Raw genomic sequence first — 144,179 nt, forward strand, 5'->3', positions numbered from 1 at the left:
AGCAATAGCACTCGGGGATACAATCTGGGCCTCTCCAGGTTTTAGGTTGCTATCATCAGCAAGCTTACGCTGGATACTGGCTACCAACTGCACACACTTTATTGCTTACATTTGGCTCTCAGGCAGGGGCGTAGCTAGAAATGACTGGACCCCATAGCAAAAAAAACAAATTATGCCCCCCCCCCCCCAACGACCTTCCAACCCCATGGACCCCGGACCTCCCACCCAAACATTTTGTGGGGAAATCTGATTTCCCCACAAAATGCAACCAGATTGTCGGCAGATTTCCCCACAATATGCAACCAGATTGTCGGCAGATTTCCCAACAAAATGCAACCAGATTGTCGGCAGATTTCCCAACAAAATGCAACCAGATTGTCAGCAGATTTCCACACAATATGCAACCAGATTGTCGGCAGATTTTCACACAATATGCAACCAGATTGTCGGCAGATTTTCACACAATATGCAACCAGATTGTCGGCAGATTTCCACACAATATGCAACCAGATTGTCGGCAGATTTCCACACAATATGCAACCAGATTGTCGGCAGATTTCCCCACAAAATGCAACCAGATTTTTGGCAGATTTCCCCACAAAATGCAACCAGATTGTCGGCAGATTTCCGTACAATATGCAACCAGATTGTCGGCAGATTTCCACACAATATGCAACCAGATTTTTGGCAGATTTCCCAACAAAATGCAACCAGATTGGCGGCAGATTTCCCTACAAAATGCAACCAGATTGTTGGCAGATTTCCCCACAAATAGAAATCAGATTGTCGCCAAATTTCCCCACAAAATGCAATCAGATTGTCGCCAAATTTCCCCACAAAATACATATGTAGTAAGGTCTATAGTGAGCTAACATTAATTACCTGGAGGGAGGGTGGTTGGGCAGGCTGGTACACTATTTGCGGTGCAGGAGGCACTGCACTGGGTAGGCAGTTAGGTAGCTGGGTGGGAGGGTAAGCAGATAGGTAGACGGGTGGGCAGTTAGGTAGCCGGGTGGGAAGTTAGGTAGAAGGGTGGGCAGTTAGGTAGCCGGGTGGGGAGTTAGGTAGCCGGGTGGCAGGGTGGGACGTTAGGTAGCTGGGTGGCAGGGTGGGGAGGTAGGTAGCTGGGTGGGCAGTTAGGTAGCCAGGTGGGAGGGTGGGCAGTTAGGTAGTGGGCAGCTAGGTAGCCGAGTGGGAGAGTGGGCAGTTAGGTAGCCGGGTGGGAGGGTGGGCAAGGGTGGGCAATTAGGTAAACGGGTGGGAGGGTGGCCAATTAGGTAGCCGGGTGGTAGGGTGGCCAGTTAGGTAGTGGGCAGTTAGGTAGCCGGGTGGGAGAGTGGGCAGTTAGGTAGCCGGGTGGGAGGGTGGCCAGTTAGGTAGCCGGGTGGCCAGTTAGGTAGTGAGCAGTTAGGTAGCCAGGTGGGAGGGTGAGCAGTTAGGTAGCCGGGTGGGAGGGTGGGCAGTTAGGTAGCCGGGTGGGAGGGTGGGCAGTTAGGTAGTGGGCAGTTAGGTAGCCGGGTGGGAGGGTGGGCAGTTAGGTAGCCGGGTGGGAGGGGAGGTAGCCATGTAGTAAGTGGGGTAGGAGCCCAACTTCTATCCCCCCTGCCTCACCTGGGGTCCCCCCTCCTTCCATTAGCGGCGAGAGAGCGGCATATACAGGAAGCTCCGGCGCTGGCGGGGTAATCAGCCGCTAGAGGTTCAGCTGCTTTCCGGGCTACGGTGTCTTCTCTGTATTGCTGCTCGCAATAAACCAGGAAGTGGTGCGAGCAGCAATACAGAGGAGACAGCGTAGCCCGGTGGCAGCTGAACCTCTAGCAGGTGATTACCCCCGCTGGAGCTTTCTGTATATGCCGCACTCTCACCGCTGATTAAAGGAGGGGGGACCCCAGGTGAGAAGGGGGGGACCCCAGGTGAGGCATGCGGGCGGGGGGGCACCAAGGTGAGGGAGGGGGGTCCCGCCAGACCGGACAGCCGGCGGGGAAAAAAAAAGCAAAAACAAAAAAAAAAGTCCTCTTAGGCAGCTGCGGGCCCCCTGTGGCGTAGCGCTGCCGCGGGGCCCCGTAGCAACGCTATGGCTGCTATCCCCAATGCTACGCCACTGCTCTCAGGCCTATACTCATCTGACTGCGAATGTCTTTAGGTCAAGGTTAATCCGGGTCTGCCGCCTCCGGGTAGTGTCATGGCCGACTGTCGCTGTACTTACTGCTCGACTGTGTCTTTCACTAGATGACCGCCGGGTCCACCTAGCTTCTGGTTGACTGCTACGGCCTTTCTCTGCGCTGGTCTGGGCTCCCACCCTGCTCCACACCGCTTGCTCCTGCTCAAGTCCTTCTCCTCCACGCTCTCTCCCGCTCTCCTCCTGGCTCCAACTAGTTCCCTCCGGTTACACCCTTCTAGACCCTGCCCTCTGCGCTGTATCTCTCTAGCAGGCCGTGCGGGGCTCCGGAAAGTCCCAACAAATTCCCCTACTTTGCATACTGCGGTCGTCTAGCAACTGTCTATGCGACCTTTTTCTCGCTTACTTTCCCTTCTCATGCGCCGTTTTGGTTCTAGCAGCATGATACTAAGTCTTAAAGGTGCCACACACATAGTAATGCTTAAGTAATCTGTAACCCTCTTTTGGGGGGGGTTACACTTCCTCTATTGGTGCCAATATACTTCTGGATGGGACAAGTTTTTCTCCACCAGGCAGCAGAGAAGAGAGCAGGCACAGGAAAAGGTTTCCCTGCAGCCCTGTGGATGTTAACCCTATACACTCCTGCTCCAAGATACAGAGGAGCAAATATGAGATCATCCGAGCATGGTGTCTTTTGATTATTTAAAAATCATGTGAAAATGTTGAGAAAGACTGATACACAGATACAGAGGGACTAGAAGAAACCATATAGATTTAAAGGGATGCCAGGGGATGCAGGTTACTATTGTAATGCTATCACAGCACAGAAGTGTGAGAACTGCACCATAGCAATACATAGAGACCTGCTCTACAGCTGGTTAGACTTCTACTGTTTAACCACTTGAGGACCGTGGGCTTTACACCCCTTAAGGACCAGCCACTTTTTTTCCATTCAGACCACTGCAGCTTTCACGGTTTATTGCTCGCTCATACAACCTACCACCTAAATGAATTTTGGCTCCTTTTCTTGTCACTAATAAAGCTTTCTTTTGGTGCTATTTGATTGCTCCTGCGATTTTTACTTTTTATTATATTCATCAAAAAAGACATGAATTTTGGCAAAAAAATGATTTTTTTTAACTTTCTGTGCTGACATTTTTCAAATAAAGTAAAATTTCTGTATACATGCAGCGCGCAAAATGTGGACAAACATGTTTTTGATAAAAAAAACCCATTCAGTGTATATTTATTGGTTTGGGTAAAAGTTATAGCGTTTACAAACTATGGTGCAAAAAGTGAATTTTCCCATTTTCAAGCATCTATGACTTTTCTGACCCCCTGTCATGTTTCATGAGGGGCTATAATTCCAGGATAGTATAAATAACCCCCAAAGGACCCCATTTTGGAAAGAAGACATCCCAAAGTATTCACTGAGAGGCATAGTGAGTTCATAGAAGATATTAAGCGGATAATGACATTTTGTGACAAAAAAAAAAGTTTCCATTTCTTCTAACTTGCGACAAAAAAAAAATGAAACCTGCCACGGACTCACTATGCCCCTCTCTGAATACCTTGAAGTGTCTACTTTCCAAAATGGGGTCATTTGTGGGGTGTGTTTACTGTCCTGGCATTTTGGGGGGTGCCTAATTGTAAGCACCCCTGTAAAGCCTAAAGGTGCTCATTGGACTTTGGACCCCTTAGCGCAGTTAGGCTGCAAAAAAGTGCCACACATGTGGTATTGCCGTACTCGGGAGAAGTAGTACAATGTGTTTTGGGGTGTATTTTTACACATACCCATGTTGGGTGGGAGAAATATCTCTGTAAATGACAATTTTTTATTTTTTTTACACACAATTGTCCATTTACAGAGAGATTTCTCCCACCCAGCATGGGTATGTGTAAAAATACACCCCAAAACATATTGTACTACTTCTCCCGAATACGGCGATACCACATGTGTGGCACTTTTTTGCACCCTAACTGTGCTAAGGGGCCCAAAGTCCAATAAGTACCTTTAGGATTTCACAGGTCATTTTGCGGAATTTGATTTCCAGGCTACTCCTCACGGTTTAGGGCCCCTAAAATGCCAGGGCAGTATAGGAACCCTGCAAATGACCCCATTTTAGAAAGAAGACACCCCAAGGTATTCCGTTAGGAGTATGGTGAGTTCATAGAAGATTTTATTTTTTGTAACAAGTTAGCGGAAATTGATTTGTATTGTTTTTTTTCACAAAGTGTCACTTTCCGCTAACTTGTGACAAAAAATAAAATCTTCTATGAACTCACCATAGTCCTAACAGAATACTTTGGGGTGTCTTATTTCTAAAATGGGGTAATTTGTGGGGTTCCTATACTGCCCTGGCATTTTAGGGGCCCTAAACCATGAGGAGTAGTCTGGAAATCAAATGCCGCAAAATGACCTGTAAAATCCTAAAGGTACTCATTGGACTTTGGGCCCCTTAGCGCAGTTAGGGTGCAAAAAAGTGCCACACATGTGGTATCGCCGTACTCGGGAGAAGTAGTATAATGTGTTTTGGGGTGTATTTTTACACATACCCATGCTGGGTGGGAGAAATATCTCTGTAAATGACAATCTTTTGATTTTTTTTACACACAATTGTCCATTTACAGAGATATTTCTCCCACCCAGCATGGGTATGTGTAAAAATACACCCCAAAACACATTGTACTACTTCTCCCGAGTACGGCGATACCACATGTGTGGCACTTTTTTGCACCCTAACTGCGCTAAGGGGCCCAAAGTCCAATGAGTACCTTTAGGATTTCACAGGTCATTTTTGTTTCAAGACTACTCCTCACGGTTTAGGGCCCCTAAAATGCCAGGGCAGTATAAGAACCCCACTAATGACCCCATTTTAGAAAGAAGACACCCCAAGGTATTTTGTTAGGACTATGGTGAGTTCATAGAAGATTTTATTTTTTTGTCACAAGATAGCGGAAATTGATTTTAATTGTTTTTTTTCCACAAAGTGTCATTTTCCGCTAACTTGTGACAAAAAATAAAATCTTCTATGAACTCACCATACTCCTAACGGAATACCTTTGGGTGTCTTCTTTCTAGAATGGGGTCATTTGTGGGGTTCCTATACTACCCTGGCATTTTAGGGGCCCTAAACCGTGAGGAGTAGTCTTGAAACCAACAATGTCGCAAAATGACCTGTGAAATCCTAAAGGTACTCATTGGACTTTGGGCCCCTTAGCGCACTTAGGGTGTAAAAAAGTGCCACACATGTTGTACCGCCGTACTCAGGAGAAGTAGTATAATGTGTTTTGCGGTGTATTTTTACACATACCCATGCTGGGTGGGAGAAATATCTCTGTAAATGACAATCTTTTGATTTTTTTTACACACAATTGGCCATTTACAGAGAGATTTCTCCCACCCAGCATGGGTATGTGTAAAAATACACCCCAAAACACATTATACTACTTCTCCTGAGTACGGCGATACCACATGTGTGACACTTTTTTGCAGCCTAGGTGCGCTAAGGGGCCCAACGTCCTAATCACAGGTCATTTTGAGGCATTTGTTTTGTAGACTACTCCTCACGGTTTAGGGCCCCTAAAATGTCAGGGCAGTATAGGAACCCCACAAGTGACCCCATTTTAGAAAGAAGACACCCCAAGGTATTCCGTTAGGAGTATGGTGAGTTCATAGAAGATTTTATTTTTTGTCACAAGTTAGTGAAAAATGACACTTTGTGAAAAAAAACAATAAAAATCAATTTCCGCTAACTTTTGACAAAAAATAAAATCTTCTATGAACTCGTCATACACTTAACAGAATACCTTGGGGTGTCTTTTTTTCTAAAATGGGGTCACTTGTGGGGTTCCTATACCGCCCTGGCATTTTACGGGCCCAAAACCGTGAGTAGTCTGGAAACCAAATGTCTCAAAATGACTGTTCAGGGGTGTAAGCATCTGAAAATTTTGATGACAGGTGGTCTATGAGGGGGCAAATTTTGTGGAACCGGTCATAAGCAGGGTGGCCTTTTAGATGACAGGTTGTATTGGGCCTGATCTGATGGATAGGAGTGCTGGGGGGTGACAGGAGGTGATTGATGGGTGTCTCAGGGGGTGGTTAGAGGGGAAAATAGATGCAATCAATGCACTGGGGAGGTGATCGGAAGGGGGTGTGCGGGGGATCTGAGGGTTTGGCCGAGTGATCAGGAGCCCACACGGGGCAAATTAGGGCCTGATCTGATGGGTAGGTGTGCTAGGGGGTGACAGGAGGTGATTGATGGGTGTCTCAAGGTGTGATTAGAGGGGGGAATAGATGCAAGCAATGCACTGGCGAGGTGATCAGGGCTGGGGTCTGAGGGCGTTCTGAGGGTATGGGCGGGTGATTGAGTGCCCTAGGGGCAGATAGGGGTCTAATCTGATGGGTAGCAGTGACAGGGGGTGATTGATGGGTAATTAGTGGGTGTTTAGATGAGACAATAGATGTAAACACTGCACTTGGGAGGTGATCTGATGTCGGATCTGCGGGTGATCTATTGGTGTGGGTGGGTGATCAGATTGCCTGCAAGGGGCAGGGTAGGGGCTGATTGATGGGTGGCAGTGACAGGGGGTGATTGATGGGTGGCAGTGACAGGGGGTGATTGATGGGTGATCAGTGGGTTATTACAGGGAAGGACAGATGTAAATAATGCCCTGGCGAATTGATAAGGGGGGGTCTGAGGGCAATCTGAGCGTGTAGGCAGGTGATTGGGTGCCCACAAGGGGCAGATTAGGGTCTGTTCTGATGGGTAACAGTGACAGGTGGTGATGGGGGTGATTGATGGGTAATTAGTGGGTGTTTAGAGGAGACAATAGATGTAAACACTGCGCTTGGGTGGTGATCTGATGTCGGATCTGCGGGCGATCTATTGGTGTGGGTGGGTGATCAGATTGCCCGCAAAGGGCAGGTTAGGGGCTGATTGATGGGTGGCAGTGACAGGGGGTGATTGATGGGTGATTGACAGGTGATTGACAGGTGATTGACAGGTGATCAAGGGGGATAGATGCATACAGTACATGGGGGGGGGGTCTGGGGGGGGTCTGGGAAGAATCTGAGGGGTGGGGGGTGATCAGGAGGGAGCAGGGGGCAGGGGGGGATAAAAAAAAATAGCGTTGACAGATAGTGACAGGGAGTGATTGATGGGTGATTAGGGGGGTGATTGGGTGTAAACATGGGTCTGGGGGGTGGGCAGGGGGGGGGGGGGGGTCTGGGGGGTGCTGTGGGCGATCAGGGGGCAGGGGGGGGGAAATCAGTGTGCTTGGTGCAGACTAGGGTGGCTGCAGCCTGCCCTGGTGGTCCCTCGGACACTGGGACCACCAGGGCAGGAGGCAGCCTGTATAATACACTTTGTAAACATTACAAAGTGTATTATACACTTTGTATGCGGCGATCGTCGGGTTAACATCCCGGCGGCGCTTCCGTATGGCCGGCGGGATGTTGCGGCGGGTGAGCGGAGACAGGCGCCGGCGGAGAGATCGCTCCGCCCATGCCTCTACAAGGACCGCCGCCATTTGTCAATACGGCGGTCCATGCGGGGTCCACTTCCCGGCCGCCAATTGTCAATACGGCGGTCGGGAAGTGGTTAAAGGAGAACTGTAGCGAGCGGAATATGGAGGCTGCCAAATTTATTTTCTGTTAAACAATACCAGTTGCCTGGCAGTCCTGCTGATCTATGTGGCTGCAGTAGTGTCTGAATCACACCAGAAACAAGCATGCAGCTAATCTTGTCAGATCTGACAATATCAGAAACACCTGACCCGCTGCCTGCTTGTTCAGGGTCTGTGGCCAAAAGTATTAGAGGCAGAGGATCAGCAGGACAGTCAGGCATCTGGTATGGCCTAAAAGTAAATTAATATGGCACCCTCCATATCCCTCTCGTTACAGTTGTCCTTTAAAGGGGCACTACTGCGAAAAACTGTAAAATTTAAAATATGTGCAAACATATACAAATAAGAAGTACGTTTCTTCCAGAGGAAAATTAGTCATAAATTACTTTTCTCCTATAATGCTGTCACTTACAGTAGGAAGTAGAAATCTGACAGAAGTAACAGGTTTTGGATTAGTTCATCTCTTCATAGGGGATTCTCAGCAAGGCTTTTATTCTTTATAAAGACATTCCCTAAAAAGGATTTAAACAATGATGCTGGCCAGCTTCCCTGCTCCCTACACAGTTTTTTGGCAGTTGGACAGAGCAACTGCCATTCACTAGGTGCTTTTGAAAATAAATATATCCCTGAGAATCCCCTATAAAGAGATGGACTAGTCCAAAACCTGTCTACAACCTACTGTAAGTGACAGCAACATAGGAAAAAAGTAATGTATTTTTTACATTTTACTTTGGAAAAAATGTACTTCTTATTTGTATATGTTTGCACATATTTTAAATTTTAAAGTTTTTCGCTGTAGTACCCCTTTAACTTACAGGACTTAGTGAATTGAAGCCATGCTTTTTGGTAAATGTGTGAAAATGTTAGTGAGTTTAGAAAATGCATTTATTTATTTATTGTATTTTGTAAAGCACCAACATATTACGAAGCGCTGGACATTAGTTAAGGTTACAGACAATATTTAGGAGTGACATACAGCAATAAGACGATGCAAACCAGATCACACAGCACAGTATGAGTACAGGAGATGCTTAGTAACTGGATAGGAGCATGGAGATTAGGCAAGATGAGTTCACGCAACAGTTCACTCAGATCCATAGGATGGGTGTACGTATAGGAGGAGGGCCCGGCCTGGAGCCTTACAATCTAGAGGGAGAAGTAGGGACACGAAAGGTAGGGGACCAGAGTTTAGCTGCGGGTTTAGAGCTCCAATGAGGGGGATAGGATAGAGTTTTGAGGGCCTTGAAGATGCTGAAGGAGGGGGGGGAACACTAATGGGGGGAGGTGGGGCGTTCCATAGTGTTGGAGCAGCTCTTGAAAAGTCCTGGAGGCATGCATGGGATTGGGTGATGTGGGGGGCACTCAGGTGAAGGTCATTGGAGGAGTGGAGTGAGCAGCTAGGTGTGTACCTCTGAACACGATCGGAAATGTAGGTTGGACAGGTTTTGTGGACAGATTTGTAGGCCAGACACAGTATCTTGAATCTGATTCTGGACTGGATAGGAAGTCTAAAATACTTAATGCAGTATTTTACCAACCTAATGTTTTATACCAAGAAGTCCTTAAGGGGCCCATACACTGGTCGATTTCAGCCTTCGATCGATCAATTCGATCGGATCAATCAATTGGTCGATCGATCGATTTGCTGACGATTTCAATCGATTTGATCTTTCTGACAGTATGGAAGATCCAGGTCGATTTGCTGCTGGCAACAGATCGATGGCCCATAAAGTTCCATTGGATCTAATGGTCCAATAATGTATTTAGATCGATTTTCAATAGATTTCCAATAGATTTCATTCTGAGATCTATTGGATATCTGTTCCTAGTGTGTGGCACTGGCACACATAAGATAGATTCCTGTCAGAAAGACTTGACAGGCATCTGACAGAAATCTATCTCATGGTCGAATCTGCTGTAAATCTATAAGTGTATGGCCACCTTAAGTGAATTGAAGCCATTATCTGATAATTCCAACCTTCTTAGAATTGGGAGGGAGTTTAGCACACTCCCAGGCTAAATTTAGCTGAGCAATGCTGAGATATTTCATTAGTGATTTTGAGTAGTAAAGTGGTATTTAGATATGAATTTTGCTTTATGCAGGAGCAAGAAATAGAGGTAGATACAACCGAGAAAATGTCTATACAATAAGATATATTTTATCTTTTTTTTCCCACTGCAGTTATCCTTGTGGTCGTGTTTGGAATCTGCTGGGCCCCTTTTCACACTGAGCGACTAATGTGGAGCTTTATTGATAATGATAACTGGACAGAAGAAATGCACCAAATGTACGGCTTTGTCCATGTCATCTCTGGAGTATTGTTCTACCTCAGTTCAGCTGTTAACCCAATCCTCTACAACTTACTTTCTACCCGTTTCCGTGAGATGTTCAAAGAAGTCATGTGTCATGGAAGGAAGAAGAGGCTGAGCTCTCGGAGGTCTTCTCCCAGCGTTACACGAGTCACCACACGGAGCACGGTGTGTGAGCATGTTCAAGGGAATGGACTTCCTTTCTCTGAGGTGGATGAATTTGATGTATATGAAGAGTGTGAAAATGTGGCTAAAAATGAGTCATCTTTTTCTTGATCCCCTTCATTATCCTGAAGCATTTCATTTATTTTTTCTAGCACTGGCTAACTGACCCTCATGCACCTGCTATCCTGATGCAGAGGGCTGTTGTGTTTAAAGAAAAGATCTCCCCAGAAATTGAACTTTGCATATATAGTTAGCAGACAGCAACACTGATTGTTTTATTCAGTACTTTATCTTTTAAGGTAAAAAAAAATCCCAAAACCTCTGTATGGGTTCTTGATCATGTGATTATGCCTACAAGAGCCATGCAAAGTGGATGCTGGGAGATTTACATCAGCAGAGGTTGCAGGCAGCCCTGATCAGTCTACTTGTATACAGCTCTACATTAGAAGATGCTGGCTCTTTTTTCCCCAATAGATCTTTATTCGATGTGCTAAACTTTGATTTGCTAAACTTTAAAATTATTATTATTATTATTTATTGTATTTATAAAGCACCAACATATTACACACCGCTGCACAATAGATAAATGAGTTAACAATCAAGGTAGAACATACAAGGAGCTCACAACAAAACAAGATTATGCAAATGTACAGAAGTTCAGTGTCTTTGGTCAAAATAAACTCTGTTCTAGTTTGCAAGAGGGGTATCAGACAGTATGATTGCATAATCAAACTGGAAACACTAAGGGCCCTTTTCCACTGGCTGCGATCCGATTTAAAAAGTGCATCGCAGCCGTTTCTCTAATCGCTAGAGCACAGCGATAACATGTAACTCGCGGTGCTCTTTTGGACAGATTGTTGGTGTGTATGAGCCTTAAAGGGTGAGGGTAGAGACAATAGGTGCATCTGTTGAGAGGGTGCCCAGCAGAATGTATTATGGTACTGTAGCAGGGGGGTAGACGAACATGAAAAGTTGAGTCTTGAGGGCTCATTTGAAGGTATTAAAAGTGGAGGTGAATCTAATGATGGTTGGTAGAGAGTGCCAGACAGTGGAGGCAGCCCTAGTGAAGTCTTGCAATCGTGCATGGGCGTGAGAGGTACGATTGGATCCTGGAGATGTTGCGGAGGTGGAAGTTGCAGGATCGGGTAATACTTTGGATGTTAGTATACATAAACTTAGGTGTGTTTAACTTAAACGGAACCTGAAGTGAGAGGCATATGGAGGCTGCCATACTTATTTCCTTTAAGAACCGGTTTTCACTAGGAACCATGCCCGTTTTCTATTCGGCTGCGGCTCCAGTTGTGCTGTGAAGGCACAGCCGGAATCACTAAGCAGCGCTAATCCCAGCTATAGTGATTCGGCTGCGTGCTGCACACATCTGCAGTGTGCCGTCCAGATTCAAACAACAGTGTGATCTGGACAGCAAAGGCGTTAAAAAGATAGGCAGCATTTCCCCGCCCCTCTCCCCTGTGGGTAAACGCTGCAGATGTGTGCCGAATTTGACACTAGTGGAAATGGGCCCTTAGACAACACCAGTTGCCTGGCATTGCTGCTAATCTTTCTGGCATCAGTGGTGAATCACCCACCTGACTAAATCAGCATGGGGCTAATCTATTCAGAGAACATCTGCTCTGTTTGCTTGCTCAGGATCCATGGCTAAAGGTATTAACCACTTAACGACGGCTGGTCGTTTGTGGCTTTGCATGGAAACGGCCGCTTGCGGCTCGCACGCGTAATGTAAACACGCGGGGAAGAAATCACCGCTGTTTACATCAATACGGCGCTGCTGAGCAGCAGCGCCGTGACGGAGATCGGTGATCCCCGGCCTCTGATTGGCCTGGGATCGCCGTCATTTGATAGGCTGAAGCCTATCCTATGCGGCGCATATATAGGACAGCCCATAGGGGAAGACAGAGGGAGGTAAGGGGAGGGAGCGCGCAATATCGCTGTGGATGGGGGCTTTGAGGAGCCCCCCCCCCCGCTCGGCCACACGGAGCGCCGGCGATCAGACCCCCCCCCCCCCAGCAGGACATCCCCCTAGTGGGGAAAAAAGGGGGGAAGTCTGATCGCCCTGCTGTATTCACGATCTGTGCTGCGGGCTGGAGAGCCCATGCAGCACAGATACTGCAGAGTGAGCCCGGTCCTTAAGTGGTTAAAGGTGTTTTCCCAGCATTAGAGGCAGAGGATAAGCAGGACAGCCTCAATATACCTCTCACTTCAAGTGTGCTTTAAAGAGGAACTGTAACGACAAAACGGCCCCTGGGGGGTACTCACCTCGGGTGGGGGAAGCCTCCGGATCCTAATGAGGCTTCCCACGCCGTCCTCCATCCATCAGGGGTCTCGCTGCAGCCCTCCGTGCAGCGGTGACGTAATATTTACCTTCCTGGCTCCTGCGCAGGCGCTCTGACGGCTGTCGGCGCCGAAGTAGGCGGAAATACCCGATCGCCGTCGGGTCTGCTCTACTGCGCAGGCGCAAGTTTCCGGCGCCTGCGCAGTAGAGCGGACCCGATGGAGATCGGGTATTTCCGTCTATTTCCGTGCCGAAAGTCGCCACAGCGCCCCCGCTGGAGCCAGCAAAGGTAAATATTGAACTGACAGTCGGCACAGTCGCCGGCTGTTCGGAGGGCTGCAGCGAGACCCCCGTGGGACAGAGGACGGCGTGGGAAGCCTCATTAGGATCGGGAGGCTTCCCCCACCCGAGGTGAGTACCCCCCAGGGGATCTTTTTAATGTTACAGAGTCTCTTTAAATCAGGGCCCTGATCAATAATATCAATCAATAATAATTGTGTAATAATTCAAATAATGTAATATTCTTCTCATGACTCATTATTTTAAAGTAATGGTCCAAGCAAAAAAAACAACGATCTACTCACCTGGGGCTTCCTCCAGCCCGTGGCAGCTGTCCTGTGCTCTCGCCGCAGCTCCAGTGACTCCCGGTCTTCTCCGCTGGTGCAGCCAGGTCAAGTTCCCGGGTCAGCTTCTTCTGCGCTCCACCATGCGGGTCGCGTGGCCTCTCCGACGTCATCAGAATGGTACTGCGCAGGCGCAGTAGTTCTGCGCAGTACCGTTCTGATGACGTCGGAGAGGATACGTGACCCGCGCGGTGGATCGCAGAAGAAGCCAACCCGGAACCCGACCTGGCTGCACCAGCGGAGAAGACCGGGAGTCACTGGAGCTGCGGCGAGGGCACAGGACAGCTGCCACGGGCTGGGGGAAGCCCCAGGTAAGTAGATCTTTTTTTTTTCCCCAGCTTGGATGTTTCCTTTAAGGTTGACTGTGGCAGTAATAAGCTAGTGCTTTAAAACAGAAGCAAAATCAGTAAGTTAACAACTTTGAATTATTCATCAGCGCCACTTTTAAGTTATTTTAAGCACACAATGGGCTTCATTCATTAAACCGTGCTAACTCATATCACGGCCGTGCTAGCGCTTTCACACGCAATCGTTAATTGGCGCTTAATCGTGAATTTATTTGCAATTGCGTGCAAAAATGCTAGCGCGCCCGTGATATGAGTTATCACTGTTTAGTGAATCGAGCCCAATAAATATAAATACTCTAATACTTAAACAAAGCTGACACCCTTGATTCAGGCCAACAGAATAGCTTAACTGTACAGAGACATAATGCTGACGTAGAAGGCTAAACATTCTACGAAAATTAGTATTACTTCGATGACAATCAAAATAGTTCCTTAGTATTTGAGCCACTTTAAGAAGAGTATTACAATGTTATTGGGGTTTCTAAGATTTAAAAATGATGGTGGTGAATAAGTCAAAAACAGCTTGCAGCGGCCCTGACAACTACGCAGAATAAGAACTGCTTTGCCTGTGGCAAGAATTATGCGCAAGAGTCACCCTGGACTGTCATCCAAGGATCACAAGACACTTATAGATGATCAGGAATGTTACATATAGAAATAGAGGGATTAGGGAGGCTAGGTTTATTATTACTTTTTTCACACTGCATTCCCTGGAAGCTGCTCCCTCTCACTGTAACATGTCAAAAGTAAAGAGGATGGGGCCTGCATTCCTAGGGAAGCAGAAGCCAGACAGTTTAATAATGTGTGTGCTGTGCAGCCTCTCCTGCAGCTAATAATTCCAGAGGGGCCGCTAACAATTACTGTAACTATGGGAGCTCTGTGTTCCATATGAACACACTCATACACACACACACACACACACACACTCACATGCACACGTACTCACACACTCACACTCACACACACACACACACACACTCACACACACACACACTCACATGCACACGCACTCACACACACACACTCACACTCACAGATGCATGCACACACTCACACATGCATGCACACACACTCATACATACACACACTCATACACACACGTACACATCCATGCACACACATGCATACTCACACATTCATACACACAGACACACACACATACATACACACACACAAACACACTTATACTAACGCACGCACGCACGCACGCACGCACGCACGCACGCACGCACACACACACACACACACACACACACACACTCACACTCTCATTTGGAGCTGTTGCATACTAAAGCAGAACTTGAAACATCTGACATTATGATGTAACACAGTGCAAATAATTTGTTCCCTAATTATCTACCAAATAATATACAAGTGCACTAAAGCAATATATTTACCAGCACATTATTCCAGCTAAATTAATACAGCCAGTGGATTTCTGTTATCACTTGCAGCATCTGAAAGGCGTCCCTAGTTGCCTAGCAACTAGGATGCAGGTGACAGAGCAGCATTACAACTCAGGCATGGAAAGACATTTATATAATTAGTCTGAACAAAAACAAAAAAAAAGCTGTTTTTAATGTGGAGGAAAGCAATCCGCTGCTCCTTCTCCATCAGGCAACTTTGGCTAGTTTTGTGCGAAGGGGGAGAGAAGAAGCCTTCCTGACTCCATGAGACAAATCTACTTCCTGGATCAAAGTAGTACTATCCATAGACATCAATACCTTTCAGTTCAAAGCTAAAATCCACTAATCCAGTTTTGTTCAAGAGCAAAAAGAAAAAACATCCTTTCAGTTCAGATCTACATTTATATTACAAGGATTTTGACAATTCGCGTTTCAGCTTTCTTATTATTATTTAATGAGCAGAGTCAGAAAACAGCCTTCCCACAGTGTTACTTGCCAACAATATCCCTGATGGGTGTGTCAGTGTTTTTTTAATTACTCTATGTACATTAGAAGCGTGCTTCCTGCTCTGTGCAGCTAATTTCTCATGCTGGATGGTGGGAACTACTGGGCAGTCTGTACTCTAGAGCAGTGTTTCCCAACATTTTATTGATATGTACCCCTTTTAAAACCGTGTACTCACCAAGTACCCCCTAGCATAGTAAACATTATTACAAGTACCCCTTGACAAATATATATTTAATCGTAATACATGATAATTGGTTCTAAACAATTTCCAAGCATTTATTATTGCTTTTAATTAGCTAAAACATCAATTTGGTGCTGTTTAAATAAGATTTATCATTTTCTAAAACTCTTAATTTGTTATTCTTGGTTAAGTATATCAAGCCCAAGTACCCCCTGAAACCATGAGAAGTACCCCCTGGGGTACACGTACCACATGTTGAGAACCTAGGCTCTAGAGAGTACACCAAAAGAATACTGATTTTTGAAACCCTTTTAACTGTTCTATCGTTTTTTAGTGGGGGCCCAAGTCTCAACCTTATGTTCCAGAAAACACCTCAGAGGTGATTTATAGAGGGCAACAATATGCGTATACTAAATGTTTTTACCCACTTTGCATCCAGACCTTGTTTCCCCCTTATGTAGCAGAGCCGTTTTGACGTTTTAGCCATGACCCTAGTTAATCAGCAATAACTTTATCCCTACTCATGACACTTAAATGATCTATATACCATGTTTTTCAAGACAAACTAGGCTTTCATTGGCGGGTATTTTGTACTAAGAAAATAGTTGTTTTCTATTTATTTTAATGGAAAAAAAAGAGGAAAAATATTAAAAATGCATGATTTCTCAGTTCTTACCGGTCTCAGCTTAAAAATAAAAAGTGCTACTGTCATAAAAACCATGCCACTAGTATTATGTCCCCCAGAATAGATAGCCAAATGTGTCCCCAGTATCAGCCCGCCCTCCCCCCCCCCCCCCAGGATTGTCAGATATGTCCCCAATATAAGCCCTCCCAGTATAGTCAGATGTGTCCCCTGCATTTGCCGCCCCCAGCATAGATCGTCAGATGCGCCCCTAAGAATAGTGCCCCTAATTATAGCCATATGTGCCCCTGGGATCAGCATTCCCCCATTTTAGCCAGATATGCCCCCAGGATTAGCACCAGCCCCCCATCATAGCCAAATGGGCCTCCGGTATTAGATTATCCCCCCCCCCCAGGGTAGCCAGATGTGCCGGACTAATAGACACCCCCTCCCAGTTAGCCAGATGTCCCCCAGTGATCTAACATCCCCCCTTTTAAATACCCCCTCCCCACCCCCAGGATCGATAGCCAGATACCCCCCCCCCCCCCATCATGCAGCCCCCTCAGTGCATAAATAGTTTTAGAAAATCCTCCAGCAAGCAGCCTCACTCACCTTACCTCATTCCATCTGATCCCTATGCCGAATATCCAGTCCTGGATTGATGACGTCATCAAGCCAGGACCCGGTAACCGGCAATACGCGGCTGAATGCAGAGCGGGGATCACAGGATCAGGCTTCAGGATAGTCACAGGAACGAGGTAAGGTGAGTGAGGCTGCTTGCTGGTGGATTTTTTTAACTATTTATGCACGGAGGGGGACAGATGAAGGATCGCTGCAGTTGACTACTGCAGCGATCGTTCATGGGAGGGGGGTGGACTAATTGGCTATAAGGGAACATGTTCCCTTTCGCCAATTAGTAATGCAGCTGACAGTGCTGGGGGGTGCCCTCTGAAGCGCACCCGATCGTGCACAGCAGGGCTGCAAACAGGTCAGTATATCTACATGGCTGTGGCTTGGAGGGTGCCACAGCTGACGTAGATATACTGTAGTGGTGGATTAACTGGTTAACGTTCTTGTATATCCAAGTATTTTCTTTGCTGTTGTAGCCATACTGCTGCCAAACTGTTAACAGGAATTCCCAATCTCTTCTAATTGTCACTTTTCCACAACTGTATTTCATACACTGTACAAGGAGTAATGGGATTAGTCTGGTATAGCACCCTGTCCACTGTATGCCACATAACTGTGATCATTCTGTAAGTCTAAGAAGATACAATCATTGGAGTAGGTATAAGGCTGCTATGGTGCCCATAGCCAAGGGGAACCTGTGGTCTTGGCCGCTATTGAGGGGGTCCGCTGCGGGCCTCTTGGGGACTCATGGCAGGCCCCCTGAATTGCAGATTATTGTGAACGGAGTGCTGAAGGTAAGTAATATACTTACCATTGTCCACCTACTTTTTTTAGAGAGTGGACGTCTTCCACCCTAGCATGTGGAGGGGAGGCAGCACAGTGAATAGGGAGCAGTGGGCACAGCGGCGGGGATGGGGGGATGTCTCCCCCCCTTCCCTCACCTGGTGCTCCCCCTTCCTCGCCCTCCCATCCAGAACTAAGTTTTGTGCACGACTGGCGGCGGGCAGGGACTTACCTCTGCCTTGATCCAAGTGCCGGAGGAAGTTCTGGGTAGACCAGACCAGACTAGCGGCATGCAGAGCATCCTCTTGCGCCGGAACAAGGAAGAGGTAAGTCGTTCTCCACCCGCTGCCAGCCGCCCACAAAACTTAGTTCTGGAAGGGGGAGCAAGGAAGGGGGAGCCCCAGGTAAGGGAAGGGGGGAGACGCCCCCCTTTTTCCGCCGCTGTGCCCACCACTCCCCATTCACTGCGCTGCCACCCCTCCTGCTGGGGGGACAACTAATGTCCTGGTTACCTATTCTGGGGACATCTATACACATGGCTAACTATTCTGGGGACAACTATGCACATGGCTACTTATACTGTACTTTTGGTGAAATGCTGTCAGATTACATGTATTTTGGGGGGAAACACTATGTCAGAGCTCAAACTTTTCCGGCAGACCTTATACAGCACTGCTAAGGTCATGTTAATTTGGCCCCACCCATGACCATGCCCACATTCTGTGGCGTGACCACACCCATTTTTTGGCACGCCACAAGGTGGGGGAGGGGCCGGGGTTGGGCTGCGTCCACTCACCTCTTTCCCAGGACTAGACCCCTGAATCTTGCTACCTATACTTTAGGGTGAATCCACAAGTCTGCATAGAATTGCACACCACCGTCGAGGTGCTGGATTGAAGTGCCATGCAAAAGAATCCAGATGATCCGCACACTCTTAATGAACCAAGTTCAATTTTTTAATTTAAGTAAGGTGACACATGTCACTCCATATACCAACGATTCATTTCGGGGCCCAGTGGTGACATTCTGTGTTTGTTACCTTGACAAAGGGGACCCCACGGGGCCCCAAAACAAATCGTTGGTATATGGTATGGCATGTGTCACTTTACTTGAATTAAAAAATTGAACTTGGTTCATTAAGAGTGTGCAGATCATCTGGATTCTTACACTTTAGGGTGGGCTAACCTGGCTACCTATACTTTGGAGGGCTAACCTGACTACCTATACCTGGGGGGGGGGGGGGCAAATAAGGCTACCTATACTTTGGGGAAGTATGGGGGGGCTACTCTGGCTACCTATACTTTAGGGGAGATGCTAATCTGACTGCCTATACTGTGGGGGGTGGGGGATAGTAATCTGGCTACCAATAGTTTGGGAGGCTAATCTGACTACCTAAACTTTAGAGGGGCTAATCCGGCTACCTATATCTTAGAAGGGCTAATTTGGTTACCTACTGTATACTTTAGGGAGGCTAATCTGACCAAGTATACTTTGGGGAAGGGGGGAGGCTAATCTGCCAACCACTTCTTGTAGGGGGTTATCTGGCTACCTTTACAATGGAGGGGGAGGGGGAGGCTGGCTACCTGTGGGGTGGGACTCCAATCACGATTTTGCTATTGCGCCCCATGATTTATAGCTACACCCATGGATATAATTGTGCTGAAATGTAAAAAGTTTTCATCAGTAAAAAATGGCTATATTGAATTCTATTTCATACACTTCCCAAATTACAATTAAACTAAAAGAAAAGTAGATTTTTTTTTTACCAGTGGCATAGCTAAAAAGCCGTGGGCCCCAGTGCAAGTTTAGCATTGTCCCCCCCAAGCATGCTATAGTATAGATAACAATTGATACAACACACCCAAACCAATCAAGTACAACGACAGTGTCAGAGGTACAAGAAGGGGATAGAAAACTGTGTGTTAATGATCACTACTATTCAAATCAACTATAGAAGGGAATATTATCAGCACAGGACCAATAAACAGCTAATACTGTGTTTGAGGGGTGGGCCCCTCAGGGTCCCTCTAGCCCAAGGGCCCCGATGCAGTCGCTACCTCTGCACCCCCTATTGCTACGCCACTGTTTTTTACTTTTCTCCCCACATGCTACGTTGGTATTTTTCTTTTGTGCTCCTTTGTCTTCACTTCCATTTGCTTGTTGTTTTTCTGTTGACCCTCTCCTTAATGGGAAATCTCAATAGGGTTATGGATGTTTTTTTTTTTTTTTGTTTTTTTTTAAAGATTATTGAATAAAAGTGAACATTGAAAACCTATTTATTTTTCTTTCGTACTATGATGATCACACAAGTCAACTCAGGGGTGCGGCAAGGGAGAAATCCTGCTGTTATGCCTTTAGTTGAATACTCTCTAGTCGGGGATGGTGTGCTGAGTTTGAAAAAAAAAGAAAAAGAAAAAAAACTAAAAGAAAAGTACTGAGCACAGTATATTCTTTCATAGCGTGCTGCCGTTAATTTTGATCCATTTGAAATATGTTTTATTTATTACTACCAATTTTCATTTGCCATTTAACAAACTCTGTTGGGAGAATTGGTATGCAAAATCCTATCATATATCACATCAACATCTTCCCCAGTGTCCAAATTGAATTCTTCTTCTCATTGAAACTGATCATACTAGGCACCTGAGGTTTGATGCCCCTGCATAATTTCCTTTAGTACGGTATACATTCAAATAACAACAAAAGTCAAAAATACTGCCCTGTGCTCTCTAGATTGCTACTGTCTGCCATTTTAGATAACATTTCATGATCAGCCTTATGCCAGTTTTGTGTAATTGGTCTACTTAAAGCAGTGTTCTGGAAAATAAAATAAATTGGTTTATCAATAACCGAGCTTAACTCCTTTAACCTCCCTGGCGGTATGATCTGTGCGGCTGCGGGAGGGCTTTTGTCACTTTTTTTTAGCATGTAGCTAGCCTAGCGCTAGCTACATGCTTCCCCCTCCCTGCGGCGTCCCCCCATAGCCTCAGATCGCTGCCGGCGCCGCTTGCCCATAAGGAAATCCCATTCTGAACGGGATTTCCTTGAGGGTTTCCCCCGTTGCCATGGCGATGAACGGAGTGACGTCATCGACGACGTCGACATAGTGACGTCACAGGGCGTCCCGATCCACCCCATAGCGCAGCCTGTCGGCGATTGGCCAGGCTGCGCAAGGGGTATGCGGGGGGGGGGGAGCCCTGTATCGCGGCGGGTAGCGGCGCATCGGCGGCGGCGATCGCAACATACACGCAGCTAGCAAAGTGCTAGCTGCGTGTTTGATAAAAAAATTATGCAAATCGGCCCAGCAGGGCCTGAGGAATTCTCCGCAGCGGCTTACCCCGTGTCCAGCACGGGGTTACCGCTAAGGAGGTTAACAACCAACCTCCTTTTATCAGACATTAGCTGTTCCCTTGTAAAGTAAAGCGAGAAACGTATTTAATACCTCAGCTTCTGCTCTGTTTTATCTTATAGATCCTAATTCATCTCCGCTCCCACATCACCAGATCACTTTTTTTTTTGTCAAGTATAAAATAAATACTTGCAAAATGTTTGTGAATTTAATACAAAGTAACTTACAATGGTTTTGATTTATCACGTCTTTATTTATTCTTCACATTTAGCAATAAAAATGTATGAAGTGATATTTTTTATTGCGTACAATTTTGCGTTTGCTGGTTTGAATGTTAAAGTTTGATGAGCAGAACAGGGCTTTGCCTATTTATTAGAGTAGTCTCTGCTTGGAAGCTGACAACGCTTAGTGATACGCAAAGTGTTCTTCTAACACACACATTTTCATTGACCCAGGAAAGCTATTCAGCCAATCAAATCCACCAGATGTTAAAGAAAATCTGAAAAAAAGAAAACAGACACTTACCGCTGGCGGGGGAATCCTCTGCATCCTAAAGAGGCTTCCCCCGCCCTCCTCCACCAGCTTGATCCAGCACTGGCACCCCAGGAAAAAGAATAACAATAATTTTGGCCTGCCTGCGCAGATGCACTAGTGGCTTTCAGGTGATCGGGCTCAGCTAATTCCATCGGAGCCCGAGTGGAAAGCCACCAGTGTGCCTACGCGCAGTAGCGACAAATGCCTACAAGGGGACTTTCGGGGGTCCCAGCGCTGAATCGCCTCAGCTGAGGAGGACAAGGGAAGCCTCTGCAGTAACCAGAGGTCTCCCCTCCCAAGGCAAATACACTCTAGGGGCACTTTTTTCCCTTTAAGTTCACTTTAAACAATTACCTGGTTAATTACTTGGCAACCAGAGACTTTAACCCACTAGACTTAGAATTCATACACACACTAGATGTTTTAGTCCAATCCCCTGTGATGCATTGGTGAATGCATTGGATCATCTCCTCTGAGCATGAAAGCCCACTAGAGGGCGCTCCTGGAGCGTAATTCCGATCGCCTCCGGCGATCAGAATTAACAAGGAAGGCTGCAATGAGCAGCCTTCCTTGTTTGGCTTTCCTCGTTGCCATGGCGACGAGCGGAATGACGTCATGGACGTCAGCCGACGTCCTGACGTCAGCCGCCTCCGATCCAGCCCTTAGCGCTGGCCGGAACTATTTGTTCCGGCTGCGCAGGGCTCGGGCGTCTGGGGGGACCCTCTTTCGCCGCATGCGGCGGATCGCCGTGCTGCGGCGGCAATCAGGTAGCACACGCGGCTGGCAAAGTGCCGGCTGCGTGTGCTGCTTTTTATTGTATCAAAATCGCCCCGGCAGGGCCTGAGCGGCACCCTCTGGCGGTAATGGACGAGCTGAGCTCATCCATACCGCTAAGGTGGTTAAAGAATAAAGCTGTATTTTGATAGCTACACATTCTATAAGCAGAATGGACAAACTTTATTTATAACACTTTTTTGCCAGTCACAGACAGCTTTCTCAGGAAAAAATGCAGATGTCTGCTTGGTGAACAGTGAGAGCATCTCTATACATACACAAAATTACATGACACTACAAATTAAATTCTTGTATTCAAATAAAGCCTTGGAAATGTTAGAACTTAGAAAAGTTAGAAGTTCAATCTGGCAGAGAAACACAATAATCATATGAGTACACATTTATCATGACTGACATAGGGCTCGATTTACAAAAAGGGGCTAACTCAGCCATCACGCGCTAGACATTTGCGCGCAAAGTAAAGTGCTAACTAGTTTTGACCAATGCAGCGTGCGCAAAGTATAACGCGCGCAGGATGTGTTATAGTAGCGTGCCGCGCACAGAGATTAGCTGTGCGCGATGCGTGATTTGCGCGCTAAATATGGTACTTTGCGCACTAGATAGATAGATTGTGGTAATGTACTCGGCAGACTTAAATTAGCGCATAATAGTTTGAGTGCGCTAAATTGACGCTGAGCGCCAGTATCGTCTTATTTCCTAAGTTCACATCGCGTGCAATTATTTTCACTACGCGCAATCTGAGGCGTCATCACGTCTTCACGCGAAGTACTGCATTAGCGCGCGTACTCTTGTTTTAGCACTCAATTTCATTTTTCACCAGATTTGGAGTGAGTTTAGCCATGCTAAGGGCCAGTGCTAAAGTTAGCACCGTTTTGTAAATCGATCCCATAGTATGCAAAACATAGTTATAAATATCACCATGTACAGCGTCACAGAATATGTTGGTGCTTTATACATCAATAATAATAATGATATGCACATTCCATTGCAGCATATCTTACCCTTTTCAGGATTAGACATATGCGCCCCTGTTCAATGAACTTTTCCCACATGTTTTCCCATCTTATCAATAAAACACAATTTACCCAAGCCCACATTTTACCCACATTTTACTTTTTGCTTACTTTTTAGTACTTTTTCAGCTGTTAGGTACTTCAAATGTATTTTGTAGGTAAGATGAAAGGTTATATCCTAAGAGAAAACTCAGGGGAATCATTAATTGGTCTCTAAGTGGATCTCACAATCTAATTACCTTACAAAATCTTAGCATAATATTTGGGGGATGACAATCTGTCATTACATTTTTTTTTTGTATAAAATGAAACTAGGGCAGCCAGAATGTAAACCTGGGATTTAAAATGGGAGTTCTAACCCCTTAGCCACTGTGCCACATAAAACTATAGAAATACGTATAACATTATCCTGAGGGATTACGGTTGAAGCTGTATTGCTTAGTGAGTACAAGTGGAATGCACAGAGGTTAATCCCTGTTCTTTACTCTTCTTCTTGAAATATCTACAAGTAGGTTTGTTTACATAGACTATAATGGTCCAGACATGTGAGTAGACATTGGTTGTAGATCTACACTTAGCTCTCACTGCCCTGTTGCTCTGTGCAGATTGTGTACAAAAAATCAAGGGGTTATAAAATAACAGCTCCAAAAGCTAAATATAAGATGCCTGTTTTCTTTTCTTTTCTTTTTTTTAAAGATGAATAATACAAGCTTTGAGTCATTTTGTTGTGTAATGTTAAAGTCTCTAATGCGAAATAAAAACTATCAAGTTCTTTGTCTCCAAGGAGAAGGGCCTAGACACACAGAGAGCATGTCTGTACTTAAATAGTCCCTTCTGTGATTACATTCTAAATGATGTACATAAGTGGAGATTGATTTAAATGGGCACTTCAAGAATAAGTAGGTTTTTAAAACCACTAATTAGCAATTGTAAACAAAGCTATTTCTTTTAGGAAAATAAAAAGGTAGGAAAGTCAGAAAGTTTTGCACAAAATTCGGTTTTGCACAAAAGTAAAAAGGGGAACTCAGATTCTAACCAGGCCTGCCTATTGGGTGAGTTATGGAAACATGCAGACACTTGCTGAATTACAGAAAGAATGACCTGGAAGGGAAATTACTGAGCTGTTGTTTTGTTCTGAGCATACATTCCAGGAACACTAACAGGAAGTTCTAGACTTGCCACCTGTACTGTAACCTGGAAAAAGGAAGGCTCAGACGTTAGGAGGACATTTTGTGGTACTCCCTATCACGAAATGGTCAAAAATGGGTAAACCACAAAAGCCTTCCTTTACGCATAAATTATTCACTGAAAGAGACACTCTTTTCTATGTTAATCTTCATATTTTGACTTTATTACTATGTTAAGTGAGAGTCCGTGGTTATATGTAAAATAAGGTAAGCTTGCCAAATAGTTCTAAGCAAGGGTGTCAAATTTGATTTGCTGCAGGATACATTTTAAACAAGTGAATCTTCTCTCAAAATGATTGCGGACACATCATAAAAGCACAACGACAAAAACCTAGGTGATTTATAGCCAGCTGCATCTTACTCTGTGTATATTATATAGTGATTTATCAAGGTGTAAGAATAACACTGTAACGTTGTCAGGCTGCAGGCTGTAATAGAAATATCATTAAAACGTATGTATTTCTGTGAAATGTTTGTATATAATGTTGATGAAACCTATTTAAAGTCATATAAACATATTCTATGTATAAAAAAATCATTATTTTTTTCTTATTTATGTTTGAGTATAAATCAAGCTGTTATGTGAATAAAGGTATCTCCTAAAATCTTCTTTTGGAATATCTTCAGCAACGTTTAAAGAATGCAGGAAACCAGATAAACAGAGTGGACTTTTGTTCCCGTCATAGAACAAGATTATTTTATTTGTTTATATGGTTCTGAAAAGCCCACTATGCTACTGGTTTGCTTTGGTATTTCCAGGTCCCAGTGCTACACTAGCGCTGGAAAATATACTCTGACTCAGTCTCATTCATAATACAATAGCAAGCACATTAAAAAGGCCAGATTTAGACTTTTTCCACCCCTTGGTCAACTTTTTTTGTGGTTTCCTTTGCAGGTGCAGCCCCTTCTTCCATCATTATCAACCATGTATAGCAGTCCGCTGCTATCTAGTAAATCTTCAGTTGGTAGCAGCTCAGCTCTTTCATGTGGTGCTCCTCTTTTGCAGCCCCATCTGCCATACGCAGCAAGCCATCTTCCATGTCTATCCACGCCCTTTGTCAGCAGCTGCGCAAGACCCAGGCCTTTGTGGCCTTTCCAGAAATCTGGACCTGCGCATCACCACTGTTTTTATGCGAGTCATTACATTGAGCTGTAGAGTTTGGGCCCATTCTCACCGGAGCGATTAACGCTAATCGCCGAATTGCCAGCAATCACTAGCGCATGTTAAAGTGCTATTGCAATAATAACTGTATGACAGCAATCTCACTTCCGCGATTGCCGCCAATCGATGCCGATTGGCGGCAATCACAAAACACGCTACATTTCTAGAGCGATTGTGATCAGAATGCTAAAAAGTGCTAATTGCGATCACTCAAAAATCGCATGACTGTACAGTGATTTTACTGTGTTAATTGCCATAAAATCACCCGTGCAAAATGCTAGCGCTAATCGCTAGCATTTTGGGATTCCAAGTGAGAACGGGCCCTTACTCTTTCCATGTGGCCAGAAACACATTTTAATGGAAACTTGAAGTGATAGGAATATGGAAGGTGATCATTTTTTCTGTAATGCTGCTGGCCTAGCTGATGTGTTGATCCAGTACTTTCTGAATCCGGAGTTCTGATTTATTAAATCAGGCTCTTGTGTTCAACTCTCCACATTTGGAGTGCTGAGCTTTTTTTTTCACCAGTACATATAACAATGTTGTAGCTACAAAGTCCTTCCTGTGCTAAATATAAAAACCATACGTGTACATTTAAACGGGCCACATGTCAGAATGGGCGCACTAACACTAACAGGAACCTTCCCCCCATAGTTACCATCACTAATTATCATCATTATCCTAACTCCGGTGCCGGCTACTATCATTAGGCAATGTTCTCTGGCTCAAATCATTGTCGCTCCCGCAGCTAACCGGAGTCCCGCTAAATAGTAGCTACGTAGTAGCTGGATTTCAGCGTTACTACAGAAGAACTCTAGTGCCACCATAGCGGCAATTTCTGCAGTGGCCTATAGTAGAGTTACCAGATTTTTGTCGGTTCAACCTGGGACGGGGGGGGGGGGTAGGGACCAAAAAACGGGGGCTGCGCACCTCACGAAAAATGGGCGTGGCCATGCCATTTTATGGGCGGGGCTAACATAACGATGTAACAGCGAGGCATAAGAAAGCAGTGTTTATGCCATGATGTGGTCAAACAAGGTTTCGCATCATGGGTGTGCAGAAACTGTGTGATGCTATTTAATAGTATACCGTAACCCCAAAGCAGCAAACAGCCAACTATGACCATTAAATAATAAATGCAGCAACAGTTACCCCAGACACCAGAAAATAAACGCAATGTGGGTAACATGTCAGTACAAAATAAACGCAATGTGGGCAACATGTCAGTACAAAATAAACGCAATGGGGGTAACTGTTCAGCACAAAATAAACGCAATGTGGGCAACATGTCAGTACAAAATAAACGCAATGTGGGCAACATGTCAGTGCAAAATAAACACAATGGGGGCAACAGTTCAGCACAAAATAAACACAATGGGGGCAACAGTTCAGCACAAAATAAATGCAATGTGGGCAACATGTCAGTACAAAATAAACACAATGCGGGCAACATGTCAGTACAAAATAAACGCAATGGGGGCAACAGTTCAGCACAAAATAAACACACTGGGGGCAACAGTTCAGCGCAAAATAAACACAATGGGGGCAACAGTTCAGCACAAAATAAATGCAATGTGGGCAACATGTCAGCACAAAATAAACGCAATGTGGGCAACATGTCAGTACGAAATAAAAGCAATGTGGGCAACATGTCAGTACAAAATAAAAGCAATGTGGGCAACATGTCAGTACAAAATAAAAGCAATGTGTGCAACATGTCAGTACAAAATAAACGCAAATGGGGAAACAGTTCAGCACAAAATAAACGCAATGGAGGCAACAGTTTAGCACAAAATAAATGCATTGTGGGCAACATTTCACCTGGAAAAAAAAGAATTTACTCACCTGACAGAAGTCTCAGGCCTCTGGCGCGCAGCTCCCCGGACAATCCTGCTCCTCCTGCAGTCTCCCGTGCTGGAATGTAATAGCAGGGCTATGGCAAGATGGCGCCCGAAGCCCTGTACTGGAGACACAAATAGTCTCCAATACAGGGCTTCGGCAGCCATCTTTCCGTAGCCCTGCTCTGCCTGCCGGAGACTATGCAGGCTGGAATGGGGCTGCAGGCTATGAACTGGCGCAGCGTCTATCTGACGCTGAGGCCAGTTCATTCAGTATGGTGGCCAGAGTCCCGAGGCCGGGACGTCCCTCAGCTAAAATCGGGACATTTCCCGGGACCTCATGCAGCCTGGGTCAGCAGACCCCGAAGGTGGGACGCGTCCCAGGTAAAGCGGGACATATGGTCACTCTACCTATAGTGGTGTCGAAATCATCAGTCATGCAGTTTGCCCAAATGAACTGATTCAAAACCATACACATGATACAACCCTATTTCTAAATAAGTGATGATACTGTGTAAGATGGAAATACAAGCAAAATTAAAATATTTTTTTTAAACCATATAAATGCTATATACACTTCATGCCTGCCTATTTTGACACTGAAGCGGAAAAAAAAATTATGATATAATGAATTGTATGTGTAGTACGGATAATTAATAGAACATTAGTAGCAAAGAAAACAGTCTCATATTTTTATTTTCAGATATATAGTTTTTTTTTATAACATTGCATCATTCTATAATATTTGCGATTTGCACACTACACTCAGCATACTAAATGATTTCACAGAGCAGGCTAGCGAACATTTGAACTTTACACTGCAGAAAAACAAAACACAGTGACAGACACTTGAGCTAATAAGCTTCAGAAGACAGAGCTCTCTGCGACTTTAAAAGTCGTGGAGCTCAGATAAGCTCTTTTGCATAGATAACAACTGAAATTTCGTAACTCTTCCTGTACTGGAAACAATATTAGACTCATATCTGTGCTACTAATCTTCTATTTCTTAGCTGTACTACACATACAAATCATTATATCATAAGTTTATTTTCACTTCAGATTCCTGCCAGAAAAACATTTGAAAGAGTTGGGAATTGAATATTTACCACTATGTTGCATCATCTCTTCTCTGTACAACAATCTGCATCACTTTGTACATGTTTGGGAACTGAGGAGTCAACACTTTTAAAAAAGTTACCCCATTCTTGCTTGATACAGACTCTACAGACAGTTCTACAATTCAGAGTCTCTGGCTTTCATTTCACAATGTGCTAAATGTTTTTATTAGGTGGTAGATTGGGACTACAGACAGAACATTTTAGCTCAAGACTTTTTTTTTTTTTTACTACAGAGCCATACTGTGAAATGTGCAAATCCAATTTGACACTGTCCTACTAAAATAAGCAAGGCCTACACTGAAAAAGACATCATCTGAATGTATCATTTAGCATTAATCCTGCCTTTCCAGATGTAAGCTACCCATGCAATATGCATTAATACAGTTTCAATACCATTATGAATGCTGGCTTTTGAACCAATAACTCTTCTCCTGTTTAGCCCAGATGACATGGTGTCCATGATTCCCAAAAATAATATTACATTTTGGTTTGTCAGACCACAGGACACTTTGCTGTTTTGTTTCAGTCTTTCAAAACAGGTCATTTGGGCACTGGTGTCACTTTGGTCGAATTGGTAAAGTGGGTGCCGCATAGACCACAATGTTAATTGCAGCTATAGCGGAGCCCCAAGAGTAATTTGGGCACAGCAGCGCCTGATAAATATCAGTAGTAAGCGACAAAAAGTATTGGGCAAGGTAGTCTTTTGTGGCAAAGTAGGTGCTGATATCGGCAAGGATTTCGGCAAGGTGATAGGTCAGTGTTGAGAAATGTTAGGATAGAATAGGAGCATTGGTAGAGGGTGGGTTAGTGTGAGAACAGGTTAGGCAATGGTAAAATATCTGTAGAAATGACCATATTCTACTATTGGAGCTAGTCACTGATCAATAGTAAAATATTTGTAGTTTCAACTGATATTCTACTAATGGCTATCCCTGGTGCCCAAACCACCTGTCACTTCTTTAATTTTCTTGCATGTTTCTGGATCATGTTTATATATGGTTTCTTCCTATAAAGAACTGGGTCTGTTTATACTGTAATGAAGTGCTCCCTGAGGGCAGGAAATCAAATGACAATCAACATTTTTTGTCAGTTTTGTCCTTTGTATGCAGAAATTGCAAGATTCTCTGAACCTTATAACAATATTATGCACTTTAAAAGATTAAAACAGCAAATACTACAATTTTGCTTTGATGATCATTGTTCTTTAACTGTTGCCTTATTTGTCCACAGAGCATAGGGTTTTTTTCACAGAAATGTGTACTCCTCAGCCTCTCTGGGATGCTCTTTTTTTTAAACCCAATCATGTTACTGTTGCTAATTAACCTGTTTGGTTGAGCGTTTAGCTAAAGTTTTTAGCAATTCACAGTGTCTGTGTTTCCCCTGTCCCAATATTCTTTTTTTAAATCATGTTACTGGCATCAGATTCAAAATGAGTACCGTATATATATATCGTGCATACAGATATAAAACATTTCAGCTTGAACATTTCATTTGTTGTCTTTGTACTATGTTCAATTAAACATACAGTTGAATGATTTGCAAATCAGATTTTATATTGTTTACATTTTACAAAGTGTCATATAGTTTTTAAAATCAGGATTGTACATTAGTCTGCAGGTAGTGGACTGACAAGCAGATACGGGCATCATCTTTATATGAGAAAATCACTGACAATCTGAAATAATATCTGCAGAAACTCAACAACATCTGCTGAAACACATCCTGCTTATTATTCTGTTCTTGTATCACATTTGTTGGCCATTTATGATTTCAGATCAATCTCTCCCATGTCACTAGGCTGAGATGTCAGTTATGATTTCTTTAACCAAGTTTCACTTCACTGTGACATCATTATGGATTCTCGTCAAAGGAAACAGGCTTTATTAGAACACCTTAAACTTTTTTTGCTTTGAGCTCTGCCGTAATGAATCACTGAAAATAATGGTCTAACTTCAATGAATAGCAGGTAAGACATGAACATTAGGAGGACTGTAATCTTCTCTACATGACCACTGTAACAGGTGTTTAAGCTGGCAGTAAGTAGTGTTGGGCGAACAGTGTTCGCCACTGTTCGGGTTCTGCAGAACATCACCCTGTTCGGGTGATGTTCGAGTTCGGCCGAACACCTGACGGTGCTCGGCCAAACCGTTCGGCCATATGGCCGAACTAAGAGCGCATGGCCGAACGTTCCCCGAACGTTCGGCTAGCGCTGTGATTGGCCGAACGGGTCACGTGGTTCGGACCCGAACGCGCTCTGATTGGCCGAACGGTCACGTGGTTCGGGTAAATAAATACCCGAACCACGTCATATCTCCGCCATTTGTCTGTGGGTTTAGCTTTGGGTAGGCAGGCAGGGTAGTTCGCGCTCCAGCCACGCTAGCCAGGGTCCCCCCTGTCATTGTGTCACTGCTGGGAACAGTAGTACACCGCTTGCTCAGCCACACTATATAGCATTCTGTTTACTGCCACTCTGTGTACCTCGCTCAGCCACACTATATAGCATTCTGTTTACTGCCACTCTGTGTCTGCTGGGAATAGTAGTACACCGCTTGCTCAGCCACACTATATAGCATTCTGTTTACTGCCACTCTGTGTACCTCGCTCAGCCACACTATATAGCATTCTGTTTACTGCCACTCTGTGTCTGCTGGGAATAGTGGTACACCGCTCGCTCAGCCACACTATATAGCATTCTGTTCACTGTTCTGTGTCTGCTTGGAATAGTGGTACACCGCTCGCTCAGCCACACTATATAGCATTCTGTTTACTGTTCTGTGTCTGCTGGGAATAGTGGTACACCGCTCGCTCAGCCACACTATATAGCATTCTGTTTACTGTTCTGTGTCTGCTGGGAATAGTGGTACACCGCTCGCTCAGCCACACTATATAGCATTCTGTGCACTGTTCTGTGTCTGCTGGGAATAGTGGTACACCGCTCGCTCAGCCACACTATATAGCATTCTGTTCACTGTTCTGTGTCTGCTGGGAATAGTGGTACACCGCTCGCTCAGCCACACTATATAGCATTCTGTTTACTGTTCTGTGTCTGCTGGGAATAGTGGTACACCGCTCGCTCATCCACACTATATAGCATTCTGTTCACTGTTCTGTGTCTGCTGGGAATAGTGGTACACCGCCCGCTCAGCCACACTATATAGCATTCTGTTCACTGTTCTGTGTCTGCTGGGAATAGTGGTACACCGCTCGCTCAGCCACACTATATAGCATTCTGTTCACTGTTCTGTGTCTGCTGGGAACAGTAGTACACCGCTCGCTCAGCCAGAGTATATAGCATTGTGTTTACTGCCACTCTGTGTACACCGCTCAGCCAGACTATATACCATTGTTTACTGACACTCTGTGTACACCGCTCAGCCAGACTATATACCATTGTTTACTGACACTCTGTGTACACCGCTCAGCCAGACTATATACCATTGTTTACTGCCACTCTGATTCTGCTGGGAACAGTAGTACACCGCTCGCTCAGCCAGACTATATAGCATTGTGTTTACTGCCACTCTGTGTACACCGCTCAGCCAGACTATATACCATTGTTTACTGACACTCTGTGTACACCGCTCAGCCAGACTATATACCATTGTTTACTGAAACTCTGTGTACACCGCTCAGCCAGACTATATACCATTGTTTACTGCCACTCTGATTCTGCTGGGAACAGTAGTACACCGCTCGCTCAGCCAGACTATATACCATTGTTTACTGACACTATATAGCAGACTATATAGCATTGTGTGTACACCGCTCAGCCAGACTATATACCATTGTTTACTGACACTCTGTGTACACCGCTCAGCCAGACTATATACCATTGTTTACTGCCACTCTGATTCTGCTGGGAACAGTAGTACACCGCTCGCTCAGCCAGACTATATACCATTGTTTACTGACACTCTGTGTACACCGCTCAGCCAGACTATATACCATTGTTTACTGCCACTCTGATTCTGCTGGGAACAGTAGTACACCGCTCGCTCAGCCAGACTATATACCATTGTTTACTGACACTCTGTGTACACCGCTCAGCCAGACTATATACCATTGTTTACTGCCACTCTGATTCTGCTGGGAACAGTAGTACACCGCTCGCTCAGCCAGACTATATACCATTGTTTACTGACACTATATAGCAGACTATATAGCATTGTGTGTACACCGCTCAGCCAGACTATATACCATTGTTTACTGCCACTCTGATTCTGCTGGGAACAGTAGTACACCGCTCGCTCAGCCAGACTATATAGCATTGTGTTTACTGCCACTCTGTGTACACCGCTCAGCCAGACTATATACCATTGTTTACTGACACTCTGTGTACACCGCTCAGCCAGACTATATACCATTGTTTACTGAAACTCTGTGTACACCGCTCAGCCAGACTATATACCATTGTTTACTGCCACTCTGATTCTGCTGGGAACAGTAGTACACCGCTCGCTCAGCCAGACTATATACCATTGTTTACTGACACTATATAGCAGACTATATAGCATTGTGTGTACACCGCTCAGCCAGACTATATACCATTGTTTACTGACACTCTGTGTACACCGCTCAGCCAGACTATATACCATTGTTTACTGCCACTCTGATTCTGCTGGGAACAGTAGTACACCGCTCGCTCAGCCAGACTATATACCATTGTTTACTGACACTCTGTGTACACCGCTCAGCCAGACTATATACCATTGTTTACTGCCACTCTGATTCTGCTGGGAACAGTAGTACACCGCTCGCTCAGCCAGACTATATACCATTGTTTACTGACACTCTGTGTACACCGCTCAGCCAGACTATATACCATTGTTTACTGCCACTCTGATTCTGCTGGGAACAGTAGTACACCGCTCGCTCAGCCAGACTATATACCATTGTTTACTGACACTATATAGCAGACTATATAGCATTGTGTGTACACCGCTCAGCCAGACTATATACCATTGTTTACTGACACTCTGTGTACACCGCTCAGCCAGACTATATACCATTGTTTACTGCCACTCTGATTCTGCTGGGAACAGTAGTACACCGCTCGCTCAGCCAGACTATATACCATTGTTTACTGACACTCTGTGTACACCGCTCAGCCAGACTATATACCATTGTTTACTGCCACTCTGATTCTGCTGGGAACAGTAGTACACCGCTCGCTCAGCCAGACTATATACCATTGTTTACTGACACTCTGTGTACACCGCTCAGCCAGACTATATACCATTGTTTACTGCCACTCTGATTCTGCTGGGAACAGTAGTACACCGCTCGCTCAGCCAGACTATATAGCATTGTGTTTACTGCCACTCTGTGTACACCGCTCAGCCACACTATATAGCATTGCGTACTCTGCCAGTCAGTGTGTATATTGCTGGGATCAGTAATACTCCACTCACCGTCAACCACTATATGAGCTCAACATGAGTTCCCCAGAGACCTCCGCTGTGAGCAGCACTCCCAACAACAGCAACAGCCAACGCCCCACGCAAGCTATAACATCCACCCCAGCAGCCAGTGGTCAGCAGCAGCCCTCCCCGGAGGAGAACGTTGTGTCCATCAGTCCGTCGCCAGAGCGATTAATGAGGGCTGCCATTGAGGAGATGATGGGGCCTGATGTGGAGGAGGAGGTCTGGCTCAGGCCAGCATCCCAAGTTAATGTTGAGGACGATGAGGGGTCTGTGTCTGGGGATGTTGGGGTGGCAGAGGTGGTGGGTGGGTCAGACTCAGGAGAAGAGTTGTATGATGAGGATGATGATCGGGACCATCTGTATGTGCCTCAGAGTCCGACCCCGGAAAACATGTTGTATCGTGTGTTTAGGTACTAAAATCTGCGTTCCCTCCCAGTAGTGTTGGGCGAACAGTGTTTGCCACTGTTCGGGTTCTGCAGAACATCACCCTGTTCGGGGTGACTATATAGCAGACTATATAGCATTGTGTTTAATGCCACTCTGTGTACACGGCTCAGCCACACTATATAGCATTGTGTTTACTTCCACTCTGTGTCTGCTGGGAACAGTAGTACACCGCTCACCCGCCACTGTATAGCATTGTGCTCTGTGTCACTGCTGACAATAGTGGTACACCGCTCACCCACCACTGTATAGCATTTCTGTACTGCCACTGTACTGCTGCCAGTCAGCGTGTACTTTAAGGATAAGTGAAATGAGGAAGAAATCCGGTGAAAGAGGGAGGGGCAAGGGAAGAGGTGTTTCCCCTGACGGTTCACGTACAGGCCACAGGGGAGCACCCAAGAAAACCCACTCAATACTGCCCATGTTGTCCAGGACAACAACCCTCACAGATCCAAAAGAACAGGACCAGATAATTACTTGGATGACCTCTCAAGCGTCCAGCAGTGGGTTAAGCAGCACCAGCACATCACGCACGAGGTCCGAGTCCTCAGCCAGTTAAAGTCTGGGCTTTCTTTGAAGACTGCACTGAGGATGTTACCATGGCGATTTGCAAGGTGTGCAAGACCCGCCTGAGCAGGGGGAAAAGTATTAACAACCTCTCCACCACCAGCATGAGCCGCCACATTCTATCCAAACATCCCACTCTGTGGGCAAACGCGGCAGGACAGGGTACCACCAGCAACACTGCCTCCCTTGGGTTCACCAGACTCACCACCAGACCCGCCTCAGCAGCAGCAGTAGCCCAGCCATTGCGTGGTTCACAACATTCACAAACATCAGACGATGCTGACACTGTCACTTTCCGGACTAGTGCTCTTGAGGTCTCCCAGTGTTCATCAAACACAACAACCAACAGCCCTTCGGTGTGCAGCGCTACGGTTGAGTTGTCTGTCTCTGAGATGTTTGAGCACAAGAGGAAATTGCCAGCAAATGACCCCCGGGCCGTGGCAGTAACAGCCAGCCAGCATAGCCAAGCTTCTGGCCTGCGAAATGCTGCCATATCGAGTGGTGGAGACAAACAGCTTCAAGGGCATGATGTCAGTGGCCATCCCACGTTACGTTGTTCCCAGCCGCTACCACTTTGCGCGCTCTGCAGTGCCTGAGTTGCATGAGCACGTGGTCAGCTAAATAACCCGAAGCTTGAAGAATGCCGTTGCCTGCAAGGTTCACCTCACCACTGACACCTGGACGAGTGCGTTCGGCCAGGGTCGATACATCTCCCTTACCGCGCACTGGGTGAACCTTGTGGAGCCTGGCAGCGATTCCTCACCTGCTACGGCGCGGGTGTTGCCCACGCCGCAAACAGCTGGATAACAACAGCAGCACCTACCTCTCTGACTCCTTCTCCTCCAACGCATCTCAAAGCTGTACCTCATCCGGAAATGCTAACCCAGCACCAGCAGCAGTAGGATCGTGGAAGCAGTGCAGCACAGCTGTTGGCATGCGTCAGCAAGCGTTGCTGAAGCTGATCTGCCTTGGGGATAAGCAGCACACAGGGGAGGAAATTTGGAGGGGAATAAAGGAACAGACGGATTTGTGGCTGGCACCGCTGGACCTGAAACCGGGCATGAAGCTAGACACCTGGCACGAACTGGCAATGTACGCAATAGAGGTGCTGGCTTGCCCGGCAGCCAGCGTTATGTCGGAACGCTGTTTCAGTGCTGCCGGAGGCATCATCACAGATCGGCGTATCCGCCTCTCCACAGAAAATGCAGACCGTCTGACTCAAATTAAAATGAATCAATCCTGGATTGGAAACGACTACGCAACACTCCTGGACCCCAACCAAGTAACATGACCGATGAACATCTGGGATGGTTTAGCGTTTCCGGTCCCTGTTTATTGAACCTCTCATCTGTATTACATTTATGACTGCATGGCGGCAAAAAGCATTGCTGCTATATCCGCACGCTTTTTGTCCTCATGCAAGGCCTGGGTTGTTGTGTCTCACAAAGCGTGGCCTTCTCCTCCTGCGCCTCCTCCTGTTCCATCACGTGTGCTGCTGCTGCTGCTGCTGCTGCTGGGTTACCGTTGCCGCGTGGTCCCTGTTTATGGAACCTCTTATCTTTATTACATTTATGACTACATGGCGGTACAAAGCATGCTATCCGCACGCTTTTTGTCCTCATGCAAGGCCTGGGTTGTTGTGTCTCACAAAGCGTGGCCTTCTCCTCCTGCGCCTCCTCCTGTTCCATCACGTGTGCTGCTGCTGCTGCTGCTGCTGGGTTAGCGTTGCCGCGTGGTCCCTGTTTATTGAACCTCTTATCTTTATTACATTTATGACTACATGGCGGTACAAAGCATGCTATCCGCACGCTTTTTGTCCTCATGCAAGGCCTGGGTTGTTGTGTCTCACAAAGCGTGGCCTTCTCCTCCTGCGCCTCCTCCTGTTCCATCACGTGTGCTGCTGCTGCTGCTGCTGCTGCTGGGTTACCGTTGCCGGTCCCTGTTTATGGAACCTCTTATCTTTATTACATTTATGACTACATGGCGGTACAAAGCATGCTATCCGCACGCTTTTTGTCCTCATGCAAGGCCTGGGTTGTTGTGTCTCACAAAGCGTGGCCTTCTCCTCCTGCGCCTCCTCCTGTTCCATCACGTGTGCTGCTGCTGCTGCTGCTGCTGGGTTAGCGTTGCCGCGTGGTCCCTGTTTATTGAACCTCTTATCTTTATTACATTTATGACTACATGGCGGTACAAAGCATGCTCTCCGCACGCTTTTTGTCCTCATGCAAGGCCTGGGTTGTTGTGTCTCACAAAGCGTGGCCTTCTCCTCCTGCGCCTCCTCCTGTTCCATCACGTGTGCTGCTGCTGGGTTAGCGTTGCCGCGTGGTCCCTGTTTATTGAACCACTTATCTTTATTACATTTATGACTGCATGGTGGTACAAAGCATGCTATCCGCACGCTTCTTGTCCTCATGCAAGGCCTGGGTTGTTGTGTCTCAAAGCGTGGCCTTCTCCTCCTGCGCCACCCTCCTCCTGTTCCATCACGTGTGCTGCTGCTGGGTTAGCATTACCGGTCCCTTTTCCTGGAACCTCTTATATGTATTACATTTATGACTGCATGCCGACAAAAAGCATGTTACCTGTGCAAAGAAAACAGACATTTCCCGCATTTAAAAGACAGTTTTCCCTTTGAAACTTTAAAATCGATTTTCTCAAAAACTATAAGCTCTTTTTGCTAAAAAATTTTTTCCTCTTGTACCCACTCCCAAGGTGCACATACCCTGTAAATTTGGGGTATGTAGCATGTAAGGAGGCTTTACAAAGCACAAAAGTTCGGGTCCCCATTGACTTCCATTATGTTCGGAGTTCGGGTCGAACACCCGAACATCGCGGACATGTTCGGCCTGTTCGGCCCGAACCCGAACATCTAGATGTTCGCCCAACACTAGCAGTAAGAGCACTCGTGAAGAATGACATGACTATCGCTGCAACGGAAATAATTAAGCCAAATAACTTCTATGAATAATAAACAAAAGACCCCGAGGAAGTGACATTTTAACACCAAGAAATGCACTAAAGGAATGATGCTGAATATTCAACATTCACTTGCAGCTGCAAGCCATATAGATTATCCCCAAATGTTCCTGCTTTCTGACATTCCAATGTACTCTTTTGCTATTAAAGGAAAACCAATTCCACAAAAATGTATATTTGCAAAACAGACTTGTTCGGTTAAAATACAAATCTGTGAAATCTCTGCACATACAGACAACTCATTAAAGGGAAACTCTTGTGCCTTGAAAGTTGCTACTAACACGTATCAGTGCCACACAAGATTTTATTGTAACGTTATGTTAGTAAACAGCATCTTTCCACTTCAATCTTCAGCCACTTATGGATTTATAAAACTGACTGTAGCTGATATTTCTGTTATATAGAGATATCTCACTGCAGGGATAGTCACATCTCCCTGCAGGGGTAATCGCATCTCCCTGAGGGGGTAACCGCATCTTGCTGCAGGGGTAACCACATCTCCCTGCAGGGGTAACTGCATCTCGCTGCAGGGGTAACCGCATCTTGCTGCAGGGGTAACCACATCTCCCTGCAGGGGTAACCGCATCTCCCTGCAGGGGTAACTGCATCTTGCTGCAGGGGTAACCGCATCTTGCTGCAGGGGTAACCGCATCTTGCTGCAGTGGTAACCGCATCTCGCTGCAGGGGTAACTGCATCTCCCTGCAGGAGTAACCGCATCTCCCTGCAGAGGTAACCGCATCTCACTGCAGGGGTAACCGTATCTCGCTGCAGGTAACCACATCTACCTGCAGGGGTAACCACATCTCCCTGCAGAAGTAACCGCATCTCGCTGCAGGGGTAACCACATCACCCTGCATGGGTAACTGCTTCTCCCTGCAGGGGTAACTGCATCTCCCTGCAGGGGTAACCGCATCTCCCTGCAGAGGTAACCGCATCTCACTGCAGGGGTAACCGCATCTTGCTGCAGGAAACCGCATCTCCCTGCAGGGGTAACCACATCTCCCTGCAGAGGTAACCGCATCTCACTGCAGGGGTAACTACATCTCCCTGCAGGGGTAACCGCATCTCCCTGCAGAGGTAACCACATCTCGCTGCAGGGGTAACCGCATCTCGCTGCACAGGTAACCACATCTCCCTACAGGGGTAATCGCATCTCCCTGCAGAGGTAACCATATGTCGCTGCAGGGGTAACCATATCTCCATGCAGGGGTAATCGCATCTCCCTGAAGGGGTAACCGTATATCGCTGCAGGGGTAACCGCATCTTGCTGCAGGGGTAACCACATCTCCCTACAGGGGAATCGCATCTCCCTGAAGGGGTAACCGTATATTGCTGCAGGGGTAACCGAATCTTGCTGCAGGGGTAACCGTATCTCCATGCAGGGGTGACCGCATCTTGCTGCAGGCTTAACCGCATCTTGCTGCAGGGGTAAACACATCTCCCTGCAGGGGTAACCGCATCTCCCTGCAGGGGTAACCGTATCTCGCTGCGGGGGTACAGGCAGCCTAGAAAAATCACATCTTACTGCAGGGATAATTGCATCTCACTGCAGATAAGAGATAAGTCTGGAGCTGAACAGATAACAATAGACACTTCATGAGATACGTTTTGTGAAGTCCGATCTTCTCCGGATCGGGAACGGGATCGATTTTGTGCAACTGAATTGCAAATCGGACCCGTTCGGGGGCATATCTGATAATGTCAGAAATTATCAATTCAACCTGTCAATCTGACGGGAAAATGCTTTGTGCGTACCAGGCATTACTCTATTAATAGACAGCAAATGTGAATGCTATGCTACATTTTAATGGGTCTTACTAGTTAATGCTTTAAAAATCTACATATGTATATCATGATAAATTTTAAAGAGATTTGTAAATTCCCTGAATTCATACTTGAGCAAAGCTCAACAAAAACAAAGAAGTGACATACTGTAATACACTGTACATTCAGACATCTGTAAAGCTACCTACTGTATGTCTTGTATGACCTTATTCAAGGGAATTCATAAATGTAATTATAGGTCTGGGGAAACCGATGGAATAACATACAATTGCCGATGTGTGGGATAATACCTGCTTCCTTTAGAAGTACAAGCGTAGCTCGCAAAAGAAAATTACAGAGCTGTCAGATGCGCTCAGCATGGCAGGGTGCAAGGAATTTTAATTTTTGGAAAAGCAATACATCAGGCAATGCACCCTCTGCTGTGAGGAGAACATCAGGAATAAGAAGTGAAGGTAATTAACAATGTAAACATTAATGGAGCCAAATTCCCTATCAATCTAAATATCACAGAAATAAGTCAGTGATTTCAATGTAGTAGCTGACAGGTTGTACAAAACAAAATTAATGAGGAAAGGAGAAGCATGCAAATTAATTGTAAATTTAGTGCCGATCTTCTTGCACAGTTGTGCAAGGACTGCTGTAGTGACAAAGGGGACACATGTACTGTATACTGTAAGCCTCATGTCATCAGGACTAAATAGACAAAATTATACAAATAAAACTTAATCTTGTGATTGACTGTAATGTACTGTAGCTAAGGCAGCTTTCACACTTATATAGTTGCTGATGCGGTACTGTGTACAAATTCTAAATCCAACTCTTCAGTAACAGCCAGTGTCGGATTCACTTACATAAGGAGGGTTCTAATCAACTTAGGACCCTCCCTGGTAATGACCACTTCCTACAGCAGTGGCACTTTGAACTCCATGCAGCCAGTGGTAATCGGTCTGCAAATACTGCCCCTCCAATTTGGGAATGGTGAGGGTATTTCCTCACCCCATCATCTAGACTCAACCCAGGGGAGGACTGGGACCTTTTGGCCTGGGGGGAAACACAAACCAGAGGCCCGTTATCATGGCAGTCCCAGCCCAAATGACGTCATCCCACGTCGTTTATGCCAGTAGTCATGTGGAGCGCCAATGCGGAAATACAGGCAACAGGTGCACATAATACATTTTGAGGGACAAGGGCCAGGGTTTACGTCGTGTCTATCATTCGTGGTTATCGCATGCCGTGATTATCGCACCTGACAACAACATTGGTCTGAGAGTTCCCAACATCACAGATTGATACCTTCAACCAATTTCCAGACAAAATTTGTATCCGATTCGATAATATCTAAACGGTTGGTCAATCGGCTGTCAAGTCAACAGATGTATGGCAACTTTAATTCCCCAAAGCACTTTTTAGCCATCAGAGCTTTCTGAGAGATTTTTAAAAAGGGCTCCCATTGACTTACATTAAAATCGTGGTAAAATCGTGATCACAGTAAAATTGCTCAGAAAAGCACTCATAGTGTGTCTGAGCCCTTATGCAGAGAAGGGGAGAAACAGTGAGGAGAGAAAAGCTGAAAGAGAAGGAAGAAGATAGTTAAGTGACAAGACAATATGTTCTGTACAGCGCTGCGGAAGATGGCGGCACTATATAAATACTAAATAATAATAACAAGAATTTTCCTCACTAGGATTGCACTTTCATTTAGCTTTCCTGTATAAGAAGAAGACACAGCCAGCAGTAGGGGTAGAGGGAAACAAAGGGGAATGAGGGAGGGCTGGTGCACACCAAGAGTGCTTCTGAGCGTTTTTCAAATCGACAGTGATTTGAAAAGCGCTTGGCTAATGTTACCCTATGAGGGTGCTCTCACAGCAGCGTTGTGATTTTTTTTCAAAATCGCAAACACGTTGCATGTAGCAATTTTTGGAGTGGAAAAAAACACTCTGAAAATCGTTTCACAAAATCGCACTCGCAAATTGCAAGCAATTGATATTGTAATTTTGGCGTTCACTAGCCCAGAGAGAGGAGGAGTGGAGAGAGACTAATATGGAGCAGTGAGCTTATCTGTATTGCAGTCTCAGATCACACAGAGGCTACTTGCCTATAATATGACTCCTCCTGTCCCTGCCAGTCTCTCAACAAGTCAGAAAGTAGCCCTCCTGGAGTCTAGGGACTGTCAAAAACTTTTCAACTTGTTTAAAGCCTTATCTACACATGCAGTCATTATAACAATGGGGAGAGACCAGACAGATGTTTGCCCATAGACCCTCCAGGCAAGCTCTGCATCATGCTGTGTATATTTATCAGCTTGCCTGTCCTCTAATTGCACTTTTATCAGCTAGCCTAGTGTTTTCACTTTGCCTTACCACAACAAACCTGAATACACCAGACACCAGACCGGCCCTAAATCACTGAATGAAAGGTGGCCTGGGGGGAGATTGCCCCCCTTACCCCCTGGCCAGTCCGCCCCTGACTCAACCCCTCCATTGCTTACTTCTAGAAGGAGGGTGATTGACAGGATCACTGAACAGCCCCCAAAATGCCTGAGCAACTATCTAGGAGGCACTAGAGGAAGTCAGGTAAGCCATCCATATCCACTCCTTCCCCCCCCCCCCCCCTATTCATGAAAAAAAAATGTAAGGTGAGTGACAGTACGCAACATCTCTCCTACCAGAAGGCACTGTGGAAGACTGCCAAACATAGACCCCTAGCCAGACTAAATGTTAAACAAAAGCAGGTAGGGTTCAATAATATACAAAAATAGAGAAGGAGGAGCGCTCCATAGTGTAAAACCCTTTTATTAAAACAAATTGCGCAAAATAAAAATTCACTTACTAGATGCAAGTGGATACAAGCATGTAATCAGGCTTAGCAGCCTTACAATCCTTCCTTGGTGGGTGCACTTCAAGCTGCCGTGGCCATCGGAGTTGGATGGGTCAGATGGAAAGTGACCCTAGATGCTCCCCCAAGGGATAAACGTGTGCTGGTGGCGTTATTACGCGTTTCGGCGTTCCACGCCTTCGTCAGATCTGACGTCTTTCTGATCAAGCCTTTCTGACAGCCAGGCTTTAAAGGAGCAGCTAAAGTGTGATCCAACTCAGCCACCCCTAGTCACCACCCTAGCAGCGCAAGATTGCACATCCTTTCTGTTCAATAATATATAACCACTTTGAAAATTATTATATATGACTTCAATATAAACAAGAACAATATGGTTTTCTACTGGAATTGCAGTGGTTACAAAACACAATTTTTATTCGCCATATATATTGAGTGGCAAAAACATTAGACACCCTCTAATAATGAGTTGTTCCACCTTTAGCTCTTCTTTTTCTTTTCAAGATATTCTTCTTGGCATGGACTCAACAAGATGCTGAGTACTGAGGAATGTTGGCCATTGCTGACATAATTAATAATGGCAGCTCCAGCTTGGGTCAGATTAGATGGTGGTGTTTCCAAGCTTTTAAGTTATCTTTCAACTTTGTCTCACTAATGCTCGATAGGATTGAGGTCAGGGAACTTAGCTGGCCATGCAAGCAGGTTAAACTCTGATTGATCCTCAAATCAATTTGAGACCGATCGAGCACAGTAGAAAGGGCCCACAACACACATCTCTCTTAACTTTTGATGGTCTCCTGCTGCTAAAGCTCATCCTTTGCAAATTCCGTCTTGTTGTGCATTGGGAAATGCTTTGTGATGTACCTGCATTGAATCCAGCTGTAATTTGTTGTATTGTTGCCATATCGTCTTACCTATTTTGACATTAACCTCTGTGATAACTATGTCGTCCGAAGCTGAGCATTCCTTATATAAATAACTCTGCATTGTTACGTCACTGTTGGACAGGTTTACTTTCAAATAAGGCCACTCACAGTATGATAAAAGCAAATGGGTGTTACTTTTTAGATGAACTTGATGTCTGCATTTCTGCTCTTCGACTAACACTGGACTATACGTCAGTCAATGTAAAAGGTAATGGTTAAAAGTTACAATACAAATACAAAAAGTATAGTCACGGTTTGGTTAAAACAGGATAGCATGGTCTAGGTGTGGGCCAGTAATCGACAATTAAACGTTCTAAGTTGATTTAGTGAATATGGATTTTTTTAGAACTAAAATTAGGATGGGGGTTAGCTTAACCACTTCCTGCCCCATGACTTGAAAATAAGTCTCTGCACTCCCCTTCCTACAAAACCTTAGATAACACTGTTTATTTATCTCTGAGCTGATAACAAGAGCAAACCCCTCTCTTCCTCCCAAGGAATTCAGTGGCAGGATTAATGTGTAATCAAGTGTAAAGCAAACATTCCAGGAGCAGACAGATGTAACAAGAGAGTAGGTTATACACAATGTGTTACTAATACATATTAAAATTAATTAACTGTTTAAATAAACAGGACAGATAGACAAATAAAATGTGTGGGTTTAACCACTTAAGCCTAACTGGAAGAATATATTTGTCAAGTGTAGTTGTGGATATTACAACACCTGTTTGTTACTAAATAAGGCATATGTGGTATAATTTTAACTGTGAAGAGTTGTAGAATACATTTTGGTGTGTCTTAAAGCTTGGGTGCACGTCACATAAAAAATGGGTAGGGACAAACTCAATCCAACATAAAAAAGTATTTTTCAAAACTATGATCAAACTTGGCAAAGTCTTAGCAAAACTATAAGAGACATATGTGGTAACATTTTAACCCTGATAAGTTGTAGAATGGAGTTTAGAGAGTTTTAGAGTTGAAGCCCATGTCTTGTGTATTCTTTTTAGTCACAGACTGAATCAAAAGCAATTAAATTTTCGCATATTCTGTAACAAAATAAAAGACTTGTAAAATGAAAACAAAGTGACAGAAAATAAGAGAAAAACATGTATTGTTACCTTAAGAACTTGGCTTTTTAAATATGTATGCCATGAGGGTATATTACTATTATTTTTGCAAATAATGTCTCATAATCATTGATAGTGTACAATGAGAAAGCAAGGAACACAAAACAGAAAAAATACACCTTTATTTCCAAAAACAATATTATTACCATACATTGTGCTAGGAACATAATCTAAATGTTGTTATAACCAGGATGGATGAGCAAATCAAATTTGTGGGTTTAACTTATACTTAGCACTGTTTATTGTAAGGCTATATTGGATGTAAATGGTGAAATAGTGTGTTTTTTCTATTTTTTACCTTAATTTCCCTTTACAATGCATAGAAAATAAGGTAATGCCAAAACAAAATTTTCGTACACTAAATGCCTAAATTGTACTGAAAAAAAACAATATATAGATAATTTAGGTGTGATTGGTAGTAATTAAGTTATTGACGAATCAATGGGAGCAGTGCTGATATGTGAAAATTGCTCTCATCCTGAAGTGGTTAATGTACAATAGAAGCTATTTACAATGAAGCTATAATGGATGAAAGTGGAAACATTGTGTATTTTTTAACTTTTTCATTATTTTACTTTTAAAATACATAGAAAAAAAGGTCATTACTAAAAACAAATATAGCCACAAAAAGCCTAATTTGTCCTGAATAAAACAAAATATAGATCATTTAGTTGTGATAATTATTTATAAAGTTATTGCCAAAGTAATCAGAGCTGAGCTGAACTGTGAAAATGACCAGGGTAGGGAAGTGGTTAATGAGAAAGGAAGCGAGGACATGAGTAAATAGGAAATGGTAGATATATGTTTGAAGAGGAAAGTATCCATTATAAAGAGAGTAACATAAAAGAAGGTAAAAAACAAAGACAACAATAGAAATAATAATGCCTGCATAATATATTCCATTTTTAGCCTGAAATACCAAACGAAATGTTTCACTGAAATTGTTCATTCACACCGTTAGAAGGGTCCTCATACAGAGAATATTTGTGAATCATCATTCCTGAGGACACTTTGCGGGGGTTTTATACAATTACAATGGTTTCGTACACATTAATGTTATGAGAATGGATGGCATTGGAAGATGAGGAAATTAAAAAATGGCTTTGTGTTCCATGGAAGGTGAGAGTTTTATTTACTTTATTATACTCAGGGGTAAGTCAGGGAACACTAAATAATTATGAGATATCTTTTCACAATCATACATCTAATTTTTCAAAATTAGCTGGTTTGAAGATCTGGAAAAACAATAAACTCTTTGTTGCCAGGCCCAGTATTATTCAGTAATCATACTTGGCACTTACGAATGCATACTTAAATGATTATATTTGATTTAAGGACAATGAATCCCCCTTATTGTGTCATCTTTCTTTTACATGCCTGCATATTTCATTATCCTTTCACTACATAGCATTTACAATAATGCAAAATCTTATTTTCTTATTTAATTCCGTTCTTACAGTATAATTCCAGTCTAACAGTTTTATTACGAGGGTCACCTAGAAAGTAACATCCATTTTCTTTTATCTGCCATGCAAGGTATTCTTTCAGGGTAATTTAACTTGCATCTGTCAGGTTAACCTCTTCTCTCCCTGCATCGCTTGTCTCATGACTACAGAACGCTGGTAGCTCAGCTCATCAGCAGCATTAACATGAAGCCGCCACCGCAATTTCTCCTACCCATGGATGGTGATGCTACTATAACAAGGGGATTGAAAAGCTTGTACAAAAATATGATAAATGCTTTAAGAAAACCTGTAATAAAAAAAAATCCCTCTGGGGGATACTTACCTTGGTAGAGGGAAGCCTCTGGATCCTAACGAGGCTGCCCCCGTCCTCCTCCGTCCCTCCATTTAAGTGCCAGGGTCCCCTGATGTGCCGCGAGGTAAATATTTAGCCACTGCGATCCTGCACGGGCACACTAGCCGCTCTTCATTCGGGTTAAGGCAGAAATTGCCGAACCTGATCGATCAGCTCTACTGCGCAAGCTTGAGTCCTTTTGCCCTTGTGCAGTAAAGCGTATACGATCGGGCTCGGCTATTTCCACCTAGCCTGAAAGAAGAGCGGCTAGTGTGCCCATGCAGGATCGCAGAGAGGTAAATATATCAAGCCTTGTCAAGCTTCTCGGGGGAAGATTCAGGGGAGCCAGCCCTGGATCCCCTTAAACTACAGAGGAGGGGGAGGCCTCATTGGGACCCAGAGGCTTCCAGGTCCCGAGGTAAGTATCCCCCAGAGGGGTTACACAGTCTCTTTAAATAAAGGAGGTGATTATATGGAGAAAGATACAGTGGGCCATATGCAATTCACTTTTTCACTTCAGTTTTCTCCTAGGTGATATTTTTAAATTTGTCAATAAAATGCCTTTTAAGCCACCGGAAAGCAAGAAAAAACTCAAAATAATTTTGATAGTACTTTTGCACTTACTTCTCAGTACTTTTTCAGTTGAAAACTGCTGGAAAATTATTTAAAATAGAAGATGAAAAATTATCTCCTAGGAGAAAAGGTAGGAGAAAATTGGAATTGCATATGGGGCAGTGTGTCTAAAATAAAATAATAACAAAGACTTAATAGGTGTTCTCATTTTGTTTTTCTTTGCAAAAAAAAAAAAGTTTCTTTGTGGTGTTTTTGTCCATGAGAAACTTTTAAAGGAGGTTTCTAATTGGTTGCCAGAAACTGGGGTAACGGCTCATGTGCAATTTGATTTTTCACCTGAGTTTTCTCCTAGGTGAAATTTTCAAACTTGTCAATAAAATACCCTTCAAACTACCAGCAAGCAAAAAAATACTCAAAGTAATTTTGATAGTACCCTTTCACATACTTTTTGGTACTTTTTCATTGAAAGTGCTAACAAGTTATTATAAATCGAAGATGAAAAATTATTTCCAAGGAGAAAACTCAGGAGAAAAATTGAATTGCATATGGCCCAATGAGTGCATTGCTATGGTAACGTGCATCGCAACACCCATTAGCAATGTGCGACTCACCTGGCATTAGTATCAGTAAAATTACTGCATGGCCTCTCGTGCATATAGCCCATTATTGCCTGAGCATGTGAGAAGGCTGGGAGATACATTTAAAAACTAGTAATAAATGATTAAGTTAAAATAAACTGGTTTTATTTTTAAATATGTATAAAGAAAAATTTTAAAAAAAATCTTGCAGAGGAGTGGGACAAATGTGACTATAGTTCCACTGTAACATTAACTCTATTCTGTTCTATACTGTCCAATTATATAACCCAAAGGGATAAAGGGTATTTTAAGGTGTACATCAAAAGAAGAAGCCCGGGAATTTTGGGTACCGTGTGAATTTGGAAGTAGAATATCGGCAATGATGACAATATTCTACAACTGGGAGCTGGATAATTACAATAATATAATATCAGTAATTTTATAGACATCCTATTATCACTTTACCTAACCTTCCTCTCATACTAACCCTCCCTCTATCTACTCTCAACACTGACCCCCCCCCTTACCTTTTACCTACTCCTCATGCTAACCTACCACTATCTAAGCCTCACACTAACCTAAACCTAACACTAAGCTACACCTACAGACTAACATCTGATAACTTACGCCATCACTACTATCTCCGCCACTCCCTGCTCTTTGGCTACATCCAGCACCTCTGACGCCCAAATTGTCCACTAGGCCCTGTTATAGGCGCAATTACTATTGCGGTTTATGCGGTGCCCAAGTCCTAACCTGCAGTCAGCTGTTCTGATCTACTGTATACAACTGTGTGTAGCAGACTGCAAAATGCCCCAGCCTCTCTTTTAGTTTTCTGTTGAGCAGTATTATTCCCTCCTGCTGTATGCCTCCACCCTTGAAGGTGTTGCTAAGTGAAAACATGATGAGCTTTCTGTAAAGTGGGGTTGCATACATTCGTTCAGAAATAAGAAGGTAAAATAAGCCTTTAATCCATTCCCTTACCCTACTTCAAAAACAGGATCTAATTCAAAGAGTTAGCTTTTATAATAGGCTGTATGGACTCTTGTTTCTAAAGGTAGAGTTAAATTCATGGGGCCTAACAGTGAAAGACGTACAGTATTGGATTTTTTTTTTCTTTAACCTGTTGTAAGAATGCAACTAGAACGCTGTTAAGGTCAGGAGACTTGGCGGCCGATCAACCATCCAATTTGATTATTATAATCGAATAAGAGGGAAAATAGATGCCTCCAAGTGCATGCCTGATTGACGATGTGACCAATTTTTGCCCACAATCGGGCGCATTTATCAGTCGGACATGCTGCAAGATGCGGGGCCGTCGTGGTCGATCAGGTGCGGGGTGGTAACTGTGAGCGATACCCGGCAGAGCGACGAATGTGAACATACCCCCCCCCCCGACGCTGTCCCTCCTAATGTTAAATGTTCCCCTCCCCCCCTGGTGCCCGTTACACTACACATTAACTGTCCACGTCTGCTGCTGGCTCACAGCTCTGCAACAATCCCCATAAATGTGCCCCACTTGGTTGCCTTGCCGGAGTAACATGGGCGCTTACATGACGTCACCCACACACCCACGTGTACGCCAGCAACCAAGTGAGGACGTGCGTATGCAGATTGCGGCAGAGCCCGGAGCCAGCAGGGGACAGCGCAGAGGCGCCGAAATCAGCCTGTGGTGTATGAGCAGGCAACAGATCTCTCTTCGATCAGGCTCGATCAGAGAGAGATCTGTCTCTTGGTCAATCTGCCAATACATCGTCTGATGTATGGGCACCTTTAGAGTTTTCTCTGTGTCATTTCTGTTTTTTTAGTAGCATGCATGCAGGCTTTATCTGGTGTGCAGATCACTGACATAAATGTTGTCAGTTAGGCCTGGATGGTGTGATGCTGGAGCAGCACAGAGCTAGTCAGAGACAGATTAAATAGGAACTTTGAAGCATGACTTGGTAGAATGAGGATATTTGGCAGAGATAATGCTTTTATACACTTGTAAAGTGCAGCAGGAACGAGATCAGATCTGTATCAATGTGCAAGTAAATAAAAGATATCTAGAGATTTGCTGAAAAAAAAAACATTTTCTTGACAGATTCCTGACAACTATAAACACTGCAGGAATTTTCACAAAAATAGTAATTAACTTGGACCTGATCTTTTCAAATCTAATTAGTTGCCAATTCTCATTTACAGACTGTGAAAAACATATTACCAGCATTGTTCTCATAGAGCTTACCTTTCTTTTGTAAGACTCTGTAACTTCCCCAAATTGAAAAACATTGGGGCGGGGAAGCTGACAGGACCAAGTTATTACTCAGAATGGTCAATAATGTTATACTATTACTGCAGTAGGCATGTTCACACAACATTTATTATTACTGGCTGCAAATGGAGTCATTTTAAAATAGAAGATTTTAAGCACAGGCATTGCTAACTGTAACTTAACATATTTGTTTATTTAGATTTTATTTGGTACCTTTTTCTTGGTACCAGGACGTTTATGCACTAATACTGGGGTTAACCCCTTGAGAACCACAGTGGTAAACCCCCTAAAGACCAGGCCAGGTTTAACTAAAATAGCCACTACAGCTTTAAGGCCAAGCTGCAGGGCCGCACAACACAGCACACAAGTGATTCCCCCCCCCCTTTTTTCCCCACCAACAGAGCTCTCTGTTGGTGGGGTCTGATCGCCCCCCAGGTGTTTTTTTTTTTTTCTAAATATTTATTTGTCTGTTTTTAAATAAAAATGTACTTTTTTTTCCTTATTCCCCTCCCTCCCTGCAGCCAGCAAATCCTGCAATCGGCTGTCATAAGTTTCACCCTATGAGAGCCGATCGCTCTCTTTTCCCCCACGGGAACAGCCATGTCACACAGCTGTCCCCAGTACAGCGCTGCTGCTGATCGCAGCGCTGTACTATGTAAATACTATGTAAATAGACGGCTATTACGCCGTCTAACAGTCTCCCGAGCGGCAATCGCCCCCCGAGCAGGAGATGCACGCGATCTCCTGCAAATCAGAGCCCCAGGACTTGACGCCAATCTGCGTTAGGCGGTCCTGGAGCTGCCGCCGCGGCCACGCCTATTGGCGTTAGCCGGTCGGCAAGAAGTTAATAGATACTGTACACTTAATCACCTTAATGCCTCCAATGCAGACTGCATTGGATTGCTGTGATTATTTTCAGGATCCCTATGTTATAAAGTGTTAATATAATTGGAGTATGCTTAATACTTTAAAGCGTGCTTAATATAGTTCAAAATGAGGTCTTGGACAATAATGCAATAATGTACTTCCACTATTGATTTTACCTCTGGTTTTCATGGTTTACGGTATGAAAATGAGCAATTATCAGACTGTATTGACGTATTCGGCTTTGCAGATGCAACCAACTTCAGTACCGGGGTAAAAGGGGAGACACCGAGAGCCCAATATAGTGTAGTATGTACTGTAATTTTGGGTGTGGAAGGTAAGTATAGGTTAACCACTTCACCACTGAGAGGTTTTACCCCTTGAACACCAGAGCAATTTTCACCTTTCAGCGCTCCATCCATTCATTCGCCACCAATTAGGCTTTCTTTAGGTGGGACATTATGCCAAGAATTATTTTATTCTAAATGTGTTTTAATGGCAAAATAGGAAAACATGTGGGAAAAAAATATTATTTTTCAGTTTTCGGCCATTATAGTTTTTAAATAATGCATGCTACTGTAATTAAAACCCATGAAATGTATTTGCCCATTTGTCCCGGTTATAAAACCGTTTAAATTATGTCCCTATCACAATGTTTGGCGCCAATATTTTATTTGGAAATAAAGGTGCATTTTTTTTTGTTTTGTGTCCATCCCTAATTACAAGTAACAGTGTTATACTCTCTTGACATAAATATTTAAAAAGTTCAGCCCCTAAGGTAACTATTAATGGTTTTTTTTTAATTGTATTTTTTTTTTAAATTACAAAAAAAAAACATAATTGGGGAGTGTGGGAGGTAATGAGTTAATTTATTGTGTAAAACAATGTATTTGTATGTGTAAAATGCTTTAGGGTGTAGTTTACTATTTGGACACAAGATGGCCACAGTGAGTCTGTTTACATGCGACCTGTAAGCGTCCGGAAGGACGCTTACAGGAAGCAGTAGGAGGCTGGGAGAATAACAATGATCGCGCTGTTTCTAATAGAAGCAGCGGATCATTGCGGGGGCTTAGATCAACGAACGGGAATGGATTTTCCAGTTCATTGATCTCCGGGCGAGCGGGCGGCGGCGTGCACGAGCGGCGGGATCGCACGCACGAGCGGCGGGAGCACAGACAGCGGGGGTAGCGCGGAAGGTACGGATTTCTCCGTCCCTGGTTTTTTAGGGGGGAGAAAAGGGACGGAGAAATTCGTACCGCCGGGGGTAAAGTGGTTAATTATAGTCACAAACAAGGGTTACCGTCCAGGTAACCACTAAGCAGGCAGGTGGGGAGATTAGACCTGTCCCCACTCAAGATTAAGAAGTCGCTCTCTGTAAATTGGGAGAAAAGAGGTATCAATTCCCCTCCACCAGGGCTGGATACAACTGTATAGGTAGTACAGAGGCGCCAATAGAGTAAAAACAATAATTCTTAAAATCTTTAAAGTGAAGTAGGTAGTGGTGGACTTACCCCTCCAAAGCAGACAAGAGAATTGCTAATTCAAGCAAAAAATAGTTTATTTACATACTCCGAACAGGGTGCAACGCATTTCACAGGTATATCCCTCTTCCTCAGGCAATAAACATGGAGCGTATAACAATTGTGGTCTGGTACGTAGCCTGGCGTCTCCACAGAGGGATATACCTGCGAAACGCGTTGCACCCTGTTCAAAGTATGTAAATAAACTATTTTTTGCTTGAATTAGCAATTCTTGTGTCTGCTTTGGAGGGGTAAGTCCACCACTTCCTACTTCATTTTAAAGATTTTAAGAATTATTGTTTTTACTCTATTGGCGCATCTGTACTACCTATACAACTTCAGTACCAGGATGGACAATAGTGTAGAAAGACAGTTTGCAACTGCAAGTTTCAGCCCACACTGCAGTTAGTTTACTATACATGTAAGCACTGTGTAGCAGCTTATAATGTACATGCTGAAGTTTTGATGTCAGTTTTGATGTCAATATCTTAAAACGAGAGTAAAATAAATAAAACAAGTATATTGCTTTGATGATTAAGACTCCTATTTTAAAATCTTAAGTGAGTTTAAATAAATACACTAACACTTTAAAGTGCAGGTTCGGACACAAATATATTCTTACTACTCTTGAATGTGTGTATTATTTTGAAACTTCTTGATAACCTCCTATTTAAAGAGGAACTCCAGTGAAAATAATGTAATAAAAAGGGCTGCATTTTTAAAATAATTATGTATAAATTATTTAGTCAGTGTTTGCCCACATCTTTCCTCTCCCTGATATACATTCTGATATACATTCTGACATTTATCACATGGTGACATTTTTACTGCTGGCAGGTGATGTCAGTGGAAGGAGAAGCTGCTTGCTTTTTTGGCAGTTGTAAACAGCTGGTATTTCCCACAATGCAACAAGGCTCCCACAGTGTGATGTCAGAACCATGGTCCTGACATCACACCATGGGAGGTGTTATCATCAATAGATTTCTTGCGGAAAAGGGGGTATCAGCTACTGATTGGGATGAAGTTCAATTCTAGGTTAAAGTTTCTCTTTAACTGAAAATTGCTACAAACGTGCACCAGTGGTCTACAGAACATCTTAAAGAGGATCTGTAGTCAAAATAACATACCATATTTTTCGGACTATAAGACACTACGCACTTTAAGACACACCTAGATTTAGAGGGCAAAAACCAGGAAACAAAATATACTAAACCTGGTGTGTCTATGGTCCAGGGGAATCTTGTAGATGTTCTTCCCCCAATTATTGTGTCCTCCTCTTGCCCCCCTTTGTGTCCTCCTGACATCCCCCCTTGTGTGCTCCTGATGTCCCCCTTTGTGTCCTCCTGATGTCCCCCTTATGTCCCCCTTTGTGTCCTCCACATTTCCCCCTTTGTATCTTCCTTATGTCTTCCTAGGATGTCCCTTGTCGAGGGCACGTGACGTAAACAGGTGACATCAGTGGAAGGAGATGCTGCTTTTTTGGCAGTTGGAAACAGCTGCTATTTCCCACAATGCAACAAGGCTCCCACAGTGTGATGTCAGTACCTAGGTGCTGACATCACACTGTGGGAGGGGTTTCACCACAATATCATCCATACAGAGCCCCCTGATGATCTATTTAAGAAAAGGTAAAGATTTATTGTGGGAAAGGGGGTATCAGCTACTGATTAAAGTTCAATCCTTGGTTACAGTTTCTTTTAAAACAAATGAAGTATCCTGTGAACCAACCAGCATCCCCCCCCCTCCCAACATTTACACCTCCCCCCCCCCCCCCCCCGTAGAATCTATGGTTAATTTCTCATAGATGGTCTGCCTAAGGTCATGTGAGAAAATATCTGGACTTAAAACAACTTTCATTTACCTTTAGATTCTGTACCTTAATCGACACAAAAATAAACACGGGGATTTTCTGCTTACAAATATAACAGACACTATATTTAGAATTCTGCCCCTAGTTGAGTTAGTCTCTCTAGCATGCAATGAATGAACTTGTGCATGTGATAATTCATCTTTGATAAATCAGAGATTTTAAAGAGAGGAATTATCTATATAGTAACTACCATAAAACCTAACTACAAATTACGATGTAGAAAAAAAAACTGGTCTAAGCCTCCTACACTGTCATAGGCACACCCTGAGAATGACAAGCAGTCCTAGTATGAGAATATGAGCTGTCAGAATTGCAGCCTCACTGTGAATGATGGTGAAAGCTCATACTGTGATTAGTGCTGTGAGGAAAAACAATGTGCTAGCTGCTTTAAAATAAGATATGAATGGCTTGAATGATATTTAGAAGTAGATTGGCAATGGAAAGACTTTTCTTTTACCAATGCAATGATGTGAACAATCTCACTATTGCCTGTATTGACTTGCCAAGAATCAACAAAAGCAAAATGCTGGTGGTTCCCGAATTATTGTATTCAATTATCCACAAGCCTCTCAGCATGATCCTTTCTATGTTCCATAATCAGGTCATATAAAATCACAAAGCAGCCAAAATAGATTTTCTATCCAAATCACTAGACTAAGAGAAGAATAAAGCCATACATATGTCTGTCTGTACAGCAGCACAAAGGATGCCCAGTCTCTCACCCTGTCTCTTTCCGTCTTTCCACCCCTTTGGGAAGCCTTTCTTCAGTAAAACATTTTTTAAAGGTTATCTGAAGAGACTTGTACCATGATGAGATAAATGTGTATGTACAGCTCCATTCTTACATACAACTAGCCTGTGTTCCTTTTTTTCGCTTGCTGACTGTAAGAATTAAGATTCCAAGGCTGCAAAAGACAGCTTCTCTGCAGTTCCAACTGCGTAACTCATTGATAATTAGTTGCAGGTCATAAAATGCCCTTGTGCCTGAGAAAACCACTTGCGTTGTAATGGCCCATACTCACGGGCTACAATTGTCGCCGCAACATGCGGCGCGCGTGTTGCGGCGACAGGTTGCCCGTGAGTATGAGGCACAACACGGGCGCGCACCCCAAACCGTCGCTCGTCGCTGCTGTCGCCAGGCGATTGGCGTGGTCAATCGCCCGGTGACAGTTGCCGCAGCAACTCCGCCGCAACTGTCGCTAGTCTGCATGAGTATGCGGACTAGCGACAGCAACCACCAAGGAATACCCTCAGCTTCCGGCGGGGGGAGGAACTTCAGCGACAGCTTCCTTCGCGTCAGTTGCCAGGTCCCTCCGCCGTGTGTATGCGGAGGGACCTGGCGATGAGCTGTTGCCGGCCTGTCGCGCACACGCTCCCGTGTACTAGCGACAGGCCAGAAATGTTGCCCGTGAGTATGGGCCATTACTCTCACACTGATAAGTAGTTACAGGTCATAAAACACTAACATGTAAAAAAGGTACCTGGTAAAAAGGGTGCCAGAGATAGGCACTAGTAGAATATCAGTAAAATTACCAATATTCTACTAAATTCGGATAGTAAAATATTGGTAATCTTTACAGATATTTTACAATGACCTAACCTAACCTTACTCTCACACAGAACTCTCCCTCTACCGTTGCCTAACCCTAAGACTCCAGTGGTGGTGCCTAAACTTAACCCCCCCCTCCCCGTGGTGCCTAACCCTGGTGCCTAACCCTTAGACTCCCCCCCCCCTTCCTCGGTGGTGCCCAACCTTTATCTCCCCCTGGTGGTGTCGGTACCCTGCCTATGCCATCGCACCCGCTTTTTGTAGGCACAGTTTGCATAGCTGGCGGCCCCTACTCCCTTTTTACCACTGATGGAAGCTAATTGCGGCAGTTAACATTAAAGTCTATGGTGAAGCCCTTTTACCAGGGCTCCTTTTTATCTGCTTCACATAAAACTCCTGTATGGATTTAAACCTTGATTTTTGACCTTTTAAAACAAACTATAGGATTCCAAGAAACTCTTATTTAGGACTATGGATACAATTGTTTATCTCACCAGAATTTCATCTTCAAATTTTCTTATAAGTTTTTTTTTGTGGTATCTTACAATCACAACCAGAGATGCGAAAGAGGGACACTTTTTATACTGTAAACATATTTGGGGAAAGAATCATGATTGCGAGGAAGAATTTAAAAGCAAAGACACATTTTGACTTTTCAAATCAAATCTTCCAGCACTAAAGGTGCCCATTAACAGTACAATATTTGTTCAGATGCGATCAGTGATCATATTTTGTGAGATCGTAGGAAGGAAATGATTGCTATTTCCCATATACAGGCCATTCAGGGCACTTTCTCTCTTCAAATATGATTGTAAAGTCCAACATTCCAACTGACAAAGGTCTGTATTCCAATCCACGGTAGAATAATTTCACATTGTTTTTCTTCACATACTGCGTTGTTTTCTGTACAAGTTAAATGTAAAAATATATTTAAATTATCACACATCTGAGGAAAATATTGCATCATTAATAGGCACCTTTATCTTGCTTTACATAATTATTTAAACCTTTAGCAGCCAATTTAGAGAGAGATAAAAGCATTCCAAGAATTTACAACTCAACAAGTTGTGCCCACTGAGTTAAAAAGCAGTGCACTTATCTCAAATTAGATAACTCTGTTGAAGCCGCTAATGGTTTAAAGATAATAAGAGCAATCATTTAGAGACTGGAAGATGATGAGGGCATGGATTAGCAGCTTGGTGGTGACCAGGAAGGGGCGGATCGTGGAGATATCATGGAGGTGGAAATTGCGTGCTCTGATGACTATTTGGATGTGGGGGGGATGAAGGAAAGGGCAGAGTCCAGGGTGATGCCCAGGTAATGGGGCTGGGAGGTAGGGCAAAAGGTTGTGTTATTGATTGTGAAGTAGAAATATGGGTGGGTTGCAGCAGCATGGGGAGGAAGTCTAAGTCAGGGGTCTGAATCTGTGGCTCTAGAGCCATATGTGGCTTTTAGCCATTTGAGTGCAGCTCTGATAGTGGCTGGGGCTAACCTTCCATTATGCTGTGCCCCCCCCCTTCATGTAATTGCAAGTTGATGCAGCCCAGCCCACCGAGCTTTGCAAAACCCTCTATCTCCTCCCCTCTGGGCCTCTCTACAGCAGTGAACTGGGTGGCAAAGTCGTTGTCTGAGAGGGAGGAGCTGGGAGTGGGAGGGGTGGGGTTGAATAGGGAATTGAAGGCGGCAAAGAGCCATCGAGGGAAGGAATTATTCCCATTTAGATGAAATAGTGGTCTCCATGCTAGACAATTCAAGACTGTGCTCATCTTTGTCAATGTTTGCATGCCTGGAACAGCTGTTCAAATGTGTGTACTGGATGTAGCATAGAAACCAAAGTTAGTGCAGAAAAGAGACATTGACCCAGGGACAGGCAGACCAAGAAAGGCGTACTGACCTTGGAACAAATAAGTCAAAATAAGCACACTAAGACAGGGACAGGCAGATCAAGAAAGGCACACTAAACTAGGGAATGGTAGTAAAAGAAAGAGATGTTGACCCAAGGACAAACAGTCCAAAAAAGGAACACTGAGCTAGGGACAGACAGACCAAGTAAGGCTACTGAGCCAGGTGCAGACAGACCAAGAAGTCACTTAAAGAGAAACTCCGACCAAGAATTGAACTTTATCCCAATCAGTAGCTGATACCCCCTTTTACATGAGAAATCTATTCCTTTTCTCAAACAGACCATCAGGGGCGCTGTATGACTGATATTGTGGTGAAACCCCTCCCACAAAGAAATTCTGAGTACATATTCTTGGCAGTTTCCTGTCTGTGAACCTTGCTGCATTGTGGGAAATACCTGTTTACAGCTGTTTCCAACTGGCAAATAAACATGCAGCAGCTACATCACCTGCCAACAGTAAAAAATGTCACCATGTGATAAATGTCAGAATGTAAATCAGGGATTTAAAAGATTTTACAATGGGCAAACACTGACTAAATAATTTATACATAATTATTGTAAAAATGAAGCACTTTTTATTATTACATTATTTTCACCGGAGTTCCTCTTTAAGCCTTATACACATGCTAGATATTCTTCGGCAAAACAGTTGTTCTCATCTGGGAATCTAGTATGTACAGTTGCCATGACTAAACACATGCCAAATCTTTATTGTTATCTGGATTTTGTTTGGGCCATGTTTTCCTAATTCCCTGTTTTAAGAAGAGGGTCACAGAGAACAGTAAGTGAGGTTAAATCTCCCCCAATGTAACTATTTAAAGAGACACTGAAGCGAGACTAAATCTCGCTTCAGCTCTCATATATAGCAGGGGCATGTGTGCCCATGCTAAAACGCCGCTATCCCGCGGCTGCACGAGGGTCCCTGACCCCCCAACCCACCCCCCGCAAACCTTGGTCGTCTTCTTGGTCACAGATTCTGCTTCCTGGAGGCAAGGGCTAACGGCTACAGCCCTGCCTCCCAGCGCGTCTATCAGACGTGCATCGCCGCCTCTCCCCCGCCCATCTCAGTGAAGGAAGACTGAGCGGAGCGGGGGAGAGGCGGAGATACGCGCTGACAGACGCAGGTGGGGCAGGGCTGCGGCGGTTAGCCCTGCCCCAATGCGGAAGCGCTCCCCCGCATTACGGAGGGGATTTGGGGGGACAGGGACCCCCGTTAAGCCGCGGGATAGCGGCGTTTTAGCTCTCTTTAAGTAGTGTGGATACAACTACAACATTCATGAGGTGGTCGCTATCTGTGTTATCACTGAAAGGTTTACATGCACTTTCTGTCTTGTTTATAAGTTTACAAAACACAGTAAGCAAGAGGGAAATCTTCGCAATATCTTCCAAATGGAGACATGCACAGCAATAAAAACCTGTCAAGTTTCTAATCCTTCCATACTCTTTCCAAAGCTAAAAAAGGTCAAATAAAACACCTTGAAACATTTTAAATATCAACCCTGCTAGAACTGCTCAGGTCAGTTCTGTTATTATGAAATTTAACCAGTTCTGGACACAGCCTAGTGAAAGCTATGCCCTGTTTTGTATCCTCCTATCCCTCTTTCTGTAGGCACAATAGATCGTAGTGGTCACTAAACACAGCCACAGAAGAGGAATGGCTCTCACCTCTCCTCGTTACCCCCACAATTTTTATTCCCTTGCACTCAGGACAGCATCCAGATTCCCACTACCTTTAATATCGTGTCCCAGCTTTATGATGTCATCAAGCCGGGACACTGAGCGGAGGGGAGCTGCTTATTGCTGGAACTAGGGGAGGTGAGTAATACTTACCTTGTCCCGCTCAGAGTGCTGTGTAGGAATGGGACTGACCATACACATTTATCTCATGCCTTTTAAATGCAGCTCTGTGCATTTTTCTAAATGACCTTGTCAATTAATGTAGTATAAACAAAGCTAAAATGTACATATAAAAATTCCTGTCACATGAATATAATTACATAGATATTGTAAACTTGTTGTATATAGCTCAGCGCTTTCATTTTCAAGCTGCTGGACAGTTTTACTTGGCAAGTCTGGATTACCGCAGTACTGAAAGGCCATCAATTTCTCAGACTATATTAACTATTGCTGTTTGGTACAAAATGTGTTTTTAATATTTATCGCTAAAGCTGCAAAGGCCAAATGATGAGGATGACTTCATGTTTTGTTTAAAACTGCCTTATGAGATTGCTGTTTTAATGAGTGATTGGATCATATGTTATAAAAAATAAGGAACAATTATTAACGGGATAAATGACGGTTCTTCAACTACGTAAAAAAGGAGCTTTATTTTCTCCCAGCTATCTTCTCTTAAAAGGAACACTGTTTCCAACAGTGTGAAAATACATTCCACATATACAACACATAGCATAGTAATTACTTCTCAATATTTTATCTCCTGATTTCTGATTTAGTAAAAAGCGAGTGTCCAGCAATATTTTAGTCATATACAGTACAATGTACAATAGCTTCTTAGAATGAAATTCTACTTTTTTCAAATATTATAGAAATATATTGTATATCAACGCTCCATAAGGCTTATTTAAATACCCACAGCTCTGTCTTCTCAGCAACACCAGCTCACATGGTTCATAATGGGGAGAGGGAATGTAACGATTGTGGAACTTTCTCCGTGATCAGCGCACAACGCGTGCGCTGATACGGCGGAAATCCTCCACAAGCGTATAATTGCAGGCACCCAGCAAAAGGTGCTACGCACCCGTAGAGGGAAATTCCTGTCGGCAGATGGCGCTGGGGAGTGCAGAGGAACCAATCCTCTGTACCTCCACAAATGCCAGACAGGAATTGTACGAAGCGCAGAACGCAATCGCAAGAGAGGCGATTGCGAATGAGAACGAGCAAAGGATCCACAGCGCTAGCGCAAAGTGGCTAGCGTGATCCAAGGAGACAGAACAGAAGAGATAGCTGGTAGCAACCGCTGCACCAGCTATACTCCAAGAACAGAGATCAGAACGATTTCCTGTCGACCACCATTGGGACAGGACAATCGCAACAGACAAACAAAACAGATAAACAATCCTAACTGCACTAGGGAAACCTGCCTAGCACAGTTTCCAGGAATTACTCTAAGCTGATCTTCAAACAAAGAGCATGGCTGACACTCTCCTCCAGGAGTATTACACAGGACGAAATCCTTATGAATAGAGATGTCGCGAACCTCCGATTTTCGGTTCGCGAACCGGGTTCGCGAACTTCCGCAGAAGGTTCGGTTCGCGGAAAAATTCGCGAACCGCAATAGACTTGGGGAGGCGAACTTTGAAAAATAGAAAAAATTATGCTGGCCACAAAAGTGATGGAAAAGATGTTTCAAGGGGTCTAACACCTGGAGGGGGGCATGGCGGAGTGGGATACATGCCAAAAGTCCCGGTGAAAAATCTGGATGTGACGCAAAGCAGCGTTTTAAGGGCAGAAATCACATTGAATGCTAAATTACAGGCCTAACGTGCTTTCAAACATCTTGCATGTGTATACATCAAACAGGGATTGTAATTAGAGTACTGCTTCACACTGAAACATCAAACTCACTGTGTAACGCACCGCAAACAGCTGTTTGTGTAGTGACGGCCATGCTGGACTACTGCGCAACATGGCGTGATTGCTCTTCCTCACTCAGTGATGTCAGGTAATGTGTGACTTCCTTCTCAACTTTCCATGGCATTGTTAAAAAGCTTACGTTTTGTTTTTAATTTACATTTTCTACTTGCTGTGTACTTGTTCAGTACCGCTACAATGAGAATCCTGTGGAGGCGGGCAAGTCTGCCATTGTGACCCCGGGTAATGGCCGGGGAATGAGAGATTTGAATCCGGTGTGGAGCCTGAGCAACGGCTACCACTACACATCCAAGGAGGGCAGCGGGCAGGCATGCACGCCCGCCCACCCCAAGGTAGTGACCAAAAATAACAATACAGGAGGAGGACTTTTGAGGCGCTGCTGTGTATTTGAAATGAATGTACTTTAAATCCTTTAACGAGAACCAGTTATGGCGGGCAAAGATGACACCACATTCCTTTCACGAGAATCATATGGAGGCGGGCAAGTCTGTCATTTGTGACCCCGGGTAATGGCCGGGGAATGAGGGATGGAATCCGGTGTGGAGCCTGAGAAACGGCTACCACTACACATCCAAGGAGGGCAGCAGGTAGGCATGCACGCCCGCCCCGAGGTAGTGACCAAAAATAACAATACAGGAGGCGGACTTTCGAGGCCCTGCTGTGTATTTGAAATGAATGTACTTTAAATCCTTTAACGAGAACCAGTTATGGCGGGCAAAGATGACACCACATTCCTTTCACGAGAATCATATGGAGGCGGGCAAGTCTGTCATTTGTGACCCCGGGTAATGGCCGGGGAATGAGGGATGGAATCCGGTGTGGAGCCTGAGAAACGGCTACCACTACACATCCAAGGAGGGCAGCAGGTAGGCTGCACCCGCCCCGAGGTAGTGACTAAAAATAACAATACAGGAGGCGGACTTTCGAGGCCCTGCTGTGTATTTGAAATGAATTAACTTTAAATCCTTTAACGGGAATCCGTTATGGAGGGCAAGTCTGCCATTGTCACCGCGGGGAATGAAGGTTGGATTGCGGCCCGAAGTGGGAGCCTGCTGAGACCCATGCTGTAGCTGCCCTGACCGTGCTTTGCAGACCAGGCATCTGTGGTCAGATGGACCCTTGAGCCAGCGGAAGACAAACCAAGTCGAAAGCATTTGCCAAGAATGTTTTACGGAGGGCAAGTTTTTTTGCCCTTTTTTTAAATTTTTTGAAAATGATAGATGGTTGTATTTTTAAATTGTTTGAAAGTTTAGATGGTTGTATTTTTAAATTGTTTGAATGTTTAGATGGTTGTATTTTTAAATTGTTTGAAAGTTTAGATGGTTGTATTTTTAAATTGTTTAAAAGTGTATCCATTCTTCCTCCCCCCAGCCATGAACAATACCATGGGAACGTGGAGCAGCAGAAGCCCCCTGTGACGGCTGCCACGGTTGTTCTCCGCTGCTTGTCTTTTGAGGGGTGCTTCTTTTCCTCAGGTGTTCTTGCCATAGCTGTTTGTGCCTTCTCTCCAGGTGCCTTCGTAAAGCACTTGTCCCTACGTGACAGTTGGCCTTTCCACGGCTCAATTTTTGCTGGCAGAGACAACAGATGGCTTTGCTCCGATCTGAGACACACACGTGAAAAAATTTCCAAACCGCTGAGCCCCCCTGGGCTGATGGCGCTACGGTGGCATCAGCAGCTGACGTTAAAGGGCATGTTGGCTGTCTGGCCATAGCTGGCGATACATGGCGCCGGACACTGCCCCCAGCTGATTCTGAGGACGAGCTCCCTCTTGTATTGCGTTCCGGAGTTGGAGCCTGATCAACGTCTACCACCACACATCCAGGCAAGGAGGGAAGCAGGCAGGCATGCACGCCCGCCCCGAGGTAGTGACCAAAAATAACAATACAGGACTCAGGAGGACCTTTTGCGGCCCTAATTGAAATGAACTAACTTTAAATCCTTTAACGGGAATCCGTTATGGAGGGCAAGTCTGCCATTGTCACCGCGGGGAATGAAGGTTGGATTCCAGCCCGAAGTGGGAGCCTGCTGAGACCCATGCTGTAGCTGCCCTGACCGTGCTTTGCCGACCAGGCATCTGTGGTCACATGGACCCTTGAGCCAGCGGAAGACAAACCAAGTCGAAAGCATTTGCCAAGAATGTTTTACGGAGGGCAAGTTTTTTTGCCCTTTTTTTAAATTTTTTGAAAATGATAGATGGTTGTATTTTTAAATTGTTTGAAAGTTTAGATGGTTGTATTTTTAAATTGTTTGAAAGTTTAGATGGTTGTATTTTTAAATTGTTTGAAAGTGTATCCATTCAAGTGCAAGTTATGCACTGACTGCCAGGTATAATGTGCAGTCACAGATGCAGTGAAAGGTATGCAGTGACTGCAAACAGCCGTTTGTGTAGTGACGGCCGTGCTGGACTGGTGCGCACCGTGACGAGAGTGCAGGTGATGGTGGCTTTTCAGCCCATATGCTTGCCCGGCTGATGTAGCTGAATGACAGAACAGTGACTTTCCAGCTGATCAAATTTGGTCTGACCACAATGAAGCAACGACCTTAATATCTTTTGTGTACCACCCCCACCCGAGACACTCAAATAGCCGGCGGTCATTGCTTCATTGTGATGCGCAAGCCCCTTCACCGCGGCAAGGTAATGATCACGAAGGGGGATGGGCACATGTACACGCACCAGAAAAATCCGCCTAGAGTCCTGGACCCTGTTGGTAGTGGCGGAGAAGGCAGTCAAGCGGCCTGCAGGCAGAGATGCTGTGTGTGGGGAGTGGACTGACTTAGTCTTCGGTCGTGCAGTAGCCCTCCGTGATCCATTCCTCATTCATTTTGATAAAGGTCAGGTACTGAACACTGTCGTGACTTAGGCGACTTCTCTTCTCAGTAACTATGCCTCCAGCTGCACTGAAGGTCCTTTCTGACAGGACGCTTGCGGCAGGGCAAGAGAGAAGTTGTATGGCAAATTGGGACAGCTCTGGCCACAGGTCAAGCCTGCGCAACCAGTAGTCCAAGGGTTCATCGTCGCTTTTCGCAGAGTCTACATCCACACTCAAGGCCAGGTAGTCGGCTACCTGCCGGTCCAGGCGTTGGTCAAGGGTGGATCCGGAAGGACTATGGCGAGGAGTTGGACTAAAGAACGTCCGCATGTCCGACATCACCCTGAGATCGCTGGAGCGTCCTGTTCTTGCCTGCGTGGACTTGGGAGGAGGAGGGTTACTGCCAGTGGTACCTTGATTGCGTTGTGCAGCCACATCACCCTTAAACGCATTGTAAAGCATCATCGACAGCTTGTTCTGCAAGTGCTGCATCCTTTCCGCCTTTTGTTGAGTTGGTAAGAGGTCCGCCACTTTGTGCCTGTACCGAGGGTCTAGTAGCGTAGCCACCCAGTACAGGTCATTCGTCTTGAGTTTTTTGATACGGGGGTCCCTCAACAGGCTGGACAACATGAAAGAGGACATCTGCACAAAGCTGGATGCAGAGGTACTCTCCATCTCCTCTTGCTCTTCCTCAGTGACGGGACGCAACTCCTCTTTCTCCCCCCAGCCACGAACAATACCACGGGAACGTGGAGCAGCAGAAGCCCCCTGTGATGGCTGCCGCGGTTGTTCTCCTTCCGCCGCCTCTTCCTCCTCCACAGAAACACCTTCCTCATCATCATCATCATCAGAGTCTGACTCCTCTCCTTCCCCACACGACTCCTCTTCTTCCTCCTCCTCCCCCCTCTGTGCTGCCGCCGGTGTTGTGGAAACATCGGGTTCATGTGTAAATGGCTCCAATGAATCCTGCTGCCCTAACTCTTCTTGTTCACGCTCCTCCACAGCTGTATCCATCACTCTACGCACGGCATGCTCCAGGAAGTAGGCGTAGGGGATCAAGTCGCTGATGGTGCCCTCATCGCGACTCACCAGTTTGGTCACCTCCTCAAAGGGCTCCATGACCCTGCATGCATTTCGCATCAGTGTCCAGTTGTTGGGCCACAACATCCCCATCCTCCCAGATTGTGTCCTTGTACTGTAATGATACAGGTAGTGGGTGACGGCTTTCTCCTGGTCTAGCAGGCGAGAGAACATCAGCAGGGTGGAATTCCAGCGAGTCGGGCTATCACAAATCAGGCGTCTCACCGGCAAGTTGTTTCTACGCTGAATCTCTGCAAAGCGTGCCATGGCCTTGTAAGAGCGCCTGAAATGCCCACACAACTTCCTGGCCTGCTTCAGGACGTCCTCTAAGCCTGGGTACTTGGACACAAATCTTTGCACGACCAGATTAAGCACATGTGCCATGCAGGGTATGTGTGTCAGCTTTCCCAAATTCAACGCAGCAATGAGATTGCTGCCGTTGTCACACACCACGTTGCCGATCTCAAGCTTGTGCGGGGTCAGCCATTGCTCCACCTGTTGGTTAAGAGCAGCCAGGAGAGCTGCTCCAGTGTGACTCTCCGCTTTCAGGCAAGACATGTCTAACACTGCATGACACCGTCGCACCTGGCATGCAGCATAGGCCCTGGGGTGCTGGGGCTGTGTAGCTGGGGAGGAGATGGCGGCACCAGCCAAGGAGGAGGAGGAGGAGGATGACGACAGCGAAGCGGTGATAGCAGGTGGAGAGAAGGTGGCTGGAGGCCTGCCTGCAAGCCGTGGAGGTGTGACAAGTCGGTCCTCTGCGCAGCCACGTACTCCCTGCTTGCTGCCATCGGTCACCAGGTTGACCCAATGGGCTGTGTATGTAATGTAGTGGCCCTGCCCGTGCTTGGCAGACCAGGCATCCGTGGTCAGGTGGACCCTTGACCCAACGCTGTGTGCCAGAGATGACACCACTTGCCTCTCAACTGCACGGTACAGTTTGGGTATGGCCTTTTGAGAAAAATAATTGCGGCCTGTTATCTTCCACTGCGGTGTACCAATGGTCACAAACTTACGGAAAGCCTCCGACTCCACCAGCTTGTATGGTAATAGCTGGCGAGCTAATAGTTCCGCCACGCCAGCTGTCAGACGCCGGGCAAGAGGGTGACTGGCAGACATTTGCTTCTTCCGCTCAAATACTTCCTTCACGGACAGCTGGGTACTGCTGTGGGCAGAGGAGAAGGAACCGCTCAAGGGAAGAGGCGGTGTGGAGGAGGGTGGCTGTGAAGGTGCAAGGGAGAAAGTGGATGAAGACGATGCACCTGAAGGAGGAAGAGGAGAAGGAGTTTGGCTTGTCTTTTGAGGAGTGCTGCTTTTACTCAGGTGTTCTTGCCATAGCTGTTTGTGCCTTCTCTCCAGGTGCCTTCGTAAGGCACTTGTCCCTACGTGAGAGTTGGCCTTTCCACGGCTCAATTTTTGCTGGCAGAGACAACAGATGGCTTTGCTCCGATCTGAGACACACACGTGAAAAAATTTCCAAACCGCTGAGCCCCCCTGGGGTGATGGCGCTACGGTGGCATCAGCAGCAGCTGACGTTGAAGGGCATGTGTGCTCCCTGGCCATAGCTGGCGATACATGGCACCGGACACTGCCCCCAGCTGTTTCTGAGGACGAGCTCCCTCTGCTTCTATCATGTAGTCGTCTCCTCCTACTCCTCTCTGACTCCTCCTATAAACTGTCCCCTGGTCATCTCCTCTACCGGGAACATATGTGGTATCCGTATAATCGTCATCATAATCCTCCTGGCCAGCTGCGCTTTCCTCAGACACCTCCTCAAGTGCACCAACTTCAGGTGGTCCACCATCATCCCCATCCACACACGTTACGTCCATACTATCGCCACCTAACTCAGACGCATGAGGTGGTGTACCTGCGCCTTCTTGTTGTTGTTGCAGTAGTGGCTGGGAATCAGTGATTTTACCACCACCACCAAATAACTCCTGCGAAGTGTCAAATGCAGCGGATGTGGTGCTTGTTGTAGCGCTGGTGGCTGCGGGAGATGAGGTGTTCTGTGTTAAATACTCAATCACCTCCTCACGATTTTGGGAAGTGATGGCACGTGCCTTCTTCTGAGCACTGTATTTTGGGGCAGGTCCGCATGAAATCACAGCAACACCACCTCGCACAGCCACAGACCTGCCGGTGCCTGGTGGCCTTCCTCTGGGTCTGCCTCTACCTCTTCCTCTACCTGGTTTGTCCATTTTGTCCATCTCGGGGGTATGCTAGCTATATGCAGTGAGGTGGGTTCTCACTCAACACAACAGGTAGTTAGATGCAGTGAGGTGGCCAGGTGGGTTCACACTCAACACAACAGGTAGTTAGATGCAGTGAGCTGGGTTCACTCAACAGTAAAGGTACTTAAGATGCAGTGAGGTGGGTTCTCACTCAACACAACAGGTAGTTAGATGCAGTGAGGTGGCCAGGTGGGTTCACACTCAACACAACAGTTAGTTAGATGCAGTGAGCTGGGTTCACTCAACAGTAAAGGTACTTAAGATGCAGTGAGGTGGGTTCTCACTCAACACAACAGGTAGTTAGATGCAGTGAGGTGGCCAGGTGGGTTCACACTCAACACAACAGGTAATCAGATGCAGTGAGCTGGGTTCACTCAACACAAGGCTAGGTATATGCAGTGATGAGGTGGGTTAAGTAAACACAACAGGTACTGGGTAGTTAGATGCAGTGAGCTGGGTTCACTCAACAGTAAAGGTACTTAAGATGCAATGGGGTGGGTTCTCACTCAACACAACAGGTAGTTAGATGCAGTGAGGTGGCCAGGTGGGTTCACACTCAACACAACAGGTAGTTAGATGCAGTGAGCTGGGTTCACTCAACAGTAAAGGTACTTAAGATGCAGTGAGGTGGGTTTTCTCACTCAACACAACAGGTAGTTAGATGCAGTGAGGTGGCCAGGTGCGTTCACACTCAACACAACAGGTAATTAGATGCAGTGAGCTGGGTTCACTCAACACAAGGCTAGGTATATGCAGTGATGAGGTGGGTTAAGTAAACACAACAGGTACTGGGTAGTTAGATGCAGTGAGCTGGGTTCACTCAACAGTAAAGGTACTCAAGATGCAGTGAGGTGGGTTCTCACTCAACACAACAGGGAGTTAGATGCAGTGAGGTGGCCAGGTGCGTTCACACTCAACACAACAGGTAGTTAGATGCAGTGAACTGGGTTCACTCAACACAAGGTTAGGTATATGCAGTGATGAGGTGGGTTAAGTAAACACAACAGGTACTGGGTAGTTAGATGCAGTGAGCTGGGTTCACTCAACAGTAAAGGTACTTAAGATGCAGTGAGGTGGGTTCTCACTCAACACAACAGGTAGTTAGATGCAGTGAGGTGGCCAGGTGGGTTCACACTCAACACAACAAGTAGTTAGATGCAGTGAGCTGGGTTCACTCAACAGTAAAGGTACTTAAGATGCAGTGAGGTGGGTTCTCACTCAACACAACAGGTAGTTAGATGCAGTGAGGTGGCCAGGTGGGTTCACACTCAACACAACAGGTAGTTAGATGCAGTGAGCTGGGTTCACTCAACAGTAAAGGTACTTAAGATGCAGTGAGGTGGGTTCTTACTCAACACAACAGGTAGTTAGATGCAGTGAGGTGGCCAGGTGGGTTCACACTCAACACAACAGGTAGTTAGATGCAGTGAGCTGGGTTCACTCAACACAAGGCTAGGTATATGCAGTGATGAGGTGGGTTAAGTAAACACAACAGGTACTGGGTAGTTAGATGCAGTGAGCTGGGTTCACTCAACACTAAAGGTACTTAAGATGCAGTGAGGTGGGTTCTCACTCAACACAACAGGTAGTTAGATGCAGTGAGGTGGCCAGGTGGGTTCACACTCAACACAACAGGTAGTTAGATGCAGTGAGCTGGGTTCACTCAACAGTAAAGGTACTTAAGATGCAGTGAGGTGGGTTCTCACTCAACACAACAGGTAGTTAGATGCAGTGAGGTGGCCAGGTGCGTTCACACTCAACACAACAGGTAGTTAGATGCAGTGAGCTGGGTTCACTCAACACAAGGCTAGGTATATGCAGTGATGAGGTGGGTTAAGTAAACACAACAGGTACTGGGTAGTTAGATGCAGTGAGCTGGGTTCACTCAACAGTAAAGGTACTTAAGATGCAGTGAGGTGGGTTCTCACTCAACACAACAGGTAGTTAGATGCAGTGAGGTGGCCAGGTGGGTTCACACTCAACACAACAGGTAGTTAGATGCAGTGAGCTGGGTTCACTCAACAGTAAAGGTACTTAAGATGCAGTGAGGTGGGTTCTCACTCAACACAACAGGTAGTTAGATGCAGTGAGGTGGCCAGGTGGGTTCACACTCAACACAACAGGTAGTTAGATGCAGTGAGCTGGGTTCACTCAACAGTAAAGGTACTTAAGATGCAGTGAGGTGGGTTCTCACTCAACACAACAGGTAGTTAGATGCAGTGAGGTGGCCAGGTGGGTTCACACTCAACACAACAGGTAGTTAGATGCAGTGAGCTGGGTTCACTCAACACTAAAGGTACTTAAGATGCAGTGAGGTGGGTTCTCACTCAACACAACAGGTAGTTAGATGCAGTGAGGTGGCCAGGTGGGTTCACACTCAACACAACAGGTAATTAGATGCAGTGAGCTGGGTTCACTCAACACAAGGCTAGGTATATGCAGTGATGAGGTGGGTTAAGTAAACACAACAGGTACTGGGTAGTTAGATGCAGTGAGCTGGGTTCACTCAACAGTAAAGGTACTTAAGATGCAGTGAGGTGAGTTCTCACTCAACACAACAGGTAGTTAGATGCAGTGAGGTGGCCAGGTGGGTTCACACTCAACACAACAGGTAGTTAGATGCAGTGAGCTGGGTTCACTCAACAGTAAAGGTACTTAAGATGCAGTGAGGTGGGTTCTCACTCAACACAACAGGTAGTTAGATGCAGTGAGGTGGCCAGGTGGGTTCACACTCAACACAACAGGTAGTTAGATGCAGTGAGCTGGGTTCACTCAACAGTAAAGGTACTTAAGATGCAGTGAGGTGGGTTCTCACTCAACACAACAGGTAGTTAGATGCAGTGAGGTGGCCAGGTGGGTTCACACTCAACACAACAGGTAGTTAGATGCAGTGAGCTGGGTTCACTCAACACTAAAGGTACTTAAGATGCAGTGAGGTGGGTTCTCACTCAACACAACAGGTAGTTAGATGCAGTGAGGTGGCCAGGTGGGTTCACACTCAACACAACAGGTAATTAGATGCAGTGAGCTGGGTTCACTCAACACAAGGCTAGGTATATGCAGTGATGAGGTGGGTTAAGTAAACACAACAGGTACTGGGTAGTTAGATGCAGTGAGCTGGGTTCACTCAACAGTAAAGGTACTTAAGATGCAGTGAGGTGAGTTCTCACTCAACACAACAGGTAGTTAGATGCAGTGAGGTGGCCAGGTGGGTTCACACTCAACACAACAGGTAGTTAGATGCAGTGAGCTGGGTTCACTCAACAGTAAAGGTACTTAAGATGCAGTGAGGTGGGTTCTCACTCAACACAACAGGTAGTTAGATGCAGTGAGGTGGCCAGGTGGGTTCACACTCAACACAACAGGTAGTTAGATGCAGTGAGCTGGGTTCACTCAACACAACGCTAGGTATATGCAGTGATGATGTGGGTTAAGTAAACACAACAGGTACTGGGTAGTAAGATGCAGTGAGCTGGGTTCACTCAACAGTATACAGTAAAGGTACTTAAGATGCAGTGAGGTGGGTTCTCACTCAACACAACAGGTAGTTAGACTTAGATGCAGTGAGCTGGGTTCACTCAACACAACGCTAGGTATATGCAGTGATGAGGTGGGTTAAGTAAACACAACAGGTACTGGGTAGTTAGATGCAGTGAGCTGGGTTCACTCAACACAAAGCTAGGTATATGCAGTGATGAGGTGGGTTAAGTAAACACAACAGGTACTGGGGTATATGCAGTACTGGGTAGTACAATGTGCAGCTCCCTGTCACACACACAGGCAGTCAGTCACTGAATGTGTTGGGCTGCTGGCAGTGGCACACACACTATCAATTAGCAAGGCTGTGCATGCAACAAAAGTGTCAGAAAAAAAATGTACAGGTTGAGCTCTGAAAAGAGCTGTTGCTGGGTGCTTTAAAAGCAATATTAATCAGTCAGGCACAAGCAAAGCAGCCTAGAACCTAACTAATCTGTCCCTAAGAGAAAAAGTCTGCAGCAGCTGTCCCTTTCCTCTTTCTAGCAGGCACACGAGTGACTGTAATGGCCGCCGGAGGCTGCCTTATATAAGGGGGGGTGGGGCTCCAGGGCTTACTGTAGCCTGAATGGCTACAATGTGCCTGCTGACTGTGATGCAGAGGGTCAAAGTTGACCCTCATAGTGCATTATGGGGCGAATTGAACTTCCGGAAAATTTCGACTGGCGCAGGCGAACGCGAACCCCCAATGTTCGCCTGGAACCGTTCGCCGGCGAACCGTTCGGTACACCTCTACTTATGAACAGCGAAGCATTGTGGGAAACAAATAGTACTTATAGTACACGCCTCCAATGAATGTGGCCAGGCAATTTGCATGACAACGTATGCAAATTCCTCAGCAAGCACAAGCTGCAAAACTGACAGAAGCTCTTCTTTCCAGAGTGCTGCAGCATGCAAACCTAAACAATGGTCAAAAAACTTCCTGCCTGCACAGGCAGCCGAGCAGATCATCACAGTACCCCCCCCCCCCCTCCAGGGTCGAATTCCAGACGACCCTCAAAACTGCTATTAGCAAAAGACTCCAACCGAAGACTCATGAAGGTCGGGACAGCCCGACAAGGTCCAATTCCAGAGTCAGTCCACCCGAAACCGACCTCATCGGAAACAGAAGCCACCGAAATATGCCCATCAGCACTACAAGTCTCAGCGTAACACCCATCAGGACTGTGGATACCAGAGAAGAAGCCATCGACACCCTCCAGACAATACCCACCACCTTCCAAGGAGCGTCCGAAAATACCGAATCTGCCACAAAACCAGTTCGAAGTGTCCCTTACAACACAAAAGCCACCGTTGATCTTATCCAGGGTACCAAGCAAAATTTCTCCCGGAATCTCTGAGAACCTTTTGAAGCTCCACAGAGATCCCAAGAGGGCAGAACAATCACCAGGCTCACATGGAGAACTATCATGAACCCCTATGGAACCAATGACAATTCCAGACTCAGAATTACGAGGACACCCATCAAGATCAAGACTTTCAGGGACCACTTCTGGGCATGCAAGCAGGCAGGCTAAATCAGAACATGTCTCCACCGAGGAAGCATCTGAGTACGCTGGTAACCGAGGCACACTTGGGCTTTCTGGGTCACAGAGCACACTGGGGTACACCAGCACAGGAGAAACCTCAGGACATGTCGGGGAACTGCCAACCTCAGAGTCCGGCACGACAAGACCAAAACCAGTACCGGGCAGAGAATCATCATGAGTGGAGGTCACAGGTACTGGTCTTTCAAAAGAAGACTCGGACATAAATTCAGAATTTTCTGTGACTGTAATATCATCATTGACTACAAATGAGTGAAACTCCACCCGAGCTGCAAAGGTAGTCAGCACAACAGCAATGCCTACTGAAGTGGGCAACACCTCAGAAGGACTTGGGGAGCAGGAGACATCTCCTACAAGTTCTGCTCCCTTTGGGAGGAACTCGGAGACCTCCAGAACATCAAACAAGACCTCAGGAACATCATTTTCCAGGTTTTCTAAGAAGGATTCTGAACTATCCAAGTTACAGGGCAAAACTGGAACTTTATTTTGTGGACAGGGCAGATGTCCCAGGAATGGTTCCACCATAACCTGAGACTGAACTTCATCATAATTAGCGGGATGTACAGGAATATTTACTGGAACACACACTGACTCCCTAACTTCATTCTCACTGTACCCCGAATTCTGTGTGGCAGTCAAACTAGCTTGTAACTCCAAAACTGCAGAAAAACAGGTGAGTATAGTGGCAATACCTAGACGAGCCTCTAGGGACACTGCAGGGGATTCTAAGCAAGGCCACATTGACTCATCCAGAGTACAGGGTGCAGAATCAGCACTTCCCTCAGAGCAAGAAAGGGGCTCACAAACGTCAGTGTGAAAGGAAAACATGTTTTCATTCATTGTACAGGGCAGGTTCAGAGAAAACGTCTCTGAACAAGGCAAAGAAGGTTCAGCATCAGATTCGCAAAACCGAAGCGCTGTCTCACTCTTAGATTCGGCTAACAATGTCGAATCCGAGGAGTCAGAACGCAAAACCTGCGAATCAAAATTCACTTTAGGTTGTGAAACTGACGCTTCCATAGCGCAAACCTCCGCGATCTGCGGAGCAGACTGCAAGGCATCTAGGACCGAAACACTGGAGCAACTGTCATCAGGCAACGGGCCCCTACAGGTGTGAACAGGGTGAGACAGAGACTCATTTGCAGAAGAAATAGCGACATCAACAGGAAAAACTTTATTAGGCATATTAATTTTACTTTTGACGCTGCATAGTCAAGAAATTTTCCCCATAGCAGGGTCACAGACGGAAGATCTCAAAGATCTGTTTCTAAATGACAAAGGATCCCACACATCCTTGAGGAAACCGGCAGACTCATGCCGATCACAATCTGCAGGAACATCCGAGAAACAGGCATCAGATCGCACAGATTCAAACTGCACACTGTCAGGAGAGAATCCTTCAGGATTCGCACAGGAATCAACCACAGCGGTACACTCATACATTTCAGATTGCACAAAGTCAAGACTCTCATGCTTTACCCCAGAAAGGCAGGAACAATCATCCGACAACGATGTCACTTTATTGGAATCAATTGGTTGGTGTGTGTGCAACTCATCCAAAATCGTCTGCCACACATAGATCACCAGATCCACATCATCCTTGTCACATTCATCGGAATCAATCAAAAGGTACATAGAATCAAGACAATTATTCAAGACATCTTCACTTTTTGCGATGTAAAAATCGCAAAAGGCTTTCCAATCAAAATCGAATTCCTCCAGCAAGGCCCCGACATCCCAGGAAGCAAATGGGGGTTCAAACAGGCCAGTATCCAGATAATCTCCATAGGGGTGGAGTTCAGGAACAAGAACAGATTTTTTAACTGCTTTAATATAGAGTGCGATCCTACCTATAATAGGATCCACATAAGCTTTGGATTGGGGCAACGAAACCTGAGACTGAGAAGTCTCTCTGAAATCATCAAATTCAAGTGCTTCCCCTACTTCAGAGTTAACTAACTTGAACCAATTTTTTTATTTGTAGTTGCTATGGGCAACGGATCTTTCCGCTGGGAAGTCTTCCTAGATCTTTTACGTTTAGACTTAGCAGCTCTGGATGGCTGCTTTTTGAATGAAAGAGGAGATGGAACAGCTGATTGAGCTGCTGACAACAACTCATTAAGGGGGTATGGTAATAGAGGTAATCTCAGCCAATTGTGAATTAAAAAGGCCAAGAATTCCAGGGGTCTTTGACTCAGGGTGGTATGATCTAACACATCATAAGCCCACATTGACATTTCGCCCCCCAACAGAATGTAGACCATTTGGGGGGCGCAGGTAGTGTTGGGCGAACAGTGTTCGCCACTGTTCGGGTTCTGCAGAACATCACCCTGTTCGGGTGATGTTCGAGTTCGGCCGAACACCTGACGGTGCTCGGCCAAACCGTTCGGCCATATGGCCGAACTAAGAGCGCATGGCCGAACGTTCCCCGAACGTTCGGCTAGCGCTGTGATTGGCCGAACGGGTCACGTGGTTCGGACCCGAACGCGCTCTGATTGGCCGAACTGTCACGTGGTTCGGGTAAATAAATACCCGAACCACGTCATATCTCCGCCATTTGTCTGTGGGTTTAGCTTTGGGTAGGCAGGCAGGGTAGTTCGCGCTCCAGCCACGCTAGCCAGGGTCCCCCCCAGTCATTGTGTGTCGCTGCTGGGAATAGTAGTACACCGCTCGCTCAGCATTCTGTTTACTGCCACTCTGTGTACCTCGCTCAGCCACACTATATAGCATTCTGTTTACTGCCACTCTGTGTCTGCTGGGAATAGTAGTACACCGCTTGCACAGCCACACTATATAGCATTCTGTTTACTGCCACTCTGTGTACCTCGCTCAGCCACACTATATAGCATTCTGTTTACTGCCACTCTGTGTCTGCTGGGAATAGTGGTACACCGCTCGCTCAGCCACACTATATAGCATTCTGTTCACTGTTCTGTGTCTGCTTGGAATAGTGGTACACCGCTCGTTCAGCCACACTATATAGCATTCTGTGTACTGTTCTGTGTCTGCTGGGAACAGTAGTACACCGCTCGTTCAGCCACACTATATAGCATTCTGTGTACTGTTCTGTGTCTGCTGGGAACAGTAGTACACCGCTCGCTCAGCCACACTATATAGCATTCTGTTCACTGTTCTGTGTCTGCTGGGAATAGTGGTACACCGCTCGCTCAGCCACACTATATAGCATTCTGTTCACTGTTCTGTGTCTGCTGGGAATAGTGGTACACCGCTCGCTCAGCCACACTATATAGCATTCTGTTTACTGTTCTGTGTCTGCTGGGAATAGTGGTACACCGCTCGCTCATCCACACTATATAGCATTCTGTTCACTGTTCTGTGTCTGCTGGGAATAGTGGTACACCGCTCGCTCAGCCACACTATATAGCATTCTGTTCACTGTTCTGTGTCTGCTGGGAATAGTGGTACACCGCTCGCTCAGCCACACTATATAGCATTCTGTTTACTGCCACTCTGTGTACCTCGCTCAGCCACACTATATAGCATTGCGTACTCTGCCAGTCAGTGTGTATATTGCTGGGATCAGTAATACTCCACTCACCGTCAACCACTATATGAGCTCAACATGAGTTCCCCAGAGACCTCCGCTGTGAGCAGCACTCCCAACAACAGCAACAGCCAACGCCCCACGCAAGCTATAACATCCACCCCAGCAGCCAGTGGTCAGCAGCAGCCCTCCCCGGAGGAGAACGTTGTGTCCATCAGTCCGTCGCCAGAGCGATTAATGAGGGCTGCCATTGAGGAGATGATGGGGCCTGATGTGGAGGAGGAGGTCTGGCTCAGGCCAGCATCCCAAGTTAATGTTGAGGACGATGAGGGGTCTGTGTCTGGGGATGTTGGGGTGGCAGAGGTGGTGGGTGGGTCAGACTCAGGAGAAGAGTTGTATGATGAGGATGATGATCGGGACCATCTGTATGTGCCTCAGAGTCCGACCCCGGAAAACATGTTGTATCGTGTGTTTAGGTACTAAAATCTGCGTTCCCTCCCAGTAGTGTTGGGCGAACAGTGTTTGCCACTGTTCGGGTTCTGCAGAACATCACCCTGTTCGGGGTGACTATATAGCAGACTATATAGCATTGTGTTTAATGCCACTCTGTGTACACGGCTCAGCCACACTATATAGCATTGTGTTTACTTCCACTCTGTGTCTGCTGGGAACAGTAGTACACCGCTCACCCGCCACTGTATAGCATTGTGCTCTGTGTCACTGCTGACAATAGTGGTACACCGCTCACCCACCACTGTATAGCATTTCTGTACTGCCACTGTACTGCTGCCAGTCAGCGTGTACTTTAAGGATAAGTGAAATGAGGAAGAAATCCGGTGAAAGAGGGAGGGGCAAGGGAAGAGGTGTTTCCCCTGACGGTTCACGTACAGGCCACAGGGGAGCACCCAAGAAAACCCACTCAATACTGCCCATGTTGTCCAGGACAACAACCCTCACAGATCCAAAAGAACAGGACCAGATAATTACTTGGATGACCTCTCAAGCGTCCAGCAGTGGGTTAAGCAGCACCAGCACATCACGCACGAGGTCCGAGTCCTCAGCCAGTTAAAGTCTGGGCTTTCTTTGAAGACTGCACTGAGGATGTTACCATGGCGATTTGCAAGGTGTGCAAGACCCGCCTGAGCAGGGGGAAAAGTATTAACAACCTCTCCACCACCAGCATGAGCCGCCACATTCTATCCAAACATCCCACTCTGTGGGCAAACGCGGCAGGACAGGGTACCACCAGCAACACTGCCTCCCTTGGGTTCACCAGACTCACCACCAGACCCGCCTCAGCAGCAGCAGTAGCCCAGCCATTGCGTGGTTCACAACATTCACAAACATCAGACGATGCTGACACTGTCACTTTCCGGACTAGTGCTCTTGAGGTCTCCCAGTGTTCATCAAACACAACAACCAACAGCCCTTCGGTGTGCAGCGCTACGGTTGAGTTGTCTGTTTCTGAGATGTTTGAGCACAAGAGGAAATTGCCAGCAAATGACCCCCGGGCCGTGGCAGTAACAGCCAGCCAGCATAGCCAAGCTTCTGGCCTGCGAAATGCTGCCATATCGAGTGGTGGAGACAAACAGCTTCAAGGGCATGATGTCAGTGGCCATCCCACGTTACGTGGTTCCCAGCCGCTACCACTTTGCGCGCTCTGCAGTGCCTGAGTTGCATGAGCACGTGGTCAGCTAAATAACCCGAAGCTTGAAGAATGCCGTTGCCTGCAAGGTTCACCTCACCACTGACACCTGGACGAGTGCGTTCGGCCAGGGTCGATACATCTCCCTTACCGCGCACTGGGTGAACCTTGTGGAGCCTGGCAGCGATTCCTCACCTGCTACGGCGCGGGTGTTGCCCACGCCGCAAACAGCTGGATAACAACAGCAGCACCTGCCTCTCTGACTCCTTCTCCTCCAACGCATCTCAAAGCTGTACCTCATCCGGAAATGCTAACCCAGCACCAGCAGCAGTAGGATCGTGGAAGCAGTGCAGCACAGCTGTTGGCATGCGTCAGCAAGCGTTGCTGAAGCTGATCTGCCTTGGGGATAAGCAGCACACAGGGGAGGAAATTTGGAGGGGAATAAAGGAACAGACGGATTTGTGGCTGGCACCGCTGGACCTGAAACCGGGCATGAAGCTAGACACCTGGCACGAACTGGCAATGTACGCAATAGAGGTGCTGGCTTGCCCGGCAGCCAGCGTTATGTCGGAACGCTGTTTCAGTGCTGCCGGAGGCATCATCACAGATCGGCGTATCCGCCTCTCCACAGAAAATGCAGACCGTCTGACTCAAATTAAAATGAATCAATCCTGGATTGGAAACGACTACGCAACACTCCTGGACCCCAACCAAGTAACATGACCGATGAACATCTGGGATGGTTTAGCGTTTCCGGTCCCTGTTTATTGAACCTCTCATCTGTATTACATTTATGACTGCATGGCGGCAAAAAGCATTGCTGCTATATCCGCACGCTTTTTGTCCTCATGCAAGGCCTGGGTTGTTGTGTCTCACAAAGCGTGGCCTTCTCCTCCTGCGCCTCCTCCTGTTCCATCACGTGTGCTGCTGCTGCTGCTGGGTTACCGTTGCCGCGTGGTCCCTGTTTATTGAACCTCTTATCTTTATTACATTTATGACTACATGGCGGTACAAAGCATGCTATCCGCACGCTTTTTGTCCTCATGCAAGGCCTGGGTTGTTGTGTCTCAAAGCGTGGCCTTCTCCTCCTGCGCCACCCTCCTCCTGTTCCATCACGTGTGCTGCTGCTGGGTTAGCATTACCGGTCCCTTTTCCTGGAACCTCTTATATGTATTACATTTATGACTGCATGCCGACAAAAAGCATGTTACCTGTGCAAAGAAAACAGACATTTCCCGCATTTAAAAGACAGTTTTCCCTTTGAAACTTTAAAATCGATTTTCTCAAAAACTATAAGCTCTTTTTGCTAAATTTTTTTTTCCTCTTGTACCCACTCCCAAGGTGCACATACCCTGTAAATTTGGGGTATGTAGCATATAAGGAGGCTTTACAAAGCACAAAAGTTCGGGTCCCCATTGACTTCCATTATGTTCGGAGTTCGGGTCGAACACCCGAACATCGCGGCCATGTTCGGCCTGTTCGGCCCGAACCCGAACATCTAGATGTTCGCCCAACACTAGGCGCAGGTAGACACTGGGGTGCATTGGAATTCAGGGTTCGCTAACAGTTTAGTGCACTCAGACAAAAACTCGTCTGCTGATTCAGGTTCAAGATTTTTAAATCTCTTAAAGGTACAAGAGCCATATTCGACAAAATCGTACAAATCGGAAATTCCATCTACACTGGGGTTTTGGGTTGGGCTGTTCATACTGTAACGATTGTGGAACTTTCTCCATGATCAGCGCACAACGCGTGCGCTGATACGGCGGAAATCCTCCACAAGCGTATAATTGCAGGCACCCAGCAAAAGGTGCTACGCACCCGTAGAGGGAAATTCCTGTCGGCAGATGGTGCTGGGGAGTGCAGAGGAACCAATCCTCTGTACCTCCACAAATGCCAGACAGGAATTGTACGAAGCGCAGAACGCAATCGCAAGAGAGGCGATTGCGAATTAGAACGAGCAAAGGGACAGGTTGTATGTGTGTGCGCCAACCTAGTCGCCACCCCGCGACAGTGCACACACAACAGCAGATATGAAATAGGAACGCGATCGCGAGAGGTGCGATCGCCAGACGTGACACAAGGCAGATCAGAACAGAATACGAGGTTAGCAAAGACACAGCAAATAATACAATGAGAATAACAAAAAAATAACAAACGCTAACTGAACGCGAACACCGCACTCATTCTCAACAGTGCACACATTCGTGCGCGGTCTCCACGTGATAAGCACAATAGAGACAAGCACGCCTAACTAACCATTGACAGACAAACATGAAACAGAGGACGCGAGCGCTTGCTTAACGGTTACCTCACCGAGCCTCCAGCAAGCGTTCGTAGCAGACAAGACAGACACACGAAAACAGGGACAAGCGAGAGATAGGATCCACAGCACTAGCGAAAGTGGCTAGCGTGATCCAGGTACAGAGTAGCAGAACAGAAGGATCCACAGCACCAGCGGAAAGTGGCCAGCGCGATCCAAGGAGACAGAACAGAAGGATCCACAGCGCTAGCGCAAAGTGGCTAGCGCGATCCAAGGAGACAGAACAGAAGGATCCACAGCGCTAGCGCAAAGTGGCTAGCGCGATCCAAGGAGACAGAACAGAAGGATCCACATCGCTAGCGCAAAGTGGCTAGCGCGATCCAAGGAGACAGAACAGAAGGATCCACAGCGCTAGCGCAAAGTGGCTAGCGCGATCCAAGGAGACAGAACAGAAGAGATAGCTGGTAGCAACCGCTGCACCAGCTATACTCCAAGAACAGAGATCAGAACGATTTCCTGTCGCCCACCATTGGGACAGGACAATCGCAACAGACAAACAAAACAGATAAACAATCCTAACTGCACTAGGGAAACCTGCCTAGCACAGTTTCCAGGAATTACTCTAAGCTGATCTTCAAACAAAGAGCATGGCTGACACTCTCCTCCAGGAGTGTTACACAGGACGAAATCCTTATGAACAGCGAAGCATTGTGGGAAACACATAGTACTTATAGTACACGCCTCCAATGAATGTGGCCAGGCAATTTGCATGACAACGTATGCAAATTCCTCAGCAAGCACAAGCTTCAAAACTGACAGAAGCTCTTCTTTCCAGAGTCCTGCAGCATAACCTAAACAATGGTCAAAAAACTGCCTGCCTGCACAGGCAGCCGAGCAGATCATCACAGGGAACCTTCTGCTGAGCACTCTTGGCCAGTCCTGTGGACCCAAAGTCATTTTGTTATCAGGACACACATTAAAATATGTTTACACACACACATTAAAATATGTTATCAAAATGATTTAAACACAAAAACTATGTTCTTTACTTCATCTGTATTCTTCTGTATTTACCTTCTTTATCTGTATCCTTTTTTCTTGACAGTTTTTTTTCTTTCATCATCTTCCATGTACTTCTTTAAATCTTCTGTGAATCTTTAAAAATCCTCCTGTCTTCCATCTTTTTCTTTGTTCTGTATTTCTTCTACACTTGTTCTTTAGTCTTGTTAAGAGACCACTGAATGCCACTCAGTCAAACAGTTCCGATTAAGAGCCCTGTTTGTAATTAATTTTAATTTCCCATAAGTGCTGTCCATTGGTCCATTCCGGTAGACCAATAGGAATGTTTGGCAGGGAAAAAAAAGCCAGCAGTGAAAAATACAATAATTGAATTCAAATAAAATGAAAAATGTATCCCGCTATGAAGCACACTTATGCAGAGTTGTCTAACGTGTTATCACTGGTCAGGTCATGGCTGACTTTATTTGATAAATTGGCAGATGAGATGCCATCTCTGGCAATCAATGTGTAAGAAAATGCCTGAATGCATGCACTGTTTCCGACTTCATTCCAAAGGAGCCATATGCAGTAGTATGGTCACATGGTCATAGCAATATGGTCCAGAAGTTGTTATACATTTTTTGCTTCCTGCCCAATTACTGTGTAAGGCCTTGTTCACATTATAGAGCAATCGCAAGCGCTGAACGATTTTGTGAGCGATTTTGTAGGCGCTTTTCTAAATGCTTTCAGATCAATTTGCGCTAAGCGGTTTTGTGTAGTGATGTTTTTGTTCACTTCCTGACGTCAATCAGGAAGTGAACTGTTTGACCTGGAAATTAATAAATGTGATGTATTTATTAATTAAATCGCTCAGCAAATCGCTTTTTTTAAAGCACGTTTTCAAGCACTAAGCGGTTTTGCTATACTTTTTATTGAATCGAAAACGCCCTGGAAATGGTGCAGGAGCTGCGTTTGCGATTCGATAGAAAGCTCAGCACTTATGTGAGAATACTAACATAAGCTAACATTGCACAAGCGCTTTTAAGGTGATTTTTTAAATCGCCAGCGCTTTAAAAACAGCGAAAATGCATATAATGTGAACAAGCCCCAAGGCAAGGAAAGACACTTGCCTTTCAGTTTTCTGCTCGCATTTTTCACATAATTTCACACTGATTTTGGTGGGTAATAGCAAAGCTTCCATACATGTTATCATAACCAAAATTGCTATGTATGTTAAGGGGAATACTGGGAACAAGTCAAAACATGTTTTCAAAAAGACCTTGTAGTTTTTGGGAAAATTGATTTTGAAACTGCAAAGGAAACATGGTTTTTAAACTCATTTTTCAGAGTTTAAAAACCATTTAACTAAATTACGTGACAATGTACGTGAAATTATGAATGCATATACGAAATCACTTGAATTTACAAATCATAATTACGTATAGGTGTAACTGCGAAAATCTATGCAAAATGTAGCATACCGTATATACTCGCATACAAGCCGAATTTTTGACCCCCAAAAAGGGGGTCAAAAGTTGGGGGGTCGGCTTGTATGCGAGTCTTCCCTGGTGGTCTAGTGGTGGGTGGTCCGCGCCCCGCTCCCCCCCTCCCCGCTCCCCCCGCGGCCGCCGCTGCTATTACCTGCTTAGGCAGCGGCCGCTTCCTAATCCGCGTTCCCCTTCTGAACTTTCAGAGTGTATCACAGCAGCGTGCCCGGCGCTGCTGCTGTGACGATGCAGGGGGCAGGAAAGAGCGGTTCCCCTGGTAACGGCTATACAGATCGCCGCTATAAGGAGCCGCGCTCTTTCCTGCCCCCTGCATCGTCACAGCAGCAGCGCCGGGCGCGCTGCTGTGATACACTCTGAAAGTTCAGAAGGGGAACGCGGATTAGGAAGCGGCCGCCGCCTAATCAGGTAATAGCAGTGGCGGCCGAGGGGGGAGCGGGGAGCGGGGGGAGCACTACCTACCTATGCTGGGCACTATACTGGCTAAACTGGGCACTATACTGGCTAAACTGGGCACTTTACTAGCCATACTGGGGCACTATACTAGCTAAACTGGACACTATACTAGCTAAACTGGGCACTATACTAGCTAAACTGGGCACTATACTGGCTAAACTGGGCACTTTACTAGCCATACTGGGGCACTATACTAGCTAAACTGGGCACTATACTAGCTAAACTGGGCACTATACTAGCTAAACTGGGCACTATACTAGCTAAACTGGGCACTATACTGGCTAAACTGGGCACTTTACTAGCCATACTGGGGCACTATACTAGCTAAACTGGGCACTATACTAGCTAAACTGGGCACTATACTAGCTAAACTGGGCACTATACTAGCTATACTGAGGCACTACCTACCCATACTGGGCGCTATACTGGGCACTATACTGGCTAAACTGGGCACTTTACTAGCCATACTGGGGCACTATACTAGCCATACTGGGGCACTATACTAGCTAAACTGGGCACTATACTAGCTAAACTGGGCACTATACTAGCTAAACTGAGGCACTACCTACCCATACTGGGCGCTATACTGGGCACCTTACTGGCTATACTGGGCACTATACTGGCTATACTGGGCACTATACTGGCTATACTGCGCACTTTACTAGCTATACTGGGCACTATACTAGCTATACTGGACATTACCTACCTATACTGGGCACTATACTAGCTATACTAGGACACACTGGGGGCCTGCACCAATCCAGCATTTCCTACCCCCGGCTTATATGGGAGTCAATCATTTTTCCCTGGTTTTTCAGGGAAAAGTTGGGGGGTCGGCTTATATGCGGGTCGGCTTATATGCGAGTATATACGGTAATTGTAATTAGCAGATTATATATAATCATCATTAGCTGCTAAAGAGATCAGCAGGACTGCAGGGCAATTGGTATGATTTGTAAGGAAATACAGTAAATATGGCAGCCTCCATATCCCTCTCAGCTCTGGTGTCCTTTAAAACCGAAATCAAAATTGTATGTATGATACCTCTTTGGCTGTGCTTTTTTAAGGATTAATATATATTTGTAAACCACAGAATTAAAATGTAGGAGCCCTAAGTTTATGTTTTCCCAGGGTCCCTAAAACTGGCCTTGTAGTGGTGTTAAGGGGTAGTGTGACAGTCAAATAATTAATACCATAGCAGCATATTATAAATAAACATTTAATCTCAGTGACCTGTAGCTGAAACCTAATTGAGTTAAAAAAATAAGACAATGATCCAAAGGAGAAAATCAAGTCTTCACTCTTCATCTGAACGGCGAGTTAAAATAAAATTAAAGTCATGTCGCAGCAGTAACTCAAACAAGCAATTCATTCACAGAGGCATGACAATGTATCTGAATTGTCTGACTATGTATCTGAATGATTACTGCAATAATTGCTCAGTATTGATGTGAAATACTGGTATCAAATTATGCTTGTTACAGTTAGGGCTCTTTCACACTAGAGGCTGCGGTAGAAAAGGCTGAAAGTCAGCCTTTTGCTTAACGCCAATACATAGCGTTTTCAAAGCGTTTTCAAAGCGTTTTACAGCTCATATGAATACGGCCTTTTTTTTTTCTATAAAAATAAGTGAACAAGTCAGCTGTAAAACGCTTTGAAAACACTGAAGTTGGCGTTTTCCATTGACTATCATTGAAACACCAACAGCCAACTTCGGCTGTAAACAGCCCTGAAAAAGCTCCTGGGAGCGTTGAAACGCAACGCTCCAAAACGCCGAGTTAGATGTGAAAGGTAAAATGAAAGTCTATGAACTTTCATTTTACCTTAGAAAACGCCAACTTCGGCTGTGGCGTTAAAATGCAGAAAAAGTCCTCTGGTGTGAAAGGGCCCTTATAGAATTAGCTTGTAACTACTGCTATTAAAGCTGGTGGAACCAATTATGAGGTAAATTTCCTCTTATAGAATTACTATGAATATAAACCAGTATTACACTATTTTTTTTTAATGCAATGTTATTAAATGAATTATCTTACTTTCAATTAACAGCTAAAATTAAACTATTTTTGCAGTCATAGCGCCAGTTGAGAAATTCCCACCTTGGTGCATGTGCAATTAGCTACACAGAGCAGTAGCCATTGTTACTCCTTTTCAACATGTGCACTAACCCACTGACTTGCAGCAAACTGTCTGCAGGTCTCTGGAATGGCTTTGGTTTTAGTTTTTTATGTACATAGAAGTAAAGTAAGAAAGCTGGAATAAAATTTGCAATGAACCCTTGTTCATTTTTGTTGATGTTTTATCAACAAAAATGGAATTGTAAAGGGGCATTGACATTATGAAATGGGTTACATGGTTAGGGCAGCACGGTGGCATAGTGGTTAGCACTCTCGCCTTGCAGTGCTGGATCACCGGTTCAAATCCCAGCCAACATCTGCAAGGAGTTTGTATGGTCTTCCTGTGTCTGCGTGGGTTTCCTCTGCGCATTCCAGTTTCCTCCCACATCCCAAAAACATACATATAAGTTAATTGGCTTTCCCCTAAATTGGCCCTAGACTATGATACATGCCCTACATGATACATGCATAGACATAGGACTATGGTATGGACTAGATTGTGAGCCCCTCTGAAGGACAGTTAGTGACAAGACAATATACTCTGTACAGCACTGTGTAATATGTATGTAAATACTTAAATAAAAAAATATGGTTGTTAAGTAAATCATATAAAATCTAGCAACTGGTTATTTATGTTTCCATTATGTAATCTTACATTTCATTTAAAGCCATTTATTTCTTTTTCTCATCCCTCTCACCCACCCTCACTTCTAATACTTGGAAGGTATAGCACTAACCAAAACCTTGAAGTTCCAGGGATCCAACCAACAAGCCCACACCAATCAAACCCTATGGTCACAAACACAGGGAAAGGTGATCTGAGGACAGGAACTTTGTGTTCCAACGAAACTGTCACAAGGACCCTCGTGGCTGACCGCACTTAGCCTTCTAAACGGTGCCAGCGCACAGATCGTGCGAACTCTGGTCGCAGTCAATGCGCAGGAACCGTTAAGAATTAGCCGCAGACAACTCAGAAGGGAGCCTGTGAGACACGGGTAATTACAACGTCACCTACTGGTTCAGAGTAAACTGCCACCACCGCGGTTACTATGGGACCGTGGGGCCCACTAACTGACTGACTAATCCTGCGAATAAAACGGTTAAACACACGATATTCTGTCTAGCCAACAACAAACAAACAGTAGCGTATCTTCAGAGACCCGGGATCAGTTCTGTGTGTGCTGATAAGCAGGGTAGCGAAACAGTGAATGACTTGGGGAAAGTCGTTTATTCACGCAATATAAATAATTAATATATACAGACAATTATGAAAATCAACAATTATTAAAACAGTAATAGCCAGTATGAAAAATAAAAGAAGGGAGAAAAATACTTAGTTCCTGGAAAGATGTCCTTATTGTGGGAAGAATCATAAAGTTCTTGGTTTCAAAGTCCAGAGTTCAGAGTTCAGACCAGGTGGATGCCAGCATATCCTCAAGCTGGCATCTGATGAGTGCAAGATGGTTCAGTGTGGAGGACACTGAGTTTGGGTCCTCAGCCATTCTTATGCCCCTGCTTCAGTAGGAGGGAGTGAGGGCGGGGAGCCATACACCCCCTTCAAAGATGAGATGAGCCCTCCCCTTGTACTGGGGCTAGAAATCATATCTACCCATATATGGGCTCTATCTCACAGAACCGTACAGGTCAGGGCAGATTTATTAACATTTTCAGGTCTGTCTCGATTTACCCAGCGCCCTGATACCAGACATGAGGGGTGGGACCCCTGTGGTATCATCAGGGCACTTTGAAACTGCCTAGCTGGCAGTCCTTACCTCCGAAGGTTCTGAAACTTCCTCAGAACCAGCACCGGGGCTCATGCTACACTTCCCCCATGTTTGGTGAAGCGGCCATCTCAGGAACCCCAGAAATATTACAGATCTGGGAAGTTATGGATTATGCCATGAGACTGAGGTTGTGTTCTAGCTGCTAACAGCTGACTTTCCTTTGATCTTTAGCAGAGAACAGAGTGTCCAGGCCTCCCGTGGATTCGTAGCCTGCTTGGCTGCACCTAGGCATCCTTTGGTTAATTAACATCTCCATGAGATCAGCTAAGTGTCACCTGGTTCCCAGAGCCAAAAGGGAAATTGTGCCTTCCACAGGGAATATGTCCAAGCTAATTAACACCTTCCCCCCAGGCTGTCATTTCAGCTAAGACAGATTTCCCAGCTGTTCCTAAGCAGAGGGATACTGCACATCAGATCTTGGTTTTATTGATCTGAGGCGCAATCGATGCAGGAATCGAGTGCGATCGTTCTTTTCTTCACGGGCGGTTCCAGGACGCGCCTGCGTCCCCGCAATCGTCCGTGACAGAAACCAAATAGATATGGACCCATATGCTATTGACTTTTTCTCCCGAGTTTTCTCCCAGGTGAAATTTTTAAACTTGTCTATAAAATGCCTTTCAAGCCGCCAGCAAGCAAGAAAATGACAAAAAAAATTGATAGCAGTTTTTTCACACACTTTTGGGTACTTTTTTTCATTGCAAAGTGCTGAAAAGTGCTCTAAATTCAAGATGAAAAATTATCTCCTAGGTGAAAAAGTGAATTGCATGTGGCCCATGGAGTTTCTAAAACAGATAATAGTTTTCTTAACTTTCGTTAATGGACACAAATGAAGAAAAGTACACAGATGGCATGTTTTAGACACAGAATTGGCTTAATCCTAGCTCATCTCGTGGATACTTTCTGCCAAAGCCCTGCAGTCTTTGGGGTGCTTTGTCATAGCAGCTGCCTGGCATTTTGTAGTGTCTTCCTGGAGGACTGTTAAGGGGAATATATATTATTAGTATTTTAAAAAGTAGGTATGCCACTCACCCTTTGCATATTTCAGTGCTATGAGACGGGACAAGGCTGTATAGCTATTTATTAACTCCTCCTTTGTGAATGATGGGGGGGGGGGCAAAGCTACAAATAGATGTGATGCCCTGGAGTGTGCAGCACTGCAGGTCTAATGCTGGGAATACACAGCTCGGTTTTGAGCCATAAAGATGGCTCGATAGATAATTTCAGACATGTCCGATCTCCCGCCCGATCGTTTTGCCGCTCAATTCTGGATTTAAGTGAATGTAAAAAGATAAGAAAAACTAGCAGAAGATAAGTGAATTGACTGTGGAATCGAGCTGCGAATCGATCGAGCAGGAGAATCAAGCAGCAAAATCAAGCCGTGTATGCCCAGCATAAAGCCTGGTACACACCGTGCAATTTCCGTCAGATAGATGGGTCAAATAGATCAATTCTGACAAGTCCGATCTGATTTCCGACCATTTTTTTTCTGATCGATTTGCATATAAGAAAAGCGACCAGGAAAACGATCGGAAATCTGATCGGATTTGACGGAAATGATCTATCGACCCATCTATCTTATGGGAAATTGCATGGTGTGTACCAGGCAATAGAGTGATGGTCTCTGGAGCAAAATGCATGAGTGAGGGTGGACGTTTTTGGATGGATCCGGACTAGTCTGGCACTTTACTATTTCCTATGCGAAGAAGGGATATGTACAGTATATTAGATGGTATACTTAGAACTATGCCTGCCGAGTTTTGGACTTAAACGTTAAAACAGTGGTCAGGTAAAATCTGTTTTTTTTTATTCTTATGTATTCCATTGCGTAAAGGACTTTTAAACAATGTAATTTCATTTTTAAACAGTAACAGCATGACAAGAACCTCAATCACATCCACACTGAACTCAGATGACTAAACGCAAGCTGCTAGAGTCCATAAAAGTTTACGATTAGCAGTGTACTCAGCATTCTGTTTATTTCCCTCTGAGGTTGTCACTTGTTCATAAATCGGGCTACACAGACTTGCTAAGAGTGGAGAAACAACTGGAGTCCAGATGAATGACCTCATTACTGTGCGGAACTTTGTGCACATTTATTGAGCTAATCCTCATTATGTACACTAACTAAATCCTTTAAATAAATAGTATTATAATAGCCCCAGATAATTTACTTATTCAGCCATCAGACGTGAATAATTAATGTTGGTCTTTTCTCCATCAAATATAGAAGCATGTTTCATTTCCTGCATTTAGATGTTATTTCAATAGCTTCCATAGCAGCTTCACAGATTAAGTCATGTATTTTCTAAGCATGCATTCGCAAAATGTGTCAACTCTGATACTGTAGACAATTTCTCTCTGATAAAGATGGTTTACAAGGGGCCGAAAGCTTAACTGACAATTTGCCTTTTATTACAATTTAGAGACAGGAAGGTTATCTCAATGGAAATAGGTATGTTTCAGCAGGTGCCTTTAACCACAAATGAGACTCATACTTTGTGAGTAGGCGCATACCGACATATAACTGGACTCCACAGTAAAATCACTGTAGTGCTGCTTTGTGAAACCTTTATCATTGCAAAATAATAATTAGAGATAGCCTGTAATTCCCTTTTGAGTCCTCTGCTGTGGTCCAATAATCTCCTAAAGTAGCACATAATGTAATGTGCAAAGATTTTCGGTGTACAAGGCACTAAATACTCCCCAAATCTGATAGTAGTGTGGGCCCTGCTCGATAACAGTAACCAGTGGCGGACACAGGCAGCAGTGGGCCCCTGTGCAAAATTGCAATTGCGGGCCCCTACGACCTGCGAAGCGCGCCGGGACAAAAAATGGGCGTGGCTATAATGGGTGTGGGTAGAACCTGCGGCGCGTGAAGCGACGCGGCAAAAAATGGCCGTGGCAATGACCGGATGAGCTAACTGTAATTTAAAGCGAACCCGGGGTGAGGGTTTATTTCCTTTTAAACAATACTAGATGCCTGGCGGCCCTGCTGATCTATTTGGCTGCAGTAATAAACTGAATTACACCAGCAACAAGCATGCAGCTAATCTTCTCAGTTCTGACAATATTGTCAGAAACCCCTGACCTGCTGCATGCTTGTTCAGGGTCTATGGTTGAAAGAATAAGAGGTAGAGGACCAGTACGGCAGCCAGGCAACTGGTATTGCTTAAAAGGAGAGAAATATGGCAGCCTCAATATTATTCTCACCTCAGGTTCCCTTGAAAAGTGCAATGCAAAGACAAAAAAAGAAAGTTTTGGTGACCCCTTCCCCAGAAAATTCACATAATTGTGCAGGTTTTCCCGAGAAAATACACATAATGTCAGCAGATATGCCCATAAAATACGTGCAATCATGTCGGCAGATATGCCCAGAAAATACGTGCAATCATGTTGGCAGATATGCCCAGAAAATACATGCAATCATGTTGGCAGATATGCCCAGAAAATACGTGCAATCATGTCGGGAGATATGCCCAGAAAATACGTGCAATCATGTCGGCAGATATGCCCAGAAAATACGTGCAATCATGTCGGCAGATAGGCCCAGAAAATACGTGCAATCATGTCGGCAGATTTGCCCAGAAAATACATGCAATCATGTGGCAGACCTGCCCAGAACATACACCTGCTAATATAAATTTAAAAAAAAACATTTACTCACCTGCAGCAGCAGACCTCCTGTCCCAGTCTCCATCCGGCGCGCAGCTCCCATGGGTGGTTGGGTGGATAGGTAGCCTGGTTTAGTTAGCCTGGTGGCTGGGTAGGTAGGTAGCCCTTAGCCGGGCTGGTAGGTAGCCTGGTGGGTGGGTGCCCAGGTAGCCGGGTGGGTGGCTGGGTAGCTGGGTGGGTAGGTAGCCTGGTGGGTAGGTAGCCTGGTGGGTGGGTTGGTAACTAGCCCGGTAGGTAGGTAGGTAGGTAGCCTGGTGGGTGGGTGGGTGGGTAGGTAGGTAGGTAGGCAGCCTGGTGGGTGGGTAGCCGGGTGGGTAGGTAGCCTGGTGGATGGGTGGGTTGGTAACTAGCCCGGTAGGTAGGTAGGTAGGTAGGTAGCCTGGTGGGTGGGTAGGTAGGCAACCTGGTGGGTGGGTAGGTAGCCTGGTGGGTGGGTGGGTAGGTAGCCGGGTGGGTGGCTGGGTAGCCGAGTGGGTGGCTGGGTAGCCGGGTGGGTAGGTAGCCTGGTGGGTGGGTAGGTAGCCAGGTGCGTAGGTAGGTGGGTGGGTAGGTAGCCAGGTGGTTAGGTAGCCTGGTGGGTTTGTAACTAGCCCAGTAGGTAGGTAGGTAGCCGGGTGGGTGGGTGGTTAGGTAGGTAGCCGGGTGGGTAGGTAGGTAGGTAGTTGGGTGGGTGGGTAGGTAGCCGGGTGGGTGGGTAGGTAGGTAGGAAGCCTGGTGGGTGGGTAGGTAGCCGGGTGGGTAGGTGGTTAGGTAGCCGGGTGGGTAGGTAGGTAGCCGGGTGGGTAGGTAGCCTGGTGGGTGGGTAGGTAGCCAGGTGGGTGGGTAGGTAGTCGGGTGGGTGGTTAGGTAGGAAGCCTGGTGGGTGGGTAGGTAGCTGGGTGGGTAGGTAGCCGGGTGGGTAGGTAGGTAGGTAGCCAGGTGGGTGGGTAGCTATCCGGGTGGGGGGCCCGACTCCTATCCTCCCTCCCTCCCTCACCTCGGGGTGGGGGGGGGGGCCTCCCGGTATGCGTGGCGGGAGAGCGGCAAATACAGGAAGTCTCCGGGGCTCCAGACAGGCACTAGAGGCTCAGCGGCCGCTTGGTCTCTGATGTCTCCAACTCTATATACTGCTGGTTTAGTAGCGAGCAGTATATAGAGTTGGAGACATCGGAGACCAAGCGGCTGAGCCTCTATCTCCTGCTGGAGCCCCGGAGACTTCCTGTATTTGCCGCTCTCCCGCCGCGCATACCGGGAGGGGGGCCCCCGAGGTGAGGGAGGGAGGGAGGGAGGATAGGAGTCGGGGCCCCCCAGGAAAAAACAAAAACAGCAATACTTAATGGGCCTCTGAAGCAACGGAACTTCAGGGGCCCTCGTGCGGCGGCACGGCCTGCACGGCCGTATGTCCGCCACTGACAGTAACCCTGGAGAAGCTTTGGAGACGATAGTGAAAAGCTCCTACACAACCAGGGACACTTCTCTCATAAAGCAAGGTGAAACATTTGCATCAGGCGCAGGGCAGTTTCTAGGCTAAATTGCACTCAGGGCGAGGGTGTAAAAATTGCACCCCTTCTTCCCCTCCACCATGGACTCTTGAACCCTTACTCTTTAGGGACAGTCACACAGTCACAGGTCACAAGCAGATCTGCCTACTTACTAGTGACCAGTCGCTCATCCAGGAGGAAGCAGGGACCTGGAAAACACACAGGCGAAGAAAGCCCAGAAAGCAGACTCCTCTATGGGCGCCGCGCACTGACATCCTGCAGTACCCCTACAGGACATCAGGTGTCATCATGCGGTGGTGACGTGATGATGACTTGACGTCTGATGCAGGCAGCCCGGGAGGAGTCAAGGAAGGTGATTGTGCAGGTAATTTTCTTTCTTCTTCTATTTGGCTGCACTATGCGTCATCAGCTCCCTAGCGGGCTATGTCCTTCTTCCTGCACCCCCCCCTCCCTCCTTCTTCTACAGGGCGGTCACCCTGCCCGTACTGCCCAAGAAAAAGCCCTGATCAGGCGCAGAGATTACAGGGGAAGCATGTTTGTACTGTGTGTTTACACCAGCAGCATGCAGTCAGAGTAGAGGGAGAAGCGAGAGGAGAGCGAGGTGAAGAAGTCATCATTGGGGAAAAGCAGCTTGTTGTGCTGTGTGAGGAGTCTGACAGTGAGTGAGGAGGGGGGAAGGCAGGAGAGCAGCAGTGTTTCATTTGACTTGCATAGCAGAAGGGAGGAGGTGGCACTGCTGTCCTGACTGAGGAGAAAAAAAGTGGCTGACAGTGAGCAGTTTGTTTGTCACTGGCTGACTCACAGCCAGCCAGTGTGCTATTGTGTTGAGCTGCTGCAGCATGTCATTTGAGAACATTAAATGAAGCTGAGTAAGTTGTCGGGGTGGTTCGGGAGCTGTGTGATAATACCAAATCGAGGGGGGGGGGGGGGGGGGGCATCCTCACAAGCTTGCCTAAGGCAGCAAAAAGTCTAGAACCGGCCCTGCACCTTCTTCATATTCACTAGCACAAAATTAAGTTGTCAATCTTTCAGGCCAGTGTTCTTCTTTATTGCATAACAAAAGTCATAGCAGATGCTATGAGCCTCAGTGGCAGAGGTACCCAGTCTGTCCTTAATCTGTTTCCTGTCCTTTTCATTGTTTATTTCTGCATTCGGTAGTGACCAAACACTTGTACCGAAATCCAGTAGCAGATCTCAGGGATGGGGTTGTGTATAGTGGACATTGGCCCAATGAAATATTTTCAAACCTTACCAATAAAATATATGTAAACCCTTAAACATGCAAGAAAATACATAAAATAAGATAGATTTTATTATTTTACTTACATTTTAGCACCCTTTCAATTGCTAAATTCTGAAAAGTTATTTTTAGATAAGATGAAAAATTATCTCCTGGGAGAAAACTCAAGAGAAAAAGTTAAGAGGATAAGGACCATTGGCCCATATGCAATTAACATTTTCTCCTGAGTTTTCTCCTAGCAGATCATTTTTCATCTGCTCTTTAAAATAACTTTTCAGCACTATTTTTTAGCCCCATCAATATTACTTGTTTCTGCTCCACGCGGCCACTTTTGCAGCTCCATCAACATCACTTTTTTCTGCTTCACACTGCAACGTCTGCAGCCCCATCAGCATCACGTGTTTCTGTTCCCACACTGCCACTTCTGCAGTCCCATCAACATCACGTGTTTCTGCTCCACACTGCCACCTCTGCAGCCCCATCAGCATCACTTGTTTCTGCTCCACACTGCCACTTCTGCAGCCCCATCAGCATCACTTGTTTCTGCTCCACACTGCCACTTCTGCAGTCCCATCAACATCACGTGTTTCTGCTCCCACACTGCCATTTCTGCAGCCCCATCAGCATCACTTGTTTCTGCTCCACACTGCCACTTCTGCAGCCCCATCAGCATCACTTGTTTCTGCTCCACACTGCTACTTCTGCAGTCCCATCAGCATCACTTGTTTCTGCTCCCACACTGCCACTTCTGTAGCCCCCTCAGAATCACTTGTTTCTGCTCCACACTTCCACTACTGTAGCCCCATCAACATCATTTGTTTCTGCTCCACACTGCCACTTCTGCAGCCCCATCAACATCATTTGTTTCTGCTCCACACTGCCACCTCTGCAGTCCCATCAGCATCACTTGTTTCTGTTCCACGCTGCCACTTCTGTAGCCCCATCAACATCATTTGTTTCTGCTCCACACTGCCACTTCTGCAGTCCCATCAGCATCACTTGTTTCTGCTCCACACTGCCACTTCTGCAGCCCCATCAACATCATTTGTTTCTGCTCCACACTGCCACCTCTGCAGTCCCATCAGCATCACTTGTTTCTGTTCCACACTGCCACCTCTGCAGCCCCATCAGAATCACTTGTTTCTGCTCCACACTTCCACTACTGTAGCCCCATCAACATCATTTGTTTCTGCTCCACACTGCCACTTCTGCAGCCCCATCAACATCATTTGTTTCTGCTCCACACTGCCACCTCTGCAGTCCCATCAGCATCACTTGTTTCTGTTCCACGCTGCTATTTCTGCAGCCCCATCAACATCATTTGTTTCTGCTCCACACTGCCACTTCTGCAGTCCCATCAGCATCACTTGTTTCTGCTCCACACTGCCACCTCTGCAGCCCCATCAGCATCACTTGTTTCTGCTCCACACTGCCACTTCTGCAGTCCCATCAGCATCACTTGTTTCTGCTCCACACTGCCACCTCTGCAGCCCCATCAGCATCACTTGTGTCTGCTCCACACTGCCACTTCTGCAGACCCATCAACATCACTTGTTTCTGCTCCACACTGCCACTTCTACAGCCCCATCAGCATGACTTGTTTCTGCTCCACACTGCCACCTCTGCAGCCCCATCAACATTGCTTGTTTCTGCTCCACACTGCCACTTCTGCAGACCCATCAAAATCGCTTGTTTCTGCTCCACGCTGCCACTTCAGCTGCTCCATCAGCATCACTTGTTTCTGCTCCACACTGCCACCTCTGCAGCCCCATCAACATCACTTGTTTCTGCTCCACACTGCCACTTCTGTAGCCCCATCAACATCACTTGTTTCTGCTCCACACTGCCACTTCTGCAGCCCCATCAGCATCACTTGTTTCTGCTCCACACTGCCACTTCTACAGCCCCATCAGCATGACTTGTTTCTGCTCCACACTGCCACCTCTGCAGCCCCATCAACATTGCTTGTTTCTGCTCCACACTGCCACTTCTGCAGACCCATCAAAATCGCTTGTTTCTGCTCCATGCTGCCACTTCAGCTGCTCCATCAGCATCACTTGTTTCTGCTCCACACTGCCACCTCTGCAGCCCCATCAACATCACTTGTTTCTGCTCCACACTGCCACTTCTGTAGCCCCATCAACATCACTTGTTTCTGCTCCACACTGCCACTTCTGCAGCCCCATCAGCATCACTTGTTTCTGCTCCACACTGCCACTTATGCAGCCCCATCAGCATCACTTGTTTCTGCTCCACACTGCCACTTCTGCAGCCCCATCAACATCATTTGTTTCTGCTCCACACTGCCACCTCTGTAGTCCCATCAGCATCACTTGTTTCTGTTCCACACTGCCACTTCTGCAGCCCTATCAACATCACTAGTTTCTGCTCCCACACTGCCACTTCTGTGGCCCCATCAACATCACTTGTTTCTGCTCCACACCGCCACCTCTGCAGTCCCATCAGCATCACTTGTTTCTGCTCCACACTGCCACTTCTGCAGCCTCATCAGCATCACTTGTTTCTGCTCCACACTACCACCTCTGCAGTCCCATCAGCATCACTTGTTTCTGCTCCACACTGCCACTTCTGCAGCTCCATCAGCATCACTTGTTTCTGCTCCACACTGCCACCTCTGCAGCCCCATCAACATTGCTTGTTTCTGCTCCACACTGCCACTTCTGCAGACCCATCAAAATCGCTTGTTTCTGCTCCACGCGGCCACTTCTGCAGCCCCATCAACATCACTTGTTTCTGCTCCACACTGCCACTTCTGCAGCCCCATCAGCATCACTTGTGTCTGCTCCACACTGCCACCTCTGCAGCCTCATCAACGTCACTTGTTTCTGCTCCACACTGCCACTTCTGTAGCCCCATCAGCATCACTTGTTTCTGCTCCACACTGCCACCTCTGCAGTCCCATCAGCATGACTTGTTTCTGCTCCACACTGCCACTTCTGCAGCCTCATCAACGTCACTTGTTTCTGCTCCACACTGCCACTTCTACAGCCCCATCAGCATGACTTGATTCTGCTCCACACTGCCACCTCTGAAGCCCCATCAACATTGCTTGTTTCTGCACCACACTGCCACTTCTGCAGACCCATCAAAATCGCTTGTTTCTGCTCCATGCTGCCACTTCAGCTGCTCCATCAGCATCACTTGTTTCTGCTCCACACTGCCACCTCTGCAGCCCCATCAACATCACTTGTTTCTGCTCCACACTGCCACTTCTGTAGCCCCATCAACATCACTTGTTTCTGCTCCACACTGCCACCTCTGCAGCCCCATCAACATCACTTGTTTCTGCTCCACACTGCCACTTCTGTAGCCCCATCAACATCACTTGTTTCTGCTCCACACTGCCACTTCTGCAGCCCCATCAGCATCACTTGTTTCTGCTCCACACTGCCACTTCTACAGCCCCATCAGCATGACTTGTTTCTGCTCCACACTGCCACCTCTGCAGCCCCATCAACATTGCTTGTTTCTGCTCCACACTGCCACTTCTGCAGACCCATCAAAATCGCTTGTTTCTGCTCCATGCTACCACTTCAGCTGCTCCATCAGCATCACTTGTTTCTGCTCCACACTGCCACCTCTACAGCCCCATCAACATCACTTGTTTCTGCTCCACACTGCCACTTCTGTAGCCCCATCAACATCACTTGTTTCTGCTCCACACTGCCACTTCTGCAGCCCCATCAGCATCACTTGTTTCTGTTCCACACTGCCACCTCTGCAGCCCCATCAACATTGCTTGTTTCTGCTCCACACTGCCACTTCTGCAGACCCATCAAAATCGCTTGTTTCTGCTCCATGCTGCCACTTCAGCTGCTCCATCAGCATCACTTGTTTCTGCTCCACACTGCCACCTCTGCAGCCCCATCAACATCACTTGTTTCTGCTCCACACTGCCACTTCTGTAGCCCCATCAACATCACTTGTTTCTGCTCCACACTGCCACTTCTGCAGCCCCATCAGCATCACTTGTTTCTGCTCCACACTGCCACTTCTGCAGCCCCATCAGCATCACTTGTTTCTGCTCCACACTGCCACTTCTGCAGCCCCATCAACATCATTTGTTTCTGCTCCACACTGCCACCTCTGTAGTCCCATCAGCATCACTTGTTTCTGTTCCACACTGCCACTTCTGCAGCCCTATCAACATCACTAGTTTCTGCTCCCACACTGCCACTTCTGTAGCCCCATCAACATCACTTGTTTCTGCTCCACACCGCCACCTCTGCAGTCCCATCCGCATCACTTGTTTCTGCTCCACACTGCCACTTCTGCAGCCTCATCAGCATCACTTGTTTCTGCTCCACACTACACCTCTGCAGTCCCATCAGCATCACTTGTTTCTGCTCCACACTGCCACTTCTGCAGCCCCATCAACATCACTTGTTTCTGCTCCACACTGCCACTTCTGCAGCTCCATCAGCATCACTTGTTTCTGCTCCACACTGCCACCTCTGCAGCCCCATCAACATTGCTTGTTTCTGCTCCACACTGCCACTTCTGCAGACCCATCAAAATCGCTTGTATCTGCTCGACGCTGCCACTTCTGCTGCTCCATCAGCATCACTTATTTCTGCTCCACACTGCCACTTCTGCAGCCCCATCAGCATCACTTGTGTCTGCTCCACACTGCCACTTCTGCAGCCTCATCAACGTCACTTGTTTCTGCTCCACACTGCCACTTCTGTAGCCCCATCAACATCACTTGTTTCTGCTCCACACTGCCACCTCTGCAGTCCCATCAGCATGACTCGTTTCTGCTCCACACTGCCACTTCTGCAGCCTCATCAACGTCACTTGTTTCTGCTCCACGCTGCCACTTCTACAGCCCCATCAGCATGACTTGTTTCTGCTCCACACTGCCACCTCTGCAGCCCCATCAACATTGCTTGTTTCTGCTCCACACTGCCACTTCTGCAGACCCATCAAAATCGCTTGTTTCTGCTCCATGCTGCCACTTCAGCTGCTCCATCAGCATCACTTGTTTCTGCTCCACACTGCCACCTCTGCAGCCCCATTAACATCACTTGTTTCTACTCCACACTGCCACTTCTGTAGCCCCATCAACATCACTTGTTTCTGCTCCACACTGCCACTTCTGCAGCCCCATCAGCATCACTTGTTTCTGCTCCACACTGCCACTTCTGCAGCCCCATCAGCATCACTTGTTTCTGCTCCACACTGCCACTTCTGCAGCCCCATCAGCATCACTTGTTTCTGCTCCACACTGCCACTTCTGCAGCCCCATCAACATCATTTGTTTCTGCTCCACACTGCCACCTCTGTAGTCCCATCAGCATCACTTGTTTCTGTTCCACACTGCCACCTCTGCAGTCCCATCAGCATCACTAGTTTCTGCTCCACACTGCCACTTCTGCAGCCCTATCAACATCACTAGTTTCTGCTCCCACACTGCCACTTCTGTAGCCCCATCAACATCACTTGTTTCTGCTCCACACAGCCACCTCTGCAGTCCCATCAGCATCACTTGTTTCTGCTCCACACTGCCACTTCTGCAGCCTCATCAGCATCACTTGTTTCTGCTCCACACTACCACCTCTGCAGTCCCATCAGCATCACTTGTTTCTGCTCCACACTGCCACTTCTGCAGCCCCATCAACATCACTTGTTTCTGCTCCACACTGCCACCTCTGCAGCCCCATCAACATTGCTTGTTTCTGCTCCACACTGCCACTTCTGCAGACCCATCAAAATCGCTTGTTTCTGCTCCACGCTGCCACTTCTGCTGCTCCATCAGCATCACTTATTTCTGCTCCACACTGCCACTTCTGCAGCCCCATCAACATCACTTGTTTCTGCTCCACACTGCCACTTCTGCAGCCCCATCAGCATCACTTGTGTCTGCTCCACACTGCCACCTCTGCAGCCTCATCAACGTCACTTGTTTCTGCTCCACACTGCCACTTCTGTAGCCCCATCAGCATCACTTGTTTCTGCTCCACACTGCCACCTCTGCAGTCCCATCAGCATGACTTGTTTCTGCTCCACACTGCCACTTCTGCAGCCTCATCAACGTCACTTGTTTCTGCTCCACACTGCCACTTCTACAGCCCCATCAGCATGACTTGTTTCTGCTCCACACTGCCACCTCTGCAGCCCCATCAACATTGCTTGTTTCTGCTCCACACTGCCACTTCTGCAAACCCATCAAAATCGCTTGTTTCTGCTTCACGCTGCCACTTCAGCTGCTCCATCAGCATCACTTGTTTCTGCTCCACACTGCCACCTCTGCAGCCCCATCAACATCACTTGTGTCTGCTCCACACTGCTACTTCTACAGCCCCATCAGCATGACTTGTTTCTGCTCCACGCTGCCACTTCTGTAGCCCCATCAGCATCACTTGTTTCTGCTCCACACTGCCACTTCTGTAGCCCCATCAACATCACTTGTTTCTGCTCCACACTGCCACTTCTGCAGCCCCATCAGCATCACTTGTTTCTGCTCCACACTGCCACTTCTGCAGCCCCATCAGCATCACTTGTTTCTGCTCCACACTGCCACTTCTGCAGCCCCATCAACATCATTTGTTTCTGCTCCACACTGCCACCTCTGCAGCCCCATCAGCATCACTTGTTTCTGCTCCACACTGCCACTTCTGCAGCCCCATCAACATCACTTGTTTCTGCTCCACACTGCCACTTCTGCAGCTCCATCAGCATCACTTGTTTCTGCTCCACACTGCCACCTCTGCAGCCCCATCAACATTGCTTGTTTCTGCTCCACACTGCCACTTCTGCAGACCCATCAAAATCGCTTGTTTCTGCTCCACGCTGCCACTTCTGCTGCTCCATCAGCATCACTTATTTCTGCTCCACACTGCCACTTCTGCAGCCCCATCAACATCACTTGTTTCTGCTCCACACTGCCACTTCTGCAGCCCCATCAGCATCACTTGTGTCTGCTCCACACTGCCACCTCTGCAGCCTCATCAACGTCACTTGTTTCTGCTCCACACTGCCACTTCTGTAGCCCCATCAGCATCACTTGTTTCTGCTCCACACTGCCACCTCTGCAGTCCCATCAGCATGACTTGTTTCTGCTCCACACTGCCACTTCTGCAGCCTCATCAACGTCACTTGTTTCTGCTCCACACTGCCACTTCTACAGCCCCATCAGCATGACTTGTTTCTGCTCCACACTGCCACCTCTGCAGCCCCATCAACATTGCTTGTTTCTGCTCCACACTGCCACTTCTGCAAACCCATCAAAATCGCTTGTTTCTGCTTCACGCTGCCACTTCAGCTGCTCCATCAGCATCACTTGTTTCTGCTCCACACTGCCACCTCTGCAGCCCCATCAACATCACTTGTGTCTGCTCCACACTGCTACTTCTACAGCCCCATCAGCATGACTTGTTTCTGCTCCACGCTGCCACTTCTGTAGCCCCATCAGCATCACTTGTTTCTGCTCCACACTGCCACTTCTGTAGCCCCATCAACATCACTTGTTTCTGCTCCACACTGCCACTTCTGCAGCCCCATCAACATCACTTGTTTCTGCTCCACACTGCCACTTCTGCAGCCCCATCAGCATCACTTGTGTCTGCTCCACACTGCCACCTCTGCAGCCTCATCAACGTCACTTGTTTCTGCTCCACACTGCCACTTCTGTAGCCCCATCAGCATCACTTGTTTCTGCTCCACACTGCCACCTCTGCAGTCCCATCAGCATGACTTGTTTCTGCTCCACACTGCCACTTCTGCAGCCTCATCAACGTCACTTGTTTCTGCTCCACACTGCCACTTCTACAGCCCCATCAGCATGACTTGTTTCTGCTCCACACTGCCACCTCTGCAGCCCCATCAACATTGCTTGTTTCTGCTCCACACTGCCACTTCTGCAAACCCATCAAAATCGCTTGTTTCTGCTTCACGCTGCCACTTCAGCTGCTCCATCAGCATCACTTGTTTCTGCTCCACACTGCCACCTCTGCAGCCCCATCAACATCACTTGTGTCTGCTCCACACTGCTACTTCTACAGCCCCATCAGCATGACTTGTTTCTGCTCCACGCTGCCACTTCTGCAGCCCCATCAACATCACTTGTTTCTGCTCCACACTGCCACTTCTGCAGCCCCATCAACATCACTTGTGTCTGCTCCACATTGCCACTTCTACAGCCCCATCAACATTGCTTGTTTCTGCTCCACACTGCCACTTCTGCAGACCCATCAAAATCGCTTGTTTCTGCTCCACGCTGCCACTTCTGCTGCTCCATCAGCATCACTTATTTCTGCTCCACACTGCCACTTCTGTAGCCCCATCAGCATCACTTGTTTCTGCTCCACACTGCCACCTCTGCAGACCCAACAAAATCGCTTGTTTCTGCTCCACACTGCCACTTCTGCTGCTCCATCAGCATCACTTATTTCTGCTCCACACTGCCACCTCTGCAGCCCCATCAACATTGCTTGTTTCTGCTCCACACTGCCACTTCTGCAGACCCATCAAAATCGCTTGTTTCTGCTCCACGCTGCCACTTCTGCTGCTCCATCAGCATCACTTATTTCTGCTCCACACTGCCACTTCTGCAGCCCTATCAACATCACTTGTTTCTGCTCCACACTGCCACTTCTGCAGCCCCATCAGCATCACTTGTGGCTGCTCCACACTGCCACCTCTGCAGCCTCATCAACGTCACTTGTTTCTGCTCCACACTGCCACTTCTGTAGCCCCATCAGCATCACTTGTTTCTGCTCCACACTGCCACCTCTGCAGTCCCATCAGCATGACTTGTTTCTGCTCCACACTGCCACTTCTGCAGCCTCATCAACGTCACTTGTTTCTGCTCCACACTGCCACTTCTACAGCCCCATCAGCATGACTTGTTTTTGCTCCACACTGCCACCTCTGCAGCCCCATCAACATTGCTTGTTTCTGCTCCACACTGCCACTTCTGCAAACCCATCAAAATCGCTTGTTTCTGCTTCACGCTGCCACTTCAGCTGCTCCATCAGCATCACTTGTTTCTGCTCCACACTGCCACCTCTGCAGCCCCATCAACATCACTTGTGTCTGCTCCACACTGCTACTTCTACAGCCCCATCAGCATGACTTGTTTCTGCTCCACGCTGCCACTTCTGTAGCCCCATCAGCATCACTTGTTTCTGCTCCACACTGCCACTTCTGTAGCCCCATCAACATCACTTGTTTCTGCTCCACACTGCCACTTCTGCAGCCCCATCAACATCACTTGTTTCTGCTCCACACTGCCACTTCTGCAGCCCCATCAGCATCACTTGTTTCTGCTCCACACTGCCACTTCTGCAGACCCATCAGCATCACTTGTTTCTGCTCCACACTGCCACTTCTGTAGCCCCATCAGCATCACTTGTTTCTGCTCCACACTGCCACTTCTGTAGCCCCATCAACATCACTTGTTTCTGCTCCACACTGCCACTTCTGCAGCCCCATCAACATCACTTGTTTCTGCTCCACACTGCCACTTCTGCAGCCCCATCAGCATCACTTGTTTCTGCTCCACACTGCCACTTCTGCAGCCCCATCAGCATCACTTGTTTCTGCTCCACACTGCCACTTCTGCAGCCCCATCAACATCATTTGTTTCTGCTCCACACTGCCACCTCTGTAGTCCCATCAGCATCACTTGTTTCTGTTCCACACTGCCACTTCTGCAGCCCTATCAACATCACTTGTTTCTGCTCCACACTGCCACCTCTGTAGTCCCATCAGCATCACTTGTTTCTGCTCCACACTGCCACCTCTGCAGCCTCATCAACGTCACTTGTTTCTGCTCCACACTGCCACTTCTGTAGCCCCATCAGCATCACTTGTTTCTGCTCCACACTGCCACCTCTGCAGACCCAACAAAATCGCTTGTTTCTGCTCCACACTGCCACTTCTGCTGCTCCATCAGCATCACTTATTTCTGCTCCACATTGCCACTTCTACAGCCCCATCAACATCACTTGTTTCTGCTACACACTGCCACTTTTGCAGCCCCATCAGCATCACTTGTGTCTGCTCCACACTGCCACCTCTGCAGCCTCATCAACGTCACTTGTTTCTGCTCCACACTGCCACTTCTGTAGCCCCATCAGCATCACTTGTTTCTGCTCCACACTGCCACCTCTGCAGTCCCATCAGCATCACTTGTTTCTGCTCCACACTGCCACTTCTGCAGCCTCATCAACGTCACTTGTTTCTGCTCCACACTGCCACTTCTGTAGCCCCATCAGCATCACTTGTTTCTGCTCCACACTGCTACCTCTGCAGCCTCATCAGCATCACTTGTGTCTGCTCCACACTGCCACCTCTGCAGCCCCATCAACATCACCTGTGTCTGCTCCACACTGCCACCTCTGCAGCCTCGTCAACGTCACTTGTTTCTGCTCCACACTGCCACTTCTACAGCCCCATCAGCATGACTTGTTTCTGCTCCACGCTGCCACTTCTGTAGCCCCATCAGCATCACTTGTTTCTGCTCCACACTGCCACTTTTGCAGCCTCATCAACATCAGTTGTTTCTGCTCCACACTGCCACTTCTGCAGCCTCATCAGCATCACTTGTTTCTGCTCCACACTGCCACTTCTGCAGCCCCATCAGCATCACTTGTTTCTGCTCCACACTGCCACTTCTGCAGGTCCACCAACATCACTTGTTTCTGCTCCACACTGCCACTTCTGCTGCTCCATCAGCATCACTTGTTTCTGCTCCACACTGCCACCTCTGCAGCCCCATCAACATTGCTTGTTTCTGCTCCACACTGCCACTTCTTCAGCTCCATCAGCATCGCTTGTTTCTGCTCCACGCTGCCACTTCTGCTGCTCCATCAGCATCACTTGTTTCTGCTCCACACTGCCACTTCTGCAGCCCCATCAGCATCACTTGTTTCTGCTCCACACTGCCACTTCTGTAGCCCCATCAACATCACTTGTTTCTGCTCCACACTGCCACTTCTGCTGCTCCATCAGCATCACTTATTTCTGCTCCACATTGCCACTTCTGCAGCTTCATCAGCATCACTTGTTTCTGCTTCACACTGCCACTTCTGCAGCCCCATCAGCATCACTTTTTTCTGCTCCCACACTGCCACTTCTGCAGCCCCATCAACATCACTTGTTTCTGCTCCACACTGCCACCTCTGCAGGTCCAGCCAATATCACTTGTTTCTGCTCCACACTGCCACCTCTGCAGGTCCACCAATATCACTTGTTTCTGCTCCACACTGCCACTTCTGCAGCCCCATCAGCATCACTTGTTTCTGCTCAAACACTGCCACTTCTGCAGCCCCATCAGCATCACTTGTTTCTGCTCCCACACTGCCACTTCTGCAGCTCAATCAACATTATTATTATTATTTAGTGGTTATATAGCACCGACATCTTCCGCAGCACTGTACAGAGTATATAGTCTAGTCACTAACTGTCCCTCAGATTAGCTCACAATCTAGTCCCTACTATAGTCATATGTCTATGTATGTATCATGTCGTGTATGTATTGTAGTCTACGACCAATTTAGAGGGAAGCCAATTAACTTATCTGTTTTTGGGAAACATCACTTGTTTCTGCTCCACGCTGCTACCTCTGCAGCCCCATCAACATCACTTTTTTCTGCTCCACACTGCCACTTCTGCAGCCCCATCAACTACATTTTATTACATATTGCTGCTTTCTGAGGTCACCTTTATATCATTATACTTTTACCTTGCATCTAGCCATAGTTACTTTAGCTTCATCAGAAAGGCAATAGCTCTCCATAGTGACAGAGGAAAACCTAATCAAGCAGCTCTGCTTACCAGTTATTATTTTGTGGTGTTATTTAGACATTTAAACATTTTAATAATGTTTCTGTTCTGCTGTGTTTGTGTTCTGAGGAAATACTGATTAAAATCGTAACATCCAATCTTGAGAATTTATAGCTTTTCTTGTGACTCAGTGCATGTGATGGAGGTTATGGAATCATAAAGGAGAAAATCTGATCCCATCTTGAAATCAATATTTGGTTGTGAAATTTTAGATGGCCTTTTCCAACACGATTGTTGGAAACTCAGCTGTGAAAACGAGAGCAACATAACTAAAATGGGTTTGTGGCCTCAAGCATCTCTGCACACCAGAGGAGTTAATGTTCAGATGCAGGCATCTATTGCATTAGTAACTCAGCACTAATATATGCATATCATTAGCAAATTGCTACATGGCCATTCCCTATTTTATTTGTTTATTTTTATTTTGTGTTAAATTCCCTCTAAATCCCTTGAAACGTTTGAGAATATTTTTTTGAGTCAATTTAAAGGCACATAACAAATATTCCAGCAAACATGTTAACAAAGTGAATGCAGAAATGTTCAAGGACATCTCTTACACTTCTACAAATCAGACAATTCAGTATATCTCATTTCCCTGGTGCTTCCATGGCAGCATACTCTGGGTTATGGCCCCGCCCCCTAACCCCTTTGGACAACATAACTATAAGTTCTTTTACCTGCACGCTAGCTCACCATTCTTTTTTTCCTTGTCCTCCCCTCCCTATGGACACTATTTATTTTTATTCTAACAGGTATCTAACAGGTATCCCCCAGGGTTTATCCCTTTCCCTGGAGAAAACTCCAGTGGATGCTAAATGCACTTCAGAGAGGTCAGGTGGCTGATCCCTGTGTTATCTCTGCAAAATGCAGAGGATATGTGTGGCTGCATCTCTTCATTATTTTGCCTGTAATTTGTGTGTTTTTTCATGCTTACCCCAGTTTGGCTTCCTGGTGTAGCAGCCTCCTGGTGCTTGGGCGGCAGCTGGATTGCAGAGCAGTATTCTTATACTGCTCTGACCGTGCAGGCAGACTTCTTCTCCCGGCGGGGAGTGAGCAGAGTGGCGTGTCGGATGATCTGTCCGGCGATACTGGCGTCTGGCGTCCTGCCGGTGTCCTCTCGCGCGTGCAAGATTTCAGTTTATTTTATACATGAAGCTCTGTTCCGCCTCCTTGCCCTTCTTGCTGGTGCACGGCGGCCATCTTGGTTGTGGGCAGCTCATTCTGAGCATGCTCACAGCCACATTTCCTATTTAAACGGCTGTGTTCAGCCTGGCAGGCGCTTTTTCATGAAGCTCCTGTCAGTGCAGCTATCCCAGCAAGCCTGCAGGTTCCCTGGTGTTTATCCCAGCATCTTCTGTAATATTGGCAGAGATATATTGATATATGTCATTATACTTGCCAGTGTTTCTTGATTTCATTTATTTATCTAACTTTTTCTTTCCCTCTCTCTCTCTTCTTCATTGCAGCCAATTTTCTCCTATCATGGGGCGCACAAAAGATCAGCAACAAGCTCGCAGGTATGGAGCTTTTTTTTTAAAGGAGGGTCTTGGCTCTAGGAATACTAATAAGTATTCTGTTTAGCCCCTCTAGATCTAAAGATACGAATAAACATCGCTCTCAAACTTCTTCAAAATTCTATGAATCATCTTCTAAGCATCGCTCCTCTCGGAATGATAACGGAAGTAGATCAAAGTCCCGCCATGAAAGATCTCCTCCCCACTATAGATCAAGATCAAGGTCCAGAAGATGCTCTCCTTCGCCTCGTTACTATTCCTCACCAGCAAGGCCTAAGAAGACGGATTGCTGGATGTGTGGGAATAAAGCGCTACCTGGAAAAATTGTTTGTAACAAGTGTGGAAGAAAATTCTACTAACTGAAGACTCTTCCATGGTTCTGCAGCTCATAAGACAAGCTGTCCGAGAGGAGATAGCATCTCAGATCCCTACTACTTCCGCTAATATTTCTGTATCTCATAATACAGATCAAGTGCAAGACACGTTAATGCCGCAAGCTGAGCCTGCTTTGGATCCAGTACATTCTCTAGATTCCAATTCAAAAATGGAAGAGCAAGTTAACTTTCAATTCTCATTGGTGGAACCTCAAATTGCAGCGATTAAAGAAGCCTTACAGTGGATGAATCCTGAGGATCCCTCTGAGGAGGTCCCAAAGTATTATCCGCACCTGGCAAAAGTTGGTCCGTCTTTTCCTCTGATAAAAGAAATCAAGGGAGTCATCATGGAAGAGTGGGCAAGTGGAAAACAAAAAATCCTTTACTAATAGATGGGCAAAGTTATACCCCCTTAAAGATACAGATGCCCCCTTTCTTCAAAATGCTTCTGTAGTTAATGCCTCAATTTAAAATCTTGCGAAACATGTCACCTTACCTCTTGATGACACCGTCGCATTTAAAGACGTTCTGGAACGAAAGGCAGAAGGCGACATGAGAAGATGCTATGTCTCGGCGGGGGCTGTTGGCAAAACTTCTATTTCTTTAACGTCTCTAGCAAGAGCAATGAAAGTGTGGGCCAATAATATTGAGGAGGCTGTAAGATCAGGTGCCGATATTGAGCAAATCGTATCCGGTCTCGAAGATCTGAAGATTGCTGCTGACTTTGTGGGGGAGGCAGCGATCAATGGAGTATGAGCATCCTCAAGAGCTATGCTTTCTTCAGTGACTGCTAGACGGGCTCTTTGGTTAAGATTGTGGAATGCTGACGCTAACTCTAAGCAAGCCTGGTTTAAAATTCCCTGTGATGGCAAAGCGCTCTTTGGAGAGAAATTAGATAAAGCGATATCAAGAAAGTCTGGCGGAAAATCGGAAGACATCCCACAGGACAGAAAATCAAGGAGGCAGCGTTTTGGCCAGAAGTCTCAATTTCAAAATTTCAAAAGTTCCAGAAGTTACAAGCCTGGTGAAGAATACCAAAGAAAGTGGCGCGGTGCTCAAGCTTCCTTACCAAAACCAGCGAAAAGTTCAACCACTGCTCGTCAGGATTCAGGAAAGTTCTTTTGAGGCGGACAAGGTTTCGGATCCCTGGGTCTTGTCGACCATAAAACAAGGACATCGGTGGCAATTCAAAACCCAGCGGGAAACATTTTCCTACTGACTCGCCTGCCCACGTCAAGACAAAAAAGATTGTGCCTAATTCAATATATAAGACAACTTGTTCTACAAAATGCAGTCCAAGAAGTTCCAAGCTCTCAGCGAGCCAAAGGCGTTTACTCGCCTCTCTTCTTAGTGGCAAAAAAGTCTGGAGACTGGAGGCTGGTGATAGACTTGAAGAGGCTGAACAAACACACATTCCTGCCAAAATTCAAAATGGAATCTCTACAATCGATCATTCTCTGTGTACAACCAAACGATTTCATGGTCTCAATAGATCTCAAAGACACATATTTCCATATTCCGATTCACCTTCAATATTAGTCCTATCTCAGGTTTTCTCTAAAAGATCTACATCTGCAATTCACCGCCCTACCATTCGGCCTATCCACATCACCCAGGACGTTTTCAAAGGTACTACAGTCTGCAATCGCTTTACTTAGACAATAAAGAGTGTGCATCTTCCATTATTTAGACGACGTCCTAATACCGTCGAATTCTCGTTGTCGTCTTCTTCAAGATGTGAAGAGGTGTCTTGCCTTGTTAAAAGATCTAGGCTGGATTGTCAACTATCCAAAAAGTCAGTTGGTTCCAACCAGGAACATGATTTATTTAGGGGCCCTCTTTAACACAATAGACAACACTGTTTCCCTTCCAGCATCAAAGATACCAACCATTATTCGTTCGGTTCAAAGGACTCAGCTAGCCTCTCATAGGACTGTGAGGGAATGTCTCCGACTCCTCGGTACCCTGTCAGCAATGATCCCTATGGTCAGGTGGGCGCATTGGCACATTAGGGGTTTCCAGCTACCTTTTCTATGCCAATGGAACAAACGAGATCTAGAGCAAAGGATAAAGGTTTCACAATCCATGAAGACTTCTCTTCTTTGGTGGTTGGAAGTAAAGAATCTGGAAAGGGGTTATTCTCTTCACACCATACAATTAAAAGATCTAATTTTTTACCAATTCTATAACTTCGATCAGTTGTCCAGAAAAATCAAGAGGTTTTCTTTGTTTTCAATTGATAAATCCAATCGAATTTCCCCTTTTTCATTTTTTGGGAGATTAGGCATGTTGGAAATTTCAGACCAATTTTATCAAGAATTGTATGGTGTGTGATAGATTGTCAATTACTTGATGTACAGTTCCAATCATAGGTGTGTGGTACATTGGTCAGATTTTTGAATTGTTACAATCAGTCAGAAAAATTGATTACTATTCTTGAATTAAACAGATATTTAAAAAATGGTATGGTGTGTGGCCACCTTAGGCTTCCAGTTTCCTGAGAGTCAAGTCTGACAAGATTTTGTCAGAACTGGAACAAATCATTGTTAAAAGAAAATAGTGAGCTTCTGAGAGAAACTGACAGCGAGATAAGTATGGAATATTGATTTGCAGGTACATCATGTGTTAATTTTAAATTTGACTCGATTCAGGTTCCCTTTAACGCAGTTTATTGCGTATACATACACCCACCCCAATGTGACTAATGGATATGGAGAAAGTGGCTTCAACTCATGCAAAAAAGTAACAGCTGTACAATGGGCAAATCTTAATACTAAAAGTGTACAGTGTAAAAATGGTGTTATAATTAATCAAGTCACCTGCTGTAATCAAGAGCATAATGTATAATTGCTTGAGCGTACTCATGTGGGTCACGATATAAGGCGATCGCTACACAAGAAAGATAAGTTAGCTTTTAACAAATATTTGTATCCTATGTAAAGTACTGCTGTCTTTCATATAAACATTCAAAGTAATATTTGATACTAAGACCACAACATACTGTATTAAAGGAACCCTAAGGTAAACTGAAGGGGAGAAAGTGAGACCATATAAAAGTGCAGGAGTGTTTGCAGACACTTACCTATGTTTCTGTTCTCCTCAGAGATGCTCGGCGCGCCCGTAATTCCCTCCGGTAGCGGTCCTGACCAGATTTAGTCAGCGACCTGTGAACCGGAGCACCTCTATATGGGTTCAGTTTCTCCCCTTCAGTTCTTCTAGGGTTTCCTTTAAGCTACATTATAGCTTATGAAAATCTCTAAGAGCTATGAGATAGAATATCCAATATGCATGATAAGTCATTTTACTCAGTGAGAAATGCATCCACATTGTACATGAGAAATGAGAAAATATGATGCTCTCATTTCTGTTTGATTGAGAAAACTATCCTAAAATCCTGAGAAAGCTCCCATATTAGGAGAATGTACAGTGAGACCCCTTAAGGGCTGTTACATAGGAGAAGACAGAACGTTTGCAAAGTTCAGAGATACGACTGTGTGAGATAGAAACAAAGCAATTGTGTTTGAGAGAACAAAATTATTATAAACGAAAACTGTATATTAGTTAAATAAATATGGCTACGGTGTACACAAAATAAAGGTATAAAGGTAAATGTTGATTAATTTAGGAGGATGTAAGACTGAAAATATAATTGTTATTGAGCTTTAGGTGTATGGCAGAGAAATGTCCAACTGATTTGGGGCTACATAGTCCATTGTGGTGGCTCACATTCAAGGACATTACTAACAAAATGTAAATGCAGTCTACAGTTGAGTGACTTGCAATGAAAAGATCTCCGAGAGCCTGCTGCACTGCCCTATAGGTGCAATCTGAGATACATGGGAAACAGCTCTGATAGTGGCATATTTGGGGAGGCTTCTTGAAAGGCCTTTTATTAGCCCCTTGCACTCGCCATTGTTCCCAGGGTGATATTATGGGCCAGTTAAGGGATACATATAAAATCAGCGCCGGGAGACTTGGGCACAGGATACACTCGGTATATGGCTGATCCTGCTGCTGCACAAGTTCCCGGCCGTGCTAAATACTATTCCCCCTCCAGGCCGCCATAGATGGTGGGGAATGAAATAATTTGGCTCCCAGCCATTGCTGGAAGCCGAATTAGTGTGTTTTAAAAGTAACTTCAGCTCCATCTTCTCACGGCGCCGGAGTTACTCACTGTGCGCTGCTATAGTTGTAATTCCTATTACAGCCTATGGTGGCGGCAGCTGCGCCCAAATCTCCTGAGCTGTAATTAAAGCGCTCGCAGTTAAGTGTCATGATAAGAGTGCAAGTAGCTGAATCAGAAACATGTGAGCTGTTATGCCTATTGTCCAGTATGGAATAAAAATTGGACTTTTATCTATGCAGGTGAGCGGACCTTCCCTCTTTCTATAGCTGAATCAGAAAGCCTCATAACTCTATGGACATCAATTTCCCGACAATTGTAATGACCAGACAGAGTGGGGGAAGGTAATTATCAGGTAATGTTAACGCCTTAGTGGTGAATACTTAGGCCCTGTTCAGACTATGTGCGTTCCTAGCTGTTTTTACAGAACGCATACAGAAACATTTTACACATAGAAACGGCTACTAATGTTTTCTAATGACCTCGTTCACATGTATGCGTATGAGATGCATACATTTCTCATCCACATTGCTGCACGCAGTTCTGTGCGTCACGCACAGAAACGGACACAATGAAAGTCTATGGAAGCGTATCAAAAACACGTACTATTGCGTTTTTAGCGTACGTTTTCCTCTGCATTTCCCATAATTCTTTTCTGTTTCCCGGGTCACGTGTGTGCAAAATGCAATAGAAAACGCATTCGAACGCAAGAAAAACGCATGCGTATTTCAACTTGCGTTTCTTTGAATTTATACGCGTTCTACAAATGCTAACAGTCTGAACAGCTCGGCTCTGCCTGTTTAGTAAGCCAGCACCTATTCAGTAGGAGACCCTAACACTGCTACTGCCTATAGAGCGCGTCCTAGTGGCTGCAGCTCTGGCGCTTTGAGTCTGCCAGGAGAAAAGCGCGATATAAATGTTATTTGTCTTGTCTTGTCTGAACAGGGCTGTTAAGAATTGCAGAAAAACACTTTTACACTTTTTTTTTTAAATTAGTTAAAGCCAGTAAGGAATCGGTGAGAAGTAAATAAAAAACAAAAGCATAAACATAAGCCATAGTGGGAGACACATTGCCATGGCAACCCAGCACATGCGCAGCAATGGATTTTAACATGAGACTGTCCAACTGTTTGCCTGCACAGTAAGAGTTCTCTCTGGGAGCCTTTTGCCAAGGATGAGCATGACAGCTTCACTAACGATCGGGCATGCGCATAATAGATAATGGTCCTGTCTGCATCTAGTGAATGAAAGTATATTTTAAATGGATTTATAAATTTTATACTGCTATATTATTTGAATAAAGATGGTTATACTTTATAAAGTGGTGCTTTGTATTGGCAATGTTGTGTCTTTCTTTGCATTTCACCAATAGCGTAATGTAAATATAAAAGTGTAGTTATTAAGACACAGATAAAATGCATTTAAAAGTCAGAATTATATTCCTAAAACTGTTTACTGTATAATGAAATAAGGGGATCGGAGAACATTCTGCAAATGAATACCTACAAGGGACCATTATATGATGACAGGTTGCACTAATGCTTTAAAAAAAAGTCTGATTCTCATCACTTGTAGTGAGAGTCTGTCAAAGAAAAAAAATGGCTTTATTGCTGTGTACAGGATGTATGAACTCAGACAAAACAGTAAAGCCTTATTGGCTCAGTGACAGATGGAGAAAATGAACGGAAACCACGGATGCAGTCTGAATGGGCATCATTTTTTCTGTCTCTTGCTGTCTGTTGGATTGTCTACAAATGACTGGAATGACAATTGCAAGTAGCAGTGCATGATACCAATTCACAGGATATAGATTTTTACAGCAGATTCTGAAGCCATTACTGGGCCAACCTGTCTACATGGTTACTAAGGGCTCATTCACACTATGTGCTTTGCAGTGAGTTATAGCACACTGCACAGAATGTGCGATAAACATGGTAACATGAAAGTACATAGACTTTCATTTTAACTTTCACAGTACATCAGTGAGTTGCTGAGCAGTGCATTTCAAAGTGTTAGGAGTGATTAAAATGCATTGCAGCACACAGTAATGCATGCTACGTGCATTTCAGCGCATGGACCATGCAGATAAGCCAAGAATCAGCTGGTTTCCTTTCTCTCTATGTCACTTCACAGTGGTTTAACAATGCGGTAAAATGTGTCAAAATGCATGGAAATTCGCAATTAAATGCACAAAAACAAAGTGAAAATTCATGCATTTTACATGCATTTAATGCTTTTCAAATGCATTTACTAGTATGACTGAGCCCTTAGTTATTTGGGTTGAAAAAAATCATCCATCTATCAAGTTCATTCAATACATGTGAAATCTCTTTCCAAGTACGGTTCATCTTGGGTTTGATTCATTCTGCTTCATATATTCAGCCAGGGGAAAAGCAATACTCTTTATTCTCATTGAATATTTGCAATCAAGACAAGATAGAGTGCTAATTTCTCAAAAGACCCTCTTGCCCTGGATTTCCACTGACCATGTTCACACATGAGAGTTACTGATACAAGACATGTCATGGTGAGACTGAAAATCCACAGATACTCCACAACTACTAGAACTCATCAAAGCTATTAACCATATAATGTAAATAGGAGAGCTTCTAGAGTCATCACAAAACAGGAAGGAAAAGTACACATCGACCTGGGCATGTTGGATAGATATCCAACTCCACTCCTCGTACATAAAGGTTTTATGCACGTAAATCTGCTTAACGCAGTTTATTGCATACACCATAATGTTTTGTGGACTATCCATATAATTGAAAAGTGATAAATTCTTCAAATTAGAGGGAAGTTTTCTGTAAGCATCTTACTATGTGCAAGTATATTTAGTTATACTCCATTCTAACCATCTGTTTCCCATAGTTAGTGATGAGAGCAATTGCTACATCCCTTTATTTTTATCTCTCTATATATCATCTCTATTCATATGGCCAGTCTCATAATTTCTTTCTTCAGTGGCTTTTTCTCATATCCATTATCCTCAAACCTTTCAAGGCATTTTACATTGCTTAACAAATCCTCTATACTTGTACAGTTCCTTTTTATTGGAACAAATTGACCTCTAAGGACATTTCTGATCCACCTAGGGTAGTGAGAGGGATAAACCTGCTGATCTCTTTGAAATGGGTATTTCACAGCTTTTACTTTTTATTCTTTTTTTTTAAGTTATATTTCCACACGCACTCCTGACCTCCATAGCTTGAGAAGATCAAGGAGATACTAATAATTCTGACTTGCGTGGAATTTTATCGCAAATTGTATGCAGCTTGATGCTAGGCCAACCAATTACACTTCCTGCTGATTGACCAACTCTGTGTAGAGCATTTAGATGACAAAAACATGTTTTCACCATTTTCACTTTTGTTAACAAATACAAATAAGTGGTAACACTGACACAGTGCATGGGACACTTGAAAGTAAACTTTGGCATGGATATATTTAAAGCAAACCTGTAGGAGGAGGGTGGTTAGATACTTCCTCCTTACTGGCTTACCATCCTGAAACTTCCTCCAGAACACTCTGCAAACAAAGCTGGGAGTGCCTGCACAGCATCATAGCTGAAGCTTTTAAAGGGATTTTGTTAGTATGGGTTGGGTAAGGCTGGTTCTCTCATGAAGCAAGATGAAACATTTGCATCAGGCGCAGAGATTACAGGGGCAGCATTTTTGTACTGTGTTTACACTAACAGAATGCAGTCAGAGTAGAAGGGGAAGTGAGAGCAAGATGAAGAGATCATCATTGGGGAAAAGCAGCTTGTTGTGCTGTGTGAGGAGTCTGACAGTGAGTGAGGAGGGGGGAGGCAGGAGAGCAGCAGTGTTTCATTTGCCTTGCACAGCAGAAGGGAGGAGGTGACACTGCTGTCCTGACTGAGGAGGAATGGAGTGGTTGACGGTGAGCACTGAGCAGTTCATTTGTCACAGACTCACAGCCAGCCAGGGGCGTAGGGAGGGGGGGTCAGGGGGGTACATTTGTCCCCCCCCCACAGCATCTGGGGGGGCGCTTTGGCAGTGTAGAGTGACTGGTGAGCGGCAGGAGAGCACACACGGGCAGCAGAACAGCTGTTTCTCAGTTTTCTCGCGCTGTTCTCCTGTCTCTCCTGCCTCTCCTCTTCTCCCCACTGTGACACTGAGCGAGGGGCGGGGCTGAGCCAAACAGACCGGGTAATTCAAGCGAAGCAGGAAGAGAGGAGATGGCTGGCTTGTGTCTTCTAGCTAATGAGTGTGGAGGAGATGCTGCTGTCACAGAATCGAGGAGGTAGAGAACTAGTGTGTGAAAAGTTTGCTGGCATTTTGTTTACTTTAGCTGCCTGGTCCTGAGCTACTGTGGACAGCCAGTGACCAGTGCAGGGACAGTCACTCATTGTTGAATGATTGCAGAGCAATGTGTATGTTTTCAATGATAATGGGGTATGCTTTCTTACTTGTACTTAATATTGTGCAAAGCTCTGCTGTATCCCTGTTACATTATATGCAGTGCTGCAGATGACTTGCTGCCCATACAATTGTATATAGGTTTACACTGCAGCTGGCTGGCTTCTATCAGTGATCGTGTATTCATGCAGCCCTGTCTCCCTTATCAGGCAGCTCTTCTCCTCCCCCAGTCATCTCCCTTTTCATTCCCATACAGACTCTAAAAACTATTCACCTGGGTTCATGTAAAGGTGACCATACATCAGGCGACTTTGCGGCAAATCGACCATTCGATTAGATCATTATAATCTCATCTGATGAAAATTGGTGCTGCCAAGAGCATGCTTGATAATGCAACCTATTTCGGGTTTCAGGAAATCGGTTACATGTAAACTTGCTTGATCGGGTACATGGCGGTAACGGAATACAATATCGGGACGAACGCGACGGAACGCGTTGTCCTCCCTAATGTAAAATGTTCCCCCTAGTGCTGTATACTTTACTTGTCTGTCACTGGCTTTGGGCTCTGTCTACATACATGCACCCCACCTGGTTGTTGCCAGGCATTACGTGGGCGACGTCACACACGTGCCCAAGTATACGTCGGCAATCACATGGGGCGCATGTATGTAGCCACAGCCAGTGACAGACAAGTAAAATATACTGCACCGGGCACTGGGAGGGCAATTTACATTAGAGGGACAGCGTGGAGGCAGTGAGATGGTGGCTGCGGTGTCACACCAAGGCTGAGTCCCGAGAGATTTATGCTGAGATCTATCAGGAATTTGCCTGTGGTGTATGGGCAGGCAGCAGATTCGATCAGAGAGAAATCTGTCTCTTGGTCGATCTGCCCATACATCTTCTGATGTATGGACACCTTAAAGGGATACTCTGGGGGGTGTTGAAAATAAAAACAGACACTTATCTCGGGCTTCTACCAGCCCCCCTACCAGCCCCCCTACCAGCTGTAATGTCCCGCGCCGTCCTCCTACGACCCGCCGTTCCCCGCCACCGGTCCCAGTCTAATGTGGCATCTCATCACACTGCGGCTGTACGCGTGCTTGCACCCACACGCGTCATCGGAAGCTTACTGCGCAAGCGCAGTACAAGAAAACTTTGTAGTGTGCCTGCGCAGTAAGCTCCCGATGACGCGAGCGGGAGCACGCATTATTCGTCTTATTGCCCGTTGCCGGCGGCAGGGAACGGCGGATCAGAGGACGACGACGCAGGACATAACAGCTACAGGAGGCTGATAGAAGCCCCAGGTAAGTGTCAGATTTTATTTCTAAACTCCCCCCAGAGAACCCTTTAAGTTGGTTCCTTTGTTATTGCATGTTGGTCTTCTGAGCACAGTGGTTCACCCAGCTGTTTACAGGATAATGTTTCTATCTTGGAGCACCAGCACTTTTTCTCTTCCTGCAGCAGCCCATTAATGTGTCACCCTAATTATTATAAAGTATTTATACTATGCTGATGTCCTCCATAGCATGTTACAGAGTACATAGTCATGTCACTGACTGTCCTCAGAGGAGCTCACAATCTAATCCTGACATATTCATAGTGTAATGTCCTACCATATTATTATTATGTATTTATATAGCACTGACATCTTCTGCAGCACATTACAGAGTCCATAGTCATGTCACTGACTGTCCTCAGAGGAGCTGACAATCTAATCCTACCATAGTCATAGTCTAATGTCCAAACCATATTATTATTATGTATTTATATAGCACTGACATCTTCTACAGCACTTTACAGAGTACATAGTCATGTCACTGACTGTCCTCAGAGGAGCTCACACTCTATTCTTACCATAGTCATAGTCTAATGTCCAAACCATATTATTATTATTATTATGTATTTATATAGCACTGACCTCTTCGGCAGCACATTACAGAGTCCATAGTCATGTCACTGACTGTCCTCAGAGGAGCTCACAATCTAATCCTATCATAGTCATAGTCTAATGTCCAAACCATATTATTATTATGTATTTATATAGCACTGACATCTTCTGCAGCACATTACAGAGTACATAGTCATGTCACTGACTGTCCTCAGAGGAGCTCACAATCTAATCCTACCATAGTCATAGTGTAATGTCCTACCATATTATTATTATGTATTTATATAGCACTGACATCTTCTGCAGCACATTACAGAGTACATAGTCATGTCACTGACTTTTCATAGTCAATTTAATCACCCTAATCGTGTGATCATTAACCCTAAACTGATACTTTACTGTATATTTTTCCGATAATCTTATTGTCTAATTCCTAGACTTACCCTAAATGGCCAAAAGGTCTTGTCAATATCCAATATCCTGATCTAGTAGTATCTCTAACCTCTCCCTTTCCTACTTCTGATAACCCCTGGTGCTGTTCCCTAAGTGTATAAATGTGCATGTACATGTGTGCATTTATTCATTACCTGTCCTGTGTTGCGGTGGCCACCCGTCTTCCGAATGCACCACTCTTCTATTAGCCCCATAAATGCTACCGGCGCATAGCATGAGGCACGTGTGTGAAGTCACACTCGCTCCACACCAGTGGCGTGTATAGTGCTAATGAAAGAGTGGCGGATTTGGAAGACTAATGGACAGGTAATGTATAAATGCATACATGTACATGCACATTTATACACTATGGCAGATGTGGCTCATTTCAGCATGAAATTGATAGTGAATTGGCCTGCGGTGTATGGGCAGCCAACAGATCTCTCTCTTATCAGATTAGAATAGAGAGAGATTTATCTCTTGGTTGAATCTGCCCATCATCCCTAAATGCTGGTACACAGAACGCTATTTCCTGTCAGATCAACAGCTCAGAACAATAATTTCTATCATGTCCAATCTACACCTGATCAAGAACAGGATCGATTGTAGGATCACTACTTCATAAGATCCTGTTCTTGATCGGGAACAAGTCGGACATACCAGAAATTATTGATTTGACCTGTCGATCTGATGGGAAGTAGCATCATGTAGTGTTCCAGACGTAATGTTTTCCCTTAATTGTATCCCTATCCCCATTATCCTAATCCTTATTCTAAACCTATATTGTCCAAAATACCTACATTGCATTGCCCAGGCATCCCCAGGGGGGCGCAAAAATGGTCTTTGTCCCCGGGTGCTGAAAACCCTAGCTACGCCTCTGCAGCCAGCCAGTGTGCTATTGTGTTGAGCTGCAGCATGTCATGTGAGAACATTAAATGAAGTAAATTGTTGGACGGTGTGCGATCATTCCAAATCAGGTTGGGGGGTGTATCCTCACAAGCTTGCCTCAATCAGCAAAAAGTCTAGAACCAGCCCTGAGGGTGGGGAAAGAATTGAGGAATGGGGAGGGGCCTTGTTATTGTTAAATTGCAGGGACAGGAGGCGGGAGTTTAAGTAAGTTATTCGTCTGTATGTGTTGCAACAACAGGTCTTAATATAGTCAAGGATGACAACTGAGTAGTCAAGATATTTACAGCTGGATCAAGCCATCACAATTGATCTTAGGTCTGCTGATATTGTGTAGACAACACCAGCCAAATGCTGTCAGCAGAAAAGCACTTAGATAGATTAGAAAACCCTGTCCAGCTCCTATTAATTTAAGCAAATACTGCCAGTGTCTGTGCAAAGCTTTCCATTCCCTTTCAGTAGACAGAGGATCCTGAGGATGGACAGATAGGGCCCATATTTATTAGTAGCTCTTTATTGACTTGTTTACTCAAAGACCTATTATCTTATCTGTCTCTGTTGTACCTTTAGGTATAGTTCAGCGTTCAAAACTGAAAAACACCAAATACATTTTATATAAATACAAAAATCTGCAGTTTTGAAACAATACTGAAATCACTTATTTTCACTTCATACAACTGAATCCTCCGTAGGCCTGCAAAGCATAAGTAAACAAACATGAATGATGACCACCACGAATAGAACTTTCATGCCAAAAAAAAAAATCAAACCATAATAAAACAAAACAATATGACAGATAGTTGGCAATAAAGGCAGGTAGTTCAGACTCTGGTTAGAAAAAACAATTCTGTAGAAGGAACAAGGTCTTGGTTGTGGCCAGAAACAAGTGTCACATGATACATAAACATGTTAGAAATAATGAAATTTGACAGACAGAACTTGAAAATGTCTGATAAAAAAATAAATAAATCATGATTCCTACTTGATTTGTTCATTCTAGGCCTATATTGTACATGTAAGTGTAGATGCTATAATTTAATTTGCTGAAAGTGATACATGCGTAACATTTATTTTGCTGTTGCTAGTAGTGTTGCTTGAAGTCACAAACAGTTGGAGGGCTGTTTGGCTAAACTGAGCAATTTATTTGGGTATCAGGAGAAATGTATTCCAAATGTTATTGACATCAGTGGAGCTAGAATTCAGGCAAGCATTCCGGGGCAGACCACAAATTTCAGTCTTCCCTGCACTGCAGACATGTCCACCAGCACTGTTATAACTGTATTTGTAGTCTTTTATTTAAATAGAGTAACCAAGCAGCTCAGGGTGACCCAAACTACTTGGAATGTATAGGGGGATAAAAGGAACCAAAAAGCCCTCCTACTAAAAAAGCAAAGCTTTGGAAATTTGCAATAATTCAGTTAGAAATGAACATTTGTGGTTACTCACAATGCACTACTACTAAATATGCAAATTATCCCTTCTGTCTACATGTGGGTTTGATATGGCTGTGTAAAACTAAAAGCTATAGGCTTGCTATACACCAGCGGTTCTGGATGCTTGCTTGGCTTAACAAGGGGGAGAAGGGATAATTTGCATATTTAGTAGTAGTGCATTGTGGGTAACCACAAATGTTCATTTCTAACTGAATTATTGCAAATTTCCTTCTGTTTTAAGAAGGCAATTACACCAAGCTTTGCTTTTTTAGTAGGAGGGCTTTTTGGTTCCTTTTATCCCCCTATACATTCCTAGTAGTTTGGGTCACCCTGAGCTGCTTGGTTACTCTGTTGTACTCGTCCAAGCCCTATTTCATACAGCCTTATCAATCCCTGCCATGTACTGATGAGGACCAAAAGTCTGAAACAGGCTGTCTACATGTGGGTTTGATATGGCTGTGTAAAACTAAAAGCTATAGGCTTGCTATACACCAGCGGTTCTGGATGCTTGCTTGGCTTAACAAGGGCGAAAAGGGATAATTTGCATATTTAGTAGTAGTGCATTGTGGGTAACCACAAATGTTCATTTCTAACAGAAATATTGCAAATTTCCTTCTGTTTTAAGAAGGCAATTACACCAAGCTTTATTTAAATAGGATTGGGCTCAGAATTAAGCCAAGACTACCCAGAAGCTTTGTTTATTTATCAATTCCCACCCATAAGGTTAGGCCCATTTTAACTACAGGCACGTACACCTAATGGGAAAATGTAGCAAAGAAAGGTGGCTTCGACCTGAATTGGGGGTCCTTTCTGTCTGCCTAGATGGGGATGGCCCATTCACATTTACAGGGAACCTAAACCCAGCTCTTTTTTTAATTTTGTGCCAATCGAGGTATGTGCCTTTAAGGTAAACATACCTTTGTGTGATGTCCGGTTGTGGCTGCAGCCTCTGCCTATACCCAAATTCCACCCATAAAATTGTCAACAGTAATGGACTGGAAGAGGCTTTGCTCCTCTGTCTGTTACTGCCCGTTGGGCATCTGTCCCCTACTCCGCCCCCATGTGTGCTTGTGTCAGACAAGCTGGAGTCAGCTCTGTGTGCACGCTGCAATGTTCTGGAAGTAGTTCCGGGGTCACGGCCATCTTGCTGGAAGAAGAAACATTTTCTATATGAAAACAAAAAGACGACAGCGGTGGGGAGCGGCAAAAACAGCACTGATAAAGTCAGTAAGGACCACTGACTACGGTAATGTATTTTTTTATATAAAAAAGAAGTTTCAGGGTTACTTTAACCTCCTGAGCGATAATCCCGAGCTGAGCTCGGGGTATGTCGCGCAGGAGGATTTCTCAGGCCCCGCTGGGCCGATTTGCATAATTTTTTTTTTGTTACACGCAGCTAGCACTTTGCTAGCTGCGTGTAACTTCCGATCGCCGCCGCTCGCCGCCGATCCGCCGCTACCCGCCGTTCCGCGCAGCCCCCCCCCTCCCCAACCCCTTGCGCAGCCTGGCCAATCAGTGCCAGGCAGCGCTGAGGGGTGGATCGGAACTCCCTATGACGTCACGACGTCCATGACGTCGGTGACGTCATCCCGCCCCGTCGCCATGGCGACCAGGGAAGCCCAGCAGGAAATCCCGTTCTGAACGGGATTTCCTGCTTACTCTGATCGCCGAAGGCGATCGGAGTGGGTGGGGGGATGCCGCTGCGCTGCGGCTATCATGTAGCGAGCCCTGGGCTCGCTACATGATTTAAAAAATAAAAAAAATTAAAAAATAGTGCTGCGCCACCTCTTGGGCGATATAATTGTATCGCCCAGAGGGTTAAATCCCAATTCGACTAAATTATGCCTAATTTTTGTCTCTACTCTTAGGCCTGGCTAATTTTTAGGAAGGAAAACTACCACAGGGCCTTTTTGTAAATACTATGTAAACAACCTTTTCCACTGCTAATATAAATAAGGTTTTTTTGGGAGACCACCAGAGCAATGCATGGGCTTTAATACAGTAGCTTCCCCTTGTTCCTAGGCATCAATGGAAATGTTCTGCAAACAAAACAGGAAGTTCCTTGCAAAGGTACATTTTAATGTGTTTGTTCCCTGTATAAATGTTCCTTTAAATGGATGTGAAGATGAATCTAGCTATTGCCATCAGAAAATGTAACAGTTTCCATTACCCTTATTTTTTAGGTTGAACTACATGGATATTTGTCATTTTTCAGTCTAGTGATATAAATATGTAACTAGTGCTACTGTTATGAAATAAAACTGTTAACATAGCACACACGCTGATAGCTTTTGAGTGTTCTATTGATATAATTACACTTGCCAGCCATGGAGATGGCCCGAACGGTTCGCCGGAGAACGGTTCCTGGCGAACTTCCGGGGTTCGTGATCGCGGAGAGCCGCAAACTTTTCTGTACGTTCGGTTCACCCCCATAGTGCATCATGAGGGTCAACATCACAGTCAGCAGGCACATTGTAGCCAATCAGGCTACATTCCCTCCTGGAACCACTCCCCCCTTATAAAAGGGAGGCAGCGTCAGGCTTTGGACTCACTCGTGTGCCTGCATTAATTAGAGAAGGGAAAGCTGCTGCGGACTCTCATAGGGAAAGCCTACCTAGGCTCTTGTAGGCTTCTTAGCTTGCTCCTTGCTGATTCTTATTGCTAAAAAAGCACCCCTCAACAGCTCTTTTGAGAGCTAATCTTGTTCTTGTGATCTATTTTTTTTTTTTTTGTGTGTGTGAAAAAACAGCGCTGGGCACTCAAGGCTGAATGCTTAAGGTTTATTTCCACAGGTATCATCAGACATTACAGGCATACAGGGGAGAAAGAAAAGGTCTAACAGATGTTTCACGGGCTTCTTGCACGCTTCCTCAGAGACCAAATATATAGCAGAACATGTACCTCATTTATAATAAAACAAACAGTCACTCACCGCCAGCCAGTTGGTTCAATGGGCGTCCACGAGCGTGCCGGGCGCCGCAGTGTTACAAGTCCCGCCCCTTCCGGGTGCGTGTCAGGCTGCCACCGTCCAATCAGGACCCTTGATTCTCACCCAATCAGGAGCTTAAGCTTTCTTCCAATCGGCTTACCCGGCAGCTGCTACGTGGTTCCGGCTGGTGGCTGTAAACAAAGGAGCCGGGGATCGTTGCTATGGAGACGCAGGCCGCTGCTGAATACCGCGGTTCCTGTGTAAATACATTTCTTCTCCACAAGATCGCATATATCTCCCCCGGCGTCCCAGAAGCTCATTTTCTAAGGGTAGAAGACATATATAAAGAACATGTAAATACACAATAAAATCATAAAATAGTGAGGTACTCCATATCTGGCAGACCATACGAAGCCCAGATTGTATATAACCAGATACGGTCTGTATATAGCCAGATATGGTCTGCCAGATACGGCAGAGAAAGCTGGATTTTCCTATTGCATTTCACAGATATACAACTTAAAGCATACCTAAAGCAGGAGCATAATTACAGATAAAGGGCCCCCCCGCAAAACTTTCTTGGGGGCACAACTTACTACATTACTACTACCCTAAACTGTCCATCACCTGATCCCCAAAAGGGAAGAGGGCCCTGACTTCTCACCTCCCTACTCTACCCCTTATCTTGTCTTGTGCTCCCCTAGTGTCTCATCCACAGACTGGCTTCCTGCAAAGTTATTGGGGGACAAAACCTTCTTATTTATCTGGGGAAAAAGTACTAACATTTTAGAGCTGACCAGTTCAAAGGATCATCACTTTCATTTGTTTTGCAATTAAGCAAACTTTTTATCAGACTTTCATGGATGCTGTTTAAAATGCAGTGTTAAAGGACCACTATCACAAAAAAAGTAGGCAGTTAAAATCTGACAGAACCGACAGGTTTTGGGTATTCCATCTCTTCATAGGGGATTCTCAGGGTTTTCTTTGTTTTCAACAGCATATCCTGAACAGCAGTTGCAAAGTCTAACTGACAAAATAGAGCGCAAGTGATTAGGGAGGCCGGCTGGTATCTCACTATTTTGGCAGTGAAACTACTGTTCAGGAAATGCTGTTGAAAACAAAGAAAACCCTGAGAATCCCCTATGAGGAGATGGACTGGCCCAAAACCTGTCGGTTCTGTCAGATTTGAACTGCCTACTTTTTTCGCGATAGTGGTCCTTTAAAAAATAGCCATTACACAGGAAATAAAAATAGGGGACAAGATTCTATGTTGCTAATGTTCCGTTTACTATTAGTAAGCACATGCAATTAATACTTTCACTTAAAGGGAACCAGAGACGAACGGTCTTTAAAAAATGATAAGAAATGTTATACATACCTGGGGCTTCCTCCAGCCCCATCAGCCTGGCTCGCTCCCACGCCGCCGTCCTCCGCTGCCTCTATCGCCAATACCGGGTCCTGTCACTTCCGGCAAACGTGGCCAATAGTATGCAAGCACAAAGACTCCGTCCATATCTTTACGCATGTGCCTGCGAAGTACGGAGGGAGCGCACTGCGCTTGCGTCGACTGGCCCAACTGGCCGAAATGACAGGACCCGGCGGATAGAGGAAGCGGAGGACAGCGGCGTGGGAGCGATCCAGGCTGATGGGGCTGGAGGAAGCCCCAGGTATGTATAACATCTTTTTTCTGTCGTCTCTGGTTCTCTTTAAAGTTTACTGAAAAAAAAGTCTTCTTTTCTCAGTTTATGGAATGTAAAAATTGCAAAGTGCAAATGCTCATCAGCAGTCAGGATTGCAGTGTACACATGTGCATAGCCTACAGCCTCCAATCCTCACTCCCCCACACTCCTTGCTCCTCCATACAGAACTTAGCCTCCCAGTGACTGTGTTCTTGCTATTGGACAGGACTGATTATGATCCCTACCACAACCATACCTCCTTGGGGACTAACAGTCTGTCCTTTGAATGTCAGTCAATGAACAGACATGGGTGCAGCAGAGCTCACAGTCAACCCTATATCCCTTAACCTGAACTGCACCACTGCCAGGCATAGGTCAGCCAACTGACTGCATGGAACAAGAGGCAGGGGGTCACTGCGATGGAGCAGTAAGCTGTAGCCTAGAATTTTTTACAGTCCAAAAACAAAAACATATTTGCCATATAATTTTAGATGCACTGGTTTTTTTTGTTTTTTTTTACTGCACTTCCATGCAATGCAAATCAAAAAAATAATACTTCAACTAGAGCTTGCAAACCATACTCTCGTAATTATTTTTGTAAGAGGTATTTGTCTATCTTTATTGCAGTCCTGTGTTGTCCAGGCAAGAAAAGGGGGAAAAATCCCCAAGAGTGACAGAGACAGCAGCAAATATATTAGTTCTTTGCAGAGGGCTTAAGAGTTTAGAATCCCCACCCAGGGCCGGATTTGGACCTACCATTGCCCTAGGCCCGGTACCACCAACCGCCCCCCCCCACACACACACACACACACACACACACACACACACACACACACACACACACACACACACACACACACTCAGGGTGCATACACACATCAGACCATAGTCTTTGGGAAATGAAAGATCACAGACCAATTTTACCCATTTACCCATGTAGTATGAGAGCCATACCTACACAGTCTATTCTATTGAGCTGATCTCCCGATCAGATAGAAATCTTTGCAAGATGCTGCACACAAAGATGCTGTAGACATTCAAAAGATCAGTATCTGCAAAAGATCTGTTCCTGCAAAAGATCCATTCCTGCAAAATGCATTCATAGTATGATATCTGCAGAACCTCATACACACTTTGTTTAACAGACATTCATCTTCAGATCACATCCACCAGGATGGATTTTCAGATCTGTAGATGATTGTCTGATCTGCAGATGAATGTCTGTTAAACAAGGTGTGTATGAGGATCTGCAGATATCATAGACTATGAATGCATTTTGCAGGAACGGATCTTTTGCAGGAACAGATATTTTGCAGATATTGATCTTTTGAATGTGTACAGCATCTTTGTGTGCAGCATCTTGCAAAGATTTCTATCTGATGGGGAGATCAGCTCAATAGAATAGACTGTGTAGGTGTGGCTCTCATACTACATGGAAGGAGGTAAAATTGGTCTGTGATCTTTCATTTTCCAAAGACTATGGTCTGATGTGTGTATGCACCTTCACTCAATATCATTCTGTCCAACATCCTGACTAAAGGCTCATACACACATCAGACCATAGTCTTTGGAAAATGAAAGATCACAGATCAATTTTACCCCCTTCCATGTAGTATGAGAGCCATACTCTACACAGTCTATTCTATGGAGCTGATCTCCCCATCAGACAGAAATCTTTGCAAGATGCTGCACACAAAGATGCTGTACACATTCAAAAGATCAGTATCTGCAAAATATCTGTTCCTGCAAAATGCATTCATAGTCGTATGATATCTGCAGATCCTCATACACACCTTGTTTAACAGACATTCATCTGCAGATCAGATCCACCAGGATGGATTTTCAGATCTGCAGATGATTGTCTGATCTGCAGATGAATGTCAGTTAAACAAGGTGTGTATGATGATCTGCAGATCTCATAGACTATGAATGCAATTTGCAGAAACGGATCATTGACAGGAACAGATCTTTTGCAGATACTGATCTGCTGCATGTGTACAGCATCTTTGTGTGCAGCATTTTGCAAAAACAAATTTCTGATGTGGAGTTCAGCTCCATAGAAAAGACTGTGTAGAGTATGGCTCTCATACTACATGAAGGGTGGTAAGATTGGTCTGTGATCTTTCATTTTCCAAAGACTATAGTCTGATGTGTCTATGAGCCTTAACGATCACTTGTTTGCAGGAGGAAATGCCTGTTTTAGTGACTCGTGTATACCTCTGAAAAATGATGAATGATTGTTTTTCCTGTCAGAGCAGTGAGTACCTAATGCCTGGTACGCACCAGATAGATGGGTTGAATCGATTTTCCGATCACTTATACAAAGTCGATTAGAAAAATGATCAGAAATCAGATTAGACCTGTCAGAAATAATCAATTCGAACCCATCTATCTGATGGCAAATTGCATGGTGTGTACCAGGCATGAAGTAGCAGAGTGGCGTTCATCTCCCTCTCTGCTCTTCTGTAATCACAGATCTGTTGCATTTATTTTATAGTATTTATTGTACTGATTCTTTCATAGGTGTTTTTTTTACTGTTTGCCAATACGGTACAAACATATCTTTTTTTTAATTTTTAGTATATGTTATTACTTTTGGTATACAAAACAGAATGTAACAATACAAACGTATACAACAATACATTTGCAATAAATATAGAGAAGTTGTCTATCTCATACTACTGCAGAATACTGCTTCCTTTAAAATGAGTCAGCAAGGGGTTAAGATTTAGCTTAGAAGGGGCTGCCATAAATCTCTCTAAGGAAAAAAAGAACCTTATCTTTCTGTTTAAAGAGAACCCAAGGTGGGTTTGAAGAATATTATCTGCATACAGAGGCTAGATCTGCCTATACAGCCCAGCCTCTGTTGCTATCCCAAACCCCCCTAAGGTCCCCCTGCACTCTGCAATCCCTCATAAATCACAGCTATGCTGCTGACAAACAGCTTGTCAGAGCTGGCTGTGTTTATCTCTATAGTGTCAGTCTGCTGCTCTCCCCGCCTACTGAAGAACTCCAGTCCCCGCCTGCATCCCTTCCCTCCCTGCTGATTGGAGGGAAGGGATGGGGGCAGGGACCGGAGCTATGCAGGAGGCGGGGGAGCAGCTGAGACTGACACTACAGATGTAAACAGAGCCTCACAGCACGGCTGTGATTTATGAGGGATTGCAGAGTGCAGGGGGACCTTAGTGGGGTTTGGGATAGCAACAGAGGCTGGGCTGTAGAGGCAAATCCAGCCTCTGTATGCAGATAACATTTTTTAAACACACCTCGGGTTCTCTTTAAGATTTACAATCCAGGGGGATAGAGGAGAAGGAATGGCTCAAGTCATTAACAGAGTCTGACCAGCAATACATTGTTTAGCCCAGCTTGAGTTGTAAAGTGGAAATAATTCTGTTAGAATGTTTACCTTACTGGATCAGAAATTGTGTCTACATTGTGATTCATGTTTCTCTCACCCCTGGCAATAAACTGAAGCTTGTATGCTCAGGAGATAGCACTGTCTCATCGCACACCAAGTAAGGAAAATACACGGAGCTCTGGAATTCTGACTGTGTGTGCAGCAAAGCAGGGCGGCTTCGGAGCAGGAGAAATGATTTATTTTGACATGCAGCCTCTTATCTCTCTCAGGTCCTGCCGCCCTTTTATCCTTCTGATTTTTTACCGCCCTAGGCCGTGGCCTTTGACGGCCTTTGCAGAAATCCGGGCCTGTCCCCACCTAGTTATTATTACTATTTCACCTCAGTGTTTATGTAAAAGCCACAAAGTTCAATAAAGGCCCCAGGGAAAGGATGTCAGTTAAAATCTCTCTTAAGGGGACACAAGTAGTAATTAAAAAAATCTAAACCTTTCTACACTATTAAAAATTAAAATACAAAACAAAATCCTGGAATTGGGCTTTGAAGTAGAGAGTTGCGAAAGGACACTTAAATAATCAATACAAAGCTATTTTCAGTCAACTCAGATCACATTGAGGCTCTTGCTATACTTCAAAAGTTGCATTGTATCAGAAAAAAGTGTGCTAACACTAATATTCTATAGACAGAAAAGAATTCAAATGCAGAAAATGCTGAAAGTTTGATTATTATGGCTACATTCATAGCATAAATGATATTAGAAAAAACTTGCAGAAAATTAATTTAGAATCAATTCTTTAATTTCTTTTTTTCCTACAGAGGAGCTACAGACTTGTCACATTTGTATCTACTAGTAGACCTAAGCCCGTTTAAAAATGGGCTCTAGGTCTCTCTCACCACCGCCACTGCCGCATGTCAGTGCGCACGCGCCTGTCCACCGCGCACATGCTTCCCCCACGCCCCGTCCTCCTCCTGTCCCAATGGCTACACATGCGCAGTAGCCAAAAAACACGGACAGGTAGGGTTTTATTATATAGGATGCCCATAGGGATAAGCCCAGGCTGGGCAGAGGCCTGCATTTACTCTTCTGATTTGTTTTCACTCTGATCAAATTTAAATTAAGTCACATATAATATAGCAGCAGAACTGGTGACTAGTGATAGTGTTCGAATTTGGAGAATTAATCCAGAAACCCGAATTCTGCCGCACACCACACTTCAGCACCCGAAGCAGTGGACAGAGGCATTGGGAGTTCAGTCACTTGAGGTTCATGCTGTGCCTCACATTACTTTGATGCTAATGAGGCAAGGTGTGACCTTCTCCACTGCTTCAGGTGCTGCAGTGTGGTGTACAGGAGAATTCAAGTTTCCAAGTTTATTCTCATGAATTCAAACACCAATGCTGCTGGTGATTACTTTCAGTGGCTAGGTGAAATGGAGCTGAAACACTTGAATTAGGTAACAACCATGGAAAGTCCTCATCCAGATTTTCGACCATTATTAAAAACAACTGACGGACTTAAGTAAAAATATCAGAGGATGAGACACACATTGAAAGGAGACGCTGAAGAAACAGGAGGGGACTTTTTATTGAGTTAAAGCGTACTTGTATGAAAAAAAAGTGCCCGAGCGGGGAGCCGCTACTGTGCCGGTGCCAGTAGTCAAAAGTAAATATTATTGTCGGCTTCTACTCCGGGCTGCCAGCGCTGGATCGGGCTGTTGATGGGAGACAGGGAAGCCTGATTAAGATCCAGAGGCTTCCCCCTCCTGAGGTAAGTACCCCCCAGGGGCTTTCTTTTCACTACAGGTTTACTTTAAGATCTGGTGGGATAAGATCCCTTAACCTGAACTCCACCACTGCCAGGCATAGGTCAGCCAACTGACTGCATGGAACAGGAGGGATGGGGTCACTGTGGCGTAGTGGTTAACGCTCTCGCCTTGCAGCACTGGGTCCCTGGTTCGTATCCCAGTCAGGTCAACATCTGCAAGGAGTTTGTATGTTTTCCCCGTGCCTGTGTGTTTCCTCCAGGCACAATGGTTTCCTCCCACATCCCAAAAACATACAGATTAATTAAGTGGGTTCCCCTAAATTGTCCTTAGACCATGATACATGCGCTACACGATACATACATAGACATATGACTATGGAAGGGGCTAGAGTGGGAGCACCTCTGAGGGACAGTTAGTGACAAGACAATATACTCTGTACAGCGCTGCATAATATGTCGGTGCTATATAAATACTTAAATAAATAAAATAAATCATTAATAAAATGAGAGACAGTAAAGATTTTGAAAAGTGAGAAAGAGGATGGACTGAGAAGTAGGTCTGGGTAGAAACAAGTGTGAAAGGATAAAAGATAGAGAGAATATACACATGTGCACTCAGCATAATGACCTTACGAGTTATCACTTAACTTGCATAAATAGAGTAAGTACTGCACTTCACACAGCATATACAAACATATGTACCTTTCTTTTCCTTTTTCTCTTTTTCCTTTTGCTACTATCTGCTACAAAAAAACTACAATATTTGTGAAAATTCAAACCATGATGAAAGCACTGACCAACATAGGAGTACGGCAATGAAGCTAGTCCCAGGCAGCACAGTGGCAGTGGCATAGCTGTAGTGGATAGAACTCTTGCCTTGCAGCTCTGGGTCCCCGGTTCGAATCCCAGCCAGGGCACTATCTGCACGGAGCCTGTGTCTGCGTGGGTTTCCTTCGATTTCCTCCCACATCCCAAAAACATACAGATAAGTTAAACGACTTCCCCCTGAATTGGCCTTAGGATATGAAACATATACTAATATAGACATATGACTATGGTAAGGATTTGATTGTAAACCCCTCTGACGGAGAGTTAAGTGACATGACAATGTACTCTGTGCAACTCTGCAGAATATGTTGGCACTATATAAATACTAAGTAATAATAATAATAATAATACCTTTATTTGGGCAATTACTTAAGAGTGCTGGGTTATATTTTCAAAGTAACTTAGAGAGAAAATTCCAGCTCAGCTTATCTACATAACGCAGCATGAATAATTATGTTATCCTTACATTGCTTTATTTTAAAAAATACATCTTGTATAAGTGTGTAGTTCTCATTTTTTTACTGCACTTCCAATCAGGGTAATCTTCAAACACAGGTTCAATTACATGCATTATTATATTTTAATTAAAACGATACTCCTCTTATGAGAGTTCTCTGCTCTTTCAAACTGACCTGGTGTCAGAGCGTGGGTGCTGACAGCTTTTATGTCACCACCAGCCTTTGTTATTTGCATTTCTGCCCACACAGAAAGGACACTGACTGGAACAATTTTCTTGCTGTGTGGAGATCAATGTAGCTCTGTAGGTGTGAATCTGTAGACAAATTAAGGTTAATTCTACTCATCATTAAAGCTGCAGATTTGGTGTGATCTTGTTGGTGCTCAGACATTCATTCAGTATGTTATTGTAGTTAGCTGTTTCTTAGCAATGCTTTCTTGATTATCATCATACTGTCCATCCTTTGTGTAATCCTTTGGGTTTTTATTTTTTTCTGATGATGCTATTATATATTTTTCTCTTGACTGTTATAAGATGAGTTGAGTTGACAAACAGGAAGGAACGTTATATTTTTTGGGTGTCTTCAGTTCAGGCTGAAACGCAACAAAAGTTCAGAAACCAGAAGGACAATGCAGTGCAGAATCACTTGCAGAATGAGGTCAGAGAGCAGAGCACAGTGAGAAGGTAGGAATCTCATCACCAAGAATTTGTCACCAGAAATTCGGAAATTAATTAGAGGTCTAATGACAAATGAAAGGTATGGCAAATTCCTTGGAAGAGTAGAGTCCTTAAAGAGAACCTGTACTGAGTAAAAATATTTAAAATAAACACATGAGGTAACTTCAAATGAACATTACATAGTTACCTTGCCATCAGTTCCTCTCAGAAGCTCACCATTTTCTTCTGACAATAATCCCTTCCAGTTCTGACAACAATTTGTCAGATCTGAAATATATAAGTTGCTGTCAGTAAAATATCAGTTGCTGTCAGTTATAGCTGAGAGGAAAACTGATGTACCAGGTAATGTCCATGTTTCCCTATGGCTCAAGTGGACGATGTTACAGTTTAACTGTGTGCTGACCAGAAAGCTGTTATGGGTAATGGCCATTTTCAAAATGGAGGACGGAAAATTCCCTTGATCACAGTGAACAAACAGGACGCGGGACAGGAGAAAGACACTGAGGAGTAGACTACATGGAAGGTAAGTATGACTTTTGTATGCTTATTTTGACGTTTAATTTTCAGTTCAGGTTTTCTTTAAGTAGGAAATGTAATGTTGTTGCATTGCTTGAACTCAAATATTGAAGAAGCATATTTTCTGGTGGACAGTGAAAGAGTATGACAGTCCCTTCACATAATACTATCTGCAGGTGAGGCAGGGAGTGGCAGGCTGGTTAAAAAAAGGCCAATACAAACCAAAAATACCACCAACAGGTAAAACATGCAGTGCTGTAGGGAGGATAAATTAATTTGTCCTCCCATTTCACTTTTGAATGTGCCAGAAAGTAAATGCAGACTGCTCTGCCCTTTGCTTAAATTCAGTAATTATTCCTTCATGTATTCTGATAGAGATAATCTGAATTAAAGTGAATGGGAAGCACATTTTTTAAAAAATGAAGCAAATACTTACCTAAGGAGAGGGAAGGCTCTGGGTCATATAGAGCCTTCCGTCTCCTCTCTCGGTGCCCTCTATCCTGTGCTGGCTCCCCCCCCATTTCAATCCCCCGCCGAAAGGGTGTTTGGAAGTCTTCGGGAGCCGTGTCCTCCCGAAGACGTGCGGCTCCATACTGCACAGGCGTGAGCGTGCAAGAGAGCATGCTTGTGCAGATGCAGTACAGGGCCGCCCTTCTTCAGGAGCACTCGGGCTCCCTGAAGACTTCTGAAGCCTCCTTCGGCCGGGTAAAGCAGTATTTGACTAAATTAGTCAAATACTGCTACCGGGCGAGCCAGCACCGGAACGAGGGGACCAGGAGAGGGGAAGGCTCTATAGGACCCAGAGCCTTCCCTCTCCTTGGGTAAGTATCTGTCTCATTTTTTTAAATGCGGTTCCCATTCACTTTAACCTCCCTAGCGTTCTGGACAAGCTGAGCTCGTCCAGTGACGCCGGAGGGCACCGCTCAGGCTCTGGAGGCCGATTTGAATAATTTTTTTTGATACACACAGCTAGCACTTTGCTAGCTGCGTGTTTCTCCGCTCGCTGCCGCTCGCCGCCGATCCGCCGCTACCTGCCGTGTAACAGCCCCTCCCCCCGAGACCCCATGTGCAGCCTGGCCAATCAGTGCCAGGCAGCGCTGAGGGGTGGATCGGGACTCCCTATGATGACGTCATTCTGTTCATCGCCATGGCGATGGGGGAAGCCCTGAAGGAACGGGATTTCCTGATGGGCATGATCGCCGGCGTAGATCGGAAGGGTGGGTGGGAATCGGCAGGGAGGGGGTATCATGCAGCTAGCGCTAGGCTAGCTACATGAATAGAAAAAAATTAGGTTCAAAAAACCATGCGCGGCTGCGCAGAATCAGAATGCCAGGGAGGTAAATTCCATTTCTGACAGATTTCTCGATTTTAAATCAGAATTCAGATTCCAAGATTTGTATTGAAGTCTATGGCACATCTTTTTAAGTTAATAGAAACTATGAACACCAAATTTGCTATGTATGTTAGGGTTGATGTCAAATAATTTTTGAGAAAATTGATTTTAAAGTTTGGCAGGAAAAAGTGCTGTTTAACCACTTCCACACCATGACATTTTATGCTGATCTGTGCAGCGTGGGCTCTCCAGCCCACAGCACAGATCAGCTAGCAGCCAGGGCGATCAGACTTCCCCCCTTTTTTCCCCACTAGGGGGATGTCCCGCTGGGGGGGTCTGATCGCCGCCGGCTGCTTGCGCTTGCGGGGGGGGGGCTCTTCAAAGCCCCCCTCCGCAGCGCTTCCTGGCCTCCTTCCCCTTCCCTCCCTCTCCCTCCCCCTGTGAGCGGCGCAGGACGGAAATCCGTCCTGCGCCTGATGGGATAGGCTTTAGCCTATCAGATGCCGGTGATCCCCGGCCAATCAGAGGCCGGGGATCGCCGATCTCCTCTACGGCGCTGCTGCGCAGCAGCGCCGTATACATGTAAACACCGGGGAAGATCTTCCCCGTGTGTTTACATTTACCCTGCGAGCCGCCGATCGGCTCGCAGGGTGTTCATGGAGACACCCTCCGTGAGCTGACATGGAACGTTTCCATGGTATACACTTCTGGATTCAGGGGCGTGTATATACGTACCGAGAATCCGGAAGTGGTTAAAATCAATTTTACCTATTAAAGGATACTTGAGTGTGATGTGACATGATGAGATAGACATGTGTATGTACAGTGCCTAGCACACAAATAACTAGGCTCTGTTCCTTTTTTTTTTTTCTTCAGGACTGGGTCAGACTACAATGTGACCCTCACTGATATTACCCTCACAATTGTGACCCTCACAATTACAACTTTAAAACACTGAGATAGTATGGCTGACACCTCCTCTTTAAAATGAAGGCTGTAAATATGGAAGTAGGAGAAGGGGATCTTTTCTGAAAATTAGTGCTCAGGATATGTTATCGACCTGTTCTTTAACAAAGTATTTTTTAGATGTAGCTCATCTTCTGAGTATAATAATTATAGTGAATGCCATAGATGCACACCCCCTGCTTTGTATTTGAATGCGGACGCTGTCGGCATCTCATTCATTGGCTAGACGTCTTGCCATACCGAAGGGCGGATTACCTCCGCCTTATTGGACAATAGCATTGGACTTGCTATAGCGGACGTTATCGGCGATTCAGTCATTGGAGGAGAGGGGGACAACACTATACGCATCATTTTAAGTGAATACACTTTACTGGCGGCATGATGATGCTAATGTTTACTTTGCATCATGTAACAATGTTTTGGGTAAGTGCCGTTGGTGTCTTAAAGAGAACCCGAGGTGGGGTTCTAAGAATGATATCTGCACACAGAGGCTGTGTCTGCTTATATTGCCCAGCCTCTGTTGCTATCTCAATCCCCCCTAAGTTCCCCCTGCACTCTGCTATGCCCCCATAAATCACAGCTGCGCTGTCGACATGCAGCGGGCTGTGTTTACCTATGTACTGTCACTCTCACCGCTTCTCCCGTCTCCTGCATAGCTGCAGTCCCCGCCCGCGTCCCTTCCCTCCAATCAGGGGGGAGGGAAGGGACGCAGGCGGGGACCGGAGCTATGCAGGAGGCGGGGGAGAACGCAGAGTGACACTACAGAGGTAAACACAGCCCGCTGCGACACGCTGCTAGAGATGGCCCGAACCTCCAATTTTCGGTTTGCGAACTTCCGCGGAAGGTTCGGTTCGTGCAAACTTTCGCGAACCGCAGTAGACTTCAATGGGGAGGCGAACTTTGAAAACTAGAAACATTTATGCTGGCCACAAAAATGATTGAAACGATGTTTCAAGGCGTCTAACACCTGGAGGTGGGCAATGCAGAGTGGGATACACACCAAAAGTCCCGGGGAAAAATTTGGATTTGACGCAAAGCAGCGTTTTAAGGGCAGAAATCACATTGAATGCTAAATTGCAGGCCTAAAGTGCATTAAAACATCTTGCATGTGTATACATCAATCAGGGAGTGTAATTAGAGTACTGCTTCACACTGACACACCAAACTCACTGTGTAACGCACCGCAAACAGCTGTTTGAGGTGGGTGCACTGAACACAACAGGTAGGTATATGCAGTGATGAGGTGGTTTCACTGAACACAACAGGTAGGTATATGCAGTGATGAGATGGGTTCATTGAACACAACAGGTAGGTATATGCAGTGATGAGGTGGGTTCACTCAACACAACAGGTAGGTATATGCAGTGATGAGGTAGGTTCATTCAACACAACAGGTAGGTATATGCAGTGATGAGGTGGGTTCACTCAACACAACAGGTAGGTATATGCAGTGATGGGTATTACAATGTGCACCTGCTGTCACACACACAGGTAGTCACTGTGCTGGGCCTTGTAGTGGCACACACACAGTATGAATTAGCAAGGCTGTCTATGCAACACAAGTGTCAGTGGGACACACACACAAAAAAAAAGCTGGTGTGGGGTGCTATTTTAGCAATAAGAATCAGCCAGGAGCAAGCTAACAAGCCTATAACAGCCTAACTAATCTTTCCCTATGAGAGTCTGCCAGCAACTGTCCCTTCTCTCACTATTGCAGGCACACGAGTGAGTGTAATGGCCGGCAGAGCCTGCCTTATATAAGGGGGGAGTGGCTCCAGTAGAGAGTGTAGTCTGATTGGCTACAATGTGCCTGCTGACTGTGATGTAGATGGTCAAAGTTGACCCTAATGGTGCACTGTGGGGGCGAACCGAACTTCCGGGAAAGTTCGCCTTGGATGGCGAACGCGAACCACTGGAAGTTCGCCTGGAACCGTTCGCCGGTGAACCATTCGGGCCATCTCTACACGCTGCGTGTCGACACCGCGGCTGTGATTTATGGGGGACAGCCAAGCGCAGGGGGAACTTAGGGGGGATTGAGATAGCAACAGAGGCTGGGCAGTATAGGCAGACCCAGCGTCTGTGTGCAGATAGCATTGTCAGAACCCCACCTCGGGTTCTTTTTTGTATACTATTTTGTATATGTATTCCCTGGGTGGCTGCATATTTTTTGGACAATTTAAATCTAGGTGCTCACCCAATTGGTGGAAATGATCTCATGCATATTCTAACAAGTTAATGAGGAAGTTCTCTATGTGGTCCTCTCCTATGGTATCAGAACATGATTTTAACTGGGGTATGTTAGTGTGGGTTCATGATGATTTGAGAAAGGACTGTGATGGTCGGAAACGCCAGTGCGTCATCAGTATATGTACCCATACTTTTTAACCATGTTTTTTATATGGAATAAGCTATAAACAAAGTTGATGTTGCGGATCTTGAGGAATTCGTTGCAAGCGCTCATTACTCCAGAGTGGATCCATGCACATCATACCAGACCATTGATGCAGTAGCAATTTTGCTTTAACTGTAATAATTATAGTAACACACTGAAAAAACTATTGTTATCTTAGCGCATTTTGTGTTTTAGAACTGCGTATAAGTTAACAAAACAGCTGTTAAAATGTTATCATTCATTAAAGTTGAGATAAGCAGTGGTTCTTTGTTTTCAAACTAGGCGATTGGCTGATGTGTGAGAGCTAATGGCTGCACACAAGAAAAAACAGGTGGGCAGTATAATGATGATCAATGAAAGCCTAGCTTGGAGACTTGTAATGAGATCCTAAGAAACCGCTAACTGTGAGAACTTACTAAATGAATGTCTGAGCACTAACAAGATCACACAGAATCTGCAGCTTTAATGACGCGCAGAATTAACTTTAATTTATCTACAAATTCACACCTACGGAGCTGCATCCACCTCCACACAACAGGCAAATTGTCCCTATCAGTGTCCTTTCTGCGTGGGCAGAAATGCAAATAACGAAGGCTGGTGGTGACATAAATGCTGTCAGCACCCACGCTCTGACACGGGGTCAGTTTGTAAGAGCAGAGAACTCTCATATGAAAAGGCTCTTTTTAATTATAATATAATAATTAAGTGATTTACCCTGTGTTTGAAGATTACCCTGATTGGGCGTGCAATAAAAAAATGCAGAAATAAGAACTAGACAATTATAAAAGCGATTTTTTTTTCTACCGAAAGCTATGTAAGGAAGGACAGCATATTTATTCACGCTGCAGAGTTGAGTTTGATTCACTATCTAAGTTACTTTAACATTATAACTGATAAAGAAAAGCCATGTGATAAATATAATTATTCCTAAAAATCTTCTCACCCTTAGGGTGCAGTATGTTTCGACTTATTTACAACCACTATAGAAAAGGATAATCTCCATAAAATATTCACATTCACGTTTTGTTGCTTTGTAAACTGAAATAAGGCACAGCAAATCATTTTTTTTCTGCTAGATTTAGTCACTGCAACCTGTACCAGCAAGGTGAAAAATATAATGGCAACAATTAAGAAGGAAAAAACATAACACTCCCGCCAAAAAACCTCTGGGATGGAACCACTTTTTGCTTTGATGTCAGCCTTAAAGGAATACTATCGATACCCAAGTGTTCTAAAATGATAGTGTGCAAATAATGTCTAAGTAGCTGTGTAAACATTTTCCTACTTTTCATGTTTAATATCAGAGGCAAAAGCTGTAATTTGAGGGTAGGATTTAGCTATATTGGGACAAATCAATTGCAGAAGGAGTGTCTGCTTCAATGCACAGCCAGAGATCAGACTACAGATAGCAAATATCAAACATATCAAACTCTGAAAGCAAAAACAGTATGAAAAAGCTGTGACAATTGGTTACATTTCCTCTGCTCTCTTCAGACAGGTGAGTCAGAAACACAGGACACAGGATCTGCAGCTGTTGGGAGCTCTCTCTCTGTCACACACAGAGCTACACATAGAGTTAACTGATCAAGTGTGTTGGGAATTTCCCCTCTCCTCATGGCTCAGTCAGCCGTCAGTTTTGGCGTCAGTAAAGTTTGAATGTATATTGATAACAGTAAACAAAGAAGTTGCTACTAAAATGTATACACAAGTACTTAGCAGCACTTCCCAAACAATTCCTGTGTCAATTGAAAAAAATATGTGAATCGATAGTATTCCTTTAAGTCTATTGAAATACTTTCATACTCTTCTACCAATGTTGTACATCTAAACTGTGCAATATTTGCCCACTCTTCCTTTCATAACTGTACAAGCCCAGTCAAACTCCCCAGCGATCATTAGTGGACTGCAGTCTTCAAGCAATTCTTCAGATTTTTAATATGTTTTAAGTCTAGCTTCTGATTAATCAATGCAAAGACATTATCCTTTTTGCTCTGTCAACCACTGTGTGGTCAATTTCACTATGTACTTCAGGTCATTGTCATGCTTGAAGGTGAACCTTCTTCCCATTGACAACTTTCTGGCAGAAAGGTTTTGCTCAAAAATCTGACAATATTTTGCCCCATCCATTTTACTTTCTATCCTAGCATGTGTTCCAGTCCCTACCGCGCCTCTACAACAGGATGCTGCCACCTACGTGTTTTACTGTAGGTATTGTAGTTTTTGGATGGTGAGCTGTACTGACTTCCCACCAGATATACCATTTTATGTCTAAGCTAAATAGTTTGATTTTGGTCTCATCTGGCCGAAACAGCTTTTTCCATTTGGTCTCTGAATCTTCAAGGTGTGTTTTTATTTTTATGTGGGTTTTCTTGAGGAGTGTTCTTTTGTCTTACAGTCTTCTAATACAAGCCACATTTGTGGAGCACTTTGATATTGTTGTTACATGGATACAATGACCACTCTTTGTCATAATTTCCTGTAACTACTTCAAATTTGCATTTTAGTAGCTTTTCTGACTAGTTTCTTCCCCAATCTTTATCCAGTTTGGAAGGACAGCCTAATCTGGGGAGGATTCTAGCTGTATCAAACATTTTCCTCTTCTTACGTATGGAGTCTATTGTGCCTTTAGAGATCAGTAAAGCCTTTGACTTTGTCAGCATCCATCTCCTGTAATTGTACCTATCAAAAATGGTATTCTTAAATAAATATATATATATATTTCACACGTGTCATTATAAATCAGCCCTGCTGTCAATTACCAATGTGCATCAAGTATGCCAAAGACCTCTTAATGACACAAACTATAAAGGTTTAAAAAAGGTAAATTTGTCATGACAGATAAATGGAACACAGGGATTACTGATCTTTTTTAGAAGTTTCTATTTGCCGGGGCAAACCAAAAAATGCTTATTGCATATACAAGCAGACTGTGCAGAAAGCAGAGACAATGCTAGCTTAAAGTGTAACTGCCGGGCATAAAATCAAAAATCAATTATTTATTTTTATGTGGTAAATAAGTAATAATGATGCTAACCAGGCAATCCAAAAGTTAAAAATCCTTATTACTTTTCTTGTTGATAAATGATCATTCCCCAGTTTACCTGACTTGTATTTGGTACATTGCCGCATAAAGGAAGTTGCAGGGCATGCTGATTGTCTTTTTTTGCTTATTACTTTCCTCTCAGGCTTAAAGGGAAGGTTCAAGCAAAAAAAAAAAAATGAGTTTCACTTACCTGGGGCTTCTACCAGCCCCATGCAGCCATCCTGTGCCCTCGTAGTCACTCACTGCTGCTCCAGTCCCCCGCTGGCAGCTTTCTGACCTCGGAGGTCAGGGCCGAATTGCGTACATTTTTACACATTCCCGCTAGTGCAGGAACATTAACGCATACATTTTTACGCGTTAGTGGTGCAACGCGTAAATTTTTGTTCCTGCACTAGCTGGAATGCGTAAAAATGTATGCAATGTGGCCCTGACCTCCGAGGTCAGAAAGCTGCCAGCGGGGGACTGGAGCAGCAGTGAGTGACTACAAGGGCACAGGATGGCTACATGGGGCTGGTAGAAGCCCCAGGTAAGTAAAACTCATTTTTTTTTTTGCTTGGACCTTCCCTTTAACTAATCCAGCCTGATTGGCTGAAGCCTCTTTCCCTCCTGTTTTCCCCTCCTACACCTTTGTTCCTCTCTGATTGGCAAATATTTCTTATGCCGAGACAATGCACTTTCTATTGCAGAGCTGGGTGGGAGTGCCTGAAGACTGGGAAGAGGGCGGGCAATGCATACACAATCAGGCAGAGAAGAGAGTAAGGGAGGAAATGACAACAGGATTGGCTTCAAGATAGACACAGTTAAAATCGAGAATCCTAAGAAGGACTTTCCTTTTTTTACTATTGAAAAATTGCTAAAATAAAAATGCGGACAGTGCAATACATATGTTATGTAAGTAGCGCAAGTATTTATCTACTTATATAGGGTTTTTTTTCTGAGATAGTATGGCTGACAGCACCCCTTTAAGAGTGCATTTCTATCTGTGATACCAGTTTACCAAGAGCAGATATTTTTCTTGCGTGGCAAGCTTCCCTGGTGGTTCCGTTTCTCCATGACTCTACTGGATTCACTTTTTTGCTCATTTTTAGAAACACTTTGTTTAGTACCCCTCTATTGGCCTGCATATGTTTTATTCATGTTGTCATCACTTAAACAACTAGCAAACTGACTGACTTGTATGTATAATGTAGAAAGGCAAGGAATAAACAACTTCCTTAGTTTTTTTTATTTCTCCAACAATAATATTAATAACAATCCTGGTTTCTATGACTTTAAGTATATCAGGAAACTACAGAAAAGGTTGTTGTATCACTCTGCATGCTATTATATTATTTTGAATGCCACTGTATCACTCTGAATGTTGCCATATCACTTTGCAAGTCATTTTATAGCAATTTTATTCCAATTGCCATTCAGAACATATTCCAAATCTCAGGTTCTCTCTCCACCATTCCATAAGAGACATAAGATTTCCAATTTCATCAACATGATCCTCATTTGTTGTAATACTTGCAAACACCATCATGTAGCCTTCTGCTTTCCATCAGGGTAGAATTTCTATTCTGCCTTCATTAAATTTAAAATATGCCCCTATTATATGCTGAGGACCTGGAGTTTTTATGTTTCCATGTTTAAACAGAATCTCAGCAAATCACTCAATATGTATGTGTGAAGAAATGTGTAAAATGAAGCAGCTGTCTTTATTACAATCTTCCCAGTGCCCTGACCACTACGTTTGAAAGAATGGATCTTCTAGCATTGGGGTTGTGTTCACAAAGCCCATTTAACTTAAAGAGGATCTGTAACAAAAATAACTCCCCCTGGGGATACTTACCTCAAGAGGGGGAAGCTTCTGGATCCTAATGAAGCTTACCCCATCCTCCTAACCCTCAGGGATCCAGCACTGGCAGGCCCTGAAATACAGCTAACAAGCCTGTTGGCTGTGGTGCAGGCGCAGTAGTACCTGCAATATTTACTTTCCCCAGTTCCAGCACAGTAGTGGCTTTCCAATGACCTCCGGCGGAAATAGCCGAGTCACCTGTAGAGTAGAGTGGACCCAATCGGCCTAGTCTATTTCCACCTGAGCCCAATTGGAAAGCCGCTACTGCCGCCATGCTGGATCGCGGTAACTAAATACATTGCCGGTGTTCGGGTGATACCAGCGTTAAATCCCAGAGGGTGAGGAGGACAGGGGAAGCCTCATTATGATCCAGAGGCTTCCCCCTCCCAAGGTAAGTATCCCCCAGGGGATTCTTCTTTTTCTGACTTAAAAAGTTAAACATTCAGGTAAGCAAGTGAAAGTTTCTCTTCACTCATGACCTAGTTGAACTTTAATTTCTCACTGATAAGGAATTACAGCCATACAACTTTTTCCTGGCAGAGAACAGCTTCTGAGTGCAGGGGATAGATAAAAAAAAGGTCATTAGTTTATATATTTTAGCTCTAGGACACAGAAAAACAGCATCATTGAGCAAAGTGTAAGAGAACGCGGAAAAGCCGCCGCGTGTGCTACTAAGGAGGCGGCTGATTCCGCGTCCAATGCGGTGGTTTGCACGTGGAAGCGTGTGTCTGGTAGCAGGGCAGAACGCGGAAAAGCCGCCGCATGCAACAACAGTAAGGCGTCTGGTTCCGCATCCAGCGCGGCGGTTTGCACGCGGCAGCGTGTGTCTGGTGTGGCTGAGTCTGTTAGTGCACACAGGCTTAGGAATACGCGCGCGCGCGCTGAGAGGCAGAATTCTTATACTGGGCAGAGAGAGTCAGCTGATCACACCAATCAGCTGACTCCAGAGCAGGATACTATTGGTTGATCAATAAGGGGTGGTGCTGGAGAGCACTACTCCATAAATAGTTTCTGCTGGCCAGTTGCAAATTGTCTGCCGTTGCGAACACTACGTGGAAGCACTCAGACCTTAGTCAGATCCAACAGTGTGTTTGAACCAGGTGGACCTGGGAATTCACACTGAGCCAGATTACTTGAACTGTTATTCTGTTTATACTCCAGACTAGTTCCAGGGTGCTGAGACCACGGACCTCGCACTCAGACTAGGGAACTGTATTATCATTTATGTTATACTCCAGACTAGGAGAGTCTCAGGCTGCTGGAAGGTTCTTGTGCTCTCAGAGCAGTGTTCCTTTACTGCCTAATATCACCTGCCCAGCCCAGTAGGTGCATTACTCAAAGTACTACTGTTACACCAAACATTTACATACCCATAGGTGTCCAGAGGTTAGTAATATATCTGTATTATCGGTGATTCTGCAGATCATCAATAATCAGGTATATATCTGCATTCTTGGTGATACTGCAGATCACCAATAATCAGATTCTCTCTGCGTGCTGGCACCAATCGTTACAGAACGGCAGACCAAACCCAAATGGACGCACTCCGCAGCCGTCTCGATGCACTTACCACCCGGGTGGAAAATTTCATCTCAGTGCTGGACGATCATCAGACCCAGAATAATGCCTTGTCTGGGTCTGCGCAAGCCCAACAGACGGCTGTGGATACAGTGCGATCTTCTCCTAGCACAGACATACGTATGTCTGTACCTGAAAGGTTTTCTGGCCACAGATCTGACTTCCGAAACTTTAAAAATCGAGTGTTGTCATACTTTGAGTTGAGACCTAGTTCTTCAGGAACTGTAGCACAAAGAATTACGTTTATTAAGACACTATTGTCAGGAGATCCCCAGACTTGGGTATATAGTCTCCAGCCAGGTGATAGCGCGTTAGCCTCGGTTGACGCATTTTTTAAAGCTATGGCCATAATTTATGATGACCCGGATATTGCCTCTACCGCAGAGCGGAAGCTCAAGACGTTGCGGCAGGGCAGAGATACGGTTGAAAATTACGCAGCTGAGTTCAGAAAATGGGCAGTTTCAGCCAGATGGGGCTCATTTGCATTATTGGACTGTTTTTTATCGGGGCTGTCAGACGCGGTCTCAGTGTCAATGTTGAGTCATCCTGAGCCCAAATCCATCGATGAGGCCATTTCATTGGCCATCAGAATTGATCGTCATCAGGGGTGCTCGGATGTGCCTCATCCACGAATTCGGCAATCCACGTGGTTGCAAATAAAAATACGCATTCGGCCCCGCCGCATGCGAATTTTCGTCCGCGTCCACGCAACCACGCGGATTTTCTGCCGTGAATGGCGTAATCACGCGTGGATTCCCGCCCGGAGGCGGAATTTCTTTTAACGTTAATAACAAAGCCCCCATACATGCTACAATCCCCCAAATTGCATGGATTATCGAGGAGATAAGGGGCAACATAACTTCAACATAAAAAATTCCAAAA

At 45.4% G+C, this 144,179-nt stretch overlaps 1 long non-coding RNA gene across 1 annotated transcript; it reads left to right on the forward strand.

The window, feature by feature from the left end:
- The first annotated feature begins 8,359 nt into the window (after positions 1–8,359).
- LOC137570636 (uncharacterized) lies at positions 8,360–88,708 on the forward strand. The gene is made up of 4 exons (XR_011031124.1): positions 8,360–8,424; positions 9,927–10,264; positions 24,746–24,821; positions 88,547–88,708. It is a non-coding gene; the product is annotated as an uncharacterized lncRNA (long non-coding RNA).
- The last annotated feature ends 55,471 nt before the right edge of the window (positions 88,709–144,179 follow it).

This window comes from Hyperolius riggenbachi, chromosome 4 (assembly GCF_040937935.1).
Source record: "Hyperolius riggenbachi isolate aHypRig1 chromosome 4, aHypRig1.pri, whole genome shotgun sequence".
Lineage (NCBI taxonomy): Eukaryota > Metazoa > Chordata > Amphibia > Anura > Hyperoliidae > Hyperolius > Hyperolius riggenbachi.